This window comes from Nomascus leucogenys, unplaced genomic scaffold (genome assembly GCF_006542625.1).
Source record: "Nomascus leucogenys isolate Asia unplaced genomic scaffold, Asia_NLE_v1 Super-Scaffold_241, whole genome shotgun sequence".
In the NCBI taxonomy this organism is placed as follows: domain Eukaryota; kingdom Metazoa; phylum Chordata; class Mammalia; order Primates; family Hylobatidae; genus Nomascus; species Nomascus leucogenys.
The window spans coordinates 3658998-3798314 of NW_022095767.1; the positions used below are offsets into that span (position 1 = coordinate 3658998).

At 52.8% G+C, this 139317-nt stretch overlaps 3 protein-coding genes across 10 annotated transcripts; all 3 read right to left on the reverse strand.

Annotated features, from left to right (window-relative positions):
* Nucleotides 1-2585: 2585 nt before the first annotated feature.
* On the reverse strand, nucleotides 2586-6171 carry ZNF414 (zinc finger protein 414). Its single transcript, XM_030807897.1, has 8 exons — nucleotides 6048-6171; nucleotides 5041-5332; nucleotides 4618-4725; nucleotides 4401-4506; nucleotides 3626-3969; nucleotides 3495-3545; nucleotides 2859-3032; nucleotides 2586-2772 (listed from the first exon to the last, which is right to left on the reverse strand). Exons 1-8 carry the CDS (start codon nucleotides 6048-6050, stop codon nucleotides 2699-2701), a joined length of 1152 nt encoding a protein of 383 aa, XP_030663757.1. The 5' UTR covers nucleotides 6051-6171; the 3' UTR covers nucleotides 2586-2698.
* A 7780-nt stretch (nucleotides 6172-13951) lies between these two features.
* MYO1F (myosin IF) lies at nucleotides 13952-71216 on the reverse strand. Of its 3 annotated transcripts, XM_030807727.1 has the most exons (28): nucleotides 71082-71216; nucleotides 48944-49081; nucleotides 47949-48038; nucleotides 47772-47866; nucleotides 46654-46741; nucleotides 46443-46532; nucleotides 45353-45484; nucleotides 45060-45194; nucleotides 43736-43868; nucleotides 43339-43535; nucleotides 41401-41481; nucleotides 41200-41286; nucleotides 38803-38889; nucleotides 37451-37618; nucleotides 34961-35046; nucleotides 33001-33082; nucleotides 29694-29800; nucleotides 29241-29339; nucleotides 28995-29139; nucleotides 23205-23319; nucleotides 22942-23111; nucleotides 20174-20319; nucleotides 19625-19771; nucleotides 19282-19430; nucleotides 18276-18359; nucleotides 15447-15642; nucleotides 15190-15359; nucleotides 13952-14433 (listed from the first exon to the last, which is right to left on the reverse strand). In XM_030807727.1, exons 1-28 carry the CDS (start codon nucleotides 71082-71084, stop codon nucleotides 14357-14359), a joined length of 3297 nt encoding a protein of 1098 aa, XP_030663587.1. In that variant the 5' UTR covers nucleotides 71085-71216; the 3' UTR covers nucleotides 13952-14356. The 3 variants fall into 3 exon arrangements, with proteins under 3 accessions (XP_030663587.1, XP_030663586.1, XP_030663585.1); XM_030807726.1 differs by having other exon boundaries at nucleotides 41200-41481; XM_030807725.1 differs by having other exon boundaries at nucleotides 22942-23319; nucleotides 41200-41481.
* Nucleotides 71217-73722: 2506 nt separating this feature from the next.
* Nucleotides 73723-104619, reverse strand: ADAMTS10 (ADAM metallopeptidase with thrombospondin type 1 motif 10). Of its 6 annotated transcripts, XR_004028934.1 has the most exons (27): nucleotides 104548-104585; nucleotides 101993-102103; nucleotides 99486-99672; nucleotides 98875-99221; nucleotides 97613-97769; nucleotides 94512-94729; nucleotides 90593-90676; nucleotides 90346-90491; nucleotides 89905-89948; nucleotides 89670-89775; nucleotides 89436-89582; nucleotides 89125-89266; nucleotides 86244-86351; nucleotides 85439-85584; nucleotides 85281-85344; nucleotides 83373-83475; nucleotides 82936-83069; nucleotides 82726-82849; nucleotides 80316-80396; nucleotides 80058-80221; nucleotides 79844-79970; nucleotides 79624-79753; nucleotides 78950-79154; nucleotides 78601-78846; nucleotides 78364-78523; nucleotides 76464-76630; nucleotides 74402-74480 (listed from the first exon to the last, which is right to left on the reverse strand). XR_004028934.1 is itself a non-coding variant. In XM_030807731.1 (26 exons), the coding sequence occupies exons 3-26, from the start codon at nucleotides 99571-99573 to the stop codon at nucleotides 74371-74373; spliced, it is 3312 nt and encodes a 1103-aa protein (XP_030663591.1). In that variant the 5' UTR covers nucleotides 99574-99672; nucleotides 101993-102103; nucleotides 104548-104619; the 3' UTR covers nucleotides 73723-74370. The 6 variants fall into 6 exon arrangements, 5 of the variants coding, with proteins under 5 accessions (XP_030663591.1, XP_030663588.1, XP_030663589.1 ...); XM_030807731.1 differs by lacking the exon at nucleotides 76464-76630 and having other exon boundaries at nucleotides 73723-74480; nucleotides 78601-78777; nucleotides 104548-104619; XM_030807728.1 differs by lacking the exon at nucleotides 76464-76630 and having other exon boundaries at nucleotides 73723-74480.
* Between the last annotated feature and the right edge of the window lie 34698 nt (nucleotides 104620-139317).

Genomic DNA, 139317 nt, shown 5'->3' on the forward strand with positions numbered 1-139317 from the left:
GGAGGAGTGGGGTCTGGGGGCCCCGCCCAGGGGTTACTGGTGTCTTGGCTGCAGATGCCAGGATGAGGTGAGGGGGAACCCCGAAGTGGATTCAGAGAATGGAGAAAAGAGGAGGTAAGGATTGAGACAAGGTGGACTGCGTGAAGGAAGTCGCTGGGTTCTTGCTCACAGGACGTCTGTGTATCCAGGAGGATGAGGAGGGAGACAGTGTTGTTCTGGGAGGGGACCGAGAGGTTCACGGTGGGGCCTTGTGGGCTACTGGGAGAATAGGATCTTCATCCAGAGGGCCGTGGGAAGACACTGAAGGGTGCCGGGCAGGAGAGGGGAGCAATCAGAAGAGACCCTGGCAGAGTGTGGTGGCTCACACTTGTAATCCCAGTACTTTGGGAGGTCAAGGTGGGTCGATCACCTGAGGTCAGGAGTTCGAGACCAGCCTGGCCAACATGTTGAAACCTCGTCGCTACTAAAAATACAAAAAGTTAGCCAGGGGTGGTGGCAGGCGCCTGTAATCCCAGCTACTTGGAGGCTGAGGCAGGAGAATCATTTGAACCTGGAAGGCGGAGGTTGCAGTGAGAGCCGAGAGTGTACCATTGCACTCCAGCCTGGCACTGCCATTGCACTCCGGTGAGACTCTGTCTCCAAAAAAAAAAAAAAGAAGAAGAAGAGACTCTGTTTTCTGTTTTCAGTCTTGGGGGAAGGGCAGGTTGGGGAGAGTAGGGGGTGGGCTAGGGGACCCTGGGGCTGGCGAGATGAGGATAGAAGGGAGAGGCATCATGGAGGTAAAACTAGCCTCCAAGGGGTGGCTGTGGATATCATCCGGGACTTCCATACCCGGGAGGCTGGCTTCGGGGGTGACGAGAAAGACCAGGCCACGGAGGGCTGGCCTTGACCCACCACGCTCCTCAGAGCTGGGACATGGTGGAAATTGGTCTGGCAGACAGTGAGGAAGATGAAGACCTGAGTCCCCAGCCTGCCTCCCCAATCCCAAAGGACTCTTCCCCTGAGTCGCTATGGGGTTCAGGGTCTGGGGTTCTTCAGGCCATCCTGGCCAGTCCCTGCACTTTCTCAGGACCAGCCTCCCAGCCTGTCCCCGAAGCTCCTGGGATTTTTTTTTTTTTTTTGTCTCCCAGGCCAGGGTTGCAATGGTGTGAGGATGTCTCACTGCAGCCTTTACTGCTGTGCTCAAGTGATCCTCCTGCCTCAGCCTCCCAGGTAGCCACCATGGATTTTTTTTTTTTTTTTTAGACAGAGATTCGCTCTGTCACCCAGGCTGGAGTGCAGGGTCTTGATCTTGGCTCACTACAACCTCCGTCCCACCGGGTTCAAGCGATTCTCCTGCCTCAGGCTCCCGAGTAGCTGGGATTATAGGTGCCCACCACTATGCCTGGCTAATTTTCATATTTTTAGTAGAGATGGGGTTTCATCATGTCGGCCAGGCTAGTCTCCAACTCCTGACCTCAAGTGATCCACCCACCTCGACCTCCCAAAGTGCTAGGATTACAAGGATGAGCCACCACGCCCAGCCATGCCTGGCTATTTTTTGTATTTTGGGGGTGGGGGGTAGAGATGCGATCTTGCTAGGTTGCCCAAGCTGGTCTCAAATTCCTGGCCTGAGGCACCCCTCCTGCCTCAGCTTCCTAAAGCACTGAGACTGCAGACATGAGTCACCTCTCCTGGTTATGGGACTGCTTTTTTCTTTTCTTTATTTTTGAGATGGAGTTCCACTTGTATTGCCCAGGCTGCAGTGCAATAGCACAATCTCGGCTCACTGCAACTTCCACTTCCCAGGTTCAAGTGATTCTCCTGCCTCAGCCTCCCAAGTAGCTGGGATTACAGGTGTGCGCCACCACACCCAGCTAATTTTTTGTGTTTAGTAGAGATGGGGTTTTACCATGTAAGTCAGGCTGGTCTCGAACTCCTGACCTCAGGTGCTCCACCTGCCCCAGCCTCCCAAAGTGCTGGGATTACAGGCGTGAGCCACTGTGCCCGTTCGGGACTTCTTAAAAGAAAACTGGAGGCCGGGTGTGGTGGCTCACGCCTGTAATCTCAGCACTTTGGGAGTCTGAGGCGGGCGGATCATGAGGTCAGGAGATCGAGCCATCCTGGCTAACGCAGTGAAACCCCATCTCTATTAAAAATACAAAAAATTAGCCGGGTGTGGTGGTGGGCACCTGTAGTCCCAGCTACTTGGGAGGCTGAAGCAGGATAATGGCGTGAACCCAGGAGGTGGAGCTTGCAGTGAGACGAGATTGTGCCACTGCACTCCAGCCTGGGCCACAGAGCAAGACTCTGTCTCAAAAAAAAAAAAAAAAAAAAAAAAAAAAAAAAAAGAAAACTGGAGAGTCCCCATCCCATTTGGTTTCTGGACAAGGGAGAACAGTGCCACAGTGGGTATTGGGGGCCTCAACCACAGCTGGAGGTGGGGACCTGGGTCCCAGGATTGGGGTGATGGGAAGATAGGACACAGGTGGGCTGTGAGGCCTGCACCTGTGGACCCAGGTGGTCCTCCCAAGATGTGATCGCTCCATGACTGCTGGGCTCCAGCCCACTGTCCTTTGGAGGGGCAAGGGATGGGAACACAGCACAGGCTGGCTCATGGCGCCTTCTTTATTGTCCACCCCCAGCCCCCCTTCCCTGCAGCCACCTCCAAATGACAAAACTACCCACATCCCATGGCCCACCCCCAAAGCGGCAGGGTTCAGAGCTGCGAGAACACTGGAAGCTCCCCCTCTGACAGCAGCGGCGACACTTTGGGTGCAAGCGGGGCCGGATCTGGGTGGGGCAGAGGAGGGGGGCGCCTGAGCCTCAGCGCCTTGGGCCCCCGCTCCCCTCTCCACCCGCGCATTCCTCGGCCTTACCCGCGGGGGCGTCGGGGCGCGGCGGCCCGGCCGCGGGGGCCGCGGGGGCGCCGGGGCGGTGGTCCTCCAGGTGCAGGGTCATGGCGGGCCGCGAGGCCGTGGAGAAGGCGCACTGCATGCACGAGTAGCGGCCGCGTGTGTGCTCCCACACGATGCGGCTCGGGGCCGCGTGCCCTGCGGGCAGGCGGGACCCCGTCAGTCCCGGGCTCCCCCAACCCAGAAGACCCGTGCGCCAAGGATGGAGGACGCCGGCGAGGGTGGGTGGGACCTTTTCCCGCCTCCCATCAGCTTCCAGGAGCCTAGTTCAGTTTCTCCCGGGTCTGTCTGCCCCTAGAGTTGGGGACACCCAACTTGGCTTCTCCGCGTCCCCTACTATCATCCCCAGATTCACTGTCGGGGAGAAGCCCGCTCCGAGGTGAACGGTGAAAGGGGCGCAAGGTTTGCACGGGAACGCCGGCGCAGATGAAGGCGCAGGGGCCAGTCATTTTTAAGGCAAAAATCCTGTATTTCGGGACGGTGGCATTTGTGGCCCCCTGGGAAGGGGATGGGCACTGCTGCCTCCTGGTATCCACCGGACCCCGCAGGGCGCAGAACAGAAAGCCCCTCCACCCCTCCCTGGTGGTCACCTGCACGCACCTGAGGGCGCGTCGGAGCCGCCCTGGGGTCTTCGGGGGCTGCTGCCAGCACCTGCGGTAAAGGGGCGGGTCAAGTTCAGAGTCAGGGCGAGCCCAGCCCGCCCTCCTGGAGGCCCCCGACCCCACACTTACCTTGGCCCTTTTTCCAGACGGCGGCGCTGGAAGCCGGCGGCCCGGGTGCAGCGGCCAGGAAGGGGCGCAGGCGCGGGGGGCTTAGGCCAAAGGGCGCAGGGTTCAAGTACGGCAGGAAAGGTCCAGTGGGGGCAGGGGCGGGGGTCGTGAAGGGTTCCAGCAGCGGGAACGGCAGGCCCGGCGCTGACGCGGGGTCAACCTCCGGGGGGCGCTCGGGCGCGGGCTGCTCTCGGTCCAGGGCCGGGGGTGGTGGCGGGGCTGGGCTCTGCGCATGCTCCGCGCAAACATGCAGGTGCTTGAAGAGCGAGCGGTGCGTGCGGAAGCGCAGGAGGCAGTTCTCACACCTGGAGGTGGGCAGAGGGCTGGGCTGGGCTGGGCTGGGCCTCCAGGGAGACAAGGGAGAGGGTCCTGTGCAATGCCACCCACCCTTCGAGCGTGGGAACGGAGCCTGGGCACTAATCGCCTCCCCGCTCCCGTACAACTGTAGCAGCGACCCTTCCTGACCACTTCGGGTGGGAACCCTGGGGAAACCCAGAAAGAAGTCTCAATTTTAAGTTATGTGGCCGGTTTTCCACTTGGGAGGTAAAGCCCGGCTGAGTGAAGCCACGCCCACGTATGCCCCGCCCCATCCAGGGGGTGAGGGCGGGGCTTCCCCAAAGGCCCACCCACATCAAGTCCCACCCTCCAACACTCTGACCAGGAAGGGAGGAAGGTCTGGAGCCCACACACAGGGTGAGGCTAGGGCAGGGCGGAACTCCAGAGGTCAGGGTCTCACTTGAAGTAGCGATTGGGTTTGTAGTGCAGTTTGCTGTGAGCCACCAGCTCCTGCATGCTGGGGAAGGTCTCGGTGCAGCTCAGGGCTGCGCAGCGGAAGAGCTTGCCTGGTAGGGATGAAGGACAGAGAAGTGGAGAGGGGTGGCCAAGGCTGGCTCTGAGGGGCTCCGCCTGTTTCCCACCCTAACGTGCCTCCCCATTACCGGTCTTGGCCCTACCTTCCAGAGACTGTGTGGGTGGGCAGTGGGTTCGCAGATGCTGTGCCAGGTCACGGATGCTGGGAAAACTGAGGCAGCAGCCAGGGCTGGAGCAAGGGATTTGCTTCCCTGCAGGACGCACAGAACAGGGGTCACTGGTCCCTTCCTCACTAGTGCTGTCCCTGACCCCAGGGCTCTGCCCCAGAGAAGCAAATATGATGTGCTGGGGCCTTTACTCTGCCTACCACAACAGACTGGTCTGCCACAGTGCAGGGGCTGGACTGGCCAGGCTCACCACTGGAGACACAGCCTGGCATCCACCGGCTGCTCAGTAAAATGATGAGTGGCATCCCTCTAGAGAGGCCCTGGGGTTAGAGATTCTCTATATTTCGCTTCTATTGTTCCAGGGACTGTGATTCCCCAGAAGACCCCATCACAGATCACCTGGAGGTGGGCGTCGTCTGGGAGGCCGCAGGTCCTCGCTGGTCAGGCCAGGGCTGGGTCCGGGGCCAGGCTGGCAGCTGTCTGGGGCTGGGGAGGAGCCCTGCTGCATCACTCCAGCCCCTCCACGTTCCCACACTGGCGGTGTGGCTGTCTGCTCAGGGCCTGGCTCCTCCGACATGGAGGAGGGGGCTGCAGCTGGCACAGCCGGGGACAACACCTCCTTGTCGGTCTCACTGGAGCTGGGCTCTGCAGTGGCCAGCATGTCCGGGCTGGGCCCTGAGGGTTTCTCCTCCTGGTGGAAGGAAGAGGCAGAGAGAACCCTTCTGGGCTCTGGGTCAACCCAGTCGGCCCCAATTCTAAGGAATCACCAGCAGGAGAGGATAGGGGAATACGTAAGGGTGGACTAAGCTCTTTTTTTCTTTTTATAAAGATGGGGTCTCGCCATGTTGCCCTCGCTGGTCTTGAACCCCTGGTCTCAAGTGATCCTCCTGCCTCAGCCTCCCAAAGTGCTGGGATTAGAGTCGCCAGCCACTGCACTGGCCCGGATTGAGCTCCTTATGCACATGGGAGAAGCATCTCCTCTCTTCAATTAGGATAGGTGGGAGCCCCAGTATGCGACACAAGCGTGGCCTAGAGGGAGTGGGCGGGGACAAGGCTACGGAGGCGGGGCTATGGGCAGGCAGCCACTGGGAAGATGCTAGAGGAGCTAGACATGGATTGTCTGAGGACCGAGAAACACTGGCCGGCCTCGAGCAGTGTGGACAATCCTGGAGGTTGGAGGTGCTGGGGGCCCGGATGTAAGAAGTTTTGGGGGCGGAGTCCTAGCCTGGTGGGCGTGGTCAATTCCGGGCCGAGCCCGGAAGTAGGGCGCTCTCCGAGTGACAGCCAGCGGCGGACGGGTGCCCGGATGTGGGGGCGGGGTCGGCCGGAGGCTGCAGGCGCGACAGGGCGGCTCCCCGCCAGTCCCCGCCGCTCCGCCGCGCCCGCGACCCCGGTGCCGCGCTCACCATCTTCGACACCGCTCTGCCTCTTGTTTCTGCGGCTCCGGCGGCTGCAGCTTAGGCGGCGGCCACCCTCTGGGCAGTGCGAGCTCGCGCTCACGTCAGCGCCATTTTCCGCCTCTCAGCTCTCGCGAGATTGGGGCGGGGCCTGCGCGGGTGCTCGGGGAGCGGGCGGGGCCTGAGGGCAGAGTCATCCTGGAGCGCAGCTTGGACGCTGGTGCAATCTTGCTATCCCCGGGCAGTCAGCGCGCACTTCAGCAGACTCCGTGCACGGAGATCCGGGATGACCTCGCTGTCCTAGTCTTCAAAGTGGGCACCTTCATCCCCTATAGTCTTGTTCCAAGATCAGCCCTGGACAGGCGATAAACAGCAGTTCTTCTTTCTTTGTTTTTATTTTTTATTTTTTTGAGACGGAGTTTCGCTCTTGTTGCCCAGGCTGGAGTGTAATGGCGCGATCTCGGCTCACTGCAACCTCCGCCTCCTGGGTTCAAGCGATTCTTCTGCCTCAGCCTCCCAAGTGGCTGGGATTACGGGCGCCCACCACCACGTCTGGCTAATTTTTTGTATTTTTAGTAGAGACTGGGTTTCACCATGTTGTCCAGGCTGGTCGTGAACTCCTGACCTCAGGTGATCCACCCGCCTCGGCCTCCCAAAGTACTGAGATTACAGGCGTGAGCCACTGCGCCCGGCCAGTTCTTTATTTTTTATAGTGTTGAGACAGGGTCTTGCTCTGTTGCCCAGGCTAGAGTGCAGTGATGCGATCATAGCTTGCTACAGCGTTGACCTCCTGGGTTCAGGCGATCCTCCCATCTCAGCCTCCCGAGTAGCTGGGATTACTGGTGTGCGCCACTGTCCCCAGCTAATTTTTAAATTCTTTTTAGAGACAGGGTCTCTCTGTGTGTTGCCCAGGCCGGTCTCAAACTCCTGGGCTCAAGCGATCCTCCCGCCTCGGCCTCCCAAGTGTTAGGATTGCAGGCGTGAGCCACCTCGCCTCCCCTTGCACTCACATTTTAAAATGGGGAAACAGCATCGCTCGAGCCAGGGAGGTCGAGGCTGCAGTGAGCGTGATGGCACCACTGCACTCCTGCCTGGTCGAAAAAGCGAGACCCCCATCTCTAAAAGTTAAATAAAAATAAATAAAAATGGGGAAATAGTAAATCAACAAGTGCAAAAACAGTCTTGTCCTATTCAGAGCAATGAAGGAAACAATGAAATGTCGAAGTGATGGGTCAGGGAAGCCACTCTGAGGAGGTGACTTCGGAGCTGTCTCCAGATGAACAAGGAGTGAGCTGGTGGAAAGCCCGAGGAGCAGGGGACTCTACCGGATAGCTGGTGGTGATGTCGTGGAGTGGGGCAGGACGGGCTTGTTTTGGTCAAAGAGCAGCGAGGCGGCCAGGGCACCATTGGAGCAGAGTGGAGGGGGGGTGTGGAGGTCAGAAAGCGAATATGGTGCGCGGCAGGTCATGCAGGGCCATGGGAGTGGTGCAGAGAGAGGAGTGTGGTTTCTGTTGTAACCACTGATGAATTTTTAGCAGGGGGAGGCGCATCATCTGATTCCTGGCAGTCACGTGGAGGAGGATGGGCTGTTGAGAGGGCGGTAAGGTAGATCTAACATCTTAGATCTCTCTAATACATCATGCTGCCATTCAAGAGGTGTTCGTTGAGTTCTAGGCAACTGTAGGGTTTTTTTTTTTTTTTTTTTTTTTTTTTTTGACGACGTCTTGCACTGTCACCCAGGCTGGAGTGGAGTTGTGCGATCTCGGCTCACTGCAACCTCCGCCTCCTGGGTTCAAGCGATTCTCCTGCCTCAGCCTCCCAAGTAGCTGGGATTACAGGCATGTGCCGCCACGCCAGGCTAATTTTGTATTTTTAGTAGAGATGGGGTTTCTCCATGTTGGTCAGGCTGGTCTCAACTCCCGACCTCATGTGATCCGCCTGTCTCAGCCACGCAAAATGTTGGGATTACAGGCATGAACCACTGCACCTGGCCACAACTGTAGGTTTTATGTGCAATGTATTTCCATCTGCAAAGCAAGTTGTACCTATGCACTTTTTTTTTTTTTTTTTTGAGACGGAGTCTCACTCTGTCCCCCAGGCCGCAGTGCAGTGACATGATCTTGCAACCTCCGCCTCCTGGGTTCAAGCAGTTCTCGTGCCTCAGCCTCCCAAGTAGCTGGGACTACAGGCGTGTGCCACCACGCTCAGCTAATTTTTTTTGTATTTTTAGTAGAGACGGGGTTTTGCCATGTTGGCTAGGCTAGTCTTGAACTCTTGGCCTCAGCGATCCACCTGCCTTGGGCTTACAAAGTACTGGGATTACAGGCATGAGCCACTGCATCCGGCTTTTTTGTTTGTTTTTTTGAGACACAGTCACACTCTTGCTCAGGCTAGAGTGCAGTGATGTGATCACAGCTCACTGCAGCCTCAACCTCCCTGGGCTCAGGTGATCCTCCTACCTCAGCCTCCCTAGTAGCTGGTACTAAAGGTGTGTGCCACCACATCCAGCTAGTTTTTATATGTTTTGTAGAGATGGGGTTTCGTCACATTGCCCAGGATGTTCTAGAACTTCTGGGCTCAAGTGATCTACCCTCCTCAGCCTCCCGAAGTGTTGGGATTTCAGGTGTGAGCTACTGTATCCAGCCCCCTATGGGCTTTGATATGCAGAGAATACCTTTAGGAGATATTTAAAAACTGGGGAGAGGAACAGGGATGTTTGAGTGGGAGAGAGACTGAGTTTTCACTTTAGTGTTTTTTGAATTATTTTTTTGTTTTTTCTGTCCAGGCATGGTGTCTCAAGCCTGCAATCCCAGCACTTTGGGAGGCTGAAGTGGGAGGATCACTTGAGGCCAGGGGTTTGAGACCAGCCTGGGCAACAGAGCAGGACCCCGTCTCTACAAAAAATAAAAAGATTAGCTGGGCGTAGTGGCACATGCCTGTAGTCCCAGCTTCTTGGGAGGCTGAGGTGGGAGGATTGCTTGAGACCAGAATTTAGAGGCTGCAGTGAGCTGTGTTCATGCCACTGCACTCCATCCTGGGCAACAGAGCAAGATCATGTCTCTAAGAAAATAAAACAAAAGGCCAGGCACGGTGGCTCACGCCTGTAATCCCAGCACTTTGGGAGGCTGAGGCGGGTGGATTACGAGGTTAGGAGTTCGAGACCAGCCTGACCAACATGGTGAAACCTCATCTCTACTAAAAATACAAAAATTAGCCGGGCATGGTGGCACGTGCCTGTAATCCCAGCTACTCGGGAGGCTGAGGCAGGAGAATCACTTGAACCCAGGAGGCAGAGGTTGCGGTGAGCCGAGATCGTGCCACTGCACTCCAGTCTGGGCAACAGAGTGAGACTCAGTCTCAAAAATAAATACATACATACATGCAAAAATAAAAAATAAAACAAAAACAAATTAAATTTTTTTCTTTTAATTATTATTCATTCAGTTAAAAACTCATTTGCTTTAAAAAAACAAAGATCATTTTAATGTAGGGTAAGGATGTGTGTGTGTATGTGTGTGTGTGTGTGCAGGGGAGGGTAGTGCAATCTGGGGAAGGATGGGGTGAGGTGGCAGAAGGGACAGGGACCCAAGGAAGGAAGGGAGAGGAGGGACCCAACTTAAGAAATTTTGTAAAAGAGTCAACAGGATGTGGGGGTGAGCAGCAGGCAGGGCAAACATGACTGAAGTCTGCAGTCTGAAGATGCCTATAACCTAGATAGGAGATTATATCTTTTAGCATATGCTAAACCTTTAAGATAATGGCCCATGGTGCCGTGCACAGTGGCTCACACCTGTAATCACAGCACTTAGGGAGGGTGATGCGGGATCATGATTTGAGTCCAGGAATCCAAGGCTACGGTGAGCTATGATCATACCACTGCATTCCAGTCTGGGACAACGGAGTGAAACGCTGTCTCGAAACAACAGCAACAAGAATCAGATGCTGGAGTACAGTGGTGCGTGCCTGTAATCTCAGCTACTGGGGGAAGGCTGAAGTGGGAGGATCACAGGAGCCCAGGTGGTTGAGACCAGCCTGGGCAACACAGTGAGACCCCATCTTCAAAAAAAGAAAAGGAAATTCAGAGATGGAACGCACCAGGGCCATTCAAGAGATTGCTAAATGCTTTTCTGTCATCAATGAGCAATAAAAGGGCCCTTGAGACCTGGTTGCAGCCTTGAGAATTTTTTCCAGCCATGCTCAGCTTCCCAAGACAGGCACAGAAGGGAGAATAGATTCTGCAGAAGGCTCTGCTGGCCAGTCTTGCTCTGTGTGTGTGTGTGTGTGTGTGTGTGTGTGTGTGTGTGTGTGTCTCACACAGTCTTGTTCTGTTGTGTGTGTGTGTGTGTGTGTGTGTGTGTGTGTGTCTCACAGTCTTGTTCTGTTGCCCAGACTGGAGTGCAGTGGCACAGCCTCGGCTCACCGCAACCTCCACCTCCCGGGCTCAAGCGATTCTCCTGCCTCAGCCTCCTGGGTAGCTAGGACTATATGGTTGTGCGCATCATGCCCAGCTAGTTTTTGTATTTTTAGTAGAGATGGGGTTTCACCATGTTGGCCAGGCTGGTCTCGAACTCCTTACTTCAAGTGATCTGCCCACCTCAGCTTCCCAAAGCCCTGAGATTACAGGCATGAGCCACCGTGCCCGGCCGCTAGTCTTGCCTTGATTCCTGGCTCTACTGGGGATTCCCAATGCCCCATTCTCCCGTCGGGTAGGTATTCTGTGCCTGAAATTCGCTCATCACAGCTTAGATCACTCTGTGCAGTGCTTGTCAACCAAATCTGCTGAGACCGACCCTCTCCCACCTTCCTGGCTCCTGCTGCAACGCCCATTCCACCTCTGAATTAACCCTCTCTTCTGTGGGCCAGCCCTCACCTCACCAGTCAGCCCCATCTCTACTGGACTGGCTTCTCTTTGAGGGGCTGAGCACGGAGCAGGTGTCCATATTAGAAAGCTAGAATTAATTAATTATCATTATTATTATTTTTTTTTTAGAGAGAGACAGGGTTAGCTCTGTTGCCCAGGCTGGAGTACAATGTTGCAATCAACTCACTGCAGCCTCGACCTGCTGGGCTCAAGTGATCCTCCCATCTCAGCCTCCTGAGTATCTGGGAATACAGGCACGACACTAGCTTTTTTTTTAATTTGAGATGGAGTCTCACTCTGTCACCCAGGCTGGAGTGCAGTGGCGCCATCTCAGCTCACTGCAACCTCCGCCTCCCAGGTTCAAGCAATTCTCCTGTCTCAGCCTCCCGAGTAGTTGGGACCACGGGCGCACACCATCACGCCCGGCTAATTTTTTGTATTTTTAGCAGAGATGGGGTTTCACTGTGTTAACCAGGATGGTCTCGATCTCCTGACCTTGTGATCTGCCCGCCTTGGCCTCCCAAAATGCTGGGATTACAGGTGTGAGCCACTGCACCCGGCCAATTTAAAAATTTTTTTGTAGAAACAGGGTATTAGTAGGTTGCCTAGGGTGGTCAAACCTTAAGTGATCCTCCTGCCTTGGCCTCCCAAAGTGCTGGGATTACAGCTGTGAGGCACCATGCTTGGCCAGGATTTGGTTTATTTTAGTATTAGAGACAGGGTCTTGCTGAGTTGCCCAGGCTGGAGTGTAGTGACGTGATCATAGCTCACTTCAGCCTTGAACTCCTGGGATCAAGTGATCCTCCAGCCTTGGCCTCGCAAAGCGCTGGGACTACAGGCATGCACCACCACTCCCAAAATTCAGGAATTTTTTTTTTTTTTTTGAGACAGAGTCTCACTCTATTGCTCAGGCTGGAGTTCCATGGTGCAATCTTGGCTCACTGCAGCCTCCACCTCCTGCCTCAGCCTCTCAAGTATCTGGGACTACAGGCGCATGCCACCACGCCCAGCTAATTGTTGTATTTTTAGTAGAGACAGGGTTTCACCATGTTGGCGAAGCTGGTCTGGAACTCCTGACCTCAGATGATCCGCCCGCCTTGGCCTCCCAAAGTGCAGGGATTACAGGCATGAGCCACTGCGCCCAGCCCAAAATTCAGGATCTTTAGGCTCAGACCATAGCAGGACTGCAGTCTTAGTCCCAGTTGGGTGAAGACTAAGAGGGCACAGACATGGGATTGGGGTGCAGGGCGCAGGAGTGACCCAGAGTGCATTAAGGGTGGGAGCATGTGGGACCTGCCTCTCTCCATAGGTCCCAGATGGGTTTGGCGGCTGTAGCTTCAAGACTAACCGGACCTGCTGGACCATTTGGGATACAGATTTTGGAAGGGAAACTGAGACAAATTCTTTCTTTTCTTTTCTTTTTTTTTTTTTTTTTTTTTGAGATGGAGTCTCGCTCTGTTGCCCAGGCTGGAGTGCAGTGGCACGATCTCAGCTCACTGCAAGCTCCTCCTCCCAGGTTCATGCCATTTTCCTGCCTCAGCCTCCCGAGTAGCTGGGACTACAGGCGCCCGCCACCAGGCCTGGCTAATTTTTTGTATTTTTAGTAGAGACAAAGTTTCACCATGTTAGCCAGGATGGTCTGGATCTCCTGACCTTGTGATCCGCCTGCCTCAGCCTCCCAGAGTTCTAGGATTACAGGTGTGAGGCACTGCGCCTGCCTCCTCCCTCCCTCTCTCTCTCCCTTCCTTTCTTTTTTTCTGAGACAGAGTGTTGCTCTGTTGCCCAGGCTGGAGTGCAGTGGCACGATCTCAGCTCACTGCAACCTCCGCCTCCTGGGTTCAAGCGATTCTCCTGCCTCAGCCTCCTGAGTAGCTGGGATCACAGGCACCCACCACCACGCCTGGCTAATTTTGTGTGTGTGTGTGTGTGTGTGTGTGTGTGTGTGTGATGGAGTCTAACTCTGTCGTCTAAGCTGGAGTGCAATGGCATGATCTCGGCTTACTGCAACCTCCACCTCCCAGGTTCAAGCAATTCTCCTGCCTCAGCCTCCCGAGTAGCTGGGATTACAGGTGCCCACTACCAGACTTGGCTAATTTTTGTATTGTTAATAGAGACGGGGTTTCGCCATGTTGGCCAGGCTTGTCTTGAACTCCTGACCTCATGATCCACCTGCCTTGGCTTCCCAAAGTGCTGGGATTACAGGCATGAGCCACTGCGCCCGGCCATGACAAATTCTTTTCTTTTTTTTTGCTTTTTTTTTTTCGAGATGGAGTCTGGCTCTGTTGCCCAGGCTGGAATGCAGTGGCATGATCTCGGCTCACAGCAGCCTCTGCCTCCCGGGTTCAAGCGATTCTCCTGCTTCAGCCTCCCCAGTAGCTGGGATTACAGGTAGGCACCACCACACCTGGCTTTTTTATTTTTTTAATTTTTAGTAGAAACAGGGTTTTGCTGTGTCATCCAGGCTGGTCTTGAACTCCTGATCTCATGTGATCTGCCCGCCTCAGCCTCCCAAAGTGCTGGGATTACAGGTGTGAGCCACTGCGCCCGGCCCAAACTGAGACAAATTCAAGCTTTGTGGTCACATATGAATGCAAGGCATGGCTCTGTGCAGTCTTGGGTCAGTGAACCTCTCTGAACCTCCATTGTTCCACCTGTAAGATGGGGTCCTTCACAGCTCCTACCTCACAGGGTTGTGAAAACATCGTCCTTGTTGGGCACTTAGTAAGTTAACTCATGCTTTCACCTGGCAAACTTTTTTTTTTTTTTTTGAGACAGAGTCTTGCTCTGTCGCCCAGGCTGGAGTGCAGTGGCGCTATCTCGGCTCACTGCAACCTCCACCTCCCGGGTTCACGCCATTCTCCTGCCTCAGCCTCCCGAGTAGCTGGGACTACAGGCACCCGCCACCGCGCCCGGCTAATTTCTTTTTGTATTTTTAGTAGAGACGGGGTTTCACCGTGTTAGCCAGGAAGGTCTCGATCTCCTGACCTCGTGATCCGCCCACCTCGGCCTCCCAAAGTGCTGGGATTACAGGCGTGAGCCACTGCGCCCGGCCCCTGGCAAACGTTTATTGCCTTAGTGATGACAGAATGAGCAAAGTCACGCTTGTCAAGGACCCCCCCCCCAAACTGTGCCTGGCACTTTGCCAACAGCACAGGACTCAAGACCCATTTCTTAATCACATGGCAGTTGGGAGGCAGATTCTGCTGTTAGTCCCATTTGACACACGCAGAAATGGAGAATGGGCAGCAGGTGTGATGTTGGAGGAAGACCAGGGTCCAGGGGCAGGGGCTGCAGCCGTGACCCACTGACCCAGGGCCTGGGCAGGACTGGAGGCCACAGGACTGGACTTTGAGGCCACTGTAGCCCAGGTAAATGAGGCTCTCGTTGGCAGGGCCTGGCTCCCCACCAGGCAGGCAGACAGGCGGGCGAAAGAGAAGGCAGAATCCCAGGGCCCAGCTCAGATCTTCTCCACGTAGTTTCCCGGGAAAAGGCCCTCCTGGCCGTGAAGCCGGCCCTTCCACCAGCCCGAGGAATCTGTGGGAGACAGGAAAGCTTGAGGTGCCCCTAGCTGGCCCTGGAGAAAGATCTCATGCCTGCTCTGTCCGTCTTGTTCATGGGGACTCCCTATGTTGTCCAGGCTGGTCTTAAACTCCTAGGCTTAAGCCATCCTCCTGCCTCAGCCTCCCAAAGTGCTGGGATTACAGGTGTGAGCCACTGTATCTGGCCATTTCTACTCTTAAAAGGTTTTTTTGTAAATCTTTTGTAGAGATGGGGTCTTGCTAGGTTGCCCAGGCTTGTCTCAAACTCCTGACCTCAAATGATCCTCCTGCCTCGGCCACCAAAAGTGCTGGGATTACAGGCATGAGCCACCTCGCCCATCTGTTCTCTCTGTTCTCCCGTGGAGAGGGTTTGCAGTGGTGAGGTCTGCCTGGCGATGTCAGGGTTCTTTTTTTTGAGACGGAGTCTCGCTCTGTCGCCCAGGCTGGAGTGCATTGGTGCAATCTCGGCTCACTGCAAGCTCCGCCTCCCAGGTTCATGCCATTCTCCTGCCTCAGTCTCCAGAGTAGCTGGGACTACAGGTGCCTGCCACCACCCCCGGCTAATTTTTTGTATTTTTAGTAGAGACGGGGTTTCACCGTGATAGCCAGAATGGTCTCGATCTCCTGACCTTGTGATCCGCCTGCCTCGGCCTTCCAAAGTGCTGGGATTACAGGCGTGAGCCACCGCGCCCGGCCGATGTCAGGATTCTTACCACTCCCCTCACCCCAGCTTCTGCCCTGGTACACACACCTTCCATGAGGATCTCGATGACCTCGTTCACGTTGAAGCTCAGCTCGTCCACATCTTGGCCCACGTATTGGTACAGGGCCCGGCACCTAGGGCCATATGTCCGAGGCTGGGGCTTGGGTCGGCCCACACCAGGCACTGGCCGTTGCCCCACGCTGCGCTTCCTCTGCATGCTGTGGGCACGGGGGGTTTGAGTCACAGCCCCAGACACTCCCTTACCCACTGCCTACCTCCTGGGGCTGCCCTCCCACCCCACCTACCCGGCCATGCCCTGGTCAGGCACGTTGAGGAATTCTGTGTTGCGCTCTGAGGGCGGATGTGCCCGGGGTCGTCTGCTGGCTCCCAGGGATGTGGACGGAGGGCCCCGGGGAGGCCTGTGGGTGCCCCCTCCAGACATGATCTCCAGGGGCAGGGGGCCCCCTCTGGCAGAGGGGGGCACCCCATTGCGATCCATGCCTGTGGCAGAAGCAAGGATGCAGACATGTATTAGGGTGATGCTAGGAGGATTTGAGGAGGACTTGGCTGCAAGTTCTCAGTCTGAGGGAGGTGACTGCCACACTTTCAACCCAGTGTGGTAAGGATTGGGCCAGACGGAGGGACTCTGGGACTACGAGGGCCTAGACAGAAGCTTTTTTAAGCATAATTTTTAAATTATTTTTTACTTTTTTTTTTTTGAGACGGAGTCTTGCTCAGTTGCTCAGGCTGGAGTGCAGTAGCACGATCTTGGCTCACTGCAAGCTCCGCCTCCTGGGTGCACGCTATTCTCCTGCCTCAGCCTCCCGAGTAGCTGGGACTACAGGCGCCCACCACCACGCCTGGATAATTTTTTTTGTATTTTTAGTAAAGATGGAGTTTCACCATGTTAGCCAGGATGGTCTCGATCTCCTGACCTTGTGATCCGCCCGCCTGGGCCTCCCAAAGTGCTGGGATTACAGGCGTGAGCCACCGCGCCTGGCCAATTATTTTTTACTTTTATTTGTTTATTTTGAGGCATGGTCTCACTCTCGCCCAGGTTGGAGTGCAGTGGTACAATCGTAGCTCACTGCAACTCTGACCTCCTGGGCTCAAGCAATCCTCCCTCCTTAGCCTCCTCTTAAGGGGAGCTGAGACTACAGGTATACTCCACTATGCCCAGTTGATTTTTATAATTTTTAAAGTAGAGATGGGGTCTCACTATGTTGCCCAGGCTGGTCTCAAACTCCTGGCCTCAAGCAATCCTCCCACTTCAGCCTCCCAACATGCTGGTTTTACAGGCATGAGCCACTGTACTTGGCTTTATTTATTTTTTATTTGTTTAGAGATAGGGTCTTGCTCTGTGGCCCAGGATGGAGTGCAGCAGTGAGATCATAGCTCACTGCAGCCTCCAACTCCTAGGCTCATGATATTCTCCCCTCTCAGCCTCCCAAATAGCTGGGACTACAGGCACACACCACCATGCCCAGCTAATTTAAAAAGAATTTTTAGGCTGCACGTGGTGGCTCACGCCTGTAATCCTAGCACTTTGGGAGGCCAAGGGGGGTGGATCACAAGGTTTGGAGTTCGAGACGAGCCTGGCCAACATAGTGAAACCCCGCCTCTACTAAAAATACAAAAATTAGCCAGGCATGGTGGTGTGTGCCTGTAGTCCCAGCTACTCGGGAGGCTGAGGCAGGAGAATTGCTTCAATCCGGGAGGTGGAGGTTACAGTGAGCTGAGATCACGCCACTGCACTGCAGCCTGGGCAACAGAGCAAGACAGCATCTCAAAAAAAAAAAAAAAAAAGGCCGGGCGCGGTGGCTCACACCTGTAATCCCAGCAGTTTGGGAGGCCGAGGTGGGTGGATCACGAGGTCAGGAGTTCGAGACCAGTCTGGCCAACATGGTGAAACCTTGTCTCTACTAAAGATAAAAAAAAAATTAGCTGGGTGTGGTGGTGCATGCCTGTAATCCCAGCTACTGGGGAGGCTGAGGCAGGAGAATCTCTTGAACCCAGAAGGTGGAAGGTTTCAGTGTGCTGAGACCGCACCATTGCACCCCAGCCTGGGCAACAGGGCTAGACTCTGTCTCAAAAAAAAAAAAAAAAAAAACTAGGCGTGGTGGCACACGCCTGTAGTCCCAGCTACTCAGGAGACTGAGGCAGGAGAATCGCTTGAACCCAGGAGGTGGATGTTGCAGTGAGCCAAGATCGTACCACTGCACTCCAGCCTGGGTGATAGAGCAAGACTGTCTCAAAAAAAAAAAAAAAAAAGAATTTTTAGTAGAGATGGGATCTTGCTATGTTGCCCAGGCTGATCTTGAACTCAAGTGATCCTCCTGCCTTGGCCTACCAAAAGTGCTTGGATTACAGGTGTGAACCATCCCGCCTGGCCAGAAGCGGCTTTGCAGGGGCAAGTTTCCCTCCTCCTATCCTCTGTTGGAGGGCTTCTGTGGGTAAGTCTTGGTGGATACATAAGAGCTCAACAAATGGAATGGGAATTTGAGAGAGAAGCAGAGAAAACGGTCCAAAGGCCTGGAGGTAAGAATAAATTTGGTGAGTTGGGAAAATAAGATGTAGTTTGAGGCCAGGCGCCGTAGTTTGAGCTCATGCTTGTTAATCCCATCACTTTGGGAGGTCGAGACGGGCGAGTCACCTGAGGTCAGGAGTTCGAGACCAGCCTGGCCAACGTGGTGAAACCCTGTCTCTACTATAACGATACAAAAATTAGCCGGGCGTGGTGGCGGGTGCCTGTAATCTCAGCTACTCGGGAGGCTGAGACAGGAGAATTGCTTGAATCCAGGAGGCGAAGGTTGCAGTGAGCCAAGATCGCGCCACTGCACCCCAGCCTGGGAGACAGAGTTGGACTTCATCTCAAAAAAAAAAAAAACAAAAAAAGATGTAGTTTACAGGGCAGGAGTGTAGGGTAGGAGGATAGCTGGGTTTGGGTTTTGAAGGGCTCTGAATGCCAAATTAAGTTTAGCCTTTATTCTGCGGGAGATGTGGAGCTATGGAGAGTTCTGGACAGAGAAGTAAGTGGTAAACTGTGTTTGTTAGATTTCGTTTGCTGAAGGTCTGGCTTAGGCCATGGGACCCACAACAGACAAGGGAAGATAGCAAGGGACGCAGCTCCTCACCTCTGGGGGGCGCAGGGGCCGCCCGGGTAGGGGCCTGGGACGACCTCCGAGGTTTTCCCTTGGCCATTCCCTTCCGCGTAGGCTCTGAAAGAAGAATGTCAGGGATTTGAGTGATAGACAGACCACGCTCTTTGCTCCGCCCACAAGTCTAGTCCATTCTGAGGCTCCGCCGCACCCCGCCCCCTCAGGCTCTCCCATTAGCACCGCCCCTTAGGTAAAGGTACACTGGCTCCGCCCACTAATTGGCCTCGCCCCCAGGGGCCCAACACCTCACTGGCCTTGCTCTTTAGGCCCGCCCACTTTAGGACGCGCCTTCATCACTACCCGGTTCCAGGGTTGCCGCTTTGGCCGCACCCTTCTACATTTCTCGCCCCCTCATTGGTCATGTCTTCTCCTTTACAGTCTTTCTCTGTCTCTAGACCCGCCCCTTCCTTGCTGTTGCCCACTCAGGCCCCGCCCCACTGTTTTGATTGGTTTCCTCCATGGCACGTCCCTCCTCCACATTTCACGCCCACTAATTGGTTGTGGCCTTTCTTTAAAAGTCTCTCTGGCCGGGCGCAGTGGCTCACGCCTGTAATCCCAGCACTTTGGGAGGCCGAGGCGAGTGGATCATGAGGTCATGAGTTCAGGACCAGCCTGGCCAAGATGGTGAAACCCGTCTCTACTAAAACTACACAAATTAGCTGGGCGCGGTGGCAGGCGCGTGTAATCCCAGCTACTCGGGAGGCTGAGGCAGGAGAATCGCTTGGACCTGGGTGGCGGAGGTTGCGGTGAGCCAAGATCGTGCCACTGTACTCCAGCCTGGGCGACAGAGTGAGACTCCGTCTCAAAAAGCAAAACAAAAACAACAAAAAAACTCAAAAAAGTCTCTCTCTCCCTGTCTCTGTAGACCCTCCCCTTCCTGGCCTTCGTCCACTCTTAACCAGCCTCGCTGGCCCCGCCCCCGCCCCTTCATTGGTCCGCTCTCTTTCCCCGCCCCCTCTGCCGTAGTTCCGCGCAGACTCACTGGAGCTCTTGGGCAGCCCATCGCCCACGCTGACCGTGAGGGTCCGACCGCCAACCTTGAGCACTGCCAAGTCGCCGAAGCCGCGGGAGAAGGTGACGCTGCGGGTGCCGCCACCGCCCCAGCCCTCCTTCTTCACCCGAAACTGTAGTCTATGAGGAGAGAAGAAAGCTTGGGGGCGCTGGCCAGGGTCATCCGCCCCACCCCACTCTCTCTGGTCCGGGGCAGGGGCGGGGCCGGGGCCGGGGCCGGGGCCGAAGCGCAGTTCGGCCGGGTCGGTGGGGCGGGAGAGGGTGCGCCGCGCCGAGACCACCCCGAGATGGTGCTGGGGTTGGCGGGGCCGTACGTGTCGCTGAAGGTGAGGGGCAGGGGCCTCCGCGTCGCCTCCTCGAAGCGCTTGCACAGAAGGCTGACAAACTCGGTCTTGAAGACGCTCTCCAGGAAGCTGTCGGCGGCGTCCTCTTGGAGGATGAAGAAGTCGTCCTGTCGCGTGCTGGGGAGGGGCGGGTGAGAGCGTCAGGTGGGACACAGGTGAGGGCGACAGGTGAGAGTGACAGATGAAGGTGGCTGAAGGTGGATTTAGCGAAGGGTCAGTTAAGGGCCAAGTCAGGGGTGACCAGGTAGGAGAAAAAGGGGGATATGGCAAGGAGTGGAAGAGGTGGTTACAGAAGAGGGCCAGGTGAGGTCTAGTAAGAGGGTAAGGTGCAGGACAGAAGCTTTTGGCACCTAAGGATCATGAGCGTAGGGGGCAGGTGAACATGACAGGTGGGGCCAAGAGAGGGCTACAGGCATGGCACTAGGTAAGATTGTCAGGGTAACAGACGGGGTCACTAGAATGAAGGCAGCCAGGGGACAGGTGAGAGTGACTGTGCGGCAGGTAGGGACCTAGCTTCACCTGAGGGAGACTCCCCGCAGAGCCTGGATGTCCAGCTTCTTCTTCAAGACTTCACACACCTGGCCCTTCTCAGGTCCCTTCTTCACTTTCTCTCGCCCAATCACATACACACACTTGGGCGTCAGGATCAAGTCCCGCTTGATGGGCTGTGGGGATGCAGGATTAGAGGCGGGTGCCTGTAGCCTGGCCAGCCTGGCCACAGAGGATCCACCCCAGGCAGAGGGGTGGTGCTGGCAGGTCAGGTGAGGAAGGGGGAGCCCTCCAGGTGAAGGTGTATGAGGCGTCTGTTTTGTAGATAGGGTCTCACTCTGTCACTCAGGCTGGAGTGCAGTGGTGCCATCATAGCTCACTGCAACCTCCCCCTCCTGGGCTTGAGTGATCCACCTGCCTCAGCCTCCTGAGTAGCTGGGACCACAGGTGCAGACCACCATGCCCAGCTAATTTTGGTATTTTTTGTAAATTCAGGGTTTTGCCCTGTTGCCCAGGCTGGTCTTGAACTCCTGAGCTCAAGCAAACTGTCCTCCTTGGCCTCCCAAAGGGTTGGGATTACAGGTGTGTGCCACCAGCCTGGCCATGAGTTGTTACATAAGAAACAGAAGGAGGGCTGGGCACGGTGGCTCGCACCTGTAATCCCAGCATTTTGGGAGGTCGAGGCGGGTGGATCATGAAGTCAGGAGTTTGAAACCAGGCTGACTAACATGGTGAAACCCCGTCTCTACTAAAAATACAAAAATTAGCTGGGTGAGGTGGTGGGCACCTGTAGTCCCAGCTACTCAGGAGGCTGAGACAGGAGAATCGCTTGAACCCAGGAGGCTGAGGTTGCAGTGAGCCCAGATCCTGCCACTGCACTCCAGCCTGGGTGACAGAGAGAGACTCTGTCTCAAAAACAAACAAAAAATAACAGATCGGGTGTGGTGGCACATGCCTGTAATCCCAGCACTTTGGGAGGCTGAGGTGGGCAGATCATGAGGTCAGAAGATTGAGATCATCCTGGCTAACACCATGAAACCCCATCTCTACTAAAAATACAAAAAATTAGCTGGGCGTGGTGGCACATGTCTGTAGTCCCAGCTAGTCGGGAGGCTGAGGCAGGAGAATCGCTTGAGCCTGGGAGGCAGAGGTTGCAGTGAGCCGAGGTTGTGCCACTGCCCTCCAGCCTGGGTGACATAACAAGATTCTGACTCAACACACACACACAAAAGAGCAAAACTCTGTCTCGGAAACACAAAAACAAAAAAACAAGGAGGTCAGATGGGAATGTGTTGGTTGGTTGGTTGGCTAGAAAAGGGTGTTCGGGTCAGTGAACAGGTGCTGGGTAGGTAAGGCACCTGCTGGACATGGGTTCCCAGGCCAGATGAGAGCACTTAGACCAGGTGAAAGTACTTAGGTCATGTGACTGTAGACAGCTTAGGTAAAGGTATTATGGTTCAGGTGAGGGTGTACAAGTCACGTAAATAGGAGTATCTGGATCATGAGAGGAAGTGAGCAGGTGTGTATCTGAACTCTTAACAGTTTGTACAGGAAGGCAGGTGAGGGTGTACCTCGTAGAAGGGTGAATGTGCAAGCCGGTTGAGCTGGCCTGCGGTCAGAGTTCTCTGGGTCTAGTGGGGATACCTGTCTCGGTGAAAACATTTTAGGTGCTGGTATACCGGTCACCTGAGAGGGCATACCTGCCACACAGACCTGTCCAAAGCAAGTGTGTGGATCAGGTGAAGGTACCCAATACTGTATGTCTGGTATGTGAGGTTGCACAGATCATGTGAGGAGGCACCTGCCACATAAACTTGTCCAAGGTAGGTGAGGGTTTCCAGGCCATATGAGACTATCCATCCAGATGAAGATGGTATATAGGTGGTCTCAGTGTGTACCTGCCACACATAGGCCTCTCTAAGGTGGGGTAGGGTGACTTACTGGGCTAGGTGACTGTCTGGGACATGAGATATGGGTCAAGTGAGTGTGTACCTGGCCCGCCCAGGTACAGGTGAGGGTAAACAGGCCAAGTCTGGGTGTACCTGTGGACAGGAGAGTCCAGGCTAGGTTATTAGAGTACACCTAGGTTCAGGGCTGTCTGGGGCAGAAGAGGATGTGTCTGTTGGTGGAGGTGCCCAGCTGTCTATGCCAAGCATGAATGCACGGGTCAGGTGGTGTATCTCTGTAGACAGCATGTACCTATGGACTAGGCTGCCTGGGCCAGGTGGGAGTGTACCTGTGGACAGGTGTATCTGGGCCAGGTGAAGGTATATCTAATTTCCAGGTTGAAGGTAGAGTGTACCTAATGGATGGGCATGTCTAGGATAGGCGAGGGTGACCCCGTGGTTGGGGCTTCTGGACAAGGTGAATGAATGTGTGATGGTTGAGAGATGCATCTGGCCAGGTGAGGGTGTATCTGACAGGTGTGTCTGGGCTACAAGTTCATGTTTGATGGACAGCTGTGTCTGCTATACTTGAGTGTATACCTGTGGGCAGGTGTGTCTGTACCAGGTAAGGATGTACCTGTGATGGAACAGATTGATCTAGGCTGGGAGATAGATACCTGTGGGCAGGTGTGCCTGGGCTAGGTGAGGATATACCTGTGATGGAACAGATGGATCTAGGCTGGGGGATAGATACCTGTGGATAGGTGTGTCTGTGCCAGGTGAGGATATACCTGTGATGGAACAGATGGATCTAGGCTGGGGGATATCTGGCTGTGCACAGGTGCATCTGGGCCAGGTGAGGGTGCCAGGCTGTAGCCAGGGTCTTGCTGTGCCCACCCACTAGTGTCTCACCTTGAAGCGGCGGTCGTACTTGGTGACCGAGTCGGCGAAGTCCACCCGCTCCCTCTTGCCCAGGAACTGACGCAGCTCGGGCCGCTCCTCCAGCCCCAGGTAGTCCCCGACGAAGTTCCGATTGATGCTGTTGCGCCTCCGCTCCTTCTTGTTCAGCAGGATGTTGGAAGCTGCGGGGACAGAGGGTGGAGGGCAGAGCTCCTGACACAGCTCCTCCAGGTCCTTGTGCCCCCACCCCGCGCCATTTACCCGAATTCTCTCACCTTCCTCCCTCATCTCCTCGTACTTCCGGACAGCCACGTGGCGCCGCCAGGCCTTCTGGATGGTTCGGGCAAAGCCGTCGAACTTCCGCTCTCGCACCTCCTCCAGGAGGAAAAGCTGGGCGGGGGTCGTGGGGGGCAGGGGTGAGTCCTGGTGTCTCCCCAGGGGCTGCAGTTCCGGGTTTTCCCTGGGCTCACCCTACTCACACGCTTTTGCTCACCCACCCCAACATATGTGCTAATTTTTTTTTAAGAGGCAGGGTCTTTCTAGTGACACTCGTTCAAAAAGAAAAGAAGAAAAAGGGGCGGGGCACAGTGGCTCACGCCTGTAATCCTAGCACTTCGGGAGGCCGAGGCGGGTGGATCACCTGAGGTCAGGAATTTGAGACGAGCCTGACCAACATAGTGAAACCCCATCTCTAATAAAAATACAAAAGGAAATTAGCCGGACGTGGTGGTAGATGCCTGTGATCCCTGCTACTCGGGAGCCTGAGGCAGGAGAATCACTTGAACCCGGGAGGCAGAGGTTGCAGTGAGCTGAGATCGCGCCATTGCACTCCAGCCTGGACAACAAGAGCGAAACTCCATCTCAAAAAACAAAAACAAAAACAAAAAAAGCTGGTGGCTCACGCCTATAATCCCAGCACTTTGGGAGGCTGAGGCGGGAAGATCACCTGAGGTCGGGAGTTTGAGACCAGCCTGATCAACATGGAGAAACCCCGTCTTTACTAAAAATATAAAATTAGCCGGGCATGGTGGCACATGGCTGTAATCCCAGCTACTCAGGAGGCTGAGGCAGGAGAATCACTTGAACCTGGCAACTGGAGGTTGCGGTGAGCCGAGATTGTGCCATTGCACTCCAGCCTGGGCAGCAAGAGCAAAACTTCATCTCAAAAAAAGAAAAAGATAGGGTCTCGCTCTATCGCCCAGACTGGAGTGTGGTGGCGCATTCACAGCTCACTGCAGCTTCAACCTCTTGGGTTCAAGTGATCCTCCCACCTCTGCCTCCTGAGTAGCTGGGACTACAGCTGTGAGCCACCATGCCCAGCTAATTTTGTAGTGACATGGTCTTGCCATGTTGCCCAGGCTGGAAAAATTTTTATCTTCCTCCAAATGACTGGACCTCCCTGTGGTTCTCTCTCCATGTGGGGTACACACTTCTGCGTTACACGATAACAGTAAGTCACTAGCTTCAGATCACAGCTGTGCCACTTACTACCTGTGTGCTCTTGCAAGAAACAGTATAATGTCACGGTTTCTCACACTGTTAATATACACCATCCATGAGGTACACTCCCGTGTCAGAGACGGTAGAAATAGGAACCAGTGTGCATCTTGGAAAACCAATAAAACACAGTAAATATGAAAATGTGGCTGGGCACAGTGGTTCATGCCTGTAATCCCAGCACTGTGGGAGGCCAAGGTGGACGGATCACCTGAGGTCAAGAGTTTGAGACCAGCCTGGCCAACATGGTGAAACCCTGTTTCTACTAATCATACAAAAATTAGCCGGGTGTGGTGGCGCACGCCTGTCATCCCAGCCACGCGGGAGGCTGAGGCAGGAGAATCGCTTGAACCCGGGAGGTGGCGGTTGCAGTGAGCGGAGATCGCGCCACTGCACTCCAGCCTGGGTGACAGAGCGAGACTCAGTCCCCTGACCCCCGACCCCTGAAAAAAGGAAAGAATGAAACTCCATCTCAAAAGAAAAAGAAAAAGAAAATCTGATGTGTAGGACTGTGATGTGACTGGCAGCTGTGTGGTTGGGCAGTGTACAACCTGCACAGCCATCTGTGGCAGGCCCAGAAAGGAAGCTTTTGCAGGAAGCAGAGAGAAGGGTTTTGAGTTGTAAGAGTCTAGACCCAGAGGGGACATAGAGAATGAATTACATTACAGTAAGTCAAAGCGCAAACTCTAAAAGGAATGTCTGTTCATTTGGAATAATAGCAGGTGAACAAGGTGAGGAACATACTGGATATTAAAATACTGTAAATCTATAGTAATAAAAACAATAGCATGCCTGTCAGAGAATAGAACGATTAACTGGAATAGAGCAGATGCTTGAGAAACATCCTAATTCAAAGAGAAACTGTGATCAAAGGAACAATATTGTCAATTAGTGAAGATGGGAAATAATGCAAATATAGGCCAGGTGTGGCAGCTCATGCCTCTAATCCCAGCACTTTGGGAGGCTAAGGTGGGAGCATTGTTGAGCCCAGGAGTTCAAGACCAGCCTGGGCAACAGAAAGACCCCGTCTCTACAAAAAATAAACAAAAATTAGCCGAGGGTGATGGCATGCATGTGTAGTCCCAGCTATTTCGGAGGGTGAGCTGGGAGGATTCTTTGAGCCCAGGAGGTTGAGGCTGCAGTGAGCTATGATTGTGCAACTGTACTCCAGCCTGGGGGAGAGAGAGAGATCCTGTCTCAGGAAAAAAAAAAGAAAAAAAAATATATATATATACACACACACACACATATATGTTTATATATGTGTATATATGTATATGTATATATGTATATGTGTATATGTATATATATACACACACACGCGCACACACACAAATTGGGCTTTATTTAGAAAAATTAGCACTTCACCCACAGTGCTTTCACAAGTCCATAGATAGCACATTGCTGCTAAGAGCCTTGCTGCCCGCTCTGCCGACCAAAATAGTTTTAATTTTTTCAGAAACAGGGTCTTGCTCTGTTTCCCAGGCTGGAGTGCAGTGGTGCGATCTCGGCTCCCGGGCTCAAGGGATCCTCCCACCTCAGCTGCTCAAGCAGCTGGGACTAAAGGCACATGCCACCATGCCCGGCTAATTATTGTATTATTATTTTTTGGTAGAGAGGTAGAGATGGGGTTTTGCCATGTTGCCCAGGCTGATCTGGAACTCCTGGGCTCAAGCAATCCACCAGCCTTGACCTCCCAAACTGCTGAGATTACAGGCATGAGCCAGTGTGCCCAGCCTCAGATTCTTCTTCTTTTTTTTTTTTTTTTGAGATGGAGTCTTGCTGTCGCTCAGGCTGGAGTGCGGTGGCGTGATCTCGGTCTCCTGGGTTCACGCCATTCTCCTGCCTCAGCCTCCCAAGTAGCTGAGGCGCCCGCCACCATGCCTGGCTAACTTTTTTGTATTTTTTTAGTAGAGATGGGGTTTCACCGTGTTAGCCAGGATGGTCTCAATCTCCTGACCTCATGATCCGCCCACCTCGGCCTCCCAAAGTGGTGGGATTACAGGCGTGAGCCAGCGCGCTCAGCCTCAGATTCTTCTTTAAAACCTTTAGAGAGTATGGCCATGCCAACACCTTGATTTTGGACTTCTGAGCTGCAGAACTGTGAGAGAATAAATTGCTGTTGTGTTAAGCCATGGAGTTTGTGGTACTTTGTTTCAGCCGTCCCAGGAAACTATTATAATATACCTAGGATGCTGGGCCACAAAGGCTAACAGGCAGATAAAATGTTTGAAGATGGCCCAAACCATGTTCATAAGAAAATCAAAATAGGGGCCAGGCGCGGTGGCTCATGCCTATGATCCCAGCACTTTGGGAGGCTGAGGTGGGCAGATCACTTGAGGTCAGGAGACCAGCCTGGCCAACAGGGTGAAAACCCATCTCTACTAAAAACACAAAAATCAGCTGGATGTGGTGGCGGGTGCCTGTAATTCCAGCTACTTGGGAGGCTGAGGCAGGAGGATTGCTTGAACCAGGAAGGTGGAGGTTGCAGTGAGCCAAGATTGTGCCATTCCACTTTAGCCTGGGTGACAGAGTGAGACTCTGTCTTAAAAAAAAACGAAAAGATTCATCCCAACATAAATGCATTTTTGGTTGAGAAAGGCTCCAACTCCATTAAGCTAATTTAATTTCTTCATTACTTTTTAAATATAGCACAGTTAAACTGTTGGCTATTTTTCTTCTCTTTTCTTTTTTTTGGAGTCTCACTTTGTCCCCCAGCCTAGAGTGCAGTGGCGCAATCTCAGCTCACTGCAACCTCTGCCTCCCAGGTTCAAGCAATTCTCCTGCCTCAGCCTTCCAGGTAGCTGGGATTACAGGCACATGTCACCATGCCTGGCTTATTTTGTATTTTTAGTAGAGATGGGGTTTCCCCATGTTGGCCAGGCTGGTCTCGAACTCCTACCCTCAAGTGATCCACCACCTTGGCCTCCCAAAGTGCTGGGATTACAGTTGTGAGCCACTGCGCCTGGCCTTTTCTTCTATTTTCATTTTACTAATTTTTTTTTTTTTTTGAGATGGAATCTTGCTCTGTTGCCCAGGCTAGAGTACAGTGGTGCAATCTCAGCTCACTGCAACCTCTGCCTCCTGGGTTCAAGTGATTCTCCTGCCTCAGCCTCCTGAGTAGCTGGGATTACAGGTGCGCACCACCACACTCAGCTAATTTTTTGTGTTTGTAGTAGAGACGGGGTTTCACCATGTTGGTCAGGCTGGTCTTGAACTCCTGACCTCGTGATCCACCTGCCTCAGTTTCCCAAAGTGTTGAGATTACAGGCATGAGCCACTGCGCCCAGCTTATTTTACTAAAATTAAATTACTGTTGCCTAGGCTAGAGTGCAGTGGCACGATCTTGGCTCACTGCAACCTCTGCCTCCTGGGTTAAAGTGATTCTCCTGCCTCAGCCTCCTGAGTAGCTGGGATTACAGGTGTGCACCACCATGCCCGGCTAATTTTTGTACTTTTAATAGGGAAGGGGTTTCACCATGTTGGCCAGGCTGGTCTCGAACTCCTGATCTCAAATGATCCACCTGCCTCAGCCTCCCAAATTGCTGGGATTACAGTTGTGAGCCACTGTGTCTGGTCAGTAAAGTTATTTTCATCAGGATCATTTTCTTTCTTTTATAAATATTCAGTCTGTCTTTGTTGTTGATGTTCTTATAAGATTTTACCACTAAGCGTCTGCTGTTGTGAATTTCATTATTTCTACCCCGTCCATCTTCTCCAAATCAAAATCTATAGACTGAAATTTTTGTCTAAATTAAATTTTATTTTATATAGTCTTTGCTGGTGATAGTTATTTTTCTTTTTTTCTTTTTTTTTTTTTTTTGAGAAGGAGTCTCGCTCTTTCACCCAGGCTGGAGTGCAGTGGCGCGATCTCGGCTCACTGCAGGCTCCACCCCCTGGGGTTCACACCATTCTCCTGCCTCAGCCTCCCGCGTAGCTGGGACTACAGGCGCCCGCCACCTCGCCCGGCTAATTTTTTGTATTTTTAGTAGAGACGGGGTTTCACCGTGTTAGCCAGGATGGTCTCGATCTCCTGACCTTGTGATCTGCCTGCCTCGGCCTCCCAAAGTGCTGGGATTACAGGCGTGAGCCACCGCGCCCAGCCTCTTTTTCTTTTTTCTTTTTGTCTTTTGTAGAGACAGGGTCTCACTATGTTTCCCAGGCTGGTCTCGAACTCCTGGCTTCAAACCATCCTCCTGCCTCAGCCTCCCAAAGCACTGATATTATAGGCATGAGCTACCATACCTGACCTGGTGCTAGTTTTATTTTGCCTTTTTTCTGTTCTATGTCAAATTTTTTGGTCTGTTTCTTCCAGAGTGTCTGTCTCAGTCTCTCTCTCAATCACAGTCTTTCTTAATCTCTCGCTCAGTCTCTTCAGTCTCTTATTTTCAGTCTATTAATCTCTCAATTGCTTTCTCAATCTCTCTCTCTCAATCTGTTTCTCAGTCTCTCAATCTATCAATCTTTCTCTCAATCTCTGTCTCCCTCTGTCTCTCTGAGTTCCTCTCTATACCTTTCTCTCTCTTCCCGTCTCCCTCCTTCTCTGCCTGTCCCTCAAACACACTCACCGACTCTGGGTTCTTGACAAAGACCTTGGTGCTCCCCATCTGGTACTGGTCGGGCTCCATGTTGACCGCCCGAAGCAGGTGCTGGACGCCCTGGCGTTCATCCCCACGCCACCGCGGCCACGTCTCGGGGGTCAAAATGGCATACCTGGGGGCGGAGGGCTGGGGTGTGGGAGTGCTCGTAGCAGACAGGCCTGGTTGGGCGTTCTGATGAGGGGGATGGCGAGGGGGGGGTGGAGGGCTCCTCACCTCTGCAGGAACTTGGCGAACTGGCGGCGGTAGGCGAAGCCGGCTCTGCGCACCCTGATGTTCTCCTTCAGGCCCAGGTATTCTACCTGGTGCTTGACCCTAATGGGGAGGGTAGGCTGAGTCCCCTCGGGGTGGGGAGTCACCAGTCCTGGGGATGGGTGGGAGGTGCTGGAGGTGGGGGGCCTGGGGGTATCTGGATTCATGCTGGGGGAAGTTTGGGGGGTGAGTTCTGTGGTCTGGGGGGGCTTCAGGGGTCAGCCTGGGGACTGAGGGGAGGGATCTTGTCCTGATGGTCCCTTCTGGGGTCAGTTCTGCAGGTGGGGGATTGTGGGAGGGGCTGTGCTAGTCCCTGGGTCATCCTACAGGAGGTCAGGGAGGTGTCTAGGTCAGTTCTAGGGGTAACTGCAGGGCCTGGGGGGGATGAATCTTGGATTGGTTGGTGGGGGGAATCACCTGTTCTCCTCCCAGTCTCGGGGCCTCTTGGTCTCGTTGGGTTTGATGCAGCGGATGTAGTGGGGTGTGCACCTCATCAGCGTGGCCACCAGGTCGTTGGCTTGTTTCTGAGGCAGAAGCGAAGGCAGGGGTGGGTGGGGGGCACAGAGATGGGACCCTCTGGCCCCTCTCTTTTCTCCACCCTAGATACAGTCCCAAGAGACAGAGACTGGGGGTGGGTGAGGGCTGGTAACAGATAAGCCACAGGGGCCAGATGTCCCTGGTCTGTGTGCACCTCCACTAGTGCACACCACGCTAGTGGGACTGATGTGGGGTGTCTGCCTGACCCTCGAACCCAAGACAAGGAGCTCTCACGTCTACTGCACTCACCACTTAGCTTGGCACATAGTAAGTGCTCAGTAAATGTTTGCTGAGTGAGTAATAGAGCACTTATGAGAGCATTTCTTTTTGTCCTTTAGGGAGATAGGTACCTTGGGTGTTTGTTTTTTTGTTTTGAGATGGAATTTTGCTCTGTCACCCAGGCTGGAGCGCAGTGGTGCCATCTTGGCTCACTGCAACCTCCACCACCTGGATCCAAGAGATTCTTCTGCCTCAGCCTCCCAAGTAGCTGGGATTACAGGCATGTGCCACCACACCTGGCTAATTTTTAGTAGAGACGGGGTTTTGCCATGTTGGTGAGGCTGGTCATGAACTCCTGACCTCAGGTGATCCATCCGCCTCCGGCTCCCAAAGTGTTGGGATTACAGGCATGAGCCACCGTGCCTGGCTGGGTGATTTTTTTTGAGACAGGGTCTTGCTCTGTCACTCAGGCTGGAGTATAGTGGCGCCGTCATAGTTCACTGTAGCCTCAGCCTCCTGTGCTCAAGTGATCCACTGCCTCAGCCTCCGGAGTAGCTGGGATTACAGGTCTGAGCCACTGTGCCTGGCTGAGACAGGTACTTTGGAGGTAGGGAAACTGTGTGTATGCCTGAGAGGTTTGCCTTGGATTGTGCATTTTGTTTTGTTTTTATTTTTATTTGGAGACAAAATCTTGCCCTGTTGCCCAGGCTGGAGTGCAGTGGCGTGATCTTGGCTTACTGCAACCTCCATCTCCCAGGTTCAAGTGATTCTCCCATCTCAGCCTTCTGAGTAGCTGGGACTACAGATACGTGCCACCACACCCAGCTCCTCTTTTTTTTTTTTTTCTATTTTTAGTAGAGGCGGGGTTTCACCATGTTGGCCAGGCTCGTCTTCAACTTCTGATCTCAGGTGATCCACCTGCCTCAGCCTCCTAAAGTCCTGGGATTACAGGCTTGAACCACTGTGCCTGGCTTGCATTTTATTTTATTTTATTTATTTATTTATTTAAGACAGAGTCTTGCTCTGTCACCCAGGCTGGAGTGCAGTGGCATGATCTCGGCTCACTGCAACCCCCATCTCCCAGGTTCAAGCAATTCTCCTGCCTCATCCTCCTAAGTAGGTGGGACTATAGGCACATGCCGGCTAATTTTTGTATCTTTTGTAGAGATGGGGTTTCACCGTGTTGGCCAGGCTGGTCTTGAACTCCTGACTTCAAGTGATCTGTCTGACTCGGCCTCTCAAAGTGCTGGGATTACAGGTGTGAGCCACCGCTCCAGGTCTGATTTTTTTTTTTTTTTTTAAGAGACAGGGTCTCACTCTGTTCCCAGGCTGGAGTGCAGGGGTGCAATCATGGCTCACTGCAACCTTGACCTCCTGAGCTCAACTGATCCTCCTGCCTCAGCCTCCCAAGTAGCTGGGACCCCAGGTGTGCACTACCATGCTTGCATTTTTAATTTATTTTTTGTAGAGACAGGGTCTTGTTTTGTTGCCCAGACTAGAGTTGTTGTCACATTCATAGTGACAGAATGGTGAGTGCCAGGGACTTGGAAAGCAGATAGGGAGTATTTCATGGGGACACAGTTCCAGTTTGGGAAGATGAGAAAGTTCTGGAGATGGGTAGTGGTGATGGTTGCACAACCATGTGAATGCGCTTAATACTACTGAGCTGTGACCTTAAAACTGGTTAAAATATTCTTAGATAGGCTGGGCACAGTGGCTCACGTCTGTAATCCCAGCACTTCGGGAGGCTGAGGCGGGAGGATCACCTGGGCTCAGGAGACCAGCCTGGCCCACATGGCGAAACCCCATGTCTACTGAAAATACAAAATTAGGCTGAGCACGGTGGCTCACGCCTGTAATCCCAGCACTTTGGGAGGCTGAGGCGGGCGGATCACCTGAAGTTGGGAGTTCGAGAACAGCCTGGCCAACATGGTGAAACCCCGTCTCTACTAAAAATACAAAATTAGCCGGGCATGGTGGTGCATGCCTGTAATCCCAGCTACTCAGGAGGCTGAGGCAGGAGAATCACTTGAACCTGGGAGGCAGAGGTTGCGGTGAGCCAAGATCATGCCATTGCACTCCAGCCTAGGCAACAAGAATGAAACTCCATCTCAAAACAAACAAACAGACAAAAAAACCAACAAAAAAACCCAAAATTAGCTGGGTGTGGTGGCGCATGCTTGTAATCCCAGCTACTCGGGAGGCTGAGGCAGAAGAATTGCTTGAACCCGGGAGGCGGAGGTTGCAGGGGGCCCAGATTGTGCCACAGCACTCCAGCCTGGGCGACAGAGCAAGACTCTGTCTCAAAAAAAAAAAAATTTATTGGATATTATTAAGATGGTAAATTTTATGTCATGTCATGTATATTTTATCACAAATTTTAAAAAATGGTAAATGACTAAAGATGAAACAAAAATGTGTTAGGATAGTGGTCCACTTCTGCACTGAAGGTGTTGATGGAGAACTCCAAGAAGCTGGTTCTGGCCGGGCGCGGTGGCTCACGCTTGTAATCCCAGCACTTTGGGAGGCCGAGGCGGGCGGATCACGAGGTCAGGAGATCGAGACCACGGTGAAACCCCGTCTCTACTAAAAATACAAAAAAATTAGCCGGGCGTAGTGGCGGGCGCCTGTAGTCCCAGCTACTCGGAGAGGCTGAGGCAGGAGAATGGCATGAACCCGGGAGGCGGAGCTTGCAGTGAGCCCAGAGCGCGCCACTGCACTCCAGCCTGGGCGACAGAGCGAGACTCCGTCTCAAAAAAAAAAAAAAAAAAAAAAAGCTGGTTCAAGCCCCCTAAACCCAGAGCTGGAGGAAGACCCTGCTGAACAGATGACATCACAGACAGAGGCAGAAGCCCCAGGATTGGTGGACAGACAGACATTGGAATGACAGAAACAGAGTCCGGACCCCAGGCAGGGTGGAACTCAGCCCTCCCCAGGCCCACCTCCCCGTTGTACACCCCAGGCCCACCTTGATCTTGGAGCCGGCGGTGCTGGGGCGCCCCTTCTTGTCTCCATCCAGCTTCTCAGGGAAGAGCATCCGGAGGAAGGCCCTGGGTAGGAGAGGGGAGAGGAGGAGTTGGAGGTATGGCTGGACCTTGGGGTGCCCTCCTCCAGGGGTGGGGCAGCCTCAATGCCACAATGCAAAATATGGTTCTCTCAGTGTGGAGGGGAGCTGTGATGGGTGAGATGCAGAGGGTTGGTTTTTTTTGTTTGTTTTTTGAGACAGGGCCTTGCTTTGTCCTCCAGGTTGGGGGGCACTGGTGTGATCATAGGAACTGCAGCCTGGAACTCCTGGGCTCAAGCCAGTGTGTGAGTGTATTGAATGCCACTGAATTGCACATTTTATTTTATCTTATTTTATTGTGTTTATTTATTTATTTATTTCATTTGTTTTTTTCTTTGTCACAAAAAGGGAACAACGTGGATAAATTGTACATTTTAAAATGGTTAATAAGGCTGGGTGCGGTGGTGCACGCCTATAATCCCAGCACTTTTTGGGAGGCTGAGTGGGTGGATCACCTGAAGACAGGTGAGATAAGTCTGACCAACATGGTGAAACCCAGTCTCTACTAAAAATACAAAAATTAGCTGGGCATGATGGTGGGCGTCTATAATCCCAGCTACTTGGGAGGCTGAGGCAGGAGAATCGCTTGAACCCAGGAGGTGGAGGTTGCAGTGAGCTGAGATCGTGCCAGTGCACTCCAGCCTGGGCGGCAGGGTAAGAGACACTGTCTCAAAAAAAAAAAAATTGGATTGTGGTGATAGTTGCGCAATTCTGTGAATTTGCTAAATGTCATTGATTTAGACACTGCTTAAAGTGGGTGGATTTAATGGTAAGCGCTGCTGAAACCCTAATGTGCACATGGATCCCTGGGAGGCGTGGGGCATCCTGGTTTAAAGATCAGGTTAGATTCAGATAGTTCTAAACCTGATTGTTCAGATTCTGATAGTTCAGAATCAGATGCAGATTCTGATTCTGGAGGTCTGGGGCGGAGTTTGAGATTCTGCTTTTTCTTTCCCCTCAGAGGTAAGGTCTGTTGCCAAGGCTGGAGTGCAGTGGCGCAATCACGGCTCACTGCAGCCTCCACCTCCTAGGCTCAAGTGATCCTTCCATCTCAGCCTCCCGAGTAGCTGGGACTATAGGCATGTGCCACCACACCCAGCTAATTAATTAATTAATTATTATTATGTTTGCTGGCAGAGTAGACAAGTATAAAAAAAAAGAATTTTTTTTTTAAGAGACAGGGGTCTTGCTATGTTGCCCAGGCTGGTCTTAAACTCGGGACCTCCAGTGATCCTTCTGGCTAGGGAGATTCTGCATTGGAAACAAGGCCCAAAGATGTCCAGGTTGCTGGTCTAGGAACCACATGTCAAACACTTTAAGGATCCCCGACTTACTACTTTACACCTAATACTACGTTGTTTGTGGTTTTTTTTTTTTTTTTTTTTTGAGACAGAATCTCCCTCTGTCACCCAGGCTGGAGTGCAGCGGCGCAATCTTGGCTCATTGCAACCTCTGCCTCCTGGGTTCAAGCGATTCTCATGCCTCCGCCTTCTGAGTAGCTGGAATTACAGGTGCGCGCCACCATGCCTAGGTAATTTTTATAATTTTAGTAGAGACAAGATTTCGCCATGTTGCCCAGGCTGGTCTCAAACTCTTGGCCTCTCAAGTGATTTGTCCACTTCGGCCTCCCAAAGTGCTGGGATTGTAGGCATGAGCCACCGCGCCTGGCCTCTGGAGTTACCCTTTACCTCAGTCCATAGTTACTTTTCTACTAGTCCATAGAAACACCATCCTGGCTGCACAGCCACTTCCCTAGAGTTTGTGGCGAGATGGCAGCTCTGGGGAAGATGGGGTGGTGCCCCGGTCCTCCCTCCATTCCCTTGGGGGGTTGTAGCCGGAGGTCCCCGTGCCCGGGACCACTCACTGCTCACTGGTCTGCATCAGCTCTATGAGGTCGGAGAAGAGAACGTCTCGGTTCCTCTCGCAGAAGCCGCTGACGTCGTAGGAGACCTGGAGGGGACAGTGAGGGACTGAGAGACCTGGCTGGGAGGGTGGGCGTGGGGTGCTTACAGCCCAGGTGGTCAAGGGTTTCCTGGGACCTGCTGTGGGATGAGAGGATCAGGGAGTGTCTACAGCGCTGGCTGGCGGGTATCTACAGTTCAGAATAGGGGATGGGGGGCGGGCTTCCTGGAGGGCTGATGTTCAAGTTGAGGTTAGAGGATCGTGGCTGTATCCCAGGTCAGAGGTAAGGGGAGGTGGGGGTTACAACCTAGATGAGCTGGGAGAGAGCTGCAGCTTGCATCACAGGCCGGGGGGCAGTGAAAGTTATAGCTCAGATTGGTGGGTGGAGGGGCTGCAGCCTGGGTGGGGGGTCCCTGGGAGTCAGAGGTTAGATTGGATATCTGTGACCTGGTCAATCGGGGGCCAGTGCAGGGGGCCTGTGTCAGGAGGATAACAGCCCTGGCTCAGGGATCCCTGGGGGCCCTTCAGCCAGGGTTGGGGGCTGGAGCTGCTACCTTGGGGCTCTTTGTAGTTCCGAGCAGGGCTTTTGCAACCCTGGCTGAGGGAACATGGGAGCTCCAGCCCTTTTTGTTTGTTTGCTTCTTTTTTTTTTTTTTTTTTTTTTTTTTTTTTTTTTTTGGAAACAGAGTCTCGCTCTATCACCCAGGCTGGAGTGCAATGGCACGATCCCAGCTCACTGCACCCTCCACCTTCCGGGATCAAGCGATTCTCCTGTCTCAGCCTCCCGATGAGCTGGGATTACAGGCGTGCGCCACCACACCTGGCTAATTTTTTTTATTTTTAATAGAGACGGGGTTTCACCATGTTAGCCAGGATGGTCTCGATCTCCTGACCTTGTGATCCGCCCGCCTCAGGCTTCCAGAGTGCTGGGATTACAGGCGTGAGCCACTGCACCCGGCCCTGTTTGCTTTTGTTTTTTGAGTTGGAGTCTTGCTCTGTCGCCCAGGCTGGAGTGCTGTGGCACAATCTTGGCTTACTGCAACCTCCGCCTCCTGGGTTCAAGTGATTCTCCTGCCTCAGCCTCCTGAGTAGCTGGGATTACAGGTGCCCACCACCACGCCCAGATGATTTTTGTATTTTTAGTAGAGACTGGGTTTCACCATGTTGGCCAGGCTAGTCTCGAACTCCTGACCTCAGGTGATCTGCCCGCCTTGGCCTCCCAAAGTGCTGGGATTACAGGCATGAGCCACCACTCCCAGCCTCTCCAGCCCATTTTAGGGGCACTCCTAGGAACTTCTGCTCTCATGTTGTGAGATCCTCGGATCACTGCCTGAGAATCTGTAGTCCTGTCTTTTGGGGAGCGGGGCTGCGGGCATGGTTGGAGTCCAGTGGATTTCTGTAGCCTTCGGTAGGGGTCTGTAGGAGGCTTCGGCACATTTTGAAGGCTGGTGGCTCACAGGAGGGGCCTGGGGGCTTTGGGGATTTCCTCTCCAAATTAGGATCAGAAGGTGGGGGGCTGTGTCCTAGTCAGGGGGTTATGACTCACATTGGGGCTTATCCATGAGCATAGGCAGTCTAGTACCCAAGCTGGTGTTAATTGGGGGGAATTCTGTTCCCTCTGTTAGGGGAGTTGATGTGTAAGGGAAGCTGTGGCCTGGATCAGAGGCCAGGGTTTCTGTAGCCCTGGCCCAGGGAACACGGTGGTGGTGGTGGTGGTGGTGGTGGTGGTGGTGGTGGTGGGTGGTGGTGGTGGTGGTGGTGGTGGTGGTGGTGGTGATGGTGGTGGTGGTGGTGGTGGTGGTGGTGCTGGTGGTGGCGGGTGGCGGTGGGGTGGGCGGTGGCTGGTGGTGGTGGTGGCGGTGGGGTGGTGGTGGTGGTGGTGGTGGTGGGTGGTGGTGGTGGTGATGGTGGTGGTGGTGGTGGTGATGGTGGTGGTGGTGGTGGTGGTGGTGGTGGTGGTGGTGGGTGGTGGTGGTGGTGGTGGTGGTGGTGGTGGTGGTGGTGGATGGTGGTGGTGGTGGTGGTGGTGGGTGGTGATGGTGGTGGTGGTGGTGGTGGTGGTGTGGTGGGGTGGTGGGTGGTGGTGATGGTGGTGGGGTGGGTGGTGGTGGTGGTGGTGGGGTGGGGGTGGTGGTGGTGGTGGTGATGGTGGTGGTGATGGTGGTGGGTGCTGCTGCTGCTGGTGGTGCTGCTGCTGCTGCTGTTGTTGTTGTTGGTGGTGGTGTCCAGGCAAGTCTGGGGCTTAGAGAGTTCCTGGGGGGGTCAGTCGGAAGGGTCTGTAGTTCTGGTTAGTAGGGGGTGGATTGAGGCAGGGGGACAGTGGAATTCTACAGCCCTGGATGAGGGTCCTAGCATGCTCTTTCCAGCCTGGGTGCTGGAGGGTGGGGGCTACAGCCCAGAGCCCTGGGGGTCTGTGAGGAGGCACAGGGTAGGGGAGGGGCAGGGGGCGCACCTTGCCAGCGTAGTGGTGGATGACGAAGCCGGCACTCCAGCTGTTGAAATGCTCGTGGGTCCCCACGGCCGCCTGCAACTTCTGCAGCAGTGTCTGGTCTGCTCCCCCGCCCGTGGCATGCATGGTGGCACACACGTCGTCCAAGACACTCATGATGCCTGGGGGGCTCTGCAGGGCGAGCGGGAGCCAGCAGCGGCTCAGTTTGGTCTGCCTTGCTTCCCCACAGATTGTCAGTGGGGAGATTAGGGGAGGGAGGGGGTGGAGGAGTGGAGGGAGCTAGAGCTTTGGGAGCGGGGAGGGCACCAGGAGCTTCCAAATACAAGTACAAAAAGCATTGCAGGGGTCAGGGATGGAAGGGATAGGGGGGCAAGGGTGTGTGGGGCTGCTGTGGAAGCTCACTGGGGTACAGAAGTACATGGGGACCCCTCAAGAGATTCAGGCCCCAGACTAGAATCCCTTGGTAGGGGGACCTGCCTTATATATGTATTTATTTATTTAGAGACGGAGTCTTGCTCTGTTGCCCAGGCTGGAGAGCAGTGGTGTGATCTCAGCTCACTGCAGCCCCCATCTCCCAGGTTCGAGTGATTCTCCTGCTTCAGCCTCTGGAGTAGCTGGGATTACAGGCATGCCGCCACCATGCCCGGCTAATTTTTGTATTTTTTAGTAGAGATGGGGTTTCACCATGTTGGCCAGGCTGGTTTCGAACTCCTGGCCTCAGGTGATCCACCTGCCTTGGCCTTCCAAAGTGCTGGGATTACAGGCATGAGCCACCGTGTCCCACCTAAATACGTCTTAAATTTAATTTTTTTTGAGACAGGGTCTTGTTCTATTCCTCAGGCTGGAGTGTGGTGGTGCAATCATAGCTCGCTGCACCCTTGACTTCCTGGGCTCAAATGATCCTCCCACCTCAGCCTCCCGGCTAGCTGGGATTACAGGCGCCCGCCACCACGCCTGGCTAATTTTTTGTATTTTTAGTAGAGACGGGTTTTCACCATATTTGTCAGGCTGGTCTCGAACTCCTGACCTCAGGTGATCCGCCCACCTCGGCCTCCCAAAGTGCTGGGATTACAGGCGTGAGCCACCGGCATGGAATCTGCAAATTTGACTCTAACTCTGAGCTGGGGTTCCCGGGGAATGTTTATTGAATGATTAAGCGAAAGGTGGACAAGTAGGTGGAATGAATGGATGAGGGGCGGAAGGGACATTTTAGTTGTGCTCTGTCGCTGGAAAGCCTGAGTGTAGGGTAGGGAAGGGCCTGAGGATGCCATAATGCCCTTGGCCCTCCCCCCATCTTCTGGACCTAGCTCAGGGGCCCAGTGAGATGCCCCTGCCAAAGTTGACCCAGCCCTCACCAGCTTGTTTTCGATGAGGTCACAGACGACCTTGTTGTTGAAGTACTGGATTGGAGTCCAGCAGATGCCTTCCTGCACGTACTCCTCCTAGGGTGGAAAAGCGGGTGGATGTGGGGGCCAGTGAAAAAGGTGTGGCCACCCTTCCCCCCATGTCCTCTCCCCTTCTCCATCTCATCACTTAGGACTGTCTCTGGTAACAAAGCCCATCACTCCTGTGTGGGCAAGGCTGGAAGTGCCAGGGAATTACATCTGGTTTCAGCAGTCCTTGACCAATAATCAACAGGAGTGGGTGGATAAATACCCCAGCTCCCTCGCTTCTCTGTGTGCTCTATGAAGCCTCCTCGAGTCCCAGTGCAGTTGCACCCCAGTTGTCCACAGCATAACGTGCTCATTAACACATTATTTGGACTCTCTTTTTTTTTTTTTTTTTTTTTTGAGATGGAGTTTCACTCTTGTTGTCTAGGCTGGAGTGCAATGGCATGATCTTGGCTCGTCGCAACCTCCGCCTCACGAGTTCAAGTGATTCTCCTGCCTCAGCCTCCCGAGAAGCTGGGATTACAGGTATGTGCCACCACACCTGACTAATTTTGTATTTTTATTAGTGACGGGGTTTCTCCATGTTGGTCAGGCTGGTCTCGAACTCCCAACCTCAGGTGATCTGCCCACCTCGGCCTCCCAAAGTGCTGGGATTACAAGCATGAGCCACTGCACACAGCTTGCTTTTTTTTTTTGAGATCGGGTTTTGCTCTGCTACCCAGGCTGGAGCTCAGTGATGCGATCCTAGCTCACTGCAACCTTGACCTCCAGGGTTCAAGTGATTCTCTCATCTCAGCCTTCTGAGTAGCTGAGACCATAGGAGCACACCAGCATGCCTGGCTAATTTTTATGTTTTTTTTTGTAGAGATGGGGTCTCACTATGTTGTCCAGGCTGGCTTTGAACCCCCAGGCCCAAGCAATCCTCTTACCTCAGCCTCCTAGATAGCTGGGACTATAGGTGTGAGTGATTGTGTCTGGCTCGGTCTATCTCTCTTTTTTCTTTTCTTTCTTTCCTTTTTTTTTTTTTTTTAGGCAGGGTCTCATTCTGCTGTTGCCCAGGCTGGAGTGCAGTGGTGCAATCTCGGCTCACTGCAACTTCTGCCTCCTAGGTTCAAGTGATTCTCCTGCCTCAGACTCCTGGGTAGCTGGGATTACAGGTGCCCGGCACCACGCCCGGCTAAGTTTTATATTTTTAGTGGAGACAGGGTTTCACCATGTTGGCCAGGCTGGTCCCAAACTCCTGATCTCAGGTGATCCACCTACCGCAGCCTCCCAAAGTGCTGGGATTACAGGCGTGGGCCACTGCGCCCAGCCTCTCTCTCTCTCTCTCTTTTTAAAAAATCCCTGTCTCAGGGCTGGGCATGTTAACTCATGCCTGTAGTCCCAGCACTTTGGCAGGCCAAGGCAGGAGGATTGCTTGAGGCCAGGAGTTCAAGACCAATCTGGGAAACGAAGTGTAACACCAACTCTACAAAAATGTTTTAAAATATTAGCCAGACATGATGGTGTGTGCCTGTGGTCCCAGCTACTTGAGAGGCTGAAGTGGGAGGATTGCTTGAGCCCAGGAGGTGTAGACTGCAGTGACCTGTGATCACACTACTGCACTCCAGCCTGGACAACAGAGCGAGTTCCTGTCTCAAATTAAAAAAAAAAAGCAGCGAATGGTGGCTCCCACCTGTAATCCCAGCACTTTGGGAGGCTGAGGTGGGTGGATCACAAGGTCAGGAGTTTGAGACCAGTCTGGCCAATATGGTGAAACTCTGTCTCTACTAAAAATACAAAAATTAGCTGGGCATGGTTGTGGGTGTCTGTAGTCCCAGCTGCTCGGGAGGCTGAGGCAGGAGAATCACTTGAACCCTGGAGGCAGAGGTTGCAGTGAGCCGAGATCATGCCATTGCACTCCAGCCTGGGCGACAGAACAAGACTTTGTCTCAAAAAAAAAAAAATCCCTGACTTACTTCCTCAGTCTCCTCTTGGAGCTTCCTGGGATTGCCTCCCAGAAAAACCATTTGTCTCTGAATCCTTGCCTCAGGCTCTGCTTCTGGGGGAGGGGCAAAATGAAGACAGCAGGGACTATTGCCTTATTGTTCATGGCTGTGTCTCCAAGCACCCTAAACAGTGCCTGGCACACAACAGGTGCTCAATAAATAACTGCTGAATGAATGAACTAAGAGGCATGGTCCTTCCCAAAGCTTTAGAGGCAGAAGGAAGTATCACTATAGAACCTGGGTAGGTTGGCACAGAGAGGTGGGAATGCGGCGGGGAGGGCTGGGGTGTCCCCTAGTTGCTAAGAGATGCTCATGGTCCTTCCACCCCACCTCCACCCCAGGATCCCCCATCCCTGACTGCTTGGCTGCCCACCTGCTCGGCCTTCAGGGTGAGTTCGATAAAGATTTGCTGCAGCTTCTCATTGACGAAGTTGATGCAAAACTGCTCGAAGCCATTTTTCTGCAGAAGGAGGAAAAGGGTCCTTCCCTCAATGTCCTGGTGCTGGAAGTTCTTGTGGCCACCCTGGGCAGCCCCAGGGAGGACAGGATGTGGGCTGGAGGCAGGGGGCCGTACCTGGAAGATCTCGAAGCCGTAAATGTCCAGCACACCGATGCTGTACTCTTCCTGGGGTTTCTGCATAGCACGGTTGATGGCCTGCGGTGTGGGTGGGGACAGGAGGTCAGTGGGCATCAGTCAGATCTGAAGCCCCTGCCCACCACTCCTTAGACACACGCCTAGCCAACTTCATGGGTGATGTCCCCTCATGCCAATTTCCCTCCAGCCCTCTTTAGTTCTGCCCTTCCTGGCTCTGTGTACAGTGTCCCCACCCCCTAATCAGTCACTCAGAGGAGAAACCCAAGTGTCAGTGTATCAGGGTCCCTGACTCCGGAGCTGACTCTGCCCCTGAACCTCTCTGCACCTCTATTTTCTTTTCTTTCTTTTTTTTTTTTTTTGAGACGGAGTCTCGCTCTGTCGCCCAGGCTGGAGTGCAGTGGCATGATCTCGGCTCACTGCAAGCTCCGCCTCCCGGGTTCACGCCATTCTCCTGCCTCAGCCTCCCGAGTAGCTGGGACTACAAGGGCCCACCACCACGCCCGGCTAATTTTTTGTATTTTTAGTAGAGACGGGGTTTCACCGTGGTCTCGATCTCCTGACTTCGTGATCCGCCTGCCTCAGCCTCCCAAAGTGCTGAGATTACAGGCGTGAGCCACTGTGCCCGGCCTTGCACTTCTATTTTCTTATCTTTAAAAGGGGTTGATAATAGCAATTACCTTATGGGGCTTTTTCTTTTCTTTTCTTTTTTTTTTTTTTTTTTTTTTGAGATGGAGTCTCATTCTGTTGCCCAGGCTGGAATGCCAGTGGCACAATCTCGGCTCACTGCAACCTCCGCCTCTAGGATTCAAGAGATTCTTCTGCCTCAGCCTCCCAAGTAGCTGGGATTACAGGCATGTGCCACCACACCTGGCTAATTCTTGTATTTTTAGTAGAGACGGGGTTTTGCCATGTTGGCCAGGGCTGATCTCAAACTCCTGACCTCGGGTGATCTGCCCGCCTTGACCTCCCCAAGTGCTGGGATTACAGGCATGAGCCACTGCGCCCGGCCATACATTTTATACTTTATTTATTTTAATTTTTATTTTGAGACAGGGTCTCAGTCTGTTGTCCAGACTGGAGTGCAGTGGCTTGATCATGGCTCACTACAGCCTCAACCTCCTGGGGTCAGGGATTCTTCCACCTCAGCCTCCTGAGTAGCCAGGATTACAGGCACCAGCCACCATGCCTGGCTAATTTTTGTATTTTTGTAGACAGGGTTTTACCATGTTGCCCAGGCTGACTCCATACATTAAAAAAGTTTTTATTTTATTTTATTTATTTATTTCGAGACAGAGTCTCTCTCTGTTGCCCAGGCTGGAGTGCAATAGCACGACCTTGGCTCACTGCAACCTCCACCTCCCAGGTTCAAGTGATTCTCCTGCCTCAGCCTCCCAAGTAGCTGGGATTAAAGGCATGTGCCACCACGCCCGGGTAATTTTTAGTAGAGATGGCGTTTCACTATGTTGGCCAGACTGGTCTCGAACTCCAGACCTCAAGTGATCCGCCCACCTCAGCCTCCTAAAGTGCTGGGATTACAGGCATGAGCCACTGCATCTGGCCAAAAGTTTTTTTTTAGAGACAGGGTCTTGCTCTGTCACCCAGGCTGGAGTACCAACAGTGCAATCATAGTTCACTGTAGCCCCAACCTCCTGGGTTCAAATGATCCCCCAACCTCAGCCCTCTGAGTAGCTAGAACTACAAGTGCACACCACCACACCCAACTAATTTGAAATTTCTCTAGAGATGGGGGTCTTGCTATGTTGCCCAGGCTGGTCTTGAACTTCTGGCCTCAAAGGATGCTCCCACCTCGGCCACCCAAGGCATTGGGATTGCAGCCGTGAGTCACTGCACTCGGCCTCCATAAATGTTTGTGACCCCAGAGCGTCCACTCTGCCTTCCAGCCCCAGCCCTACTCGCCTCCACGAGGAAGTCGAAGAGGCGGGCATAGAGCCCCTTGGCCAGGGCATCACGGGTGTAGGCTGCCTGCTCCACGTTGAGGGTCACATCAATGGACTCACTGCGCCCGCCCCATCGGCTGTCCATCTTGCGGCTGGTCAGCTTCTCTTGCAGTCGCCCGCTGTCAATGCCCAGCAGGTAGGCGGGAAAGGCCAGGACTACCAGGGCAAAGGTCAGGGCAAAAACGGGACGGTTGGGCTCTTGTGCCTCCTGCATGGGCCTCCTATTATCCCCATCTTGCCCAGTGACACCCACATTTTGCCTCGTGGGCTCTCAGCTTCCTGGGGGGCTGAGCTAGGAGGACGCAGTTCACACACTCAGAAGCCTCCATCCCGCCCTCCCTGACACCCACACTCACGGTCCACACTCTCCACGCGGGCGTAATTCCCGTCTTCACAGAAACTGATGTTCCCCAGGTGCAAGATCCCCGCCACGAGCTGCAGGACCAGCTGCTGGATGCTGGGCGGGATCCCAATGACCTGCATAGCACTCTGTGGGTACAACGGGGGCAGAAACTGTGCGGTGAATCCTGGCCTCCAACCTGCCACCAGGGGCAGGCTTGAGGGACCACGGCACGGATTCAGGAAGTGAGCACCCTTGGGTCCCTGTCCTATCCTTTTCAATCACTTGCTGCGTGACCTTGGGTAAGTGCCTGCACCTCTCTGGGCTTTGTTTTTTATTATATTTTATATTTTTGAGACAGAGTCTCCCTCTGTTGCCCAGGCTGGAGTGCAGTGGTGTGATCTCGGCTCACTGCAACTTCCGCCTCCCGTTTTCAAGCAACAGAGTGAGACTCCATCTCAAAAAAAAAAAAAAAAAAAGGCACGGTGGCTCACATCTGTAATCCCAGCACTTTGGGAGGCCGAGGCAGGTAGATCACCTGAGGGCAGGAGTTCAAGACCAGCCTGGCCAACATAGTAAAACCCCATCTTTATTAAGAAAACAAAGATTAGCCGGGCGTGATGCCATGCGCCTGTAGTCCCGGCTGCTCGGGAGGCTGAGGCAGGAGAATCGCTTAAACCCGGGAGGTGGAGGTTGCAGTGAGCCAAGATAGCGCCACTGTACTCCCGCCTGGGTGAAAGATTGAGACTCTACTGCCTCCCCAGTAGCTGGGATTACAGTCACGCACCACCACACCTGGCTAATTTTTGTATTTTAAGTAGAGACAGGGTTTAACCACATTGGCCAGGCCAGTCTCAAACTCCTGACCTTTTTTTTTTTTTTTTTTTTTTTTTTTTTGAGGCGTAGTCTCGCTCTGCCGCCCAGGTGGAGTGCAGTGGCGCGATCTCGGCTCACTGCAAGCTCCGCCTCCCGGGTTCACGCCATTCTCCTGCCTCAGCCTCTCCGAGTAGCTGGGACTACAGGCGCCCGCCACCACGCCCGGCTGATTTTTTTTTTATATTTTTAGTAGAGACAGGGTTTCACCGTGGTCTCGATCTCCTGACCTCGTGATCCGCCTGCCTCGGCCTCCCAAAGTGCTGGGATTACAAGCGTGAGCCACCGCGCCCGGCCTCAAACTCCTGACCTTAAGTGATCCGCCTGCTTCGGCCTCCCAAAGTGCTGGGATTACAGGCTTGAGCCTCGTGCCTGGCCTGGGCTTCAGTTTCCTAATTTGTAACTCAGGAGGGTTTCTGGGGCTGAGGTCTGCCTGGCCGGGGACTGGAGTGGAGGCCGGTGCTCACCAGAGTCTCACCAAAGTCGCTTCTGTCGTCCGTGCCGTCCACCTGGTAGGTGTCCGATTGGTTGAGGTAGTAATAGTAGTCCGGTGTCATGAGGCCCAGGTTCTGTCTTTGCTCCTGGGAGGCCCCTTCCAGCAGCTGGAGGGTGTGCCATGTTCATGCATCTGGTGCTTGCCTGGCTCAGCCCCTGTGATCCTCCGTCTGCCCTGCCATGCCCTCCTAGGTGTTTACCTTCCCACTGTCCACCCCGCTGGGCTCCAGGTGGGGCTCCCTCTCCCCCGGCCCCTTCCCTGCACCTGGTAGTAGATGTGGAAGTTCCTCTCATTTTCATTTTGCATGACCACACGGGACTTCTCCAGCAAGAAGTTGGAGATCTTGCCCCCATCTGGCTCCCCACCTCGGCTGAACTGGATCTCAAAGTACTTGCCCTGAATCCGAGAGAACCATGTCAGCACCCCAGTGTCCTGGGGTGCAGGTGGGGGAAGGATTGGGGATGGGTCTTGTGAGCCTCGTCTTTCTTCCCTTCTTCCTTTTTTTTTTGAGACAGAGTCTCACTCTGTTGCTCAGGCTGGGCTTCAGTGGCGTGATTTTGGCTCACTGCAACATCCAGCTCCTGGGTTCAAGTGATTCTCCTGCCTTAGCCTCCTGAGTAGCTGGGACTACAGGCACCCGCCACCAGGCCCAGCTAATTTTTGTATTTTTGGTAGAGACGGGGTTTCATCATGTTGGCCAAGCTGGTCTTGAACTCCAGACCTCAAGTGATCCGCCTGTCTCAGCCTCCCAAAGTGCTGGGATTTCAGGCGTGAGCCCCTGCACCCAGCCCAAGGGTATGGAATTTATTAAACCACATCCATGTGCAGGTGTAATGCTGAAGTCTATGAGATGGATATTAACATCATCCCCATTTTATGGATGAGCAAACAGAGGAAGCTCAGGAAGTTGCATAGATTTTTTTTCCCCCAGGCTACACAGCTCACAGTGACAGAATCAAACCCTGACTCCAGATCTGTTTACCTATCCTGACTTCCACTGGGCCTAGCGCAGCACCCACACAAAGAACGAGTCCCAGAACTATTGTCGAAAGAAGGAATGAATGAGGGAATAAATTGGACCTGAAATGTGAATGGGAACAATGTAGCATGGCTGCAGCTGGGGGAGTATTTAAGAATGTTACACAGGGGTGTCATGGCCTCCACACTTCTGCCAGTGGGGGACTCTCTTTTGAAATGGATCATGAGCGGGAAGTGAGTCTCGCCTTCAGGAGTAGGTATTTCCTGCTGGGTTTCCAATGGGCTCTTGGCAATGCAAGTGTGTGTATGTGTGGGTGTGTGTAGAAAGGTCAGCATGGAGGGAGCAGCTGCTCCAAGCAGGGCTGCAAAGACTCACAAAGCGGCTGGAATTGTTGTTGCGCACAGTCTTGGCGTTGCCGAAGGCCTCGAGCAGCGGGTTGGACTGCAGGATGATATCTTTGACGTGCTGGGGCAGAGGCAGGTGGGGTGGGAAGAAGTCAGACTGAGGCAGGAGTGCAGATGGGTGGGGCTGCACTACCATGCAGGTGAGGGCGACCTAGCTCATCCTTCTGTTTTCCTCATCTCACCTGGACCTTCTCGCCTCCGCCAGACACCTTAGAGATGTAGCCCATGATGTATTTGGCTGCCACTGTCTTCCCAGCTCCACTCTCTCCACTGGGGATGAATGGAGGAATAAATGATCAGTGGATGGGGAAGAGCCCTTTTTAGTGCATGACCATTCATTCATTGAGCACCTACTGTGTGCCTGCCAGTATTCCGGGTACTGGGGATACTGTAATGAACAAGACAGATAAAATCTCTGCTCTCAGCCGGGCGTGGTGGCTCACGCCTGTAATCTCAGCACTTTGGGAGGCTGAGGAGGGCGGATCGCTTGAGGTCAAAAGTTTTAGACTTGCCTGGCCAACATGGTGAAACCCAGTCTCTACTAAAATACAAAAATTAGCCAGACATGGTGGTGGGTGCCTGTAATCCCAGCCACTCAGGAGGCTGAGGCAGGAGAATTGCTTGAACCTGGGAGGCAGAGGTTGCAGTGAGCTGAGGTTGCGCCACTGCACTCCAGCCTGGGTGACAGACTGAGACTCTGTCACACACACACACACACACACACACACACACACTCTCTCTCTCTCTCTCTCTCTCTCTTTCTCTCTGCTCTCATAGAGCTGGCATAGATTGATTGACTGAGATGGGGTCTCACTCTGTTGCCCAGGCTGGAGTGCAGTGGTGTGATCATAGCACCTGTTCCTGCCTGGAACTCCTGGGCTCAAGCAATCCTCCCTCCTCAGCCTCTTGAGTAGCTGGGGACTATAGGCATGCACCACTGTGCCCAGCTAATTATTATCTATAAAGAGACAGGGTGTTGCCATGTTGCCCAGGCTGGTCTTGAACTCCTAGCCTCAAGAGATCCTCTCGCCTTGGCCTCCCAAAGTGCCAGGATTATAAGCATGAGCCACTACACCTGGCCTGAGGTGACATTTAGAGGGGACAGACAGACAATAGCAGAATGAATCAATAAAATACATCGTGAGTCAGATGGTGACAAGGAAAATAAAACAGAATGAGGGCAGAGAGGGACAGCAGGGCTCTGTTCAGATTGGGAGTTTCAGGCAAACCTCCCTGGGGGCGATGATGTTTCATCGGGGGCCTGGTCAGCAGGGTCTGTGGCCCCCAACTCTGTCCATACCTAATGATGACACACTGGTTCTCACAGTCGATAAGCATGTTCCGGTACATGTTGTCTGTGAGGGCGTAGATGTGCGGGGGATTCTCATACTGGGCCTGGCGGGGGAGGTCAGGTCTCAGCCCAGGGCGGGGGGCCAGAGGTCTTGGGGCTGTGCCTCCCACCCAGCCCCAGCCTCACCGCGCCCTGATAGAGGTCGATCTCACGGTCGGTGAAGTAGGGCATCTGCTTGAAGGGGTTTACGGAGATGAGCACGGAGCCGATGTAGGTCTGAGGGATGGTTAAGGGTCGTGTGGTGTCCTGGTAGGTTTTGTCCTCCCTGTCCCCTCATCCTGCCCCCACCCAGGGCTTCCTAAAACTCCATTGCTTGGAGATGGAAGAGATGGAGATAATGGATGCATCTCGAGTCTCTTGGAAAAAACAGGGCTGGCCGGGCGTGGTGGCTCATGCCTGTAAGCCCAGCACTTTGGAAGGCCGAGGCAGGCGGATCACTTGAGGTCAGGAGTTTGAGACCAGCCTGGCCAACTTGGTGAAACCTTGTCTCCACTAAAAATACAAAAAATTACCCGGGCATGGTGGTGCGTGCCTGTAATCCCTGCTATTTGGGAGGCTGAGGGAGGAGAATCGCTTGAACCTGGGAGGCAGAGGTTACAGCGAGCTATCGTGCCATTGCACTCCAGCCTGGGCAACAAGAGCCACTCAGTCTCAAAAACAAAAGACAAAACACAAAAAACAAAAACAAAAAAATTAGCCAGGGATGGTGGCACATGCCTATAATCCCAGCTGCTTGGGAGGCTGAGGCAGGAGAATCATTTGAATCCAGGAGGTGGAGGTTGCAGTGAGCTGAGATCGTGCCACTGCACTCCAGCCTGGAACCTGGGTGACAGAGCAAGACTCCATCTCAAAAAAAAAAAAAAAAAAAAGAACAAACAGGGTTGGATCCGGAATGGGGGAAATGGAACACGCTGGGGCTGAGCTTCCCCAGGACAGAGGGAGCAGTGGCAGCCACAGCTGCCCCCAATCAGAGCCCTGCTGTCACTCCATCTGTCCTCTGTCTTACCGCCTGGTGCTCTCCCGGCCCATTCCTCCCTCTGCTCCTTCACCCTCCTCTCCGTCCATGGCCCAGCCATTCATTCCTTCCCTGCCTGCCCACCCCTAGCCTTGGCCCAGGGTACGAAGATGTAGTCGTCCATGAAGCGCTTCCGGAGGTTGGCGGCGATGGCGTCTTCGGTGATCTGGGGAAGAAGCACCATGTCGTCCACGCCGCTCTGCTTCACGTTGTGGCTCTGCCAGTGGAAGCGCTCCTTGCTGCCCTGGGGGGTGAGAGGGGGGTCGGGGTGAGTCCTTGCACGGGGACCAGGCACCTGGCTCACCAACACCATCAGCTTCCGGGTTCTGTCCCACCTCCCCCGCCCCACCTCCATTCCTCCTTCCCCAACTCCAGGAGAGGCTGGCAGGGTCCAAGCCAGGCCCCCTGCCTCAGACAGAAGTTGCAGTGCTCAGATCCAGCCCTCAGCCCTCTATTTTTTTTATTTTTAATTTTTATTTATTTATTTAAAGACAGAGTCTCACTCTGTCACTCAGGCTGGAGTGCAGTGACGCGATCTCGGCTCACTGCAACATCCACCTCCCGGGTTCAAGCGATTCTCCTGCCTCAGCCTCCCGAGTAGCTGGGATTACAGGTGCCCACCACCATGACCAGCTAATTTTTAATATTTTTGGTAGAGACGGAGTTTCACCATGTTGGCCAGGCTGGTCTGGAACTCCTGACTTCAAGTGACCCACCCGCCTCAGGCTCCCAATGTGCTGGGATTACAGGCGTGAGCCACCACGCCCGACTTTTTTTTTTTTAATTAAAAAAATTTTTTTATGCCAGGTGTAGTGGCTCATGCCCGTAATCCCAGCACTTTGGGAGGTTGAGGCAGGAGGAACGCTTGAGGCCAGGAGTTCGAGACCAGCCTGGGCAACATAGCAAGGCCTCGTCTCTATAAAAAAGAAAGAAGGAAAGAAAAAAAGAAAGAAAGAAGAAAGAAAGAAAATGAGATCTCAAGCCATGAAAAGACATGGAGGAAACTTAAAGGCACATGACTAAGTGAAAGAAGCCCATCTGGGGCTGGGCGCAGTGGCTCACGCCCGTAATCCCAACACTTTGGGAGGCCAAGGCGGGTGGATCACCTGAGGTCGGGATTCGAGACCAGCCTGATCAATATGGAGAAACCCTGTCTATACTAAAAATACAAAATTAGCCGGGTGTGCTGGCACATGCCTGTTATCCCAGCTACTCGGGAGGCTGAGGCAGGAGAATCACTTGAACCTGGGAGACGGAGGTTGCGGTGAGCCGAGATTGTGCCATTGCACTCCAGCCTGGGCAACAAGAGTGAAACTCTGTCTCAAAAAAAAAAAAAAAAAAAAAAAAAAGGGAAGGCAATCTGAAAAGGCTATATACTGTCTTATTCCAACTATAGGATATTCTGGAAAAGGCAAAACTATGAGGACAGTAAAAGATCAGTGGGGCCAGACGCAATGGCTCACACCTGTAATCCCAGCACTTTGGGAGGCTGAGGCGGGAGGACTGCTTGAGGCCAGGAGTTCAAGACCAGCCTGGGCAACATAGTGAGACCCCCCCCATCTCTACAAAAAATAGAAAAATTAGACAAGAGTGGTGGCATGTGTCTGTGGTCCCAGCTACTCTGGAAGCTGAGGTGGGAGGATCATTTGAGCCCAGGATGCAGAGGTTGCAGTGAGCTCATATTTTGCCACTACACTCCATCCTGGATGACTCCATCTCAAAAACAAACAAACCAAAAAAACCAAACAAACAACAACAAAAGTTTTGAGACAGGGTCTCACTCTGTCGCCTAGGCTGGAGTGCAGTGGTGTGATCACAGCCCCATGCAGCCTCAACCTCCTGGGCTCAAGCAATCCTTCCACCACACCACAGCCTCCCAGGTAGCTGGGACTACAGACGTGTGCCACCATGCCTGGATAATTTGTGTATTTTTTTGTAGAGATGGGGTCTTGCTTGTTGCCCCGGCTGGTCTTGAACTCCTGGGCTGAATGGATTATCTGTCTCAGTCCCCCAAAGTGGTGGGATTATAGGCGTAAGCTACTGCGCCCAGCCCCTCAGCCCTCTCCTTTGGTCTCTCTGTCCATCCGTCACCCCACCTAGTGCCCCTCACTTCCCATGAAGGATGCCAGGCTTGGCGGGCAGGGCACAGGGTGCTTGGGGCTCTGCAGGCTGCAGGAGCAGAGCAGGGAGACCGGGCGGCTTGGTGGGGAGTGGGCGCATCCCGGTTCTCACTTCCTGCCAGCCTCCCAGCCTCTCCCTTTGACATCCCCCGTCCCCTCCCCAGGCCCAGGCCCAGGCCAGTCCCTGACTTCTCTGTGGCATTTGACCCACTGCTGCCAGGTGGCCTCCTTCCTTCTCCCCTCCCACCTCTCCTCTTCTCTTGTGGTCACACATACCAGCTGGTCCCTTTGCGCTCCTCCGGGCCACCATGTGCTGTGACCTCTGCACTCTGCCTGTGTATGACTTTGTTCCTCAGTTCTACCCTCTACTCCCAGCCCTGCCTCCCTGCTGCCCCTGCTGCCCCTGCCGCGGCCTTCTCCTCTGTGTCCCTTCACCTTGCCCCTCAGCAGTGCCAGCACCTTCCTAGGTTGCCATTTTTTTCATTTCATTTCCTCTCTCAGTTTTTCTTTTTCTTTTGAGTCAGAGTCTTGTTCTGTGACCCAGGCTGGAGTGCAGTGGCAGGATCATAGCTCACTGTAGCCGTGACCTTCTGGGCTCAAGAGATCCTCCCAGCTCTGCCTCCTGAATAGCTGGGACCACAGGTGTGTGCCACCATGCCCAGCTAATATTTAAATTTTTTTGTATTGATGGGGTCTTGCTATGTTGCTGAGGCTGGTCTTTAACTTCTGGCCTCAAGTGATCCTCCCACCTCACACTCCCAAAGTGCTGGAATTTCAGGCATGAGCCACCTTGCCTGACCCAGACAACGTTTTCTTTAGGCCCCATGGAGGAGACTGAGGCACATGCTCTCCAAAAAACTCCTCTTCCAGGAAGCCTGCCCTGGTTGCTCTCCTTTTAGCCCGACTGAATTTATCTAGTGCCTTAAACACCCTGCCTTTCTCAGGCTCACTCTATCTCTATTCAGTACATCTCTGCAAAGGAGTAGTCTGACAGATAGGAGTGATGGCAATTTGGAGCTACCCCATTTGGTGAACTCATGGTCAGATAAGATGTCTCTTCTCCCGGAAGCCCCCCATCCCCAGGCCAGGAGCTCCTGGAGACAGAGACTGGGGCTGAGTCTTTTCTCTGTCAAATAACAGGGCACAAAGGTAAAGAAAGAAACCCAGATTCAGAGCAAAAACCACCAGAGCAAACAAAGCTGGGAATTGAAGTATTTTTGTTTTTTTTTTTGAGATGGGGTCTCACTGCGTTGCCCAGGCTAGATGGAGTGCAGTGGTGAGACCATGGCTCACTGCTACCTCTGCCTGCGGGGCTCAAGTGAGCCTCCCACCGCAGCCTCCTGAGTAGCTGGGACTACAGGCACACACCTAAGCCCTGCTAATTTTGTGTACTTTTGGTAGAGATGAGATTTCACCATGTTGTTCCAGCTGGTCTTGAATTCCTGAGTTCAAGCGACCTTCCTGCCTCGACCTTCCAAACTGCTGGGATTACAGGCATGAGCCACCACTCCCAACCTGGGATTGAAGTCTTTAAAGTGGACTGTGTTTGCCAGTGGATTCCAGGGATACAGGCAGGGCACAAGCAGAAGTGTCCACATGGGCAACTGTAAGGCAGAAGTGGAGCCAGTCTCTCCTGGGGGTACTGGGGAGCCACAGAATGTTCTTGAGTGGGGTTGGGGGCGGGGTGGAGGTGCATGATCAGATTCTGGACATGCTGACAGCTAGAGGTTGTTGAGGGATGCCCATGGGCATTAAATAAGCCCAGCCTTTGGCATGGGGGTAGATCTGGGTTCTGATCCTGACTGGGCGAACAGATGCTGCTGTGAGTCTCCATTGTCTCATCTATAAAAAGGGAGAGGCAGCTCCACTTCCCAGGGTTGATGAGAGGATGAACTACTCTGGGGGAACAAGGTGGGATGGGAGGCTGGTGCCCCTCCCCAAGCCTGAGTGGTCATGAGGATAGAGCCAGGCTGAGGGGCATTTGAAAGAATTAACACGGCTGGGCGTGGTGGCTCACACCTGCAATCCCAGCGCTTTGGGAGGCCGAGGCGGGTGGATCATCTAAGGTCGGGAGTTTGAGACCAGTCTGACCAACATGGTGAAACCCCATCTCTACTAAAAATACAAAAATTAGCTGGGCGTGGTGGCGGGCTCCTGTAGTCCCAGCTACTCGGGAGACTGAGGCAGGAGAATCGCTAGAACCTGGGAGGTGGAGGTTGCGGTGAGCCCAGATGGTGCCATTGCACTCCAGCCTGGGCAACAAGAGTGAAACTCCATCTTAAAAAAAAAAAAAGGAAAGAATTAACACTCACCGAGCACCTATGCTGTACCTGCTTTGGGGGATGTAGATCATTGATACTGCCAGCCATCATCACACCATCTCAGTGTGGGGTAGGCTCGAAGGAAAACGGAAGCTGGAGAAGTATAGCAGCTTCCTTAAGGACACTGGACTAAAGATACAGGTATTGTTTCCAAGGGTGTGGGATTTGAACCTGGGTCTATTCAACAGCAAATAACAGGTTCTTGGCTGGGCGCGGTGGCTCACGCCTGTAATCTCAGCACTTTGGGAGGCTGAGGCGGGTGGATCACCTGAGGTCAGGAGTTCGAGGCCAGCCTGGCAAACATAATGAAACCCGTCTCTACTAAAAATACAAAAAAGTAGCCGGGTGTGGTGGTGCACGCCTGTAATCCCAGCTACTCAGGAGGCTGAGGCAGGAGACTCGCTTGATCCTGGGAGGCAGAGGTTGCAGTGAGCCGAGATTGCACCACTGCACTCCAGCCTGAGCAAACAGAGCTAGACTTGGTCTCAAAAAAAGAAGAAAAAGAAAAGAACAGGTTCTTGCCTCTATCTACACGCACAGGAGGCTGGGCTGGTGCTGAGAAGTATTTTTTTGTTTTGTTTTGGTTTGGTTTTTGAGACAGGGTCTCACTCTGTCTCCCAGGCTGGAGTGCAGTGGCAAGGTCATGGCTCACTGCAGCCTTGACCTCCTGGGCTCAAGTGATCCTCCTGTCTCAGCCTCCTGTGTAGCTGAGACTACAGGCACATGCCACCACGCCTGGCTAATTTTTTGTTGTTGTTGTTTTTTTGAGACAGAGTCTTGCTCTGTCGCCCAGGCTGGAGCGCAGTGGCACGATCTCGGCTCACTGCAAGCTCCGCCTCCCGGGTTCATGCCATTCTCCTGCCTCAGCCTCCCGAGTAGGTGGGACTACAGGTGCCCGCCACTATGGCGGCTAATTTTTTGTATTTTTAGTAGAGACAGGGTTTCACTGTATTAGCCAGGATGGTCTCAATCTCCTGACCTTGTGATCTCTCCACCTCAGCCTCCCAAAGTGCTGGGATTATAGGTGTGAGCCACCGCGCCTGGCCATGCCTGGCTAATTTTTAAATATTTCATAGAGACATGGTCTTGCTTTGTTGCTCAGGCTGATGTCTATAACTCTTGGGCTCAAGTGATCCTCCCACCTTGGCCTTCCAAAACGCTGGGATTACAGGTGTGAGCCACTGTGCCTGGCCTGAGAAGGGTTTTGATAAACAGCTGGGAGAAAGGGTGCACCAGCCAGGGTTAACTGTCTGGGGAAAGGTGTGGAGGTGTGGCGGCAGCAGGGACAGAGAATGGAATGCTGGGGTAGTCAGGGCTTCAACCCCTCACACTGCTCCTGGCCTGAGTAGTCAGCATGAATTCCCTCCCTCCCTCCCTCCCTCCCTCCCTCCCTTCCTCCCTTCCTTCCTTCCTTCCTTCCTTCCCCTCTTCTTTTCTTCCTTCCTTCTTCCTCCCTCCCTTCCTTTCTCCTTCTCTCCCTCCCTTCCTTCCTCCCACTGTCCCTCTCTCACTCTCCTTTTTTTCTTTTTATTTTCTTTCTCTCTTTCTTTCTTCTCTCTCTCTTTCTTTCTTCTCTCTTTCTCTCTTTCTTTCTTCCTCTTTCTTTCCCTCCCTCCCCTCCCCTCCCTCCCTCCCTCCTTCTTTCCTTCCCTCCCTCCCTTCTCTTTCTTTCTCTTTCTTTCTTCTTTCTTTCCTTCCATTTTTCTTTCCTTCTTTCCTTTCTTCCCTTCCTTTCCCTCCCTCCCTCCCTCCCTCCCTTCCTTCCTTCCTTCCTCTTTTTTTTCTATCTTTTTTTGTTTGGTTGGTTGAGATATAGTCTTGCTCTGTTGGCCAGGCTGGAGTGTAGTGGCGCGATCTTGGCTCACTGCAAAATCTACCTCCCGGGTTCAAACGATTCTTCTGCCTCAGCCTCTTGAGCAGCTAGGACTATTGGCGCGCACCACCACACCCGGCTAATTTTTGTATTTTTAGTAGAGACGAGGTTTCACCGTATTGGCCAGGCTGGTCTTGAACTCCTGACCTCATGATCCACCCATGTCAGCCTCCCAAAGTGCTGGGATTACAAGCATGAGCCACTGCACCCGGCCTTCCTTCCTTTTTCTTTTTCTTTCTTTTTGTTCTTTTTTTTTTTGAGATGGAGTCTCACTCTGTTGCCCCGGCTGGAGGGCAGTGATGCAATCTTGGCTCACTGCAAGCCCTGCCTCCAGAGTTCATGCCATTCTCCTGCCCAGCTAAATTTTTTTTTTTTTTTTTTTTTTGTATTTTTAGTGGAGACGAGGTTTCACCGTGTTAGCCAGGATGGTCTCAATCTCCTGACCTCGTTATCTGCCCGCCTCGGCCTCACAAAGCACTGGGATTATAGGCATGAGCCACTGCACCGGCCCTTCCTTTCTTTTTCTTGTCTTTTTTGAGACAAGGTCTCACTCTGTCACCCAGAATGGAGTGCACTGGTGCGATCATACCTCATTGTGGCCTCGAACTCCTGGGCCCAAGCAATCCTCCTGTCTTGACCTCCTGAGTAGCTGGGCCTATGGGTGGAAGCCACTGGGCCCGGCTGGGAGATTTTAGTTTTGTTCAGTGTGCTAAGAGCTCAACACTTTGTTTATTTTAAACATTTATTTACTTATTTATTTTTTTGAGACAGGGTCTTGCTCTGTTGCCCAGGCTGGAGTGCAGTGGTGCAATCATAGCTAACTATAGCTTTGACATCTGGGCTCAAGTGATCCTCCCACCCCAGCCTCCTGACTAGCTGGGACCACAAGCAAGTACCACTGTGCCCAGTTACTTAAATTTTTTTTTTTTTTACAGATGGGATCTCCCTATGTTGCCCAGGCTGGTCTCTAACTCCTGGGCTCAAGCAATCCTCCTGCCTCAGTCTCCTAGACTGCCAGGATTACAGGCATGAGCCATGGTGCCTGGCCAAGTTAAACATTTTGGAAGCTCACTTCACTGAAAGTCATGCCGGTGGTGGCGTTAAAAATGACCTGTAGGTGGCCGGGCGCGGTGGCTCACGCTTGTAATCCCAGCACTTTGGGAGGCCGAGGCGGGCGGATCACGAGGTCAGGAGATCGAGACCACGGTGAAACCCCGTCTCTACTAAAAATACAAAAAAAAAATTAGCTGGGCGTGGTGGTGGGCGCCTGTAGTCCCAGCTAGTCAGAGAGGCTGAGGCAGGAGAATGGCGTGAACCCGGGAGGCGGAGTTTGTAGTGAGCCGAGATCGCGCCACTGCACTCCAGCCTGGGAGACAGAGCAAGACTCCGTCTCAAAAAAAAAAAAAAAAAAAAAAATGACCTGTAGGTGGGACTTTCCTACTTGTGTACAGGTGGGAGCACCTGGTGGCTCTCCTGGGCCTTCTTGGACTGCTGACCTTAGCACCTTCTTTCTTTCTTTCCTTTTTTTGTTTTGATACCGAGTCTCACTCTGTCGCCCAGGCTGGAGAGCAGTGGCGCGATCACAGCTCACTGCAACCTCTGCCTCCCGGTTTCAAGTGATTCTCGTCTCAGCCTCCTGAGTAGCTGGGACTACAGGCACCTGCCAGCATGCCCGGCTAATTTTTGGTATTTTTAGTAGGGATGGGGTTTCACCATGTTGGTCAGGCTGGTCTCGAACTCCTGACCTCAGGTGATCCACCCGCCTTGGCCTCCCAAAGTTCTGGGATTACAGACGTTTTTTTTTTTTTTTTTGAGACACAGTCTTGCTCTATCGCCCAGGCTGGAGTGCAGTGGTGAGATCTCAGCTCACTGCAACCTCTGCTTCCTGGATTCAAGCGATTCTCGTGCCTCAGCCTCCTGAGTACCTGGGATTACAGGCATGCACCACCACGCCCAGCTAATGTTTTGTAATTTTAGTAGAGACAGGATTTTTCTTTTTCTTTCTTTCTTTCCTTTTTGAGACGGAGTTACTCTCTTGTTGCCCAGGCTGGAGAATGATGTGATCTCAGCTCACTGCAACCTTCGCCTCCCGGGTTCAAGTGATTTTCCTGCCTCAGCCTCCCTAGTAGCTGGGATTACAGGAGCCCGCCAACAGGCCCAGCTAAATTTTTTTGTATTTTTAGTAGAGTTGGGGTTTCACTATGTTGGTCAGGCTGGTCTGGAACTCCTGACCTCAGGTGATCCACCTACCTCAGCCTCCCAAAGTGCTGGGATTACAGGTGTGAGCCACCGCGCCTGGCTTGAGACAGGGTTTTTCTATGTTGGCCAGGCTGATCTCAAACTCCTGGCCTCAGGTGATCCACCCGTCTTGGCTTCTCAAAGTGCTGAGATTAGCTTTGGCCTGACCCTAGCACTCTCATATTTGGACTAAGGTGTTCATTACAGGCAATCACATTGATTCTTTTTGAAACTATGGGAGTCGAGTGTGTCCATTGTCTGAGGTTAACGTCGGGATTTAAAGGAGGCCAGATTAGGTGTTTTTATAAGAAGTGGGTGCTGGCCAGGCATGGTGTGTCATGCCTGTAATCCCAGCACTTTGGGAGGACAAGGTGGATGGATCATTTGAGGTCAGGAGTTCGAGACCAGCCTGGCCAACATGGTGAAACTCCATCTCTACTAAAAATACAAAAATTAGCCAGGTGTGGTGTCAGGCGCCTATAATCCCAGCTACTCGAGAGGCTAAGGCAGGAGAATCGCTTGAACCCGGGAGGCAGAGGTTGCAGTGAGCCAAGATCGTGCCACTGCACTTCAGCTTGGGCAATAGGAGTGAAACCCTGTCTTGAAAACAACACAAAAAGAAGGAGGTGCTGACTGGGATGCACTGAGAGCCCCTGGGGTGCGTTGGGAGATGACAGAATCCTGGGGAGCAGTGGCGTGGAGGGGGTGAAGTTGACCCTCACCACAGACTGGCTGAGTAGGAACTGCCAGGGAAGTCAGAGGCAAAACCCCGACCAGGCCGGGGAGGCCCAGATGGGACGAGGGTGGATTAGGAGCCATCAACTCAACCCTGAAGAGTGTCTGAGCTCACTGGAGACTAAGAGGGGGCCCCAGGGTCAGAAGCAGGATTGGGAGGCTAGGAGGTATAGACAGGAATGAGGATCTGGCTGAGAAAGGGAAGAGGGAGGGAGGCTGTCGGGGAGAAGTGGGGTCAGGGGAGCCCGTGTTTCCTGTGTTTTTTTGTTGTTGTTGTTCTGAGACAGAGTCTTACTCTGTCACCCAGGCTGGAGTGCAGTGGTATGATTTCGGCTCACTGCAACCTCCGCCTCCCAGGTTCAAGTGATTCTCCTGCCTCAGCCGCCCGAGTAGCTGGAATTACAGGCGTCCGCCACCAAGTCCGGCTGATTTTTGTATTTTTAGTAGAGACGGGATTTCACCATGTTGGACACGCTCATCTCGAACTCCCAACCTCAGGTGATCCGCCCACCTCAGCCTCCCACAGTGCTGGGATTACAGGCATGAGCCACCGCGCCCGGCCAGAGACAGGGATTTCACCATGTTGGCCAGGCTGGTCTGTAACTCTTGACCTCAAATTCAAGTGATCCACCCACCTCAGCTTCCCAAAGTGCTGGGAGTGCAGGCATGAGCCACCACGCCCAGCTCATTTCATTTTCAAGATGGGGAGACCAGATGGTTGATGAGAAGAGACAATAAAAATTGTGGGCAGGTTGGGTGCAGTAGCTGACGCCTGTAATCCCAGCACTTTGGGAGGTTGATGTGGGCAGATCAACTGAGGTTGGGAGTTTGAGACCAGCCTGACCAACGTGGCGAAACCCCGTCTCCACTAAAAATACAACATTAGTCAGGTGTGGTGGAGGGCGCCTGTAATCCCAGCTACTCGGGAGGCTGAGGCAGGAGAATAGCTTGAACCTGGGAGGCAGAGGTTGCAGTGAGCCAAGATCGTGCCATTGCAAGCTAGCCTGGGCAACAAGAGCGAAACTCTGTCTCAAAAAAATAATAATAAAAAAATTAAAAAATAAATAATTGTGGGCAAAGTGGCATCATTCATGGGCCTAGTGGGGCAGGAGCAGGGTCGTGAGAGGTAAGGGTCTGTTCTTTTTCTAAACAGGTATTTGGGGAGAGGCTGGGGACAGGCACAGCTGCGTCAGTGGGTGGGGACACAGGAAGTGCATTTTGTCTCTGAAGAGCTTAAGGGTGGAGATTGGATGGAAATAACAACAAGAGAAAACAATGACAACAACAGTTAACACCTGGCCGGGTGGTGGCTCACACCTGTCATCCCAGCACTTTGGGAGGCTGAGGTGGAAGGATCACTTGAGGCCAGGTGTTTGAGGCCAGCCTGGGCAACATAGTGAGACCCCCGTCTCTGCAAAAAAAAAAAAAAAAAAAATTAGCCAGGTATGGTGGTGTGCGCCTGTGGTCCCAGCCACTCAGGAGGCTGAGGCAGGAGGATCACTTGAGCCCGGGAGTTTGGTGTTACAGTGAGCTATGATTGTGGCGGCACTCCAGCCTGTATGACAGACGAAGACCCCCCAGAAAAAACCCAAACACCAAACTAGCACTTATTCTGTGTGCCAGGCTCTGGTCTACGTTTTTTTTTTTTTTTTTGAGATGGAGTCTCGCTCTGTCGCCCAGGCTGGAGTGCAGTGGCGCGATCTCCGCTCACCGCAAGCTCCACCTCCCGGGTTCACGCCATTCTCCTGCCTCCGCCTCCCATGTAGCTGGGATTACAGGCTCCCACGGCCATGCCCAGCTAATTTTTTGTGTTTTTAGTAGAGATGGGGTTTCACCTTGTTAGCCAGGATGGTCTCGAGCTCCTGACCTCATGATCCGCCCGCCTCAGCCTCCCAAAGTGCTGGGATTACAGGCGTGAGCCACTGTGCCTGGCCTGGTCTATGCTTTTTTAAAAATTTTTTATTTTTATTTATTTAATTAAATTAATTAATTTATTTTTGAAACAGAGTGTTGCTCTTTTGCCCCGGCTGGAGTGCAGTGGCATGATCTTTGCTCACTGCAACCTCCGCCTCCCTGGCTCAAGCAATTCTCCTGCCTCAGCTTCCCAAGTAGCTGGGATTACAGGTGCATGCCACCATGCCCAGGTAATGTTTGTATTTTTTGTAGAGACGGGGTTTCACCATGTTGGCCAGGCTGGTCTCGAACTCCTGACCTCAAGTGATCCACCGGCCTCGGCCTCCCAAAGTGCTGGGATTACAAGCATGAGCCACCACAACTGGCCTTTATTTATTTATTTTAATATATATGTTTACAAACAGAGATAGAGTCTTGCTATGTTGCCCAGGCTGGTCTTGAACTCCTGAATTTCAAACAATCCTCTTGCTTCCGCCTATGAAAGTACTAGGATTACAGGCATAAGCCATCAGGCCGAGCCTGGTCTAAGCTTTTTATGTGAATTACTTCATCTTATCCTTTCAACACATGCTGGTTGAGGTCAGTCCTATCACTGGGTCCATTTATTTTTTCTTTTTTGAGATGGAGTCTTGCTCTGTCGCCCAGGCTGGAATTCAGTGGTACGACCTCGGCTCACTGCAACCTCCACCTCCCAGGTTCAAGCAATTCCAATTCTCTGCCTCAGCCTCCCGAGTAGCTGGGATTATAGGCGCTCACCACCATGCCCGCTAATTTTTGTATTTTTAGTAGAGACGGGGTTTCACCATCTTGGCCAGGCTGGTCTTGAACTCCTGACCTCGTGATCCACCTGCTTTGGCCTTCCAAAGTGCTGGGATTACAGGCGTGAGCCACCATGCCCAGCCCACTGGGTCCATTTTTTTTTTTTTGAGACAGAGTCTTGCTCTGTCGCACCCAGGCTGGAGTGCGGTGGCGTTATCTTGGCTCACTGCAACCTCCACCTCCTAGGTTCAAGCGATTCTCCTGCCTCAGCCTCCTGAGTAGCTGGGATTACAGGTGCCCGGCTGATTTTTGTATTTTTAGTAGAGACGCGGTTTTACCATGTTGGGCACGCTCATCTCGAACTCCCAACCTCAGGTGATCCTCCCGCCTCAGCCTCCCAAAGTGCTGGGATTACAGGCGTGAGCCAGCGCACCCGTCCTGGGTCTATTTTATAGAAGAGAAAACTACAGCACAGAGAGGTTAAGCGTCCTCTTCAAGGACACACAGCAGTGCAGAGAGGACCTTGGGGAGGACCCACGAAGCTGTCCATCCCCAGCCCGGTCTGTATCAGAGATCGCTGGGGTTGTTGCTGAGGTCAGATGAGGATGGGGTGGGGAGAAGATGGGTCATGTCTACAATTTCGCCTTTGGGGGCCAGTCCAGCCTTCAGCCTGCCAGGCCACTCAGGCTGAACTAAGACCCAAGGCCATTTCCCCTCACTGGGGTCAGCTGTGTCTGGCTAGGCCTGTCAGCTCGCCTGGCTTTCCCGGCTCTGACGACTTGGTTCCTCTTCCTGCCCTTCCCCTCTTCCCTCATCCGGTAGAGTGGCCCTCTTCTCTTACCATTCTCTCCCTCTCTATCCTGCCCCAGGCACTAGAGGCCCCCAGACACTCCATGCTCCAGCCAATCGTAAAAATCACAGGCTGTTTGCGTCGAAGGGAGAGAGGGTTTTGCTCAAGTGAATACCGTACGGGGAGGATAGTCGAGAATTTTGGCATGTGACAGATTGGAGTCAAGGCCTGGCTTGACAGTTGACTGACTGTGTGACTCTGGGAAAGTCACTTCTCTTCTCCAAGCCTCAGTTTCCCCTCTTTGCAAACGGATTTGGCCGCACATGGTGGATCACGCCTGTAATCCCAGCACTTTGGGAGGCTGAGGCAGGCAGATCACTTCAGGTCAGGAGTTCAAGACCAGTCTGGCCAACATGGTGAAACCCCATCTGTACTAAAAATACAAAAATTAGCCGGGTGTGGTGGCGGGTGCCTGTAGTCTTAGCTACCTGGGAAGCTGAGGCAAGAGAATTGCTTGAACCCAGGAGGCGGAGGTTGCAGTGAGCCGAGATTACGTCACTGCACTCCAGCCTGGGCAACAGAATGAGACTCCATCTCAACAACAGCAACAATAACAAGAACAAATAACCAAATGGATTCCATAATGACACTTGTGTGGGGTCTCTGAAAGGAGTACAGGAGCGAACAAAGAGAAAAAATGCACCGAGATGCCTCAGGAAATGTCATCTGTGACCTTGAGAGGATTTAAGGCATCAGTGTTGGACAGAAAGCCTGGTCAATACATACTTGTTGAATGAATGAATGAATGAATGAAGTCCCATTGGGATGAGACTGCCCCCTGCCATGTCTCCCAGACATCTCTCTCATTCTGTGGCCTCCAAGTCTCCATGGGTCAAGTCAAAACTGTTTGTTTGTAAGTCTCTTCCTTGGGGGTGGGGATGCAACGAAGAGCTTGTGGTCACAGTTGACCACAAGCTGAATATGACTCAACCTGCTGGAGCTCTTGTGAAAGGCAGTCAGGGGCTTGAGATGGTTGGGGTAGGAAGGACGGGTAGCTTCTTCCTTCAGCTCTTCAGAGAGGTCTCTCTACCCCAAGGCAGAAGGCAGAACTAGGGCAGGCGGGGACAACCTTCCTGGTGTCACACCAAGGAGGGGCTGTTTGTGGTGAAGGTGATGGCGCCTATGGGGCTGGGGAATGTGTGCCATGGAGGGAACACACTTCCTGGGCCCCTACTGTGCATGGAGGTAGGTGGAGACCAGGCTTAGGTGGACCAGGCCCAGAACCTGCCCTTGGGGGGCTCGGTGTTCCCCAAGTGGTGTCTCAGTTGCCCAAAGAAGACCATGGCTGGAGGGTACTGTGAAGAGGCGAGAGGGCTTCCTGTAGAAGGCAGGTCTTGCAACATGAACTTTCCAGGCAGCATCAGTGGTGGCTGCAAGAGACATCAGCCAGAGAGGCCTTGGGTGTGTGGTGGACACCAGGATTCTAGTCTGTTTGGAATGGAGGGTCATGGTATTGGAGGGATAGACAGCCCAGGCCATGTGGGGTCAGCACATGGTCCTGCTGGCCTCTCATCGCTTAGGAGGACAGGAGGCTGTGGTCAAGGTGCCTGTTATTTTTTTTTGGACAGGGTCTTGTTCTGTTGCCCAGGCTGGAAGGCAGTGGTTTGACTGATATCACTGCAGCCTTGACCTCCCAGGCTCAAGCGATCCTCCTGCCTCAGCCTCCTGAGTAGCTGGGACCACAGGTGCACAACACCACGCCTGGCTAATACATTTTCTTTTTTTTTGAGATGGAGTCTCGCTCTATTGCTCAGGCTGGAGTGCAGCGGCATGATCTAGGCTCACTGCAACCTCTGCCTCCCGGGTTAAAGTGATTCTCCTGCCTCAGCCTCCCAAGTAGCTGGGATTACAGGCGTGCACCATGCCTGGCTAATTTTTGTATTTCTAGTAGAGATCAGGTTTCATCATGTTGGCCAGGCTGGTCTCGAACTCTTGACCTCAGGTGATCCACTCGTCTCGGCCTCCCAAAGTGCTGGGATTATAGGCGTGAGCCACTGCACCCAGCCACATTTTTTTTTTTTTTTTATTCGAGATGGAGTCTTGCTCTTGTTGCTCAGTGTGTGAGTGCAGTGGCGTGATCTTGGCTCAACCTCTGCCTCCCGGGTTCAAGCAATTCTCCTGCCTTAGCCTCCTGAGTAGCTGGGATTACAGGTGCACGCCACCACACCTGGCTAATTTTTGTGTTTTTAGTAGAGATGGGGTTTCACCATGTTGGCCAGGCTGGTCTTGAATTCCTGACCTCGTGATCCACCCATCTCGGCCTCCCAAAGTGCTGGGATGATGGGTACTGGGATGAGCCACCGCACCCAGCCACATTTTTTTTTTTTTTAATAGAGACAAAGTCTCACTATGTTGCTTAGGCTGGTCTCAAACTCCTGGGCTCCTGATCCTCTTGCCTTGACCTCCCAAAGCGCTGGAATTACAGGCGCAAGCTGCTGCGCCTGGCCAAGATGGCTGTTAATAGTGCGGCCTTGGGAGTCACTGAGTCAAAATCCTCTTTCGCTTTAGGTTGTATAGGCAGCTCGCCTAACCTCTCTGCCTCAGGTTCCTCATTTGGAAAATGGGAATATCGAGGTATGCAGGTCTCATGGCTGCTCTGCAGATTCAACGAAGCAAAGCTGCTTGATTCAACAAAGCTGCTTCTGGAGCCAGCTCTCAGCTCCCAGACCCTGCCCTGGTGCCTGGGGGTGGCCCTGGAGCCTTGCCCCCAGCTCAGTGGGGCTCTGGGGCCACACTCTGCGTCCATGCACTGTGCAAACAACATTCTCACCTCCAAAGGCTCCATCCCTCAGGGGAGCAGGGGGACTGGACTCTGTTTCTTTTCTGTCCAGTGTAAACGCTAGCCTCCCTCACTGCCTCCATCAACGGTGGCCTTGAGCTGGCCAAGAGGAAGGGCTGGAGGAGGGAGCTTTTGCAATTCACCCCATGGGCTCCAGGCTGTCTGCTTTTTCTGGGTGTGATGAGCAAGAGCTCTAGATTGAAGACAGCAACCAACAGCCACTTCCTTCCTCGCCCGGGTCCTGCGAGCTGTGGTTGCCGGGAGGAGAGCTAAGCCTCCGTGGCTGCTTCTGGAGCCAGCTCTCAGCTCCCAGACCCTGCCCTGGTGCCTGGGGGTGGCCCTGGAGCCTTGCCCCCAGCTCAGTGGGGCTCTGGGGCCACACTCGGCGTCCATGCACTGTGCAAACAACATTCTCACCCCCAAAGGCTCCATCCCTCAGGGGAGCAGGGGGACTGGACTCTGTTTCTTTTCTTTTCTTTTCTTTTTTTTGAGATGGAATCTCACTCTGTTCCCCAGGCTGGAGTGCAGTGACGTGATCTCGGCTCACTGCAACCTCCACCTCCCGGATTCAAGTGATTCTCCTGCCTCAGCCTCCCAAGTAGCTGGGACTACAGGCGCCCGCCACCACGCCTGGCTAATTTTTTTTTGTTTTTTTTTTTTTTTTTTTTTTTTTTTTGAGACGGAGTCTCGCTCTGTCACCCAGGCTGGAGTGCAGTGGCGCCATCTAGGCTCACTGCAAGCTCCGCCTCCTGAGTTCACGCCATTCTCCTGCCTCAGCCTCCCGAGTACCTGGGACTACAGGCGTCGGCCACCACGCCCGGCTAATTTTTTGTATTTTTAGTAGAGATGGGGTTTCACAGTGTTAGCCAGGATGGTCTCGATCTCCTGACCTCATGATCCGCCCACCTCGGCCTCCCAAAGTGCTGGGATTATAGGTGTAAGCCACCGCACCCGGCCGCTGTATTTTTAGAGATGGGGTTTCACTGTGTTAGCCAGGATGGTCTCGATCTCCTGACTTGTGATCCGCATGCCTCGGCCTCCCAAAGTGTTGGGATTACAGGCGTGAGCCACCGCGCCCGGCCTTTGTATGTAGGGACCCTTGTCTTTCTGGAGCTGGGCCCTTTGTCTCGTCGGTGGAGATGCTGACAGTCGGTGGCTACCGCCTCAGACATCTCCACGCAGAAGCTGGAGCTGGGGAACCCTGGTGTTGCCCCTCCTGCTTTTTGGGGAAGATCCTCTGGGATGTGGTCCCCAACCCCCAAGACAGAAACCTGCCTGTCTCTGATTCATTGCTACGTTCACTCTTTGCATCCAATCAATTACGGGCATTGGTTTTTTTTTTCCCTCTGAGACAGAGTCTTGCTCTGTTGCCCAAGCTGGAGTGTAGTGGTGTGATCTCAGCTCATTGCAACCTCTGCCTCTCGGGTTCAAGCGATTCTGCTGCCTCAGCCTCCTGAGTAGCTGGGATTACAGGCACATGCCACCCTGCCTGGCTAATTTTTGTATTTTTAGTAGAGACGGGGTTTCACCATGTTGGCCAGACTGGTCTTGAACTCCTGTCCTCAAGTGATCCACCTGCCTCGGCCTCCCAAAGTGCTGGGATTACAGGCATGAGCCACTGTGCCGGTGCCCAATTAGTGGTCTTACTGATTCTTTCTCCTAAATTCTTTTTGACTCCCAGCCTTTCCTGTCCATCCTCATGGCCACTGATTCTGGACCCAGCAGCCACTTCACTGGTCTCCATGCTTTGTGGCTGTATCTTATTTATTTGTTTAGAAACAGAGTCTGTCTCTGTTGCTCAGGCTGGAGTGCAGTAGGGCCATCACAGCTCACTGTAGCCTGGAACTCCTGGGCTCAAGTGATCTTCCCACCTCAGGTTCCCAATTAGCTGGTACTACAGGTCCATGCCACCATCCCTGGCTAACTTTTTTTTTTTTTTGAGACTGAGTCTCGCTCTCTCACCCATTCTGGAGTGCAGTGGTGCAATCTTGGCTCACTGCAAGCTCTGCCTCCCGGGTTCACGCCATTCTCCTGCCTCAGCCTCTCCAAGTAGCTGGGACTACAGGTGCCCGCCACCACGCCCGGCTAATTTTTTTTTTTGTATTTTTAGTAGAGACAGGGTTTCACCGTGGTCTCGATCACCTGACCTCATGATCCGCCCGCCTCGGCCTCCCAAAGTGCTGGGATTACAAGCATGAGCCACCGTGCCCGGCTCCTGGTTAACTTTTAAATGCTTTGTAGAGATGGGGTATTGCCATGTCTCCCAGGCTGGTCTCGAACTCCTGGCCTCAAGTGATCCTCCCAACTCCGTCTTCCAAACTGTTGGGATTACGGGCATGAGCCATTGTTCCTGGCCCTGTGACTGTACCTTAGAAACAATCACTATTGGCCAGGCGCGGTGGCTCACGCCTATAATCCTAGCACTTTGGGAGGCTGAGGCGGGCAGATCACGAGGTCAGGAGATCGAGACCATCCTTGCTAACACGGTGAAACCCCGTATCTACTAAAAAAATAGAAAAAATTAGCCGGGCGTGGTGGTGGGCGCCTGTAGTCCCAGCTACTCGGGAGGCTGAGGGAGGAGAATGGCATGAACCTGGGAGGTGGAGCTTGCAGTGAGCCAAGATCGTGCCACTGCACTCCAGCCTGGGTGACAGAGCAAGACTCTGTCTCAAAAAAAAAAAAAAAGACAATCACTATTATCCACTATTATCCCCACCATCACCAACCAAAGGCAACCAGTGAACGTCTTCACTCTCTCTCCTACCCTTCTCAAAGACAAACAGAAACTGCTGATAACTCCAATACCATCATGACTAGCCAATGTCAGACAGGTACCATGAGCAATTCCACTATCAGCCTTCGTTACATTCTTCCACGATCACCACCACCACCACCAAGCTATAATAACCAACCACCAGTCATCGGCCAGGCACAGTGGCTCACACCTGTAATCTCACACTTTGGGAGGCCGAGGCGGGTGGATCACTTGAGGTTTGGAGTTGGAGACCAGCCTGGCCAACATGGTGAAACTGTGTCTCCACTAAAACACAAAAATTAGCTGGGTGTGGTGGCAGGTGCTTGTAATCTCAGCTACTTGGGAGGCTGAGGCACGAGAATTTCTTGAAGCCAGGAGGCGGAGGTTGCAGTGAGCTGAGATTGCATCACTGCACTCCAGCCGAGGTGACAGAGCGAGACTCTGTCTCAGAAACAAAACAAACAAAAAAACAATACTAGCCATCAACAACCACACATAACCAACTACCATTAGCAACCCCAGAAAGCAGCAGTCACCAGTCCTATTCTGTTCAAAAACCAACATTGAACCAGCACCACCATTGCTGATCATCATCTTACCAGAAACCAACAATAAACTACCAGCAGCAAATGAACGCTACTACCAACACCCTTCCTCTCCAAATAACAGCAACCACCGACGGTCATCATTCCACCGGTCACCAAGCATCTCCGGCATTTCCAGCTGAAAACAATCCGCCACCAATGAACAACATTAAACACCAACTGCCACCACCGCCAGCCCACCCGCAAGAGCCATTATCACCACGAACCTGCAACAAGAAACAGCCACAACCACCACCACAACCAATGATACCAACAACCCAGTAATGACCACTCGCAGCAGCTCCTCCCTAATTACCACAATCGTCACCTCCGTCCATCCCCATTGCTAAATCCAGAAATGAATGGACATCCCAGCTAATGGCAGCTACCATGGATCAAGTGCCTGTTATGTGCTCCGTAAAGCAATGGTCCCCAACATTTTTGGCACTGGAGACCGGTATAATGGAAGACAATTTTTCCATGGACGGTGGAGTGGGGCATTAGATTTTCTTTTCTTTCTTTTCTTTCTTTCTCTTTCTTTCTTTTCTTTCTTTCCTTCCTTCCTTCCTTCCTTCCTTCCTTCCTTCCTTCCTTCCTTCCTTCCTTCCTTTCTTTTCTTTCTTTCTTTCTTTCTTTCTTTCTTTCTTTCTTTCTTTCTTTTTCTTTCTTTTTTTTCTTTTTTTTTTTTTTCTTTCTTTCTCTTTCTTCTTCCTTTCTTTTCTTCTTTCTTTCTCTCTTTCTTTTTCTTTCTCTCTCTCTCTTTCTTTCTTTTTTTTTGAGATGCAGCCTTGCTCTGTGGCCCAGGCTGGAGTGTAGTGGTGTGATCTCGTCTCAGTGCAACCTCTGCCTCCTGGGTTCAAGTGATTCTCCTATCTCAGCCTCCTGGGTAGCTGGGGTTACAGGTGTGCGCCACCACGACTGGCTAATTTTTGTATTTTTAGTAGAGACAGGGTTTTGCCATGTTGGCCAGGCTGGTCTTGAACTCTTGACCTCAGGTGATCCGCCCACCTCGGCCTCCAAAAGTGTTGAGATTACAGGCGTGAGCCACTGCACCCTGCCAAGGGCATTAGATTTTCTTTTTTTTTTTTTGTTTTTTTTTTTTTTTTTTGAGATGGAGTCCGGCTCTGTCGCCCAGGCTGGAGTGCAATGGCGCGATCTTGGCTCACTGCAACCTCCGCCTCCCGGGTTCAAGCGATTCTCCTGCCTCAGCCTCCAGAGTAGCTGGGATTACAGGAATGTGCCACCACACCCAGCTCATTTTTGTATTTTTAGTAGAGACGGGGTCTCACCACTTTGGCCAGGATGGTTTCGATCTCTTGACCTCGTGATCTGCCCGCCTCTGCCTCCCAAAGTGCTAGGATTACAGGTGTGAGCCACCATACCCGGCTGGGCATTAGATTGTCATAAGCAGCATGCAACCTGGATCCCTCGTGTGCGAAATTCACAACAGGGTTTGCGATCCTGTGATAATCTAATGGCGCCTCTGAGAATCTGAGAGGAGGTGGAGCTCAGGCTCGCTCGCCTGCCACTCATCTCCTGCTCAGTGACCTGGTTCCTAACAGACCATGGCCCGATAGCAGTCCGTGGCCCCGGGGGTTGGGGACCCCTGATGTAAAAGACTTCAGAAATATTGTGTCATTGAATCCTTCAGCTATCTTCCTGGCATTCACCACTCTTCCAGGAAGATTTCAGCATCCCCAGACAGAAGTGGGGGTCATTTTTTTCTCTTCCATCATCCTCTGCGATACGGTTGGCCCCTCCCAGACCTTCTCTGCCAAGCCGACTGTTGACTAAGCATTTTCAGAGGGCTTCCTTGGGGCGGGGTTGCCTTTCTTTCAAGTAGCAAATCACTTCCTGTGTTCTTTTGATCAAAGCCCTGCCCGTCCCAGGACCTGAGCCCCCTGGCTTGCTTCTCATCTTGGAAGAATTCCCACCCCAACAATCTCAGAGCTCCAGCTGATGGTTTGGGTGTGAATTCCAGGATGCCCAATTTCTCATCGGCTTTCCTTTTTTTAAATTTTTTTTTGAGACGGAGTCTGCTCTGTCATGCAGGCTGGAGTGCAGTGGCGGGATCTCGGCTCACTGCACCCTCCGCCTCCTGGGTTCAAGTTATTCTCTGGCCTCAGCCTCCTAAGTAGCTGGGATTACAGGCGTGTGCCACCACGCCCGGTTAATTTTTTGTATTTTTTAGTAGAGACGAGGGTTCACCATGTTGGCCAGGCTGGTCTCGAACACCTGACCTCAAGTGATCTTCCTGCCTCAGCCTTCCTAAATTGCTGGGATTACAGGTGTCAGCCACCACACCTGGCCCTCACTGACTTCCTGAAAGAAGGTGTCCCTGAGACTAACACCACTCTTGCCCTATGTCCCTGACTCCACCCTGGTAAGCTGTACCTGCCAAGAATCCTGCAGTGGCCGCTGTCCCAGCCAGATGCTCTCATCCTCATTGACCGAATGACGAAAAATGAAAGCTGAAGTGGTCTACACAGCAGAGAGCTGTGGGGTGGGGTTTGTAGTCAGCCCTGGCCACCTCTTACTTTTCGTCTTATGGTGCTGTGATGCTGCTAGGAATAGCCCCATGATCACGACAGTCTCCCCATTGCCACCATCAACAGACCTCAAACTTGACAGGCAGCAACACCTCTGGCTGCCATCCTCGTCTTGGGATAAGGGATGGCCACCAAAGGGTGGCATGGACGTATTCAGCCTCTCCTGCCTCTGCTTCAGCCACACCACCCGTCACCGGCACAGGGAGGGCGTCACTCCACCCCATAGCCTGTTAGACACAGCTTCCCATCTCAGCTGAGGACTCTGTGCAGAACCCACAGACCCTGAGAATGTTGCAACTGAAAGACCCCTGAAAAGCAACTTCCGCTTCTAGACGGACTTCCAAATATGACATCTGTGGGAACCGGGGCCAAGAGAGGGGAAGTGACTGGCGCAAGGCTACACAGGGAGACGAGGGACTGGGCTGGACTGGGAAAGGGCTCCCTTATATTTGCAAGCAAAGGAGAGTATGTCCTTGTCCCTGCAGACTCTGTGATTCTCCCTGGGCCACCTTCTGTCTTCCAGGTCCTGCCCTATCCTTGGATCTCTGTCTACCACCCTGGCATCCCCACCACCTACAGATGGGAGCTTGCTCCCTGGTAAGGGATGCTGGAGGCACCTGAGCTGCACTGAGAGACACCCCCGCCCCCACAGAAGTCCACCATGCCCCTCCCCTCACCCCAATTTCTGATGGTCATTTTCAGGACACCTCCACCTGGCTGGTGTCCCTCATCTTTGCACTTCCAGATCCCACCCTTGAAGGACTTACCATGGTGGGGGGCTGATGTCTGGGCTCCTGGAGGCACCTGAATGGGTTGTGATGGAGGTGAAGGTTCAGGGGGATCTTGGGGGTGGCTTGGGCATGGCCCTGCTTCTGCCCCTTCACCGGACTCCCAGCTTTAGTTCCTCTTACAACAGCCCCTTCTCACTTCCTTTGGCGGGAGGGGCCGAGGCCATGGGGGAGGGAAGCTGGGTGTGGAGGGGGCGGGGAGCTGGCTGTTTGGGGCTCTGAGCCTGAAGGGAGGGGTCAGAACTTGATGGCAGCCACAACTGGACCTCAGAGGCCCCTTCCCCAACTCCTTGGGGACAGGGGTGCTACAGGAACATTCGGGTCAGCTGGCTGCAGGACCGACCACCTCTTTTCAGGGCGATTCAGGAAGCATTTGGGCTTCCCGGGTCTCTTTTTAAAACGAAGGAAGGGGCCCAGGGGAGGTGGCTCATGCCTGTAATCCCAGTACTTTGGGAGGCCAAGATTGGAGGATCACTTGAGTCCAGGAGTTCGAGACCAGCCTGGGCAATATAGCAAGACCCCATCTCTACAAAAAATGAAAAGAAAAAAAAATTAGCTGGGTATGGTGGCATGAGCCTGCAGTCCCAGCTACTCAGGAGGCTGAGGTGGGAGGATCGCTTGAATGGAAGGTGGAGGCCTCAGTGAGCCGTGATTGTGCCACTGCACTCCAGCCTGGGTGAAAGAGTGAGACCCTGTCTCTAAAAACAAACCAGAAAAAACCAAAAAACCAAAAAACCGAAAACAGGGAAGGGTGCCTTCTTCAGCTGTGTCTGCTCTGGGCATCCCTGGACAACCTCCCTCATTATTATTACTATTATTATTATTATTTTGAGACAGAGTCTAGCTCTGTCGCCCAGGCTAGAGTGCAGTGGTGCAATCTCAGCTCACTTTAATCTCCGCCTCCTGGGTTCAAGCGATTCTTGTACCTCAGCCTCCTGAGTAGCTGGGATTACAGGTGCCCACTGCCACGCCTGGATAATTTTTGTATTTTTAGTAGAGACGGAGTTTCGCCATGTTGGCCAGGCTGGCCTTGAACTCCTGACCTCAGGTGATCCTCCCAACTCGGCCTCCCAAAGTGCTGGGATTACAGGCATAAACCACCATGCCCAGCCCAACCTCCCTCTTTAGATGACCCTAAGAAGTCACACGTGTTTGTGTGCAGAAGTGGAGGGTACCAGGAAGCAGGTGCATCTGAAAGGTCCCTGACTTTGGACATCACATCTAGATTTAACAGCCACCAGCTTGGCCACTTCCTAGATGACTTAGTCACTCCCTTTTTTCATTGTAAAATGGGAACGTGGGTCCCCCCCAGCAGAGCCTGGCCCGTGTACGTGTCAGCCCATGAGATAGTCTTTGGGACACGAGCCAACCACCTGAGGATCCTCTCGACATGTGAGGAAATGGCAGTTCTAAGAAGCTGTTACTTCCCCACGCCACCCAGCAAGGAGGTGGCCGAGGCAGGACCCGATCCTGGGAGACCCTGGGGGGACCCATGTTCAGATCCATCTTTGGTCCGGGCGATAAACCCGCATCCCCCTTGAAGATGTTAATATGCAGCGCCCCTAGTGGCCACAGCTGGGAAGGAGCCCTTCCCTGCTGGAATCTCCTGAGCGAGTTTGCAGAATTGATGGGCTTGGTGCATGCAATTCTCAGCAATGTCTCCAGGCACTCAAGAGTGAATATGAATGGGTAGGAGGACCCCACTTTGCTGGGGGCCATCAGGGGAGGCTTCTAGGAAGAGACAACGTTTGTGCTGACACCGACGTGTAAGCTGGAGTTAAAAAAGGTAAAGAGGGGCAGGAGCGTGCACCTGGCCATGCTAACTGCTCAAGCAAAAGCCCAGAGATGGGAAAACCATAGGGCAATTGAGGAAGTTCAGGGAGGCTGGTGTGGCTGGAGCATGCGGAGTGACGGGGAATGCGATGGCCAGGGTGGCAGGTGCTAGACCGTGTGGCTTTAAGAGCCTCTGTGAGGGCCAGGCATGGTGGCTGATGCCTGTAATCCCAGAACTTTGGGAGGCTGAGGTGGGAGGATCGCTTGAGCCTGGGAGTTCCAGACCAGCCTGGGCAACATAGCAAGACCTCGTCTCTACAAAAAATTAAAAAATCAGCTAGGTGTGCTGTTGCACCTATAATCTCAGTTACTTGGCAGGGTGAGGCAGGAGAATCGTTTAAGCCCAGGAGTTCAAGGCTGCATTGAGCTGAGATCGTGCCACTGAACTCCAGCCTGGGTTACATAGTGAGACCCTGTCTCAAAAAAAAAAAAAAAAAAAAAAAAAAAAAAAAAAAAAAAAAAAAAAAAAAGCTTCCACGAGAAGCTGTTGTACTTTTCTCCTAAAATCCCTGGGTTCCTGTCTGCATTGTTAAAAGTCCCCTTCTGGCTCGGCACGGTGGCCCATACCTGTAATCCCAGCATTTTGGGAGGTTGAGGTGGGAGGATCGCTTGAGCCCAGGAGATCAAGGCTGCAGTGAGCTATGATAGGCATAGCTGGGCGACAGGGACTGTCTCAGAAAAAAAAAAAAAAGTCCCCTTTTGCCTGCTGGGTAGACCTGGGAAAATGGGTGGTCCTTTCCAGACCTGGGTGGGGGCTACTGGATGCACTGACACACACACACTGCAATTCGTAGAAATCTACACAAGACAGAACTTTACTGATGTAGGGCTTCCTGGCAGGAGTGTGTGGGCCCCAGGGCAGGGTCTGTAGCACCATGAGGGGGTGGCCTGGATGTCGGGGTGCCCCTGGGGCAGGCAGGGCAGAGGTTGGGGTGGATCCTCCCCCTGGTCAGGTCAGGGGAGGGTGTCAGGGAGGTGGTGCTACCCCCCTCTCCCATAGCAGACACAGACTCCCCCCCAGCTCGGAGTGGAGGGGTAGGGCAGTGCTGGGGGGCAGGGCACCGGCAGACCCCCTCCCCACCCCTACTCTTCACAGTACATATTCCGATCAAAGGAGGGGGGGAGTGTTGAGGACTCCCTAAGGGTGGGTGCAAAGGGTGCTGGGGTGAACAGCTGTCCCCTCCCCAGACCCACCCTGGAGGGGGTCTCACTATGTGAACTGGAAGGGGGGGATGCTGAAGAGGGGCCCTGGGGGGACAGCCAGCCCCTCTCCATCCCCCAGCCAGGGCCCTGCAGGGATTCCCAATAAATAACTTCCGGCTCCGTCTCACCCTTCCCTCCCAGTTCCCGCCCCCCTGGGGCCCCCTCTGGCCGGCCCGCTGCAGGGCTGGCGGCGGAGACCCCGCCAGCTGTGGCTCCGGGTGCCGCGCGCTCCCTAGTGGCCCTGGCAGGTTTTGCAGCACATCTGGCGGAAGTAGGCTCGGCTGCAGAACTGAAATTTGAGCACCAGGGGGCAGTAGGCGACCTTGTTCACATCCTTGCACTCTGCGGGGGCGGGAGAAGGAATGAAAATCAGGTCTTAGCCGCCCTCCCCGCAGGGCTGCGCACACGACCTGCAGTGCTTCCTGGCCAGTGACTTTGCCTTAGTTTCTTTCTTTTTAAATTTACTTTTTTTTTTTTTTTTACAGATGGTGTCTTGCTATGTTGACCAGGCTGGTCTCCAACTCTTGAGCTCAAGTGATCCTCTCACCTCAGCCTCCTGAGTAGTTGGGACTACAGGTGTGAGCAAACCACGCCTGACTTCTGTGCCTTCGTTTCCTCAACTATCAAAGGGGGCTTATAATAGCACCGATGTCACTGGGCTGTTTTGAGGATTTAAGAGAGTGTAGGGTTGGGGGCCAACACAGACACATTAGTAATGAGAAAAGGGCCGGGTACAGTGTATCATGCCTGTAATCCCAGCACTTTGGGAGGCCAAGGCAGGAGGACTGCTTGAGCCCAGGAATTCGAGACCAGCCTGGGCAACATAGTGAGTCCACTGCATCTACAAAAACTAATTAAAAGAAAGAAATAGGCTGGGCATGGTGGCTCATGCCTGTAATCCCAGCACTTCGGGAGGCCGAGGCAGGTGGATCACTTCAGGTCGGGAGTTTGAAACCAGCCTGGCCAACGTGATCAAACCCCATCTCTACTAAAAATATAAAAAGTAGCTGGGCGTGGTGGCGGGTGCCTGTAATCCCAGCTACTCGACAGCCTGAGGCAGGAGAATTGCCTGAACCCTGAACCCGGGAGGCGGAGGTCGCAGTGAGCCGAGATCGCGCCACTGCACTCCAGCCTGGGTGACAGAGCGAGACTCCGTCACAAAACAGAACAAAACAAAACAAAACAAAACGACAAAAAAAAAAAAAAAAAAAGAAAGGAAAAATTAGCCGGGTGTTGTGGCATGTACCTGTAGTCCCAGCTACTCAAGAGGCTGAGGCTGGAGGATTGCTTGAGCCCAGGAGGTGGAGGCTGCAGTGAGCTATGATGGCACCACTGCACTCTAGCCTGGGCGACAGAGCGAGATCCTGTCAAACAAACAAACAAACAAACACGACCCAATAAAACAAAAGAAGACAAATATTCCCTTTCCTTTCCATCGTTCCTTTTCATAGCACCCGGGAAAAAATGTCCATTTGGGGCTGTAATCCTCACTCGTTTTCTTTTTTAATAGAGTGAAGACAGGCCGGGCGCGGTGGCTCAAGCCTGTAATCCCAGCACTTTAGGAGGCTGAGTCGGGCGGATCATGAGGTCAGGAGATCCAGACCATCCTGGCTAACACGGTGAAACCCTGTCTCTACTAAAAATACAAAAATTAGCTGGGCGTGGTGTTGGGCGCCTGTAGTCCCAGCTATTCAGGAGGCTGAGGCAGGAGAATGGCGTGAACCCGGGAGGTGGAGCTTGCAGTGAGCCGAGATCGTGTCACTGCACTCCAGCCTGGGCGACAGAGTGAGACTCTGTCTCAAAACAGAACAAAACAAAAACAAACAAAACAAAACCTGAAGATCTTGAGTCCCAGCTGAGTGGGTGAGTCAGGGTATTTTTCAGAGCATTGACTATTTTGTGTGATCAGGATGTCTGTTGATGACTATGGATGGATATGGGCTTCCATCTAGTGGCCAGTGATTTATGGCAGGACCTGGGGCAAATTAAGAGCTACAGATGGATTTTTTTTTTTTTTTTTTTTTTTTTGTCGCCCAGGCTGGAGTGTAGTGGTGCAATCTTGGCTCACTGCAACCTCCACCTCCTGGGTTCAAGAGACTCTCCTGCCTCAGCCTCCCGAGTAGCTGGGATTACAGGCGCATGCCACCACCCCTGTCTAATTTTTGTATTTTTAGTAGATCTGGGGCTTCGCCATGTTGGCCAGCTTAGTCTCAAACTCCTGACCTCAGGTGATCTGCCCACCTCGGCCTCCCAATGTGTTGGGATTACAGGCGTGAGCCACCACGCCCAGCCTAATTTTATTTTTTGTAGATACAGGTGTCTTACTATGTTTCTCAGGCTGGTCTCCAACTCCTGGGCTCAGGCAATCTTTCCAGTTCAGCCTCCCAAAGTGCTGATATTACAGGTGTGAGCCACCTCACCTGGCCTGGGTGGATCATTTTATTGCATCTCCCTTCTGGGGCACCCCTCAAGTGAATATATCATTTACATCCCTTGACAGATAAAGAAACAAAAACACAGAGGTGGAAGATGAACCCAGGTAGTTTGGTTGCAGTGCCCAGAGTAAGAAATTAATTGTTCTCTATCAAAAATAAATTTATGGGTCTGGCGCGGTGGGTCATGCCTGTAATCCCAGCACTCTGGGAGGCCAAGGCGGGCAGATCACCTAAGGTCAGGAGTTCAAGACCTGCCTGGCCAATATGGTGAAACCCCATCTCTACTAAAAATACAAAAATTAGCTGGTCATGGTGGCACATGCCTGTAATCCCAGCTACTCAGGAGACTGAGGCAGGAGAATCACTTGTACCCAGGAGGTGGAGGTTGCAGTGAGCTGAGATCGTGCCACTGCACTACGGCCTGGGCGACAGAGTGAGACTTTGTCTCAAAAAAAGAAAAAAAAAATTACAGCCAGGTGCAGTGGCTCACGCCTGTAATCCCACCACTTTGGGAGGCCGAGGCGGGTGGATTGCTTGAGGCTAGGAGTTCAAGACCAGCCTGGGCAACATGGCAAAACCCCGTCTCTATCAAAGAATACAAGAATGCAAAAATTAACTGGGCACTGTGGCTCTTGCCTGTAGTCCTTGGGGAGATTTGGGGGGCTGAGACAGGAGGATCGCTTGAGCCTGGGAGGTGGAGGTTGCAGTGAGCCAAGATCGCTCTACTGCACTCCAACATGGGTGACAAAGTGAGTCCCGGTCTCAAAAATAAATAAGTAAATAAGGTTGGGCATGATGGCTCACGCCTTTAATCCCAGCACTTTGGGAGGCCAAGGCCGGCAGATCACAAGGTCAGGAGTTTGAGACCAGCCTGGCCAACATGGTGAAACCCCGTCTCTACTAAAAATACAAAAATTAGCGGGGTGTGGTGGCGGGCACCTGTACTCCCAGCTACTCAGAGGGCTGAGGCAGGAGAATTGATTGAACCTGGAAGGCAGAGGTTGCAGTGAGCCGAGATCAGGTCACTGCACTCCAGCCTGGGTGACAGTGAGACTCCATCTCAAAAAAAGAAAAAAAAAAGTAAATAAAAAAATAAAAAAAAATCAGGCAGAAAAAAATGTGTATACTTAAACGCAGTGGTTCTCAAGGGAAGTGATCGATTTTGACCCCCAGGGGACATTGGGCAATGTCTGGAGACATTTCTAGTCATCATAACTTGGGAGAGGGCTGCTACTGGCACTCAGTGGGTAGAAGCCAGGGATGCTACTAAACATCTTACAGGCTGGCACAAATCCCAGCACTTTGGGAGGCCGAGGTGGGAGGATCGCTTGAGCCCAGGAGTTGGAGACCAGCCTGAGTAACACAGCAAGACCCCCATCTCTCCAAAAAACAAAAACAAACAAAAACCGTACACTGCGTTGGACAGCTCCCCACGACAATCATCTAGCTCAAAATGTCACTAGTGCCTGAGGTTGAAAAACCGATTTAAAGGAAAAATATTCAGGAAAGTGTGCTACAGGTGGAGATGAATAGGTACAGGTTATGAAAGTGACTGGAGAAATGTCACAAGTTTGGGTGCACAGAAGGGTCAGGTGCCTGAAACACTCAGCATACAGTGGCACTTAATAAATGCTTGCAGGGAGGGGATGGTGAAGGATGGCCTGGCAGAGACAAAGCAATGCATTTCCGAGGTTCCAGAAGTTCTAGGATGAAGTCAGGATCCTCAATGCCCTCTGTGGCTGGCTCTGGCCAGGACCCTCCTGGCGCACCCTGGCTGGTCACCCACATACCTTCAGGGCCGTCCCCGGGGGTTGGGCTGTCGCACTTGGCCTCACACTGCTGCGTGGTGGGCGGCCGCAGGGCCTCCGTGCACTCGTGCGACGACTGGCCCGTGTGGCTGGTGCAGCGCACGGAGCGCTGCCGCTGCCCGACGCCGCACTGTGCAGAGCACTGCGAGGGGGCACCACTCAGTTGCTGTCCCGCAGCCCCTGCCCTGGCCCCCACCCCTCTGGGGCGCGCCCTCCTACCTCACCCCACTCGCCAGCCACCCAGCGGGCCGGGGGACAGCGGCGCAGGTTGCAGCGCATGGTGGCCGGCGGCTTGGCGGCGGGTGAGCAGTGCGCCGGGGGCAGCGTGGCGCGGTGGTCTGCGCTCTTGCAAAGGACCACGCGGTGGCGGAGGCCCGGCCCGCAGCTGGGGGTGCACTGCAGTTGGAAGGGGCGTTTCGTGCTCAGGGTGCTTCCCCAGTGCGAAGTGAGGAGGGGACAGCTAACCTGGAGATCGCGCAGAGGCGTCTCCGTGGACACCCCACCTAGGCATCCCAGTCCCTGCCCCTCTCTGCACAGGGAGTGGGCGCGCAGGAAGGGGGCAGCTGACCTCAGACCAGTCGAGGGCCGCCCACTCAGGAGGGCAAGTGGGGCCGTGGCAGGCCTCCAGCACAGGTGGGCGCGGCTGCGGGCATGCGCTGTCGTCCAGCGCCTTCTCCTCCGCGGCAGAGACGCGGCGCTGGCACACGACCGAGCGGCTGCGCACGCCTGCATCGCAGCTGCGGCTGCACAGCGACCAGTTACCTACAACCCAGCTGTAGGAGATGAAGGGGTCTGAGCAAGTAAGCAGGGCAGGGGGTCCCAACACTAGAGCAGGGGACACTATAGCCTACCCCCACCCTTCCAACCACCAAGCCGTCATGTGGAAACTGGCACCGGTCACCTCCACATTCCACACCTGGGGCATCGTTAGCCTGCACCCAGACTCGGGGCAGAGAGCAGAGAGGTGCATTACCCTAAGGAGAAATAAATCTTTGGACAATGCGAGTGACCAGGCAGCGCCATCATTCTGACTCCAGGGCCATGCAACCTTAACCCCCACCTTGGGGGCACTATTACCTTGGACTCCCCCACAAGTCCTATAGAACCATTACTGTAGCACTCGGCCCACTGTCACTCCGACTCTGCACTAACCTGGTCCCCACCCCCCTGGAGCACTCGCTCTTGACTCCAGGGAGTACTCTCCTCTCACCCTGAGCAACACTGCCCCCTGGCGGCACTCACTCTGGCGGACAAGGCTCCGTGTTGCAGGCGCGCTGCCTTTTGGGCAGCTTGCTGTGGGCACTGCAGTAGTGGGGGGCGACCGCGGAGCTGTCCAACTGGTTGCGGCACTCCACCGCCTGCACCTGGCTACCTGGGGGAGGGTGAGAGGCCTGCTCAGCCCCTCCCGGCCCAGAGAACCTCAGCCCAGGTATCTCGTGCCTTCCCCCACCCCCGGCCTCACCGCCTGCACACTGGGCCGAGCACTTGGTCCAGGGCGCATAGTGCCAGGAGTAGGGGGGCAGCGAGTCACGGGCGATGGGGGCATTGAAGCGGTAGCGGAGGGCGGGCAGCTCGGTCCGGGCCAGCACCTGGAGGAAGGGGGCGGCAGCCAGTGGAAGGATCGCATGGAGTCTCTAATTCCAAAGGCTGCACCTTGCCCCCAGTCTCCCTGTTACCATGACGATAAGAGATGCATTAATCGGTCCCAGGGCTTCGAGGCTCTGGACCTGGTCTGGCCCCTGTCGCAGCTGAAAGGTGGTCCCAGCCAGGGGCAGGCGGTGGGGCTGCGGGGTCCCGGGCAGCCCCTCCAGCAGCAGGGACTCCTGGTCTCCCTTCAGGGCTAGGGGACAGTGCAGGGTTCAGAATTCTAGTCATGCTAAAACCTCCCTCCCCACTGACCCCTAATCCTCATCCCCTCCCCACCATCTGCTCACCCAAGTGACTGAGAGAGAGGTTCAGATCCTGGATGAAGATGTGGACAGAGCCTTTGGGAATCCAGACGACATCCTCGTACCCTGAACAGCAGAGCTCAGATGTCACCCACTTGGCATGTCCCCAACACTTGCCTGCCTCCTCTGTCCCCGGCCCATGAGGATAACAGCTAACTGTTACTGCGCTAAACGCACATCTAACTGCACCTCTGCCCCACCCTTGTGAATCAGGTGTTTCATTGTCCCCATTTTAGGGATGACAAAACTGAGGCACAGAAAAGCTAAAGAACTTGACCAGGTTTTACAGCTAGGAAATGGCTGGGTTGGGATTATTTTTTTCTTTCTTTTTTTTTTTTTGGAGACAGGATCTCTCTGTTGCCCAGGCTGGAGTGCAGTGGAGTGATCTTGGCTCACTGTAGCCTCAGACTCCTAGGCTCAAGTGATCCTCCCGCCTCAGCCTCTCGAGTAGCTGGGACTACAGGTGTGAGCCACCACACCTGACTAACTAAAAAAAAACTTTTTTTTTTTTTTTTTTTTTGTAGAGTTGGGGTCTCCTTAAGTTGCTCAGGCTGGTCTCAAACTCCTGGGCTCAAGTGATCCTCTTGCCTCAGTCTCCCAAAGTGCTGGGAGTACTGGTATGAGCCTGGCCAGCTTTTTTTTTTTTTTTTTTAGACAGGATCTCACTCTGTCACCCAAGTTGGAGTGCAGTGGTGCGATCATAGCTTACTGCAGCCTTGACCTCCTGGGCTCAAGGGATCCTCCTGCCTCTCAGCCTCCTGAGTAGCTGGAACTACAGGTGTATACCACCACACCCGCCTAATTAAAAGAATTTTGTAGCCTGGCGTGGTGGCTCATGTCTGTAATCCCAGCACTTTGGGAGGCCGAGGCGGGCAGATCACGAGGTCAGGAGATGGAGACAATCCTGGCTAACACGGTGAAACCCTGTCTCTACTAAATATACAAAAATTAGCTGGGCGTGGTGGCGGGCACCTGTAGTCCCAGCTAGTCAGGAGGCTGAGGCAGGAGAATGGCGTGAACCTAGTAGGCGGAGCTTGCAGTGAGCCAAGATGGTGCCACTGCACTCTAGCCTGGGTGACAGAGCGAGACCCCATCTCAAAAAAAAAAAAAGAATTTTGCAGAGTTTGGCCAGGTGTGGTGGCTCACACCTGTATTCCTAGCACTTCGGGAGGCCTAGGTGGGTGGATCACTTGAGGTCAGGAGTTCTAGACCAGCCTGGCCAATATGGTGAAACCCTATCTCTTCTACAGATACAAAAATTAGCCGGTTGTGTAGTGCATGTCTGCAGTCCCAGCTACTCGGGATGGTGAGGCAGGAGAATTTCTTGAACCTAGGAGGCAGAGGTTGCAGTGAGCCAAGATCAAGCCACTGAACTCTAGCCTGGGTGACAGACTGAGACTCCGTCTCAAAAAAATTTTTTTTTTTGTAGAGTTGGGGTCTCCCTATGTTGCCCAGGCTGGTCTCAAACTCCTGGGCTCAAGGGATCCTCCCGCTTCAGCCTCCCAAAGCACTGGGATTACAGGCGTGAGCCACGGTGCCTGTCTCACTTTTGATGCCAGCGGCCAGGCTGCTTATTATAAAACCCCAATGGGACTCTACCTAGGGAATGAAACTCACACTCTGCAACCTACTCCTGCCTCACCTGGACACACCCCTTCCCTCTGACAGTGCCTACGGCTTCCTCAGCCTTCCAGATATTTCCTGAGCCTCCTCCCCTCTTGCCCACTCCCTGGGCTCTCTCTCACTCGCCCAAAGCCCAAGCTGGAAAAGGTGCTTTCTACACTCTCTGAATATCCCCTCCCGTTGTAAGCCTTTCCCTGCTAGCACAGAACATTCCTGCAGCTCCTCTGGCTCACAGAGGATGGAAAGTGACGCTCGCTTCCACCCAGATGTGGCATGAGCTCCTCCAGGAGGCAGAGGAGACAGATTTAGGCTCCTATCTCCTGAGACACTCTTTTTTTTTGAGACAGAGCCTCGCTCTGTTACCCAGACTGGAGTGCAGTCGTGTGATCTCGGCTCACGGCAGCCTCCACCTCCCAGGTTCAAGCAATTCTCATGCCTCAGCTTCCTGAGTAGCTGGGATTACAGGTGCTCGCCACCACACCCGGCTAATTTTTGTATTTTTAGTAGAAACAGGGTTTCACCATGTTGGCCAGGCTGGTCTCAAACTCCTGGCCTCAAGTGATCCTCCTGCCTTGGCCTCCCAAAGCGATGGGATTACAGGCTTGAGCCACTTTGCCTGGCTGAGCCCCCAGGACTTTTGGGGACTCCTGACACTCCACGGGGCCCCTGGGGTCTGAGGAGTTAGTGATCTCAGCTACTGCACTGAGATCAGCTCCACCCGCAGCCAGCTGGCCGATGCAGGGAGTGTGGGAGGGAAGCTGGAGACTCTCACCTGCCCCAGGTGAGGCTGGGCTGAAGACGCCCTCGATGGTCTCGCAGGCACTGCCGTCACCACCACACACTCGGCACTTGTCCTCCCGCAGGTCGGAGCCCAGGACTCGGTCGCAGCCCACGTGCTGCATGGAAAAGGCATGAGTGAGGCGACCCCCTAACCCACCCCTGCTCCCCATCCCCTTTCCACCTCCCTGGGAGTCCCCTCCACCTTGCATTCGCCACTGACGCAAATGTCCACTGTGTCTGGACGGCAGGGTGTCCCGTCCACCACGGCTGCCGCCCTCTCCGTGTAGAAGTTGAAGCCTTCTGCTAGGCACGTGAGCGAGCAGGCCTTCACGCCCCCTGGGGGGCACGGCCCCGTCACACCACGGGCCAGACCACCCCGGAACTCCTTGCTCGCTCCCTGGGGGAGTGAGGCCAAGAGAGACAGACCCGAGACCCAAGAGGAAGGGCAGCTTGGGCAGAGGGAGTGGGGGCTCCTAGCGTCATGTTGAACCCCCATAGTACCGTATCCCAAGTACTCTGGCTCCCTAGGTGGGGACAGGGCTCAGGGCAGACCCCGGGATGCTGCATTCATCCACCTGCTGCTGGACACTCCCACGGCTGCCCTTCACAGCCCCACAGCCTTCGGAGTCCCACACTCACCTCCCCGGTACGTTTTCCACGTGTAGAATTTCCCACGGAAAGGGATGCTGTCAAATTCAGAACACTGCACTTCTCTGAAGTCCTGGGAGCCAGGGGGACAGTCCTGGGGGCAGGAGAGGAGAGATGGAGGGAGGCCAGGCTTGGGGGGATGAAGTCAGAGCAGAAAAGGGGTGCTCAGAGAAGGATGGTGTGGAGGAGGGAGGCTAGAGGCAGGGAGGCCAGGGAGGAGGCTGTGGTGGTCTGCGTGAGACTAGGCCTGGAAGGTAGCCTGGGCTGGGCATGTAGACACATCTGGGATAGGACTGGATCCCTCATTAGAGGTCTGAGGGTGAGCTGGGCAGGACACACCTGGGTTTCTGGTTCCAGACTATGGAATCTTTCTTGCTCGCATTTTTTCTTTTTTTTTTTTGATACAGAATCTCACTCTGTCGCCCAGGCTGCAGTACAGTGGCATGATCTTAGCTCATTGCAACCTCCATCTCCTGGGTTCAAGCGATTCTCCTGTCTCAGCCTCCCGAGTAGCTGGCATTACATGTGCATCCCACTATGCCTGGCTAATTTTTGTATTTTTAATTTATTTATTTATGTTTAGACAGAGTTTTGCTCGTTGCCCAAGATGGAGTGCAATGACGCAATCTTGGCTCACTGCAACCTCCGCTTCTCGGGTTCAAGTGATTCTCCTGTCTCAGCCTCCCGAGTAGCTGGGACTACAGGCTCACGCCACCAGGCCTGGCTAATTTTTTGTATTTTTAGTAGAGATGGGGTTTCACCATGTTAGCCAGGCTGGTCTCGAACTCCTGACCTCAGGTGATCCGCCCGCCTCGGCCTTCCAAAGTGCTGGGATTGCAGGTGTGAGCCACCGCATCTGGCCTAATTTTTGTATTTTTAGTAGAGACGGGGTTTTGCCATGTTGGCCAGGCTGGTCTCGAACTGCTGACCTCAGGTGATCTGCCTGCCTCAGCCTCCCAAAGTGTTGGGATTATAGGCGTGAGCCACTGCGCCTGGCCACATGGAGTCTTTCTTGAGAGAGAAGGTCTGGAAGGGATCAGGGTTTATAGAAGGTGCTAGCATGTGGACTCTCTGAAGACCTGGGTCCCCCCAGCCAGGAGGCTGAAGAGTCCAAAGCTCTCACTGCCCTCTGAAACACCCCCTCCCCAGTAAACTTCTTACTGCTCACTGGTGGTCCCAGGTCAGCTGAGGGCAGAAGCAGAGGACAGACACCTGTCACTGGGTTTGGTGAGAGGAAGCTTCAGCTACAACTTTGGGGGATGACAGAAGGCAGGGGTGGGACTCTTCCGGGGAAGTTGGGCTGTAAAGGGAGGGGAGAGACTGGATGGTAGGGGGTTGTGAGGGCCAAGCAGTGATTTCAAGATGGGGGCTTGTAGTCTAAACGTAGGAGGAAAAGAGAGCTGGAAGGAGCCAGGTCTTTAAGGAGGAGGAGTTGGGGACTAGAAGGTGGTGGGGGTCAGGGAGAGGAGGGAAGAGAGGGGGGGTGGCGGCTGCAGGTTCCCTAGGAGGCAGCAGGTGCCCGGATGAAGCACTCTGAGAGCTTTTTTTTTTTTTTTTTTGAGATGGAGTTTCGCTCTGTCACCCAGGCTGGAGTGCAGTGGTGCGATCTCGGCTCACTGCAGCCTCCGCCTCCCGGGTTCAAGCGATTCTCCTCCCTCAGCCTCCCGAGTAGCTAGGATTACAGGCGCCCGCCACCATGCCCAGCTAATTTTTGTATTTTTAGTAGAGACGGGGTTTTACTGTGTTAGCCAGGATGGTCTCGATCTCCTGACCTCGTGATCCGCCTGCCTTGGCCTCCCAAAGTGTTGGGATTACAGGCGTGAGCCACGGTGCCCGGCCTCTGATAGCTGTTTTTTAGTGCTTCCTCCCCCCTTCCTCAAGGGGTTTGGGGGAACTCACATCCGTGTTGCAGGAGCGGTGTCGCCTTCTCTCACCCAGACAGTACTTGCCCCCGATGGTTGGCCTGGAAAGGGTGGTGGGATAGGAGAGGGATGAGGCAGGGGGCGATGGGGGCGGGGGTCGCTCTGCCCTCCCGGGTGGGGGTCCTGAGGGCTGACCTGGGGCTGTCGCAGTGACGGCTAGAAGAGGACACGCCGCCGCCACAGGTCCGGCTGCAGTCGCCCCACGGAGTCCAAGGCCCCCAGGCTCCGTCCACGCCCTCTGGGCGGGACCCAAAGGGGACACAGACCCGCTTGTAGCACCACTGGGTGGGGGGAGACAGGAAGGAGTGAGTCCAGCCCGGGCCCCGTGCACCGTTCCCTACTCCAGGCCCCAGCCAGAGAGATATCAGCCTCTTCGGGATGGGGCTGGAAGGGGATGGGCAGAGGCGGAGTCTGAACATGCGGACAGGGTCATGTTACGTAGGAGAGTGGTCTGGGAGACAGACAAGTACAAGCGAGAGACGTATCCTGAGCACAGGGTGCTGAATGGGGAGGGGTGTAGACAGGACCACGATAAGCGTGGAGACGAGGTGGGGCGTGGCTTCAGGCCGGGGAGGGGTCTACAGGCAGTAGGCGTGGCCAGAGCCGAGGGCAGCACAGGGGATGGGCGCGGCCAATGAGGGAGCGAGCAAACAGTAGGCGTGGCCAGAGCCGTGGGAATCATTAGACGGTGGGCGTGGCCAACGCGGGAGGGAGTAAACAGCAGGCGTGGCCAGAACCAAGGGCAGCATAGACGGTGGGCGTGGCCAACGCGGGAAGGAGCAAGCAGTAGGCGTGGCCACAGCCGAGGGAGCACAGATGACGGTCGTGGCCAATGCGGGAGGGACCAGATAATAGGCCGAAGGACAGGCGGGTAGGCGTGGCCAACGGGGGAGGTGGCGCAGGGGGCGTGGCCAGGTTGGGGGTCCTGGCCGGCGCTCACCCCCTTGTCGATGGTGTGCGTCTGGCACAGCGTGCCCTCGGCGGCCGGGATGCTGTTGGTGATGCACCGGTTGCTCTTGCTCAGACACCACAGCTCGCTGCAGACCTCCTGCGGGCCGAGGCGCCCGCTCAGGCTCGCCCCCCTCCCTTCCTCCCTGGGGCAGCCCGCCCGGCTTGGGAGGACCCAGATGTCCGGCTCACTGCCGGTCCCGGAGCAGAGAGCCCCATACTCCCTTCCTGGCTCGCAGTGGGTCTTCGTGCATCCCCTTGCAGGGCATGGCCTGTGACTTATCCTCTGCCAATAAGCTCCATTTATGGAACACCTTATACATGCCATATACCCCTTTAGGCAGTACTACCCCATCTTACTGGGAGAAAACCAAGCTTCAGACTTGCTAGAGGTCACACAGCTACTAAGGGAGTAGCCTGGAGTTTAACCCAGCTCTTTAATTCAGAGTCTGTGCTCTAACGAACTTTGCAATTCAGCTCCTGGTGCCTTCTGAGTTTCTGGAAGGAAACTTGGGACCTGCTGAGCAAGGAACAGGAAGGATTTGGGGTTCTTTTATGGGACGGGCAAAGTAGCTGAAGGGAAAGTGGTGGCTCTGAGAAATCGGCCTGGATGTTGACTAGGCCAAAGGCCTCATCTCTGGTTTTTTCCAGCTGTTGGTTCTCTGTTCCCCCATCTAAACTGGAGAAGCTCCCAACACTTTTAAGCTATGGGGAGGGGTAGGAGTTTGGGAGGGGATAATGCCAAGTTAGGTCTGTGTGCGACATTCCTCTTTCTCCAGGTGAAAAATCAGCCCAATCTTCTTCCCGTCTGAATGCTGGATGGGCTGGACTAGTCCCAGGGACTCACTCTGACTCTTAAAGTCCAGGTTAATATCCCTGGAGAAGCCTCACTGAGTTCAGGTGAAGCAAAATCTCTGACCCTCTTGGCCCACATCCTAAGCAATCTCCCAGGGTCTTTCCTCTAAGAAGTAGGTGGTCCTTCTGTAATTATCAAGTGTAATCCCCTCTTTGAACCCAATTCTTGTAAGCTTTCCAGATGTGGGACTGGATCGATCAATGGCCATTGGAAGGGACCCTTCCTAGGTCAGCCCCTGAGAGATACCTGTACATACGTGAGAAGTTGGAAGAGTTGTTCTCAAACACATTCTCCCTCAAAGGTCCTCTAGAGTCTCTGCCTTCTGCCTTACAGAAGACACTTCTCAGCTAAAAACTCAGACTGTGTCCTCCTGGCCATATCTAAAAATATCACGTCAGCCCAGTCGCAATCCCACTTCTGACACCTCTTCAAGTGAATGACTTCAGCCCTGCTTTTGTCCTCCTCTCCACAAGGAGGCACTGAGTTGTGCAGAGACCTCAATTCTGCTACCCACTTACAACATATTTCCTCTCTCTGGGCCTCAGTTTACTCATCTACTAGATGGACAGCCTAATGCCTGCCTTGCCTATATAAATGGCTATGAGGCACGTGATAGGATAGATAAGAAAGGACTTGCACCAATGCCATTATCGGGTAACAATGACCACTGCTATCTCTGGACCAGGCACAAGGCTGAACCCTTTACATATATTAACCAGTCCACATGAAGTAAATAAATCCCCCTTTGCCAAGATGGTTTGAAAGATGTTCCTTCAAAAACTAAAAGGAAGGCTCAATTCAACATATAGCCGCTGCCAGCCCAAGCTTGATATTTTGACAGCTCCTCCCCTCCCCTGCCCCTTTGTAAAATTTAGAGAGTCATGAGAGACCTGGATTTAAATCCCAGCTCTGTCATGGTCTCGAACTGTGGCCTTGGACAAGTCATCCTCCCTATGCTATGCCTCAGTCCCTTCCTCTGTAACTTGGGGGCTAATAGGATTGTCAGGAGTTTAGATGATGATACACAGCACATGCTTAGCACATAGAGCTCAGTAAATGTCAGATACCACGATCATTGTTAGGATACCTGGGTCACAGCAGATGTTGAGGAGTAGCTTCGGAATTCCTTAGGAATTCCTTAGAGAGTGCTGTAGTTACCAGCTAAGTTAGGGTGTTGGGGGGTGTCAAGGGTGGAATGTCAATGAAACAGAAATTGTTCCAGGGTTTGTCTCTGTCTTGCAGTGGAATGGAGGGAGGGCAATTTGGCAGCTGCTTGCCCTCTGCTTTGCATTAACATGGCATCACAAAAACTCTGATCCTTTGAGTTGTGATGGTGTGAAGAACTGGGGCTGAGCCTGGGCCCCTAGGGCTGAGACTGTGAGGAGCTTAGGGGTGCATTTAGGGAATCGAGGCGGGTGGGTGGCTGAAGCAGGAAGCCAGTAGGTCTTCAGCTTCCTGGGGGGAGCTGGGAGTGGAACCCCCTGCCCCCAATGCCCTTCTCTATGCACGAATGGGGCTTTGGGAGTCTAAACTTCAGGAAAGAGTGGGGAGAGGTCAGGAGGCTCAGAGCTCCTCCAGACAGGGAGTCCCTGGAAGGTTCTGTCTAGTTCTTTGCCAAGTAGGGAAGATGGCTCATCCCCAGGGAAATTATTTCAATCAGGACTGGATGTTTAGTTAAAAACTGCCCCGTGAAAGGTCTTGAGACTTTCATCCTGCTGTAGCCCACAGGGGGTGTGATGTGCCAGACAGAAGTTGGCCCCCCAGCCCAGCCCTCAAATCAGGGGTCTGGAGAAGCAGGTGATCCCATTTTTGTTCCCAAGCACTGTCTGATTGCTTGGGACATTTTGCACACTCCATGCACCTCTGTCCTCCCAGGTCCCCATGGGGGCTCACCTCACCCCCCTTCCCGGCTCTCCCACCCCCCCACTTCCCAGGTGGGTGCCCTGGTGGAGTTCCCTCCCCCAGCCCCAGCGGCCCCCTCCCCTCCCAGGAAGGAAAGCAGGAAGGCTCTCTCTACCCCGTATTTACACTGACGCGATTTGACTCCATGCTGAAAGCGGCATTGCTCATCTGCATCGTAGGCTTGGCCCGGCGCCACTGTTGGGTACACAAAGTCCTGTCTGGGGGGCCGGTTGTTCAGGCAGAGCCCCAGGCCCGAGCTGCCTCGAGAGAAAAGCAACTGTCATGCTAGGTGGCTGCAAATCAAGAGCTCAGGAGCCTCAGCTGGATGGGGGTCCCAGGGGGCAGCCCTGGTTTCTATTGTCTCCCGTGCACCCTGCCCCACCATGAGTGTGACCCGCTCTGAGGGACACTCAAGTGCATCCTCACTCTAGAAAGCTGGTGATGTAGTCACGGCTGCAGGATGACCACACGAATGGGTTAGTCTTCATTGTAATGTGGGCAGCCATGAGCTTGGCTGGGTCCTGACCACGGGCCCCACAGCTGTTTCCCACGCCGTCATGGTTCATGCCGAATCTGGGGAAAGGGGTGTCGGCTCTGCCGGGCGCTGAGGGACCCGCCCAGCTCCTCCCGTCCTCCCCCTCCTGTGTGCCCCGGCCTCACGTGTGCCCGATCTCATGGGCAATGGTGAACGCTGTGGCCAGGCCAATGTCCTCATTGACGCTGCAGCTTCTCTCGCGCTCACACATTCCGCCCACCGGGGCCAGGCCTGGGAAGATGGACATGTGGGGATGGGGCTGGGAGGCTCAGGACGGTGCTGGCTGGCCCCATCCACTTGCCAGGTCTCACCCCAGCCCACTGCCTTCATAGAAGCCTGAAACCTACGGGGCTCAGGTACCTAGTGTGCCGCAGGGTTTGTTCTTGTAGATGCAGATGTCATAGCTGTAAAAGGAGACGGGGGCAGTGAGGGGGCTGGGCTGTCTCCCTAAGCCCTGCTGATGCCACCATGCCCAGCTCTGGGGGTTGAGTCCTGCCTTGGAGGTGCCATCTGCCTCTCACCTGAAGCTGCATACAGGAGTGACTGACCACTTGAATGAATGAATGAGTGCATGCATGAGCGGGAGAATGACTGAATGAGGGCATCAGTACCCAAATGGTCCCAAACCTCCCTTACCCATTATTCTCAAGCAGCCCCTCCCCATCCCTGGCTCCCTTATGGGTGGCCCAAGCTTCTCTGCTCCTCGCAAACCCAGCAGAAGTGATCTCTGTTTGGACTCTCACGGTTCCCTGGACCACCTGTTTTCTCAGCCCCAGTCCTAGACCTCTCCTGTCCCCTCACCGTGTGATGAGCACTGCTGTGTCATGGTTAGCCACACCGTTCTCTGGAATGGCATTGCCATGGCCGCTGTGGTTCACGATGGATTTCTGCCACTTACAGAAGCTGTCCAGGGACTTCCCGGCATGGTGGGTGATCTCCAGAGTGGGCTGGGGATGGACAGAGGGAAGTGCGTGGGCACCCACCACCCAGGGGACGGCAGGACATGCTGGTATGAAGGGGAAGGGGAAGGGGAGGGAGCCCCCCGCACCTGGTCCTCCGTGAGCAGGATGAGGCGAGTTACGAGGATGTTAACGGTGCTTCCCAGACTTGAGTCCTGGAAAAGTTTGGCAACCTGACCTCCAAGAAACAAGAGAGACCGAGTCTTAAGAGGAGCCCAGGGTAGAAAATGAAAAGCAAAAACCATGATAACAGCTTTGCTTTCATCAGGCAACTACTGTGTGTCAGGTCTTAGGCTAAACCTGCTATTAGGGTTTTTATTTTGTTGTTGTTAAAGATGGGGGTCTTGGTATGTTGCTCAGGCTGGTCTTGAACTCCTGACCTCAAGTGATCCTCCTGCCTGGCCTCCCATAGGGCTGGGATTACAGGTGTGAGCCACCACACCCAGCCATGCATCAGTCTTTTCACGAATAGGTAGCATTTGTTGTTGTTACTATTTGTTGTTGTTGTTGTTTTTTGAGATGGAGTCTCGCTCTGTTGCCCAGGCTGGAGTGCGCGGTGCAATCTCAGCTCACTGTAACCTCCGCCTCCCGGGTTCAAACGATTCTACTGCTTCAGCCTCCCAGGTAGCTGGGATTACAGGCGCACATCACTATGCCCATGTAATTTTTTTTTTTTTTTTGAGACAGAGTTTTGCTCTTTTTGTCCAGGCTGGAGTGCAGTGGCGTGATCTTGGCTCACTGCAACCTCCACCTCCCAGGTTCAAGCGATTCTCCTGCCTCAGCCTCCCGAGTAGCTGGGATTACAGGCGTGAGCCACCGTGCCCAGCCATGTCTGCCTAATTTTTTTTTTTTTTTTTTTTTTTTTTTTGAGACAGAGTCTCGCTCTGTCGCCCAGGCTGGAGTGCAGTGGTGCGATCTCGGCTCACTGCAAGCTCCGCCTCCTGGGTTCACGCCATTCTCCTGCCTCAGCCTCTCCGAGTAGCTGGGACTACAGGTGCCTGCCACCACGCCCGGCTAATTTTTTTTGTATTTTTAGTAGAGATGGGGTTTCACCGTGGTCTCGATCTCCTGACCTCGTGATCCACCCGCCTCGGCCTCCCAAAGTGCTGGGATTACAAGCGTGAGCCACTGCGCCCAGCCATGTCTGCCTAATTTTTGTATGTTTAGTAGAAACTGGGTTTCACCATATTGGCCAGGTTGGTCTCGAACTCCTGACCTCAAGTGATCCTCCTGTCTTGGCCTGGCACAGTGCTGGGATTACAGGTGTGAGCCACCACGCCTGGCCATGCATCAGTCTTTTCACGAATAGGTGCTATTATCATCCCCAATTTACAGATGAGGAGACATGCAAAGAGAGGTTAGGACACAGCTGGTAGGTGTCAGAAGTGAGAGTCAAGTCCCCCAACCCCTGCTTACCCCGCTGACTGCCTCAAGCGTCTTTGTCCAGAGGCGACCTGAGGGATATACATGTCTGGGTTCATTCCACAGCTGTCTGAAGGTACCAATTTGCCCATCACCACAGGAAAGTAAAACTGTGAGGGCAGGAGGCTCTGGAGACAGTGGTCAGAGGAAAGGAGGAAGCAGCCCCAGGGATGAGTTGGCACAGAAGTCAGGGGCCAGGCTGTGCAGGGATCTTGGAACCCTGAGTAATCATTTCCCTGTCTGGAAATCCCCAGCATTTTTTTTTTTTTTTTTTTTTTTTTTTTTTTTTGGAGATGGAGTCTCTCTGTTGCCCAGGCTGGAGTGCAGTGGCGCAATCTTGGCTCACTCACCTCCACCTCCCGGGTTCAAGCAATTCTCCTGCCTCAGCTTCCCGAGTAGCTGGGACTACAGGTGCCCACCACCATGCTCAGCTAATTTTTGTATTTTTAGTAGAGATGGGGTTTCACCATGTTAGCCAGGCTGGTCCCGAGCTCCCGACCTCAGGTGATCCACCTGCCTCGGCCTCCCAAAGTGCTGGGATTACAGGCGTGAGCCACTGCACCGGGCTGGAAACCCCCAGGAAATTCTGAACGCCCTAGGGAGAGAGGCCAGGCTCAGGCACAACAGAGTGCCATCAGGGACGACACTACACAACATTTTGGACCCTCTGCCTGTCTGCTAAACTTTTTGTTTTCCCTTTTGCTTCAGTGAAACAAGAGCACCATTCATCAAGCCCTTACTATGTGCCAAATAGCCTACCTGGCTTCCCTCCCACCAATCCCTACTCTCTAGGGTAGCTACCATTATATCTCCATTTGATACAGTGGTACGCTGAGGCTTAGAGAGGTCAAAAATCTTGCCTGAGATCTCGGATGGAAATGGACTATATCTCAATGTGGGTCGGGGAGGTCAGCCTGTAGGAATTTATAAGTAGGTGCTTGTGCAAGAATGCTGCGTGAATACAGATGTGTGCCTGTGTGTGTACTGCTAACCTCAACGAGTACCTGTGAGCAAGCGAGCTATCTATCTATCTATCTATCTATCTATCTATCTATCATCTATCTATCTATCTATCTATCTTGAGACGGAATTTCCCTCTTGTTGCCCAGGCTGGAGTGCAATGGTGCGATCTTGGCTCACTGCAACCTCTGCCTCCCGGGTTCAAGCAATTCTCCTGCCTCAGCCTCCCAAGTAGCTGGGATTACAGGCACCCACCATCATGCTCAGCTAATTTTTGTATTTTTAGTAGAGACAGGGTTTCACCATGTTAGCCGGGCTGGTCTTGAACTCCTGACCTCAGGTGATCCAACCACCTTGGCCTCCCAAAGTGCTGGGATTACAGGCGTGAGCCACTGTGCCCAGCCTACTGCGATTGATTTATTTATTTATGAATGAATGAATGACAGGGATCATAACCCATCGCAGTCTCAAACTCCTGGGCTCAAGTGATCCTCCTGCCTCAGCTTCCTGAGTAGCTGGGACTACAGGCGTGTGCCACATGCTCCGCTAATTTATAAATGTTTTGTAGAGATGGGGTTTCACTATGTTTCCCAGGCTGCTGTGTGCTTATTTTTTAATTTTTTTTGAGACAGTGTCTTGCTCTGTTGCCCAGGCTGGAGCACAGTGGCGTGATCTCAGCTTACTACAACCTCCACCTCCCTGGTTCAAGCGATTCTCCTGCCTTAGCCTCCTGAGTAGCTGGGATTACAGGTGCCCACCACCACGCCCGGCTAATTTTTTGTATTTAGTAGAGACGGGGTTTCACCATGTTAGCCAGGCTGGTCTCGAATTCCTGACCTCAAGTGATCTGCCCACCTTGGGCGTGAGCCACTGTGCCCAGCCTGTGTGTATTTTTACACACAGCAAACACTTATATGCCACCTACTGCATGCCAAGAACTGTTCTATATGCTTTATGAATGCACTGGATCTACCTTAGCTTTATAAAGTAGGTACCACAATTATGCCCATTTTACAGATAGGTAAGACAAGGCAGAGAGATGAAGTAACTTGCTAAAAGGCAGATAGTTAAAAAGTGGCAGAGTGGAAATTTAAGCCCAGGCAGGTTCCCCCTGCCCAGGGCACCTCTGCATCTAGTCACTGTGCTTATGCTCTTTCTCCTCCTCATTCATTGCCATATGCAACCTTCCTTCCTTTCTTTCTTTCTTTTTTTTTTGAGACAGAGTCTCGCTCTGTCGCCCAGGCTGGAGGGCAGTGGCGCGATCTCGGCTCACTGCAACCTCCGCCTCCCGGGTTCACGCCATTATCCTGCCTCAGCCTTCCGAGTAGCTGGGACTACAGGAGCCCGCCACCACGCCCGGCTAATTTTTTGTATTTTTAGTAGAGATGCGGTTTCACCGTGTTAGCCAGGATGGTCTCAATCTCCTGACCTTGTGATCCGCCTGCCTCGGCCTCCCAAAGTGCTGGGATTACAGGCGTGAGCCCCCGTGCCCAGCCTGCAACCTTCCTTTCTACCCCTGTCCCCACGTCAGGGATTGGGGTGGGATGGTAGCCACCCCCTTGCCTAACACTGGAGGCTGGCTCCAAGTCCTCAGGGCTGCGTGCCCAGGGAGGGGAAGGCACTTACAATGTTCATGATGGCCAGCACGTACTGCTCCACATCCCGGCGCCCGTGATAGGCCACCATCATCTTGTCAGCCACCACCAGGGTCTCCACGTAGCGCTCTCGGCTGACCGATCGCTTCAGGCCTGGCTGGCCACGCTCTGTTTCATTCCCCAGGGGCCTGGCAGGCGGTGGCTTCAAGGTCCGCAGCCACCATGGCCGCCCTTTCCACGGTTTCTCATCTGGGGAACCCAGTAGAGCAATTAAGCCCTGTCTTGCTGGTGGGATGCAGAGCTGCCTGACAACTGTCTTGTCCAACCTCTGACTGGCTACCTCTCTACCCAACAGACTGGACAGACAATTTCCGGTCATTCTGCTGCCTTCTCTTGTTGTCCAGTTACCTGTGTGATGGTCTGTCTGCCCAATGGGCTGCCAAACACTTCATCGTTTTTCTTATTCTTTTTTTTTTTTTTTGAGACAGAGTTTCATTCTGTCACCCAGGCTGGAGTGCAGCGGTGCGATCTTGGCTCACTGCAACCTCTGCCTCCCAGGTTCAAGCGATTCTCCTGCCTCAGCCTCCCGAGTAGCTGGGATGACAGACATGTGCCACTGTGCCTAGCTAAGTTTTGTATTTTTAATTGAGACTGCATTTCACCATGTTGGCCAGGCTGGTCTCGAACTCCTGACCTCAAGTGATCCACCCGTCTCAGCCTCCCAAAGTGCTGGGATTACAGGTGTGAGCCACTGTGCCCGACTGCCTGATTGTTTGTCTACAGGGCATCTTGGCAATACCATCTCTATTTTTTTGTCAATGTCCTACTACTTGAGAATATTGTAGTCTACCATGATGTCACTGTCTCACTGCCAAACTGTTGAGTTGAATAACAGCCTGACTTCTCCCACTGTTGGTTGTATGGCTGTTCCACTGCCTGTTTGCCAAGCTGTTCAGCTACCAGCCTGCCCCACTGCCTAAATGTCCAACTGAACACTCGCATGACTGTCCCACAGCTAAGCTGATTTGTTGAACCACTGTCCCATGATGACCAGCATGATTGTACAATTCACTGACAATTCCACTGCCCGAATGGAATGGTGTGAACCAGCCTGTTTTGCAATCTGAACTGTGTGCTTGGACAACACGTTGTCCTTCTAGCTGAGCAACTTTCCAATCAATGCACTGCCCAATTAGATCTGTTAGTTCTAACTGCAAAGCACTGCATTAGAACAATCATACTGCCTGGTGTACTACAGCCAGATGGTCTCATGGACCACCCAACTGTGACATCCAATGTCATCCACCTTTTTTCTGTCTGTACTGCCGACTGTGGCTGTATGTCTACCACAGCATTCTACTCATAGAGTATCTGATTATATACTTAATTCAATATCACACTGTTCTGCTTTTCCATCTAACATTCATCTGATTTTCTTTTTTGAGACGGAGTCTTGCTCTGTCGCCCAGGCTGGAGTGCAATGGCACAATCTCAACTCACCGCAACCTCTACCTCCCGGGTTCAAGCGATTCTCCTGCCTTAGCCTCCTAAGTAGCTGGAATTACAGGTGTGCGCCACTACGCCTGGCTAACTTTTTCGTATTTTCAGTAGAGACAGGGTTTCGCCATGTTGGCCAGGCTGATCTCGATCTCCTGTCCTCAAGTGATCTGCCCATCTCGGCCTCCCAAAATGCTGGGATTATGGGCGTGAGCCACTGTGCCTGACCCTGATTTTCTATATATATTTTTTGAAACAGGATCTTGCTCTGTTGCCCACGCTGGAGTGCAGTGGTGTGATCAAGGCTCATTGGAGCCTCAACCTCCCTGGCTCAAGTGATCCTCCTGCCTCAGCCTCCCAAGTAGCTGGGACTACAGGAGTACACCACCACACCTGGCTTAGTTTTTCTATTTTTGGTCAAGATAGTGTCTCACTATGTGGCCCACGCTGTTCTCAAACTCCTGGGCTCAAGTGATCTTCCTGCCTCAACTTCCCAAAGTGCTGGGATTACAGGTGTGAGCCACCATGCCCGATCTGACCTGGTTTCCTAGCAGTACGATTGTGTTGGTAAGTATTTTGTTGGTATACAGCTTTCCTTCTCTCTCATTTCTTAAATGCCTGATTGTGCAACCATCCTCCTACCAGTCTGATCGTAAATCTGGCCTTTTGGCTGTATAACTGCTGGAGTATCTGATACAACCGCCACACTGTCTAACTGTCTGATCGGATGATAATCCTACAGAAGGAATGGTTTTATACCTGAACACCTTTCTGGCTGTCTTACTCAGCGCTGGGCTAGGTGACTATAGCAGGGATAAGATTATTCCATAGCTCCACTGGTTTGCCGTCTGAGGATATGTCTCTGCTGGCCCCTGGATAGAACTCCCTATTTTTTTTTTTTTTTTTGAGACGGAGTCTTGCTGTGTCGCCCAGGCTGGGGTGCAATGGCACAATCTCTGCTCACTGCAACCTCTGCCTCCCGGGTTCAAGTGATTCTCCTGCCTCAGCCTCCCGAGTAGCTGGGATGACAGGCATGCGCCACCACACCCGGCTAATTTTGTGTTTTTAGTAGAGATGGGGTTTCACCATGTTGGTCAGGCTGGTCTTGAACTCCTGACCTCAGGTGATCTGCCCATCTCGGTCTCCCAAATTGCTGTGATTACAGGTGTGAACCACCGCGCCTGGCCTGATTTTTTTTTTTTGAGACGGAGTCTTGCTGTCACCCAGGCTGGAGTGCAGTGGCGTGATCTTGGCTCACCACACCCTCCACTTCCCTGGTTCAAGCGATTCTCCAGCCTCAGCCTCTGAGTAGCTGGGATTACAGGCACCCACAACCATGGCTGGCTAATTTTTGTATTGTTAGTAGAGACGGGGTTTCTTCATGTTGGCCAGGCTGGTCTCGAACTCCTGACCTCAGGTGACCCGCCCACCTCGGCCTCCCAAAGTGCTGGGATTATAGGTGTGAGCCACTGCACCCGGCCGGAACTCCGTAATTATATCACTGTGTCCCCTTCTCAGCAGCTCCATTCTTCCCCTCACATAACTGCCTGCTGACTTTCTGGATAAAAAGACACTGCTGCCTCAAGGGAAAGACACTGTGTAGCCCTCTGCCCATCCCCAGAAAGACCAATGTACCTCTCACTCCACAGGCTGTGTCCAGGTGGGGGTGACGCAGAGAGGAACGCTTGTACACCACATGTGGTCCACTTTCCTCCGGGCCCGGAGAACCCTTGGGCCCACCGTGCAGGGGCTCAATCAGGTACTCTTCGTCGTCTGCCACAATCAGGCCGTGCTGGGTTTTGAGAAGTGGGACAGAAAGCTCAGGATCAGGTTCTGGAGCTTAGGACCCCTTGGACCTTCTCTCTGTCTTTATGATTTCATTCTTATCAGGTTTATTTTGCTATTTCTTTTTTTTTTTTTTTTTTGCATAGGTAATTAGTATCCATGCTATTTATTTATTTTTTTCTTTTTTTGGAGACAAGGTCTTATTCTGTCATCCAGGCTGGAGTGCAGTGGTGCAATCATAGCTCACTGCATCCTCAACTTCCTGGGCTCAAGCGATCCTCCTGCCTCAGCCTCCCAAGGAGCTGGGGCTACAGGAGCACACCAATATGTTTGGCTAATTTAAAAAATTTTTAATTTATTTTTCATAGAGATGGGGTTCCACTATGTTGCCCAGGCTGGTCTCGAATTCCTAGCCTCAAGTGATCCTCCTGCCTCGGCCTCCCAAAGTGCTGAGATTACAAGCATGAGCCACCACGCTCAGCCTCTAATTTCTTTTTATTTTAAAATTATATATAGTGTATGTGTATATTATGTATGTATGTGTATATATACACATACACATATATAATTATATATTATATATATTTATATATATTTAAAGAGACAGGGTCTTCCTCTGTCGCCCAGGCTGGAGGGCAGTGTTGTGATCTCGGATCACTGAGACCTCCCCCTCCTGAGTTCAACTGATTGTCCCACCTCAGCCTCTTGCGTAGCTAGGATTACATACACACACCACCACGCCTGGCTAATTTTTATTTGTATTTTTAGTAGAGACGGGGTTTCACCATGTTGGCCAGGCTGGTCTCGAACTCCTGACCTCAAGTGATCTGCCCGCCTCACCCTCCCAAAATGCCAGCACTACAGGCATCAGTCACTGCGCCCAGCCTCTAATTTTTTGAGATTGATGTTCAGCTCATTCATTTTCAGCCTTACCTAAGGCTGTACATTTTCCTTTAAGTACTGCTTTAGCTGCATCCCCAAAGTACTGATTCGCTCAAAACACTTTAAAAATGTCCCACTATCATTCCTTCTCTGCCCTTTATGTAGAAGTGTTTTTCTTAACTTCCAAACTTGTGGGCATTTCCCCCCACTTTCCAGAATCCTCAGCTCACCAGGCCTCCACAGGTGCTGATGGCCACATGGGAGCTGCTGGCCTGGCCCTGCAGGTGACCAGCGTAGAGGCAGTGGGGCCGGGCAGCCCTCTGCCAGGCCAGGCCCTCCCGTGTCCAGTACTCCACGGAGACGTGCCCTGCCAGTAGACGGGAGCTGCGGGTCAGGTTCAGCAGGAAGTGGGTGCTGGGCGCGGCCACTTTGTAGAAGAGGCGGGACTCGGCTGTGGCCCCCGTGCCCCGGCGCTGCCTCCGGGGAGGAGGTGGCGAGAAGGCCAGCAGTGCCCCGTTGTGGTCCACGCGGGTGGGGAAGGCGATCTCATAGCTCTCCAGACTGGACAGGAACTCATCTGTGGGTGAGGGTCAGAGGCCTGGGGTGGGCCCTGGTTTTAGTGGACCCCTGTGTCCTGGCCGTTAGGCTGCTGGAGCAAGTGATGCTGGCCTCACTGACCCCCGAAATCCAGGGAGTTGGCTGCAAGGCTCCCGCCTATTGACCCCAGGGCCTTCCCCCATTGACCCCCATGCCAGCCCCCTGATACCTCTTTCTGTTGGAGCCCATCTGGTCTCTTACATTTTTCGCTCCCTCCCCACCGCCACCACCGGACATCCCCTACCTTGAGACCGGAAGGCGTGCGTGACCTCGAACATGAGGCCCAGCCCCAGGGCGAGGGCCCAGCGGAGGATCTGGCAGGCGGGAGCCATAGAGGCCACGTGTCCACATGTCTCTCCCCAGCCCCGGCTGCCGGCAGCCCCCACAGTGCCGCCTCCCCTGTTCACAGCCTGCGCAGCATCACCGGGCTCCTGGGAGGGGGGAGCCAGGTAAGGGGGCGCCTGGTCCCGCTGTCCAGCACAACCAATGCCAAGGCCAATCATGGCCAAAGCTTTTCACCTGACTCTGAAGATTCTCAATGCATTTTCTCACTCAGTCACTCCCCTCTCCCCACCTCCCCTTCCAATCCTTCCTACATGCCTACAAGAGGACAGGCAGGGACTGGGACGCTGGGAGTACCTCCTATGTGCCAGCTATTGGCCCTAGTTTTCACACCACTGCATTTCTGTTCTTTTGTTAAGAGACAGGGTGTTGCTCTGTCACCCAGGATGGAGTGCAGTGTTGTGATCATAGCTCACTGCAGCCTCCACCGCCTGGGCTCAAATAATCCTCCTGCCTCAGCCTCCCAAGTAGCTGAGATTGCAGGTGCAAGCCACCACACCTGGCTAATGTTTTTGTTCTTTTGGAGAGATGGGGGTCTCACTTTGTTGCCCAGGCTGATCTTGAACTCCTGGCCTCAAGGGATCCTTTCACCTCGGCCTCCCAAAGCACTGGGATTACAGGCGTGAGCCACTGCACCCAGCCCACCATATTTCATTTCCAAAATAACTGAGAAGTCATGGTCATCACGCTCTTTTTTTTGAGATGGAGTCTCACTCTGTGGCCCAGGCCAGAGTGCAATGGCGCAATCACAGCTCACTGCAACCTCCGCCTCCCGGGTTCATTTGAGTCTCCTGCCTCAGCCTCCTGAGTAGCTGGGATTACAGGCACGTGCCAACACACCCAGCTACTTTTTTGTATTTTTAGTAGAGATGGGGTTTCACCATGTTGGCCAGGCTGGTCTCGAACTCCTGACCTTGCATCACACTCGTATCACTCATCTTTTTATAGATGAGGAAATAGACTCAGGAGTGACAGAGTTTGCCGTGGGTCACATTGCTAGAAAGTGGTGGAACCTGGGTTCATTCATTGGGTTATAGCCTCCGGTGGAGGGTGGAGGGGGGCATGACAGTCAGGCATGCTAAGGATAGCAACCCCTACTTGCCCTAGCCCTGTGGGGTTCCATCTCTTAGGAGAGACAGATAACAGTCAAGTGAATGGAGAATAGTTCAGATTGTGACATGTTCTCTAGAAGGTATCAATGGGGAGACTGGGAAGCAGAGGTTCAAAGCATAAGAAATCAATGGTGTGAAGAGACAGGAGAAGGTGCACCAGGAGGGGAAACAGCAAGGTCAAAGGTCTGGAAGTGGGGTAGAGCCTGGCATGCGCCCAGGCAAGGTGGGTGCAGAAGAGCAAGGGGAGGCTGGCATCAGAGGCACTTGAAGGCTGGGGTGGTCAGTGTGAATTTTCAAGCCAGATTAGAGCTAAGGCTCCCACCCACGCATCCACTGTCCTGGGCCCTGTCTTTGGATTCTCTGAGATGGGTAGCACCATTCAAGCCAGATTTTTAAAGCTAAGGCTAGTACTCCAGTCCTCCAGACTTTCATATGCCCACCCACGCACCCACTGTCTTGGGCCGTCTTTGGATTCTCCGCACCGGGTAGCACTATTCACTCCCACCCTCCCAGGCCTCTCCTCCACCCTGTGTTTCCGTCCCCGTCCTCCATTCAGATTCTTTCAAGGCTTCAAGCCAGCCCGCCGCGCAGGTCTCAGTCTCTCCAGCATCTGCCCCAGGCCAGCCTGCCGCAGACACCACTTTGGGCCACCACCCTGTGCCAAACCCTCTTCCCCCACCCTCCTCCTCCTCTGTGCAAAATCCCTTAATCACAGAGTCTTGTTTTCTTTGCAGCCCAGCCAAGTCTGAGAGTCCAAGTCTGAGAGTCAATCCCCAAACAGGGCAGTTCAGCCCCGAGGGAGGGAGCCAGGTTTTTGCCAAGTTGCTGATGGACCGAGAAGCCCACATTCCCCACTTCTGCTTGGATCCCTCTAGTGACGGGGAGCTCACTCATAGATATTCTATGACCCCGCTGCACTCTTTAGCTGGGCTAATGTCCATTCCTTTTGTTGTTGTTCTCTCTCTGTCTCTTTCTTTTTTTTCTTTGAGACGGAGTCTCACTCTGTCGCCAGGCTGGAGTGCAGTGGTGCGATCTCTGCTCACTGCAACCTCTGTCTCTAGGGTTCAAGTGATTCTCCTGCTTCTCAGCCTCCTGAGTAGCTGGGACTACAGGTGTGCGCCACCATGCCCAGCTAATTTTTGTATTTTTAGGAGAGACAGGGTTTCATTATGTTGGCCAGGATGGTCTCAATCTCTTGACCTCATGATCCGCCCGCCTTGGCCTCCCAAAGTGCTGGGATTAAAGGTGTGAGCCACAGCACCTGGCCTCTCTCTCCTTTTTATTTTTATTTTTTTACCTTTTGGGGGCTTCAGTTGGTGGAGTGGTGTTGGGCCCCTGTACGGATCCTTCCCTCGCCTGCTCCCTGCACCTGGGCCTCTCTGGGCCTTGGTTTCTTCTTCTTTGGAGCCTGGGCAGGGAGGGGTCAAAGAAGAGGAGCCGGGCTGGTCTTCAGCACTGAGCTGGGTCTGCAGTTGAGGGATCGCTGAGGAAATTCTGACCCTCTCTCTGCCCCTGGAGAACTTCCTCTTAGACTTCTTCTTTCTTCTGTTCCTAATGAACCCCCTCCAACAAAAACCTACCTCCTCTCCCTCTCCCTCTCTTCTTGCTTCTTCTCCCCTATTCCTTTGGAAGTGTCAACCAGCTCCCAGATAAAGGCCCTTCCTGGTTGGGCACCTCTGACCCCTGCTCCTGCCCTGAGCCACCCCCGAAAGGTGGCAACATTCTCATTGCAAGTGAAGCAGGGACCTCACCCCTTTCCCCCATTGGCTCCCTCCCTCCTCTCCTGTTCTTGCACTGCCAGGCCTGGTGCCCCGTCTTCGTCCTTCAGGGGCTCTCTCTGCTCTTGTCTAGAGTGTCTTTGGGTCTGTCCCGGTCCCCCTAAGACCCTCAGTCCTCATCACTGTCCTCTGAAGTGAGGCGCTCCTCCCAAAACCCTCACACCCCCTTCCGTGCTTTGGGCTCAGGAGGGGTATGAGGGACAAGGCTTGGGACATTGTGGAAGGACCCAGCATAGGGGGTGAGGACAGGGGAAGGGGACTCACCTGTGCACAGTGTATGGGGTAGGGGGAGGAGGGAGGTCTGCAGAAGGCTCACAGGTGTCTGAGCTGGGGCCCAGCCCACAGGGTGGTGGGGAGGTGTGACACAGCCCAGGGCACCGGGTGGTGGGAGGACATGAACAAGGCAGTGGGTCTGGGGCAGAAGATGAAGCTTGAGAGAGGCTCAGGGACAGAGATGGTGGTGGCCAACAGGATGTCAGTGAGGGATCTGCACTGCGGCGTGTGTGTGTGTGTGTGTGTGGCTGCATGTACATTACAGCATGTATGTGAGTGTGTGACCCTGTGTGTGACTGTGAGCGTGTGACTGCATGTGCATTATGGCTTGTGTGTGTGACCCTGTGTGTGTGCGTGACTGCATGTGCATTACAGCATGTGTGTGTGACCCTGTGTGTGTGTGTGTGTGTGTGTGTGTGTACCCAGGTCTGGCCATTCCTCCAGCCCCTCCTCCCCGAAGGCAGGAGGGAGGTGGCCAGCGTGGGGGAGGGTGCCAGGCCTGGAGGAGGAAATGCCTCCGGGAAATGGAAAGGCTTAGAAACAGAGGCTCGGTCCCGTCCCATCCCATCCCGGGGATCCTGAAGGGACCCTAAGCTCCACACCCAGACCTCTCCGGCCAGGCTGCGGGGACAGGGCCGACGGACGGTCCCCCGTGGAGGCCAAGGCCGAGTCTCCCCAGGCAGAGGCCCCAGCCTGCCGGCCTCCTCCCGGCTGCACATCTGGCCGGGCCGGCAGGAGGCAGCCCCTGCCTGAGAGCAAACAAAGGCCCAGCCGGGGCCTGCAGGAGGAGGGGGCCGGCGCCCGAGCTGGTCCCCCACAACCGGCCGCTAATTAAAGGCCCTGAGCCCGACCACTGGAGACACCCTGAGACAGACGGCTGTGGCCTCAGTGACCAACTCAGGGGAAGTGGGCGGCGCCACTCCCACACCCAGACACACAAACACACACTGGCAGCGACACACACACCCCGCACAACCAGAGACCGGCGCTCGGGCACTGCAGACCCACAAAAGACGCCAGGACGCCTCCACCGCAGACACACACGCCGACAGGCTCAGTGCACACTCACACACCCAGAGACAAACACATGGAGACACACAACCACACACCCCAGACATGTGTAAACACACACTCATTTACACGCGCACACACGGGACAAGACAGAGAAACACGCGGACACACAAATACACGCACCCGGGGCCTACACACACAGAAACACACACTCACATACATACACAGACAACCCAAGGAGACAGACACACAGGCCTACACGCTGACACATACACACTCATTTGCATGCTCACACCAAACCAGAGACAAACTCACGAGTCCCACAGACCTAGACACCCCCCCACACCAGACACACACACAGGCATTTACACACTCATCACACTCAGAGGCAAACGCACACATGCTTGAGGACACACACACAAACCTAGACACACACACACTCACCTCCAGATCTGCGCGCACATAGCAAACCCCTATGCGCACACACTGTCCAAACAGACACACAAGAGACTCATCCCCAGGCACTGACACACACATGTAATGCACAACCACTCTGCCCCTACGTGGACGGACACACACACACACACACACACAGCGCAAACAAACCCACGGCAACCCCGGGCGCGATCAGTGGCGCGCGCACTTGGGGACCTCAGGCACCGACCGGAGTCGCACAGCGGGACGCCCTCCCCCATCCAGGGCACCACGGCCCCACGCCCTCACCGCCCGATGCGGACACACGAAGTCCCACTGAGTCACACACCCCCGGGCCCCCCGCCCGCGCCGCTACCTGCGCCGCGCCCGGAGCCTCCGCGCCGTCGCCGCCGCTGTCTCGCCGCCCCGCGCGCGCAGGAAGGGAGGGAGCGAGCGAGCGCGGCGGCGTGGCCGGGGGAGGGGGCGCGGGGAAGGCACTTCCTGAGCCGCCTGCCAGGGTTATAAAAAAACCCCCAAACCGCGCGCGGCCAGAAACCCCGCCCGCCCGCCGCCGCCCGGCCTGGGCCGCGGGCTGGACCCCAGCCAGGGACCCGGGAACTCGGGCCGCCCCGCCCGGGACCAGCGCCCCCGCCGCGGGGGAGGGGGCTGGGGAACCGCGGGGGGCGGGGAGGGGACGAAGCGGGAGAAATCGAGTGGCGGCGGGGAGAATGGGCGGGGGAGGGGAGAAAGAATCAGGTGGGGGATGGGGATGGAGGCAGGATTGGGCGGGTGGGGGTTCGGGGAAAGGGAGGAAGAGGAGAAGGGAGAGGTTGGGGGAGGGGGAAGTTTGAATGGGAAGGGGTAGGGGGAGATGGAGGCCTGGAGGAAGGGGCTGAGTGAGGTGGGGGGAGGTGGGGGCCTGGAGGAGGGGCTGAGTGGGGTGGGGGGAGGTGGGGGCCTGGAGGAGGGGCTGAGTGGGGGGGAGGAGGTGGGGGCCTGGAGAAGGGGCTGAGTGGGGTGGGGGGAGGTGGGGGCCTGGAGGAGGGGCTGAGTGGGGTGGGGGGAGGTGGGGGCCTGGAGGAAGGGGCTGAGTGGGGTGGGGGGAGGTGGGGCCCTGGAGGAGGGGTTGAGTGGGGTGGGGAGAGGTGGGGGCCTGGAGGAAGCGGCTGAGTTGGGTTGGGGGCCACGGGAAGGAGTGGAGGGGGGTAAGGAATGGGGCAGGAGGGGGGATGGGAGCATGAGATGCTGGAGTTGGGGAGGGGAGAGCCCACTTCCTCGCCAGCCTCTGCGGCATCAACAACAGCTGTTATTTATTGAGGGCTGGGCCTGGCTCAAACAAGCATTTATTGGGCGCCTCCCGTGTGCCAGGCACGGTGCCCGGGGCGGGAAATAAGTCCCAGCTCGACCCCGCCCTCTCTGAGCTCTCAGGGGGTTTTGATGGGTCCTGGGCCTGGCCTTCGTCTCTGTGCCTTAACTCCTTTGCCATGATGTAGGCCCAGCTGGTCCCATTTCACAGATGAGGAAACTGAGGCCACAGATGGGGGAGAGTGAAAATTCTGTTGGAACCGGAGCCCTCTTGGTCTTGGTCACTCTGGGTCTCGCTCCATAAAATGAACAAATGCGTGAATGATGAGGACCTGGATGGTTGGGGCAGGGCTGGGATTTGAACCCCAGGCGCCTGGTACAGTGCCTGGTTCCAGGGAAGGGCGGTGACCCCCAGGCCTCACAATTGCAGGCATTTCCCAGGAACGCCCCCCCAGGGAGCTGGGCAGAACCTTGGCCTTGGCTTTGTCTGAGTCTGGGTTTACTCATCCACACAGTGGGGGTAATAACAGCCTTCCCAGGGCTGGAGGAGGGGGTGGAGGAGGGGTTTCATTCTGCAGCAAAGATTTGTTGTTACGTGCTGGGTTCCAGGGACACAGCTGAGACCAGGAGGGCAGCTTCCCAACTCGGAATTTTTCCTTTTGAACTTGGAATGACATGTCATTACTCACGCATACAGCAGGTGCTGCATAAATACCAGACTCCTGGAATTCCCACCACACTACCTTACCCCAACCTCCTGGGACTCCAGGCTAGACCAGAGGCGCAGCCCCCACCCTCCTGTTTGCTCCCCACACTCCCTCCTTCCCACCAGGGCCTCTCGGGCCCCCATTTGAGGAACGAGTCTTAAGTCAGCCATTTCTGGCCTCTGTTAGCTGTTCTACTACCTATGGGGCCCTCTTTCTCCATCAAAGAGGTGGTGGCTTCCTTTCTTTGCCGTAGATGCTAAAGGCTCTCACTCTTAGCCTAGTGACTGGTCTAGCCACCTGTCCCTACTTTTTTTTTCTTTTTTTTTTTTTTGAGATGGAGTCTTGCTGTGTTGCCCAGGCTGGAGTGCCGTGGCGTGATCCGGCTCACTGCAACCTCCGCCTCCCGGGTTCAAGCAATTCTCCAGCCCCAGCCTCCCGAGTAGCTGGGATTCCAGGCACCCGCCACCATGCTCTGCTAATTTTATTTTAAGTAGCGATGGGGTTTTACCATGTTGGCCAGGCCAGTCTTGAACTCCTGACCTCAAGTGATCTGACCACCTTGACCTCCCAAAGTGCTTGGATTACAGGCGTGAGCCACTGCGCCCAGCCCACCTGTCCCTCCTCTTAAGGATGGGTGGCTTCCAGACCGCACTGGGAATTTCAGGGTTACTTTGAGCCAGGCGCTCCCAGGTTCTGGAACTCCTAGCTGTGAAACCTCTCATTATAATTACTCTGTGAAACTTTGACAATTCTACTCCCACTACTTCCCACCACAGCCCCAGACTTCCCTGGGGGGGGGGGGTGTCTCTTTTTTCCCTCGAGGGTGTGTGGCCCTCTAGAGCCTGGCCGATTGTTTAGGGGTTGGACTTTCCCCACCTGAAGCCTCCAGTGAGCTGTGTTAAGGCTTTTGTGGTGAGTCTTGGGAAACAAACTTTTGTGTTTTTTTCTTTTTCCTTTTTTTTTTTGAGACGCAGTCTCACTCTGTTGCCCAGGCTGGAGTGCAATGGCGCGATCTCGGCTGACCACAACCTCTGCCTCCCAGGTTCAGGCAATTCTCCTGCCTCCGCCTCCCGAGTAGCTGGGACTACAGGCACATGCCACCATGCCTGGCTAATTTTTGTATTTTTAGGAGAGATGGGGTTTCACTATCCTTGGCCAGGCTGGTCTCAAACTCCTGACCTTGTGATCTGCCCGCCTTGGCCTCCCAAAGTGCTGGGATTACAGACGTGAGCCACCGCACCTGGCCCTTTTGTGTCTTTTTCTTTGGAGACAAGATCTTGCTGTGTTGCCCAGGCTAGAGTGAGGTGGTGTGATGATAGCGCAATGCAGCCTTGAACTCCTGAGCTCAGATGATCCTTTCGCCTCAGCTTCCTGAGTATCTGGGACCACACATGTGAGCCACCATGCCCGATTAAGTTCTTTTTTTTTTTTTTGAGATGGAGTCTCGCTCTGTCGCCTAGGCTGGAGTACAGTGGTGCGATCTCGGCTCACTGTAACTTCCATCTCCCGGATTCAAGCGATTCTCCTGCCTCAGCCTCCCAAGTAGCTGGGATTACAGGCACAAGCCACCCACGTCCGGCTAATTTTTGTATTTTTAGTAGAGATGGGGCTTTGCCATGTTGGCCAGGCTGGTCTTGAACTCCTGGCCTTAAGTGATCCGCCCACCTCAGCCTTCTAAACTGTTGGGATTACAGGTGTGAGCCACTGTGCCTGGCCTCAAATTGTAGAGACAGGGTCTCTCTCTCTCTTGCCCAGGTTGGTCTTGAACTCCTGGCCTCAAGCAATCTCCCTGCCCCGGCTTCGCAAAGTGCTGGGATTTACAGCTATAAGCCAATAAGTCTGGCCTGACTTTTGCGTCTTGAGTGGGATGGATTTGAAGCTGAGTCCCTATCTTAGACAACAGAGGGAGGCCTCTTATAAGAATGAAGCCAACTGGGAACGTGGGCTCACGCCTGTAATCCCAGCACTTTGGGAGGCCAAGGCAGGTGGATCGCTTGAGCTCAGGAGTTCGAGACCAGCCTGGACAACATGGCAAGACCCCATCTCTATTAAAAAATACAGAGAAATAGCCAGGGCGTAGTGGTGCATGCCTGTGGTCCCAGCTACTCAGGAGGCTGAGGTGGGAGGATGGCTTGAATCCAGGAGGTGGAGGTTGCAGTGAGCTGAGATTGGGCCACTGCACTTCTGCCTGGGTGAGGTGATGGAGTGAGACTCTTTCTAAAAAAAAAAAAAAAAAAGAAAAATTAAGTAAATAAATAAAATAAAAATAAAAAATGAATGAAGTCATCAGATGGAGAGGATGGAGAGAGTAATGGCCCTGGGGCCATCATCATTTGAGCCCTGAGCAAGCTGTTCCTGAAGCCCATGATGGGCTTTAATCCAGTCACACTCTTTATTGAGCATTATATTGTATCAGGTGCTGATCCAGGTACTGGGGACATGGCCAGGAACAACAATCTCCATCCCACAAAGGTCACTGTCCTGCCTCAAGGCCTTTGCACTTGCCGTTCCCTCTGCCTGGAACACCCTCCTTCCCCACCCCCCATATTCCATGGCCAGCTCTGTTTTGTCTTTGAAATTTTTTTTTTTTTCTTTTTGAAACAGAGTCTCGATCTGTCACCCAGGCTGGAGTGCAGTGGCATGATCTCAGCTCACTGCAACCTCTGCCTTCTGGGTTCAAGCGATTCTCTTGCCTCAGCCTCTCGAGTAGCTGGGATTACAGGCGCATGCTACCACGCCTGGCTAATTTTTGTATTTTTAGTAGAGATAGGATTTTGCCATGTTGGCCAGGCTGGTCTTGAACTCCTGACCTCAAGTGATCTGCCTGCCTCAGCTTCCCAATGTGCTGGGATTATAAGCGTGAGCCACTGCACCTGGCCATCTTTCAAGTTTTGACTCAAACATCATTTCCTTAGGGAGGCCTACACTGATCCCCTCACTTCAACAGGACACCCCAACGGGCTTCCTTTCCCACTCCCCGATTTATTTTACTCTTAGTGTGAGTCACTACTGGACATACTCTATGGAATACTTATATCTGCTGACTTCCTGTGTCTCCCACCGGAATGCCAGCTCCGTGAGGGAAGGGGTTTTCCTCTGTGTGGTCCACAGCAGTATCCTTGGTGCCTAGCAGGGTCTCACCCACAGTTAGTGCCCACTGTTGAATAAATAGGCTCACTAGTAAGTAAAAGGGCTCTCAGAAGAGGTGACAATGACATTGTGGTTTGAATGTTAAGAAAGAGAGCCTGTTACTGATAAAAAAAAAAAAAAAATTAGCTGGGAATGGTGGTGCGTACCTGTAGTCCCAGCTACTTGGGAGGCTGAGGCGGGAGGATCACTTGAGCCAGGGAATTCGAGGTTGCAGTGAGCCGTGAACGTGCCACTGTACTCCAGCCTGGGCGACAGTGAGACCCTGTCTCAAAAAAAAAAAAAAAAAAAAAAGAAGCAGTGTGAGGATGAAGGCATTCTAGGAGGAGTGCACAGTAACTGCAAGGTTCCTGTGCCCATTCTGTTTTTATTTAAACCAGCCTGGACTGACTTAAAAGAAAAAAATTGTTTTTCAGATTCTTTGCAACCTTTAGAATCCTGAGTGGTTGTGCCTAGGGATGCAGTACTGCAGCTCTGCCACAGGAGGGCGCAATGGAACTCCATTGTTCCCTTGGAAAGTAGGAACTAGGAAAATAGAAGTAATGATAATCGGCAGGGCGCGGTGGCTCACGCCTGTAATCTGTAATCCCAGCACTTTGGAAGGCCGAGGCGAGCGAATCACGAGGTCAGGAATTTGAGACCAGCCTGCCCAACATGGTGAAACCCCGTGTCTACTAAAAACACAAAAATTAGCCGGGCATGGTGGTGTGGACCTGTAATCCCAGCTATTCAGTAATCCCAGCTACTCGGGAGGCTGAGGCGAGAGAATCGCTTGAACCTGGGAGGCGGAGGTTGCAGTGAGCCAAGGTCGCCCCACTGCACTCCAGTCTGGGTGACAGATTGAGATTCCGTCTCAAAAAAAAAAAAAAAAAAAAGAAGAAGTAGCAATGATAATGGTGATAATGATGGTGATGATGATGGAGCATGGGCCGTGAGGTCTGTCTTAACTTCACGACAGCCTTTCGAGGTAGGTGCCCATTTTGCAACTGAGGAAACAGGCCCAGAGAGGTTGAGTAACTTGCTCAAGGTCTCTCAGCTAGGAGTGGTAGAACCGGAATAGAGCAACCAAGGTAAAAGTCACCCGTAATTTGACCATTTAGGGGGAAGGCAGGTGAACTTTGAGGCTGAAGACCTTCCCATGGGATGGGGGGGGGAGGAGGGAGTCCTGGGGGGGCCCTGGGATCATTGTGCTGAGGGCTGACCCTTTTCTCAGTGCGTAGAGCTCCCATCTCTCTCTCTTTTTTTTAATTTGAGACAAGGTGTTGCTCTGTTGCCCAGGTTGGGATGCAGTGGTGCACTCATGACTCACTGCAGCCTCAATTTCCCAGGCTCAAGCAATTCTCCTACCTCAGCCTCCCAGGAAACTGGGACTACAGGCATGCACTATTTTGTCTGGCTATTTAAAATTTTTTTTCTTGTAGAGATGGGGTCTTGCTATGTTGCCCAGGCTGGTCTCAAACTCCTGGGCTCATGCGATCACCCCACCTCAGCCTCCCAAAGTGTTGGGATTACAGGCAGGAGCCACTGTGCCCAATTTGTTTTTGTTTTGATTTTTTTGTTTATTAATCTTACTCATTTTTCTGTTTTGATTTTTAAAATGCTTTATTAACATTTATTTGTTTTTGATTTGATTTTTAGAAATGTTTCTGTTTATTAATCTTTATTTTTCTTTTTTTGGTTTTAAGCTTTGTTTAAATTTTTTTTTTTTAATATTTGTGGTTATTATTATTCTACTCTGTTCTTTCCCTGAGCAAGGGCACTGGTCTCATATCCCCAAGAAGGGAGTGTCCACCTTGGAAAAAAAGAGGCATTTTCTGGACCCGAAGTTCCATAATGCCTACGGGGATAGGGAAGGCTTCCAGCAAAAACAGCTTTGAGAGAATGTTTTTATTTTTATTTTTTTTGGGATGGAGTCTCGCTCTGTTGCCCAGGCTGGAGTACAGTCCTGATGCAATCTTGGCTTTCTGCAACCTCCACCACCCAAGTTCAAGCGATTCTCATGCTTCAGCCTTCCGAGTAGCTGGGATTACAGACATGCACCACCACGCCTGGCTAATTTTTGTATTTTTAGTAGAGACGGGGTTTCATCATCTTGGCTGGGCTGGTCTCAAACTCCTGACCTCAGGTGATCTGCCCGCCTTGGCCTCCCAAAATGCTCGGATTATAGGTGTGAGCCAGAGAGAATCTTGTATAGGAAACAAGTAGGCCGGGTGTGCTGGCTCACGCCTGTAATCCCCGCACTTTGGGAGGCTGAGGCAGGCGGATCACTAGGTCAGTAGTTTGAGACCAGCCTGGCCAACATGGTGAAACCCCATCTCTACTAAAAATACAAAAATTAGCTGGGCATACTGGCGTGCCTGTAGTCCCAGCTACTTAGGAGGCTGAGGCAGGAGAATCACTTGAACTTGGGAGGTGGAGGTTGTGGTGAGGCGAGATGGTGCCACTGTACTCCAGCCTAGGCAACAGATCCAGGCTCCATCTCAAAAAAAAAAAAAAAAAAAGAAAGAAACAAGTATCCCAGCCCAGAGTCCAGGAAATAGATTTTCTGGGTGGGGAGAGGAAGAATAGAGACCTGGGGGGGAGGTCTCTGGATGGGAGGCTGGAGTTGGGCATGGAGAAAACCTCAGGCAGGCTGGGGACCAGGTCACAACACATGGGCTGGACAGCTCCGTGCAGGTCCCTGAGGCCACATGGAGGGAGCAGTGCTGGTGAAGTGGATAGAACGGGCGGAAACAGGTCGTAGAGCGGGCGGTCCCTACAGGTCCCTCGTCCCAGGGAGCAGACGTGAGGTTTGTGTGCCTGGCCTGAGTGTGGGGTGGATGCTGTCACAGTTTGGGGGTGGGAGTGCCCCAAACTGCCCAGGTGTCCAGGCTGCATGGGCCAGGAGGAAGATGAGGATAAGGCAGGAGGGGGTGTTTGGGTGCAGCTGTGTTGAGGAGGTCCGAGTGCTGGGTACCGGGGAGACGCCCTGTCTCTGCGACTTCATGCAATGTTAATTTCTTCTGATCCTTCCTTGATATCCTCCTGACTGCATCTGGTCTCCCCTGGGCATCCCTGGCTTCCTGGTCTCAGCCTGTCCCAGGAGATGCTCTGATCCTGCTTCATGTGTTTCCCCGCCCTGGCTCCCATCTTGGCTCTTGGTGGGATAATCACTCCTGTTGCACAGACCTGGCCTGGGGTTGGCTTCAGTTCCCCCTCTGCAGCTGGGGCAGATGCGGTGCAGCTCCCGGCATCCCCCGTGATTTTCCTCGAGCCCAGCACTTTGTGATTTCGATGTAAACCTCAAACAATGCCCCCTTTCTTGTCCTGTTCTAGGTGGGCCTCTGTGCTGCCCCTGGTACACCTGGGGCGGAGGGATGGCTGTCTTTGCACCTTCTGGTCCTGTTCTGCCACCTTGACCACCCCAGAGGTTTCTCAGGGGACACTTGGCAGAAGGTGACTCAAATTCCCATCCCCAGCTGGGTGTGGTGGCTCGTGCTTGTAATCCCAGTACTTTGGGAGGAGGAGGCGAGAAGATTGCTTGGGCCCAGGAGTTGGAGGCTGCAGTGAGCTGTGATTGCACCATTGCTTTCCAGACTGGACAAGCAAGACCCTGCCTCAAAAAAAAAAAAAAAAAAAATCCCCCACCCCCGAGTGAGAGACCCCGGAGTGTGACCTCCTTACCCCTTGCCTGGGGTGGAGGGGTGGTGAGTGAGCGCAGAAGAAGGTCTCAGGCTGTGGGTCCAACTTCAGAAAAACCCGAGTTGGCTTGTGGGGCTCCAGTTCTTCGTCTAGAACCAGCTCTCTGTTGGTGCTGAGGACCAGAGATGCCCAAGTGGTTTGCTTGCCCGGGCATCCATCTCCCGGTCCTCCAAGGAAGTCATGCCTGGATGGAGTAGCCCGTGGCCACCTTTTCTGGGGTGGCCTGGGTCTGGTAGAAGGGGCCAAGTATTTTTTTGTTTTTTTTTTTGAGATGGAGTCTCGCTCTGTCACCCAGGCTGGAGTGCAGTGATGCGATCTTGGCTCACTGCAAGCTCCGCCTTCTGGGTTCAAGCGATTCTCCCGCCTCAGCCTCCTGAGTAGCTGGGATTACAGGCATGTGCCACCACACCCAGCTAATTTTTGTATTTTTAGTAGAGACGGGGTTTCTTTGCCATGTTGGTCAGGATGGCCTCGATCTCCTGACCTCGTGATCTGCTCACCTCAGCCTCCCAAAGTGCTGGGATTACAGATGTGAGCCACCGCACCTGGCCCAAAGGGGCCAAGTATTAACCAGGCGTTGGGAGGCTGCTGGGGAGGATCAGGAGGGATGAGGGAGTCTGGGGTTGGTGGAGTCTAGCTGGGAAAAGAAGCAGACATGGTGGGCCGGGCGCTGTGGCTCACGCCTGTAATCCCAGCACTTTGGGAGGCCAAGGTGGGCGGATCACAAGGTCAGGAGATCGAGACCATCCTGGCTAACATGGTGAAACCCCGCCTCTAGTGCGCCTGTAGTCCCAGCTACTCGGGAGGCTGAGGCAGGAGAATGGCGTGAACCCAGGAGGCGGAGCTTGCAGTGAGCAGAGATGGCGCCACTGCACTCCAGCCTGGGTGACAGAGCGAGACTCAGTCTCAAAAAAAAAAAAAAAAAAAAAAAAAAGAAGCAGACGTGGTGGGCGTCCCAAGGGAAGCAGCTTCTGCTCCAGAGGGTCCCCTGAGGGGTAGTGTCTAGGAGACCCCAAAACTCCTCCCCTCAAGTCTATAGCCTTTTGCTGGGCCCCCATCAGGAGAGAAAAGCAAACACATACTCTGGACTCAGACCCTGCCAACACCGAGGCAGTTCCCCAGGGCTGTGGACTTGAAAGTGTGGATCGATGATTGCCAGGATGGTCAGGGCTGCTGTAGGGGCCGGGGAGGCTGTAGATTCTTGCTGACAATTTATCACAGGTGAAAGAGGGACCTGGAGAAATGGAGGGAGAACCTCTTAGTGCCTGCCCGACTGCTGTGTGTCCCTGGCAAATTGCTTGGCCTCTCTGAACCCCAGTGTGTGCATGTGTTAAATGAGGATGCAAATATTGGCACTTCATAGGTTCTCCGCTCTTTTCTGGCTGTTGGATTGAGAGGCTGGGAAAGGAATCCCAGACAGAAGAGGGTTCAGGCAGGAAGGTGAAGAGCTCAAGATCAGCTTTGTCGCTGTCTTTTTGGCCAGGGCATGGAGCACCCAGTGGGTCCCCAATAAAACCTAGCAGAAGGCTCTGCTGTTGCAAATTTAGAGCTTATTTTCCCCTGTTCTCACCTGTCTTGACCAGCATCACCTCTGCAGTCAGGCAAAAGTGTCGTGACCTCAGGGGAATCCTTCCTCCTCCCTCTGCTCCTGGTTCTGCACCTGCAAATGGGATTCATTGTCCTCCTCCCTGGGCAAGGTCCTCGTGAAGATGACATGAGGGAAGAGACTTCAAAGGTCTGGTGCATAGTAGGTGCTATATCACTGTATTGTCATCATGCTGATTATTATTATCTTTTTCTGATACAGAGTTTCATTCTTGTCACCCAGGCTGGAGTGCAATGGTGCAATCTCGGCTCACTGCAGCCTCCGACTCCTGGGTTCAAGCGATTCCCCTGCTTCAGCCTCCCGAGTAGCTGGGATTACAGGTGTGTGCCACCACGCCCAGCTAATTTTTGCATTTTTAGTAGAGTGGGGGTTTCTCCATGTTTGCCAGGCTTATCTCGAACTCCTGACCTCAGGTGATCGCCCACTTTGGTCTCCCAAAGTGCCGGGATTACAGGTGTGAGCCATCATGCGTGGCCCATGCTGATTATTATTACTGGCTCACATGGCAGGCTCTAGATTATTCTGGGGCTGCAGCAGCCAGACCTCAGCCATACGAATTGCTCCCTGCCTCATCCCAAAGCACAGGGTTAAGGCAGTGGCGCTCAACCAGGGGGCAATTCTGCCCTCCAGGGGACATCTGACATTTTTTGGTCATTGCAACTGGGGGAGGATCCTCCTGGCATTTAGTTGGTAGAGGCTGATGATGCTGTGAAACTTCCTACCATGCACAGGACAGCCCCCAGTGTTCCAGCCTCAAGTGCAAACAGCAGATGGACGTGGAGAAACCCTGGGTGAGGCCGGGCGTGGTGGCTCATGCCTATAATCCCAGCACTTTGGGAGGCCGAGGCGGGCAGATCACGAGGTCAAGAGATCGAGACCATCCTGGCCAACATAGTGAAACCCCATCTCTACTAAAAATACAAAAATTAGCCAGGTGTGGTGGTGGGTGCCTGTAGTCCCAGCTACTCGGGCAGGCAGGAGAATCACTTGAACCCAGGAGACGGAGGTGGCAGTGAGCCGAGATTGCGCCACGCACTCCAGCCTGGCCACAGAGTGAGACTCTGCCTCAAAAACAAAAACAAAAACAAACGCACACAAAAAGAAGCTCTGGGAGAAGAGCAGGGGCCTTGGAGCCACACCCTCTACCGCATGGCTCAGGGCAGGTGGCTTGATCTTGTTGAGGTTCAGTTTCCTCATCTGTAAAGTGAGGCTGATGAGTAGTATCGATTTCACAGGGCTTTGGGGATGGATATAGGACAGGGCTGGGTTCATGGTAGGTGCTCAATTAGTGTGAACTGTTGTTATTGTGGAGTTATTAATAATGATGAGGATGATGAGGATGAAGATGGCAGCATGTGGGTCCTGCTGCACTGTCCCTCACGCCCCCAAATTTCTTTCTTTTTTTCCTTTTTTGAGATAGGGTCTCCTTCTCTTGCCCAGGCTGGAGTGCAATGGCACGATCTTGGCTCACTGCAACCTCTGCCTCCCAGGTTCAAGCAAATCTCCTGCCTCAGCCTCCTGAGTAGCTGGGATTACAGGCGCCCACCACCACGCCCAGCTAATTTTTGTATTTTTAGTAGAGACGAGGTTTTGCCATGTTAGCCAAGCTGGTCTCGAACTGCTAATCTCAGGTGGTCCGCCCACCTTGGCTTCCCAAAGTGCTGGGATTACAGGCATGAGCACCGTGCCCGGCCGCACCCTCCAATTTCTGAACTAGCTCCTGGAATAACTAGCCCCATGTTTAGTCCCAACACAGACCCCCATCGCCCCACAGCCAAGCAAGATTATTTCTATAATAGGAAGAGCTCAGCTTATTCATAGCTGGAGCAAATGTCCCACAAGTACCAATGTGGGGGCTTGGTACTCCCAGAGGGAGGCACACAGACATGAATCCTAAAGCTCAGGTGCGTGAGAAATAGGATGAATACTTTATTTTGTTACTTCATTATTATTATTATTATTATTATTTTTATTATTATTATTATTATTTTGAGGCAGACCGCGTCTTGCTGTGTCACCTAGGCTGGAGTGCAGTGGTGCAGTCTTGGCTCACTGCAACCTCCACCTCCCGGGTTCAAGCGATTCTCCTATCTCAGCCTCTCGAGTAGCTGGGATTACAGGCATGTGCCACCACGCCTGGCTAATTTTTGTATTTTTAGTAGAGACGGGGTTTCGCCATGTTGGCCAGGTGGGTCTTGAATTCTTGGCCTCAAGCAATCTGCCCACCTTGGAATCCCAAAGTGCCTACCTTGGCATTCCAAAGGTGTGAGCCACTGCACCCAGCACTGTTATTTTATATTTTTGAGACAGGATCTTGCTCTGTCACCCAGGCTGGAGTGCAGTGGTGCAAACATGGCTCACTGTAGCCTCAACCTCCTGGGCTCATGTGATCCTCCTACCTCGGCCTCCTGAGTAGCTGGGACTACAGGCATGTGTCACCATGCTTGGCTAATTTTTAGTTCTTTGTAGAGATGGGGTCTCATTATGTTGCCCAGGCTGGTCTTGAACTCCTGGGCTGAAGCAGTCTTCCTGCCTTGGCCTCCCCAAATGTAGGGGTTACAGGTGTGAGCTACTGCGTCTGGCAGAATGAATGTTTTATAATTCCTCTTAACTCCTATTCCAAGTCTTCATTCAGCTACAGGAGAAAAAATGTAAGCCCAATTGATCCAATTGTTTTGGGGTATTCTGCCACCCCTACCTGGGGGTGGCCAGGCATCTGAGTTGGAATCTGTCTTTGCTGTTTACCAGTTGAGTGACTTTTGCTTACTGTAATAAACTACTGTAAACTGAGTGGCTTATAAACAACAGAGATTTATTTCTCATTGTTCTGGAGGCTGGGAAGCCCAAGATCAAGGTGCCAGAAACTTCATATCTGGTTAGGGCCCACTTCCTGATTCATAGGGCAGCGCCATCTTCTTGTTATAGCCCCACATGGTGAAAGGGGCGAGTGAGCTCTCTGAGGTATCTTTTATAAGGGCACTAATCCCATTCCTGAGGGCTCCACCCTCATAACCTAATTACCTCTCAAAGGCCCTGCTTCCCAGTAACATCACCTTGGGGGTTAGGATTTCAACATATAAATTTTGGGAGTACATAAACATTCAGTCCATTGCAGCCAGTTACTTACCCTCTCTGAAAATGAGGACTGTAATAGTACCCACCTTATAGTGTTGTTATGAGGGTTAAAGGGTCAATGTATGTAAAGCACTTAGAACAGGACTTGATATCCAGTAAGTGCACAGTAAATCTCATCAATATAATGATGATGGTGATGGTGATGGTGGTGATGATCATGGTGCTGATGGTGCTGATGAGGGTGGTGCTGCTGCTACTGATGGTGATGATGGTGATGGCCATGATGATGGTGATGATACTGATGATGGTAATAGTGATGATGATGGTGATGGTGGTGATGATGATGGTGTTAATGGTGTTAATGATGCTGCTGATGATGGTGATTATTATAATGATGAGGGTGATGCTGGTGATGATGTGATGGTAATGGTGGGGTGGTGATGATGATGATGGTGATCATGATGATGGTGCTGATGATGGTGATGATGGTGATGGCAGTGATGATGGTGATGGTGATGATGGTGGTGATGATGGTGGGGATGATGACGATGATGATGGTGATAATGGTGCTGCTGCTGCTGGTGATGGTAATGATGATGGTGATGATAATGGTGATGATGGTAATGATGATGGTGATGGCGATTATGATGGTGATGATGGTGATGGTTGTGATGATGATGGTGATGGTAGTGATGATGATGATGATGGTAATGGTGATGATGATGGTGTTGATGGTGCTGATGATGACAGTGATGATGGTAGTCATTATGATGACGATGGTGATCATAGTGATGATGGTGATGATGGTGGGGATGATGATGGTGATGGTGGTTATGATGATGGTATTAATGGTGCTGCTGCTGATGGTGATGATGGTGATCATTATAATGATGATGGTGATGGTGGTGGTGATGATGTGATGGTAATGGTGGTGGTGGTGACGATGATGATGGTGATGATGATGGTGCTGATGATGGTGATGGCAGTGATGATGATGATGATGGTGAGGATGATGGTGATAATGGTGCTGCTGCTGCTGGTGGTGGTGATGGTAATGATTATGGTGATGATAATGGTGATGATGGTAATGATAGTGATGATGATGATGGTGATGATGATGGTGATGGTGGTGATGATGGTGATGATAGTAATGGTGATGATGATGGTGTTGATGGTGCTGATGATGACAGTGATAATGGTGATCATTATAATAATGATGGTGATCATAGTGATGAGGATGATGAAGATTGTGAAGATGGTGGGGATGATGATGGTGTTGGTGGTTGTGATGATGATGATGGTGACAATGGTGATGATGGTGGTGGTGATGACAGTGATGGTGATGATGGTGATCATGATAATAATGATGGTGATGATGATAATGATGTTGGTGATAGTGATAATGATGATGATGGTGATGATGTTTATGCCTGTGGTGGACCACACGATTTCCAGCATGTGGTTTCTCACCCTTAGCACTGCTGATGCTTTGGGCCAGATAGTTCCTGGCTGTGGAGGGCTGTCCTATGCATTGTATGGTGTTCAGCAGCATCCCTGGTCTCTACCTACCAAATGCCAGTAGCACCTCCAAATGTGACAATGAAAAACATTTCCAAACACTGTCCAATGTCCCCTGCAGATGTGGGAGTGGGAGTGAGAACAACCAGTCTGATCCTGGGTCATCTTCTGCCTATGCTGCCATCCACTAGGAAGAGTAGATTTCCTCTCAGCCCAGGTTGTTAATTATTCCAGTATCCCTATTTTATTATTTTATTTTTTGAGATGGAGTCTTGCTCTGTTGCCCAGGCTGGAGTGCAGTGGCATGATCTCAGCTCACTGCAACCTCTGCCTCCCAGGTTCAAGTGATTCTGCTGCCACAGCCTCCTGAGTAGCTGAGATTACAGACACCCGCCACCATGCCCGGCTAATTTTTTTTTTTTTTGTATTTTTAGTAGAGATGGGGTTTCACCATGTTGAGCAGGCTGGTCTTGAACTCCTGACCTCAAGTGATTCAACTGCCTCAGCCTCCCAAAATGCTGGAATTACAGGCATGAGCCACCGTGGCCAGCCAGTATCCCTTCTTTAGACATTCATAAGACATTTGGTTGTTGCTTTTTGTCTTGCTAAGGCAGCCTCTCTCTAAGACAGTAGGAGCCAATCATTGGCTGTTAGTCAGATGAAGGAATGGGACCCAGGATGAGACAAAACTCAGTGAGTTTTTTTTTTTTTTGAGATGGAGTCTTACTCTGTCACCCCGGCTGGAGTGCAGTGGTGCGATCTTGGCTCACTGCAACCTTTGCCCTCCGAGTTCAAGCGATTCTCCTGTCTCAGCCTCCCAATTAGCTGGGATTACAGGCATCTGCCACCGCGCCTGGCTAATTTATTGTGTTTTTAGTAGAGATGGGGTTTCACCATCTTGGCCAGGCTGGTCTTGAACTCCTGACCTCGTGATCTACCTGCCTTGGCCTCCCAAAGTGCTGAGATTACAGGCGTGAGCCACCGCACCCGGCCTCTCAGTGAGCTTTTTTTAAATAATTAGTTTTATTTAAGAGGAAGGGTCTTGTTTTGTCACCCAGACTGGAGTGCAGTGGCACAATCATAGCTCACTGCAACCTTGAATTCCTGGGTTCAAGTGATCCTCTCCCACGTTGTACCTCAGTTTCCCGAGTAGCTGGGACTACAGGCCGAGCTAATTTTAAAATTTTTTATAGAGATGGGGTCTCACTATGTTGCCCTGGCTGGTCTCAAGATCCTGACCTCAAGCAACCATCTTGCCTCAGCCTCCCAAAAGTGCTAGGATTACAGTGAGCCACAGAGTCTGGCCTTTGTGAGCATTTAAAACCCTGCCCCACCAGCCCTCCAACAATGACCAGGTGACGACACAGAGAGAAGGTGGCCATCTACAAGTCAAGGAGAGAGGCCTCAGAAGAAACCGACCCTGCTGACACCTTGAACTTGGACCTCCAGCCTCCAGAACTGTGAGAAAACGAATTTCTGCTGTTTTAGCCAGGTCTGCAGTGCATTTTCTTGGCAGCCCTAGCAAGCTCGTATACATTTTTTTTTGTTTTTTTGAAGCAGAGTTTCGCTCTTATTGCCCAGGCTGGAGTGCAATGGTGTGATCTCGGCTCACTGCAACCTCCACCTCCCGGGTTCAAGCAATTCTCCTGCCTCAGCCTCCCAAGTAGCTGAGATTACAGGCACCTGCCATCACGCCTGGCTAATATTCGTATTTTAGTGGAGATAGGATTTCACCATCTTGGTCAGGCTGGTCTCAAATTCCTGACCTCAGGCGATCCACCCGCTTCGGCCTCCCGAAATGCTGGGGATTACAGACGTGAGCCACCATGCCTGGCTGCTGATACATGTTTTAAGTTTGAATGATATTCCGTTGTACATATAGACCATGATTTGCTCCCTCTTGCTTCCATGCCAGTGTCCCCTGGAGCCGTCTCCCTGCTGTCTCCTGCTGTGTCTGGGCTGGGCTGGGACCTGGGCTCAGCTGCAGCTATCTCCCCTGAACCCCTGTCTCCAAAAGGCTCTGAGCTCCCACCGCCCTCTTCCACAGCCCCTAAGCCTTTTCCTATCTCCACTTTTCAGCCATAGAATCCAAGACCCAGATTGGCAGCTCCTTGTGGTGAGTGTTAGATTAAATATGTAATTCTTATAAAAGACTTAGAATGGTGCCTGGCACAGAAGCTATTATTATTATTATTATTATTATTTTGTGTGTGTGTGTGTATGTGTGTGTGACAGAGTCTCTCTGTCTCCAGGCTGGAGTGCAGTTGTATGATCTTGGCTCAATGCAACCTCTGTCTCCCAGGTTCAAGCAATTCTCCTGCCTCAGCCTCTCATGTAGCTGGGATCACAGGCGCCCGCCACCATGCCCAGCTAATTTTTGTTATTTTTAGTAGAGACCGGGTTTCACCATTTTGGCCAGGCTGGTTTTGAACTGCTGATCTCAGGTGACCCACATGCCTCAGCCTCTCAAAGAGCTGGGATTACAGTCATGAGCCACCATGCCTAGCCTTTCATTTACTATTATTTTTTGAGACAGGGTCCTACTCTGCCACCCAGAGGCTGGAGTGCAGTGGTGCCATCATAACTCACTGCAACCTCAGACTCCTGGGCTCAAGCAGTCCTCCAACCTCAGCCCCCTGAGTAGCTGGGATTACAGGCACCCGCCACCATGCCCAGCTAATTTTTGCAATTTTAGTAGAGACGGGGTTTCACCTTGTTGGCCAGGCTGGTCTCGAACTCCTGACCTCAGGTGATCCACCTGCCTCCGCCTCCCAAAGTGTTGGGATTACAGGTGTGAGCCACCGTGCCCGGCCACTCTGATATCATTAATTAGTTGATTGATTCAACAAACCTTTATTGGGCCCCTACTGTGTGCCTTGTTCAGGCAGAAGGAAACAACATCTCCACTCTCATAGCAGGAGAAAAATACAAAAGAACCAATAAACGAATACACACAGAGTAGATTCTCTTTATTTGTGGTAGTTCTGTTCTTTAATGTTGCCATGGACACTGAATTAGGGAACACTAAACTGTTGTTCCTGGGGAAATACAAGGTTAGGTTCCTATGACCCTCTGGTCACAGCATTTTAATCAACTGATCAATACATAACCTTGCTTTATATGTGTTATTTAATTTAATTTAATTTAATTTTATTGAGACAGAGTCTTGCTCTGTTGCCCAGGCTAGAGTGCAGTGGCAGGATCTTGGCTCACTGCAACCTCTGCCTCCCAGGCTCAAGTGATTCTCATGCCTCAGTCACCAAAATAGCTGGGACCACAGGTGCACACTATCATGTCTGGCTAATTTTTGTATTTTTAGTAGAGATGGCATTTCGCCATGTTGGCCAGGTTGGTCTTGAACTCCTGGCCTCAAGTGAACTGCCCACCTTGGCCTCCAAAACTGCTGGGATTACAGGCGTGTGAGCCATTGCACCCGGCCCTATATGTGTTTATTTATTTTTTATTTTTTGAGACGGAGTTTTGCTCTTGTTACCCAGGCTGGAGTGCAATGGTGCAATCCCGGCTCACTGCAACCTCTGCCTCCTGGGTTCAAGTGATTCTTCTGCCTCAGCCTCCCGAGTAGCTGGGATTACAGGCACCTGCCATCACGCCCGACTAATTTTGTATTTTTAGTAGAGACAAGATTTCTCCCTGTTGGTCAGGCTGGTCTCGGACTCCTGACCTCAAGTGATCCGCCTGCCTCAGCCTCCCAAAGTGCTGGGATTACAGGCATGAGCCACCGCACCCGGCCTATATGTGCTGATTTTTAAAGACACCTTGTTAAATATATATAGTTGCTTCATTCAGATTGAACTCAATGGCTAACAATAAGACCACTCGCGCCTGAATGAAGCTTCTCTAACACATGGATTTTCTCTGTGAGACTCATCACAGTCTTCTGTGTACTGTGGTTTGAATGTGTCCCCACAAAAGACATGTGTTGGAAACTCAGTCCCCAGTGCAACAGTGTTGGGAAGTGGGGCCTAAGGGGAGGTGTTTAGGTGACGAAGTTTCCACCCTCATGAATAGATTAGGACCAATTTGAAAAGGGGTTGAGGGCTGGGTGCAGTGGTTAATGCCTGTAACTCCTACACTTTGGGAGGCTGAGGCAGGAGGATCCTTTGAGGCCAGGGGTTTGAGACCAGCCTGGGCAACATAGCAAGACCCTGTCTCTAAAAAAAAAAAAAAATTAGCTGGGTGTGGTGGCATGAGTCTGTAGTCCCAGCTACTTGGGAGGCTGAGGCAGGAGGATCACCTGAGCCCAGGGAGGTTGAGGCTGCAGGAGCTGTTATTACACCACTGCATTCCAGCCTGGGCAACAGAGGAAAACTCTATCTCAAAAAAAGGGGAGGATTAGGCTGGGTGCAGTGGCTCACGCCTGTAATCCCAGCACTTTGGGAGGCCAAGGCGGGCGGATCACCTGAGGTCGGGAGTTCGAGACCAGCCTGACCAACGTGGAGAAACCCCGTCTCTACTAAAAAAAATACAAAATTAGCTGAGCGTGGTGATGTGTGCCTGTAATCCCAGCTATTTGGGAGGCTGAGGCAGGAGAATCGCTTGAACCTGGGAGGTGGAGACTGTAGTGAGTTGAGATCGCGCCATTGCACTCCAGCCTGGGCAACAAGAGTGAAACTCTGTCTCAAAAAAAAAAAAAAAAAGAGAGGAGGATTGAGGCTATGAGCCTGATTTTTCTTGTTCTCTCACACTCTCTCTTCGCCCTTCCAACACATGAATTTTGGGGGACACATTCAAACCATAGCACCATCTAATGGAGTTGTGGTAAGGATTAGATTAAATACATAATTCTGGCCAGGCGAGGTGGCTCATGCTTGTAATCCCAGTGCTTTGGGAGGCTGAGGCAGGAGGGTTGCTTGGGGCCAGGAGTTCGAGATCAGCCTGGGCAATATAGCGAGGCCCCGTCTCTACAAAAAAACAGAAAAATTAGCCAGGCAGGGTGGCACATGCCTGTAGTCTCAGCTACTTGGGAGGCTGAGGTGGGATGATCACTGGAGCCAGGGAGGTCGAGGCTGCAATGAGCCATAATTTCGCCACTGCACTCCAGCCTAGATGACAGAGTGAGACCCTGTCTCTGAAACAAAACAAAACAAAAAATGGAAAAGTGTGGTTTTTCTTTTTCTTTTTTTTTTTTTGAGACAGAGTTTTTGTTCTGTTGCCCCAGCTGGGGTTCAATGGAGTGATCTCGGCTCACTGCAACCTCCACCTCCTGGGTTCAACAGATTCTCCTGCCTCAGCCTCTCGAGTAGCTGGGATTACAAGTATCCACCATCATGCCTGGCTAATTTTTGTATTTTTAGTAGAGACGAGGTTTTGCCATGTTGGCCAGGCTGGTCTCGAACTCTTTTTTTTTTTTTTTTTAAACGGAGTTTGCTCTGTCGCCCAGGCTGGAGTGCGTCGGCGCGATCTGGGCTCACTGCAAGCTCCGCCTCCCGGGTTCACGCCATTCTCCTGCCTCAGCCTCCTGAGTAGCTGGGACTACAGGCACCCGCCACCACGCCAGCTAATTTTTTGTATTTTTAGTAGAGACGGGGTTTCACTGTGTTAGCCAGGATGGTCTCGATCTCCTGACCTTGTGATCCGCCCGCCTCAGCCTCCCAAAGTGCTGGGATTGCAGGCGTGAGCCACTGCGCCTGGTCTGGAAAAGTGTAATTTTTCTAAGAAACTTAGCCATGGGATGATGGGACAAGAAGGCCCTTGCCAGGTGCAGGCCCCTTCACCTTGGACATCCCAGCCTCCAACTGTAAGAAATAAATCTCTGTTCTTCATAAAATACCCAGTCTATGGAATTCTGTGATGGCAGCACAAAGTGAAATAAGACACTGTGCGCAGGAACACAGGACTCCACACCAGCATTGTGCTTGGAGCCATTGTGAACAGCAAAATCACCAAAAAAAAAAAAAAAAAAAAAGCACAGAAATGAAAAGAAAAAACAACCCACAAAAAGACCAAAAAACCCCAGCACCACTCAATAGACTCCAAAAGGGCACTTGTTTGTACGATGAGAGCTGAGACAGGAAGGCAGAGTGTCGCCTTGGTGACCTCAGCTGGGGACAGGTGTGTAGCGCCACTCAAAGTTTTTGCTGCTCTGTCTGCACATGACTGATGAGAGCCCCACCAGTACTGATTTTGGGGTTAAATACATTTTAGCAAGCAGGCCAATTTGTTTGTTTGTTTGTTTTTTTTGATGCTCTGTTGCCCGGGCTGGAGTGTAGTGGTGTGATCGCGGCTCACTGCAATCTCCGCCTCCCGGATTCAAGTGATTCTCCTGTCTCAGCCTCCAAAGCAGCTAGCATTACAGGCACCTGCCACCATGCCCAGCTAATTTTTGCAGTTTTAGTAGAGATGGGGTTTCGCCGTGTTGGCCAGGCTGGTCTTCAACTCATGACCTCGGGTGATCTGCCTGCCTTGGCCTCCCAAAGTGCTGGCATGACAAGCATGAGCCACCACACCCGGCCAAGCAGGCCAATTTGTGATGCCAGAATCCATGAATAATGAGCATCAGCTGTATCTTATTACAGGTGGAAATGAATGTTGTGCGGGAAATAAAAGGCTGGGTTGAAAACAGACTCACGCCTTTAATCCCATTGCTTTGGGAGGCTGAAGTGGGAGGATCGTTTGAGGCTAGGGGTTTGAGACCAGCCTAGGCAACATAGCAAGACCCTGTTTCTGCCAAAAGAATGTTTTTTAGAAAAATAGCTGGGTGTGGTGGCACGTGTCTGTAGTCCCATCTATTTGGGAGGCTGAGGCGGGAGAATCGCTTGAGTCCAGGAGTTTGAGGCTGCAGTGAGCTATGATTGCACCACTGCACTCCAGCCTGGGTGACAGAGCATGACCCTGTCTCTAAAAAGATAAAAATAGGCCGGGTGCAGTGGCTCACGCCTGTAATCCCAGCACTTTGGGAGGCCGAGGTGGGCGGATCACGAGGTCAGGAGATCGAGACCATCCTGGCTAACATGGTGAAACCCCGTCTCTACTAAAAATACAAAAAAAAAAAATTAGCCAGACGTGGTGGTTGGGCACCTGTAGTCCCAGCTACTCCAGAGGCTGAGGCAGGAGAATGGCGTGAACCTGGGAGGCGGAGCTTGCAGTGAGCAGAGATTGCGCCACTGCACTCCAGCCTGGGTGACAGAGCGAGACTCTGTCTCAAAAAAAAAAAAAAAAAAAAAAAGATAAAAATAGGCTGGACACGGTGGCTCATGCCTGTAATCCCAGCACTTTGGGAGGCCGAGGCTGGTGGATCACCTGAGGTCAGGGGTTGGAGACCAGCCTGGTCAATATGGCAAAACCTGTCTCTACTAAAAGTACAAAAATTAGCTGGGCGTGGTGGCACGCACCTGTAATCCCAGCTACTTGGGAGGCTGAGGGAGGAGAATTGCTGTAACCGGGAGGCAGAGGTTGCAGTGAGCCGAGATGGCACCACTGCACTCCAGCCTGGTTGACAGAGCGAGATTCTGTCTCAGAAAAGAGAGAAAGAAAAAAAGGATAAAAATACATAAAACGAAAGAAAAGAAAACAGGGAGACAAGGGGGAGAGAGTGTATGTTAGTTACCTAGGACCGCTGTAACAAAATACTAGAAACTGGTGATTTTTGACAATAGAACTTTATTGTACAGTTGAGGAGACCAGGAGTCCAAAATCAAGGTGTCAACAGGGCCATGCTCCTTCTGAAGGACCCTCCCTTGCCTCTCCCTGGCTTCTGGTGGTGGCCAGCTATCTTGGCTTGTAGGTGCATCACTCCAATCTCAGCTTCCATCGTGTAGCCTTCTCCTTTGCGTGTGTCTGTCTCTGTTTCTGAATTTCCTTCCTCTTCTTTTTTTTTTTCCTTTTTGAGACGGAGTTTCACTCTTGTCACCCAGCCTGGAGTGCAATGGTGCGACCTTGGCCCACTGCAACCTCTGCCTCCCAGGTTCAAGTGATTCTCCTGCCTCAGCCTCCCAAGTAGCTGAGATTACAGGCACCGGCCACCACGCCTGGCTAATTTTGTATTTTCAGTAGAGATAGTGTTTTTCCATGTTGGTCAGGCTGGTCTTGAACTCCTGACCTCAGGTGATCTGCCTGCCTTGGCGTCCCAAAGTGCTGGGATTACAGGCATGAGCCACTGTTCCTGGCCATTTCCCTCTTCTTATAAGGACACGAGTCACATTGGATTAGGACCCACCCTAATGCAGGAGGACCTCATCTTAAGTTGATTTCATCTGCAAAGACAGTATTTCCAAATAAAGTCTCATTCACAAGTTCTAGGTGGGCATGAATTTAGGAGAGGGGACACTATTCAACCCAGTCCAGGGGGCTCTTTTAGAGAGGGAGTTCATGGAAGCATGGAAGGCTTCTTGGAGGAGGCAATATATGATCAGAGGCCTGATTGAAGTCAAGGGGATCTGGGGCAGGAGCATTCTAAGTGGAGGGAACAGCATGTGCAAAGGTCCTGAGGTTGGGCTGTGCCTGTTTTGTTATCTGTTCTGGCATCATAACAGGGTCTGTGTGTATAGCTGGAAGGAAGTGAGTTGATGGGGAGAGGTGAGGACAGGGAGGTGACAGGGACAGGTCATGAAGGGCCTTGTGGGCTGCAGGAAGGACTTGGGCTTTTACCCTGAGGGAGGTGGGAGCCATGGAGGACTGTGGACAGAGGAAGGATGTGAGACCCCAGAGAAGGACAAGATAGCACAAGGGCAGGCTAGGGTCCGGGTTCAGTATCTCACAGAAACCCCACAATCTCCTGGTGTTGGACACTTTATCTCACTCAGATAAAAATACATAAAATGAAAGAAAAGATAAAAATTAATAAAAAGAAAGAAAGGATAGGCCAGGCGCGGTGGCTTACGCCTATAATCCCAGCACCTTGGGAGGCCAAGTTGGGTGGATCACCTGAGGTCAAGAGTTAGAGACCAGCCTGACCAACATGGTAAAACCCCGTCTCTACTAAAAATACAAAATTAGCCAAGTGTGGTGGCACATGCCTGTAATCCCAGCTACTTGGGAGGCTGAGACAGGAAAATTGCTTGAACCGAGGAGGCGGAGGTTGCAGTGAGCCAAGACTGTGCCGTTGCACTCCAGCCTGGGCAACAAGAGCGAAACTCCAACTCAAAAAAAAAAGAAAGAAAAGATAAAAATAAATTAAAAAAAAAGAAAAGAAAACAGGGAGAGAAAGGGAGAGAGTGTATGTTGACTGCTGTAACAAAATACTACAAACTTCTAGATGAGGTCTGGTAGTTTAACTCACTCCCCAGGATCACACAATTGTGCAGTGGTAGATGCACAGTTCAAATCCACACTGGTGTGTGGCATCAGGAATAACCTATGAGTGTTCATAGTGTCCACGAACATTGTATTCACTAGCTTCAAACTCCTGTCACTGATATTTATTTATTTATTTTTGAGTTGGAGTCTCACACTGTTACCCGGGCTGGAGTACAATGGCATGATCTCGGCTCACTGCAACCTCCGCCTCCTAGGTTCAAGTGATTCTCTTGCCTCAGCCTCCTGAGTAGCTGGGATTATAGGCACGTGCCACCATGCCTGGCTAATTTTTTGTCCTTTTAGTACAGACAGGGTTTTACTATGTTGGCCAGGCTGGTCTTGAACTCCTGAGCTCGTGATCCACCTGCCTGGGCCTCCCAAAGATCTGGGATTAAAGGCGTGAGCCACCGCACCCAGCCTATCACTGATATTTATAATGTCACCTCCATGGCACTTTGTTGGTTGACAATACGTGGGATATCTCCATTATAGCCCTGTTCGCGGGCACAGAGTTCTCTGCCATGGCTGGGGACTAGGAAGTGGGAAAGAGCTCTGGGGGAACCCGTGGGCTTGGGTGGAAGACTGGAGAGCCAGGAGGAGCAAGGAGCAGGAAGCAAGGTGGTAATGATGAGAGGCTGAGTCCTCCTTCCCATGCCTTGGGTGGGACATTTCTGGTCTCTGACACAGGAGGGCATGCAGACCTGGGTTAGGCTCCCCTCACCCCCACACAGGTCCGGTTGGATCAGCTCATGCCCCCTGCAGCTTAACTGCCTCCATCTCCCCTCTGGGATCTCATGATGTGCCTTTAATTGGGGCCTTGGATGCCCGGGTCATGTTGCATGGAACTGTGGCCAAGTGAGGGGATTAAGCAAAGCTGACTAGGATCATTTCGTGCAGATCTTTTCAGAGCCTTTAATAGACACCTGTGCTTTGCACAGCTTTCTCAAACTTACCTAACTCACTTGATATTTTTCCTCTGTGGCATTTTGGGGTACCAGGGGTTTCTGGAAGGGATACAGGAATCATTGCTTTAACTCAAAGAGGGTGCCTGAATGGTGGAATTTCAGGCAGAGGCTTCTGGCTAAGCATCAAAGGTTTCCTCCTGCTCCTCCCTCTCTGCTTCCCCCTCCCAGGACCTGGGCACTGAGAACAAGGCTGGCACCCCACAGCTCTCTCTGGGGTGGCCCAGTGGGGTTGCAAATTCTAGGCAGGCCAAATTAGGAGCTCACAGGGAGGCTGGAGGGGGTCAGCCCAGGCAAGGCTAGGGGCTGGGCTTGGGATGAACAGGGGGACCGAACAGAGAGGCAGGGTTCTGAACTGGAGTTCTGCCTCTTTCTGTCCCTTGATCTCTGGGGGGTCTGGAGGCAGGCGTGTCTTCCGGGAAGGCGGCGGAGTCCCCTGGGACAAAGCCCAGGGATTAGCTCAGTAGACAAACATCTGAGTCTTGGCCCCCTCTTCCCCTGAGTCCAGGGTCACAGTGGGTGGCTGCAGATTGGCCCTGTTCTTCTGAAAGTAAACAGGCCGTGCTGGCCTGGCTTCCCCTCCGTCCAGCCGCCAGGCCTTCGTGTCCAGCCCCTTTCTGCGGCGGCTCCAGCCTCTCAGCCTCCTGGCCTTTCACTTTCTGCCTCCTCTGTCTATACCTGCTGACCTCTTGAAGCATCGCTAGTGATGGGGACCCTGGGGGCTTGATCACTCCAGTCCTCGCCCGTGTGTGTGTGTGGTGTGTGTGTGTGTGTTTTGTTTTTTTTTTTTTTGAGATGGGGTTTCGCTCTTGTTGTCTGGCTGGAGTGCAGTGGCTAGATCTCAGCTCACCGCAACTTACGCCTCCCAGGTTCAAGCAATTCTTTCGCTTCAGCCTCCCCAGTAGCTGGGATTACAGGTGCCTCCCGCCACACTTGGCTAATTTTTGTACTTTTAGTAGAGATGGGGGCTGCACCATGTTGGTCAGGCTGGTCTCGAACTCCTGACCTCAGGTGATCCACCTGCCTTGGCCTCCCAAAGTGCTAGGATTACAGGCGTGAGCCACTGCACCCAGCCGCCCTTGTGTTTTATTACTGGGGATGCTCTAGAGGAGCCAGAGGGAGAGGCAGGTTCAGGGCTGACTGCCCGGCCATGCAGTGTGTGTATGTGTTGGGGGGTTATTATTGCTGCTATTGTGTCAGAGATGTGTGAACCAGAGCGACTCCATCTTGAATGGGGGCTTGGTAAAATGAGCCTGAGACCTACTGGGCTGCACTCCCAGACAGTTAAGGCATTCCAAGTCACAGGATGAGAGGGGAGGTCGGCACAAGATACGGGTCATAAAGATCTTGCTGATAAAACCGGTTACAGTAAAGAAGCCGGCCCAAACCTACTAAGACCAAGATGACGACATGAGTGACCTCTGGTTGTCCTCACTGCTACACTCCCACCAGCGCCATGACAGTTTACAGATGCCATGGCAATGTCAGGAAGTTACCCTCTATGCTCTAAAAAGGGGAGGCATGAATAATCCACCCCGTGTTTAGCATATCATCAAGAAATAACCATAAAAATGGGCAACCAGCAGGCCTCGGGGCTGCTCTGTCTGTGGAGTAGCCATTCTTTTATTCCTTTTTTTTTTTTTTTTGAGACGGAATCTCGCTCTGTTGCCCAGGCTGGAGTGCAGTAGTGTGATCTCAGCTCACTGCAACCTCCGCCTCCCAGGTTCAAGCGATTGTCCTGCCTCAGCCTCCTGAGTAGCTGGGACCACAGGGGCACACCACCACACCCAGCTAATTTTTGTATTTTTAGTAGAGACAGGGTTTCACCATGTTGTCCAGGCTGGTCTCGAACTCCTGACCTCAGGTGATCCGCCCGCCTCAGACCTCCAAAGTGCTGGGATTACAGGCGTGAACCACTCCGCCGGCCTTTTTTTTTTTTTTTTCTGAGACAGAGTCTTGCTCTGTCACTCAGGCTGGAGTGCAGTGGTGAGATTTTGGCTTACGGTACCCTCTGCCTCCTGGGTTCAAGGGATTCTCCTGCCTCAGCCTCCTGACTAGTTGAGATTACAGGCATGCACCACCATGCCCAGCTAATTTTTTGTATTTTTAGTTGAGATGGGTTTTTACCATGTTGGCCAGACTGGTCTTGGACTCCTGACCTCAGGTGATGCACCCACCTCGGCTTCCCAAAGTGCTGGGATTATAGGCGGGAGCCACTGCGCCCGGCCTCCTTTACTTCCTTAATAAGTTTGCTTTCACTTTACTCTGCGGACTTGCCCTGAATTCTGTCTTGCACGAGACCTAAGAACCCTCTTTTGGGGGTCTGGATCGGGACCCCTTTCCAGTAAAAGTTGGTGGTGTTGGCAGTGAGATAGAAAAGCTGCGGCTAAGCTGAGGATGCACAGGGAAGGTGTCTTGACCTTGAACTTGACACCTTGACCTTGGGCCCTTGCCTAGGCTCTGAGGGCCAGCTCCTTTCCCTCTCTCTACCTTTCCCCACCTCTGGCTATTGGAAGTGCACCTGCAGCTGCCGTGGGAAGAGGCCTCCAGTGGCTCTGAGGATGATTTCCTGCCTCCCTTCCTGCCACCTCTGAAGACTAGCTTAGCTTTGCCCAACTCAGCTCTTGTCCTGGGACAAGGGCCCCTGCCTCCTGGTCAAGGGAGCGGGGTCCTGGGGAGGGAGAAACAGATGTCAAGGCTGGACAGGAGGTTGTGGAAGGGGAGGAAGTGGATTTGGGGAGTATAGCTTTCTTTCTTACTCAGTTATCAGTAGTATAACTTTCCTTCCTTCCTTCCTTCCTTCCTTCCTTCCTTCCTTCCTTCCTTCCTTCCCTCCCTCCCTCCCTCCCTCCTTCCCTCCTTCCTTCCTTCCTTCCCTCCCTCCCTTCCTTCCTTCTTTCCTTCTCTTTCTTTTTTGCTTTCTTGCTTGCTTTCTTCTTTCGTTTTTTTTTTTTTTTTTTTTTTTTTGAGATAGAGTCTCACTGTGTCACCCAGGCTGCAGTACAGTGGTGCCATCTCAGCTCATTGCAACCTCCACCTGCCGGGTTCAAGCGATTCTCCTGCCTCAGCTTCCCGGGTAGCTGGGACTACAGGTGTGTGCTATCATGCCCACCTGATTTTTATATCTTTGGTAGAGAAGGGGTTTCACCATGTTGGCCAGGCTGGTCTTGAACCCCTGGCTTCAAGTGATCTACACCCTTGGTCTCCCAAAGTGTTGGGGTTACAGGTGTGAGCCACCCTGCCTGGCCTCTTTTTTTTTTTTCTTTTTGAGACAGGGTTTCACTCTGTTGCCCAGGCTGGATTGCAGTGGTGCAATCCAGCCTTGAATGCCTGGGCTCAGGTGATTCTCCCACATCAGCCTCCTTAGTAGCTGGAACTATAGGCGCGTGCCATCACACCCAGCTAATTTTTATTTTTTGTGGAGATGGAATCTCTCTCAAATTCCTGGCCTCAAGTAATCCTCTTGCCTCAGCCTACCAAAATGCTGGGCCTTATTATTATAGTGTTTCTTCCTTTCATGTAAGTAAAAATTAAATTGTAATTTACTGGCCAGGTGTGGTGGCACAGGCCTATAGTCCCAGCACTTTGGGAGGCTGAGGCGGGCGGATCGCTTGAGCTCAGGCATTGGAGATCAGTCTGGGCAACACAGTGAGACCTTGTCTCTACAAAAAAACAAAGCAGAAAATTAGCTGGGCGTAGTGGTGTGCATTTGTAGTTCCAGCTAATTGGGAGGCTAAGGTGGGAGGATCACTTGAATCCAGGAGGTCGAGGCTGCTTCAAGCCAAAATGGCCCCACTGCACTTTAGCCAAGACCCTATCTCAAAAAAAACAAACAAAAAACAAAAAAACAGTGTAATTTACTGACAGTAAAACCCATACATATTAGTATTCAATTCTGTGATATTTGACAAATCACACAACTATATAACCACAACCTCAGTAGAAATACAGAATACCGGCCAGGTGTGGTGGCTCACGCCTGTAATCCTAGCACTTTGGGAGGCTGAGGTGGGTGGATCACTTGAGGTCAGGAGTTCAAGACCAGCCTAGCCAACACAGTGAATCTCCGTCTCTACTAAAAATACAAAAATTAGCCGGGTGTGGTGGTGGGCGCCTGTAATCCCAGCTACTCAGGAGGCTGAGGCAGGAGAATCGCTTGAACCTGGGAGGTGGAGGTTGCAGTGAGCCAAGATCGTACCACTGCACCTCAGCCTGGGCAACAGAGCGAGACTCTGTCTCAAAAAAAAAAAAAATTAAAAAAAAAAAAAGAAATACAGAATACCCTTTTCTCTCCCAATTCCTGCAATTTCTGCGTGCCCCTCTGGAGTCAATTTCTCTCCCTTAGTCGCAGGCCCTGGCCCCTGCTGACTTCCTCTCTGTTGCTATATTTCTGCCTTTTCCCAGGATATTATGTCAATGGAATCGTACCATAGGCAGCTTTTGGCGCATGCTTCTTCCAGGCAGCAGAATGCATTTGAGGCTCATTCATGTTGTTGGGTGTCAGCATTTTTTGTTTCTTTTAATGTTGAGGAGTCCCTGGTATGGATGTATCACCATGCATCCATTCATTTGTTGACAGACACGTGAGTTGTTTCCAGTTTTGGCGACGAATAGCTAAATTCATAGGCGATGATAAACAATAATGTGCCAGACATTTATGTGCAAGTTTTGGTGTGAAGGTAAGTTTTCATTTCTCTACAGTGAATACCTATGAGTCCTTATTCTCTCTCTCTGTCTCTGACTTTCTCTTTCTCTCTTTATTTATTTGTTTATTTATTAGACAGGGTCTTGCTCTGTCACCCAAACTGGAGTGCAATGGTGCAGTCTCGGCTCATTGCCACCTCTGCCTCCTGGGCTCAAGCTATTCTCCTGCCTCAGCTTCCAGAGTAGCTGGAATTACAGGTGCGCACCACCACACCCAGCTGATTTTTGTATTTTTAGTAGAGAGGGGGTTTTACCATATTGCCCAGGCTGGTCTTGAACTCCTGGCCTCAAGTGATCTGCCCGGCTCAGCCTCCCAAAGTGCTGGTATTACAGCCACGAGTCACCGAACCCAGCCAAAACCAGCCTTTTAAAAAAATTTCATTTTCAGCTGGGCGCGGTGGCTCATGCCTGTAATCTCAACACTTTGGGAGGCCGAGGCGGGTGAATCACAAGGTCAGGAGTTTGAGACCAGCCTGACCAACATGGTGAAACCCCGTCTCTACTAAAAATACAAAAATTAACTGGGCATGGTGGCACACGCCTGTAGTCCCAGCTACTTGGGAGGCTGAGGCAGGAGAAATGCTTGAACCTGGGAGGTGGAGGTTGCAGTGAGCTGAGATTGTGCCAATGCACTCCAGCCTGGGTGACAGAGTGAGACTCCATCTCTTTTTTTTTTTTTTTGAAACCGAGTCTTGTTCTGTCGCCCAGGCTGGAATGCAATGGTGGAATCTCAGCTCACTGCAACCTCCGCCTCCCAGATTCAAGCGATTCTCCTGCCTCAGCCTCCCAAGTAGCTGGGATTACAGGCGCGTGCCACCATGCCCAGCTAATTTTTGTATTTTTAGTACAGACAGGGTTTCACCATGTTGGTCAGGCTGGTCTCGAACTCCTGAACTTGTGATCCACCCACCTCGGCCTCCCAAAGTGCTGGGATTACAGGCGTGAGCCACCGCGCCCGGCCCCGACTCTATCTCAAAAAAAAATTTTTTTTTCATTTTTTGTGGGTACATAGTAGGTTTATATATTTATAGGGTACATGAGGTATTTTGATACAGGCATGCAATGCATATAATCACATCATGGAGATGGGTCTCCATGTCCTCAAGGGTTTATCCTTTGTGTAACAAACAATCCAATTGTACTCTTTTAGTTATTTTTAAATGTACAATCAAATGATTATTGACTATAGTCACCCTGTTATGCTGTCAAATACTAGGTCTTATTTATTCCTTGTAGCTACTTTTTTTTTTTTTTTGAGACAGTCTTGCTCTGTCACCCAGGCTGGAGTGCAGTGGCACAATCTCGGCTCACTGCAATCTCTGCCTCCTGGGTTCAAGCAATTCTCCTGCCTCAGCCTCCTGAGTAGCTGGGATTACAAGTGTGAGCCACCATGCCCAGCTAATTTTTTTTTTTTTTGAGTTGGAGTTTTGCTCTTGTCGCCCAGGCTGGAGTTCAATGGCTCCATCTCGGCTCCCCTCAACCTCTGCCTCCTGGGCTCAAACGATTCTCCTCCCTCAGCCTCCTGAGTAGCTGGGATTACAGGCATGCACCATCACGCCCAGCTATTTTTTTTTTTTTTAATATATATTTTTGGTAGCGACGGGGTTTCACCACGTTGGTCAGGCTGCCCTTGAACTCCCGACCTCAGGTGATCCGCTTGCCTTGGCCTCCCAAAGTGCTGGGATTACAGGCGTAAGCCACTGCGCCTGGCTTATATGGAGGCTTTTGTAGGGAGAGACAGGACGCTGGTCCCCTGGGTACTGCAGGGGGACAGTCAGGGATAGAGCTGGGGCCAAGGGGAAGATATAGAAGTGCGAATCAGGTATAGGATAAGGTGCCTGGAGGGGAGGCCAGAATCTTCATTCTAACCAAATCCTTGCCTAGTTTAAAAAAAAATGGGCACGGCTGTGTGGTGGCTCACACCTGTAGTGCCAGTACTTCAAGAGGCTAAGGCAGAAGGATCACTTGAGCCCAGGAGCTCGAGGCTGCAGTGAGCTAGGACTGTGCTCTCCAGCCAGATATGATGATGTGCACATATAATGTCAGCTACTCAGAAGGCTAAGGCAGGAGAGTCACTTGAACCCAGGAGGCAGAGATTGTAGTGAGCTGAGATCACACCACTGCACTCCAGCCTGGGCAACAGAAAGAAAACCAAAACCAAACAAAATCTTAAACACAAAGTTACCATAGAACTCAGCAACTCTTGAGGTCAGGAGTTCGAGATCAGCCTGACCAACATGGTGAAGCCCCTTCTCTGCCAAAAATACAAAAATTAGCAGGGAATGGCAGTGCACACTTGTAGTCTCAGCTACTTGGGAGGCTGAGGCAGGAGAATAGCTTGAACTGGGGAGGTGGAGGTTGCAGTGACCTGAGATTGCACCACTGCACTCCAGTCTGGGCGACAGAGTGAGACTCCATCTCAAAAAAAAAAAAAAAAAAAAAAGGCCGGGTACAGTGGCTCACACCTGTAATTCCAGCACTTTGGGAGGCTGAGGCGTGTGGATCACCTGAGGTCAGGAGTTCGAGACCAGCCTGACCAACATAGTGAAACTCTGTCTCTACTAAAATACAAAAAATTACCCGGGCATGGTGGCAGATGCCTGTAATCTCAGCTACTTGGGAGGCTGAGGCAGGAGAATCACCTGAACCAGGGAGGCGGAGATTGCAGTGAGCCGAGATTGCGCCACTGCACTCCAGCCTGGGCGACAAGAGCAAGACCCAAGACTGTCTCAAAAAAAAAAAAAAAAAAAAAAAAAAAGAAAAGAAAAGAAAAAGAAAAAGCCTCCACGTAGTCCCCTTGCTCTTGTAGAACAGGGAAGGACTTCGTAGACCTTTCCCCAACATAGGTTAGTGCCAGCATGACCTTGCTGGGCCACCGTAATAGAGAAAAGATCAGTAGCTGCCATGGGAAGTCAAATTTTCTCAACATTAGAAAATCTTCCCAACACACAGAAAAATGGAAAGAATTGCGCACGGGCACACCCACCCCTGGATTCTACAATGAACTCATTGCCATTCCGCGGTAAACGCTAAGCCAGGCATCACACTCTACGCTGTGTGATGCTAGAAGTGCGCACGCTTATCCTGTTGGCGGTGGAATTTACATGTGCGTTCATGAGTGTGCATGTGCGTTAGCCGCTGTGTGCATTTGTGGGCGTGCAAAGGGATGTGCCTGGGGGGAAACCTCACACGGTGGTTAGGAAGCCTGTGCAGTTGAACTGTGGGGGCTCCCGTCTTGCTTCTGCCACTTAAGGACTGTGGGGCCTTGGGCGAATTGCCCAACTTCTCTCCTGCCCGTTTCCTCTTTCAGTGTGGATTCATTCATTCAACAAATATTTACGGAACGAACACCTCCTGTGTGCCAGGCTCCATTCCAAGCACTGGGGGTTGCAGCGGTGAACAAAACAGACACAAATGCCTGCCCTGGTGGGCCAGGCAGGCAGAAATAAAGATGAAGAGTTGGTCAAGTCTGCAGTATGTCACAGGGTGGTAGGGCTGCGTTTGTGTACATGGGGAGGAGGCTGCAGCTTTAGAGGTGGGGGGCCTCCCGGGGAAGGTGAGGAGAGTGAGGTGCTTCTAGGGGGATGGAGGGGAGGGGAGAGTCTTTCTGGCAGAGGGAAAAGCAGTGCAAAGGCCCTGAAGCAGGAATTTACTTTGCTGTTGCTTTTTTTTTTTTTTTTGAGATGGAATCTCGTTCTGTCGCCCAGACTGGAGTGCAGTGGCATGATCTTGGCTCACTGCAACTTCTGCCTCCTTGGTTTAAGGGATTCTCCTGCCTCAGCCTCCAAGTAGCTGGGATTACAGGTGCGTGCCACCACGCCTGGCTAATTTTTTGTATTTGTAATAGAGACAGGCTTTCACCACTTTGGCCAGGCTGGTCTCAAACTCCTGGCCTCAAGTGATCTGCCCGCCTCGGCCTCCCAAAGTGGTGTGATTGCAGGTGTCAGCCACCAAGCCCGGCCTACTTGGCTGTTTAAGGAACAGCGAGGAGGTCCATGTGGCTGGAGCAGAGTGACAGAAGGGGCGAGAGGAAGGAGGGGGAAGGCAGGGAGGTGACAGTGGGTGTTGTGGGGAAGGAGAGCTCACAAGATCTCAAGAGTTACAGGCATGGCAGACCAGGCATGGTGGCTCACACCTGTAATCCCAGAACTTTGGGAGGCTGAGGCAGGAGGATCATTTGAGCCCAGAAGTTTGAGACCAGCCTGGGCAACATAGCAAGACTCCCGCCTCTACAAAAACAAAATAAAACAAAACACAACAATTAGGTGGCATGTGCCTGTAGTCCCAGCTACTCAGGAGGCGGGAAGATTGCTTGAGCCCAGGAGTTTGAGGCTGTAGTGAGCTATGATCGCACCACTGCAATACAGCCTGGGTTACAGAGCCAGACCCTGTCTCTTAAGAAAATTAAAAAAAAAAAAGAGTTGCAGAAAGTACTCAAGCTTTTACCCTGGGATGTGTTGAGTTGAGGGTGTCCTCTCTGGCTGCTGGGTGGATGATAATAGCACCTACCTGAAGGAGTTGTTTGAAGGACGACATGAATTAATATGTGTAAAGTGATAGGCCAGTGTCTGGCGTATACCACACATGGGGTAAAGATTAGTTTATTTTTATGTGTAGTGGGCGTGTGTGTGTTGGGTGTGTCTGGGCGGCAGCTGAGCCAGGTGGCCATTAGTGAGTTTGTTGTTGTGAAAGAATCTCTCTAACACTATTTAAAAAACTCTGCCGGGTGTTTAAAAGCCCTACTGGGGTTGCCGCGTTTTGGCTGGGTCCCGGCTCTTTTGTATAACAGATGTTACCCAGATGTCAGCTGGGGTCAATAGAGCCTCAGAGATTTGGCGTCTGCCTCTCTCCCACGACCTGTGGGAAGCCTGGTGCCCTCTGCGAGATGCTTGTGAATTCCCAGGGCCTCTGTTCTCATGGTTGCATCTTGGCCTGAGTTCCTGCCCGCTGAACTCTTGCTCTTACCCACCTTCCTGGGGCCAATGCTTTGTGGGTGAACCGGTCCTGTGTTCTTGATTTTTCCTCAGATCACACTTGCACATGGACTGCCTGCAAGTTCCCCCTCAAGATACTGTGCTCTCCCAGTCTGGCCAATGTAGCAAGACCCTATTGATCCTGCTGTAGTTTTTTTTTTTTAACCATTGCTTGAGCTTCTGCATAAGATGTTGCTTGACAAAGCATTCCAC

Excerpts from the sequence above, each read along its gene's own strand:
- ZNF414 (XM_030807897.1), bottom strand. Across the intron at positions 3,546-3,625 it reads CGTCTGGAAAAAGGGCCAAG|GTGCTGGCAGCAGCCCCCGA; the intron begins GTAAGTGTGGGG and ends CCTTTACCGCAG. Across the intron at positions 2,773-2,858 it reads GCGCCCCGACGCCCCCGCGG|ATCCGGCCCCGCTTGCACCC; the intron begins GTAAGGCCGAGG and ends TGCCCCACCCAG.
- MYO1F (XM_030807725.1), bottom strand. Across the intron at positions 47,867-47,948 it reads TCGACCTCTATCAGGGCGCG|GCCCAGTATGAGAATCCCCC; the intron begins GTGAGGCTGGGG and ends CTCCCCCGCCAG. Across the intron at positions 15,643-18,275 it reads GGCCCCTGCGCCCCCCAGAG|GCATGGATCGCAATGGGGTG; the intron begins GTGAGGAGCTGC and ends CTTCTGCCACAG.
- ADAMTS10 (XM_030807730.1), bottom strand. The coding sequence starts at position 99,573 with ATGGCTCCCGCCTGCCAGATCCTCCGCTGGGCCCTCGCCCTGGGGCTG. Across the intron at positions 90,677-94,511 it reads TGCTGGCCATCATGAACATT|GTTGCCAAACTTTTCCAGGA; the intron begins GTAAGTGCCTTC and ends CTTGGAGGTCAG. Across the intron at positions 83,476-85,280 it reads ACCGCTCCTGCAACACGGAT|GACTGTCCCCCTGGCTCCCA; the intron begins GTGAGTTCCCCC and ends TCCTGCCCCCAG.